The 143639-nt window shown below is 38.3% G+C and overlaps 4 protein-coding genes across 4 annotated transcripts; 2 read left to right on the top strand and 2 right to left on the bottom strand.

The window, feature by feature from the left end:
* The first annotated feature begins 10457 nt into the window (after positions 1–10457).
* On the top strand, positions 10458–28679 carry nudt13 (nudix (nucleoside diphosphate linked moiety X)-type motif 13). The gene is made up of 10 exons (XM_039768995.1): positions 10458–10701; positions 11125–11173; positions 11681–11804; positions 17434–17576; positions 19584–19691; positions 20034–20140; positions 20514–20639; positions 24081–24192; positions 26232–26386; positions 27549–28679. Exons 3-10 carry the CDS (start codon positions 11686–11688, stop codon positions 27732–27734), a joined length of 1056 nt encoding a protein of 351 aa, XP_039624929.1. The 5' UTR covers positions 10458–10701; positions 11125–11173; positions 11681–11685; the 3' UTR covers positions 27735–28679.
* Positions 28680–47189: 18510 nt separating this feature from the next.
* LOC120518956 (dual specificity protein phosphatase 1-like) lies at positions 47190–79427 on the bottom strand. The gene is made up of 3 exons (XM_039741997.1): positions 79363–79427; positions 50861–50997; positions 47190–47954 (listed from the first exon to the last, which is right to left on the bottom strand). Exons 1-3 carry the CDS (start codon positions 79392–79394, stop codon positions 47305–47307), a joined length of 819 nt encoding a protein of 272 aa, XP_039597931.1. The 5' UTR covers positions 79395–79427; the 3' UTR covers positions 47190–47304.
* Positions 79428–96633: 17206 nt separating this feature from the next.
* si:ch211-248a14.8 lies at positions 96634–109171 on the top strand. The gene is made up of 4 exons (XM_039769019.1): positions 96634–97203; positions 106911–107097; positions 107205–107499; positions 108552–109171. Exons 1-4 carry the CDS (start codon positions 97160–97162, stop codon positions 109034–109036), a joined length of 1011 nt encoding a protein of 336 aa, XP_039624953.1. The 5' UTR covers positions 96634–97159; the 3' UTR covers positions 109037–109171.
* Positions 109172–109537: 366 nt separating this feature from the next.
* On the bottom strand, positions 109538–138401 carry ecd (ecdysoneless homolog (Drosophila)). Its single transcript, XM_039769007.1, has 14 exons — positions 138273–138401; positions 137206–137412; positions 133849–133966; positions 131515–131602; positions 130450–130628; positions 125952–126144; positions 125192–125320; positions 122834–122959; positions 122645–122730; positions 121774–121874; positions 120684–120885; positions 116006–116073; positions 114298–114512; positions 109538–110296 (listed from the first exon to the last, which is right to left on the bottom strand). The coding sequence occupies exons 2-14, from the start codon at positions 137408–137410 to the stop codon at positions 110078–110080; spliced, it is 1929 nt and encodes a 642-aa protein (XP_039624941.1). The 5' UTR covers positions 137411–137412; positions 138273–138401; the 3' UTR covers positions 109538–110077.
* Positions 138402–143639: the final 5238 nt, after the last annotated feature.

Here is a 143639-nt window from a genome sequence, read left to right on the forward strand (position 1 = left end):
GGCAACCATGCAAGTATTGCCTTTGTGAAGCATCAATCAAGCTTGAAAATACAGTAGGCTACCTTTCCACGGTGCACTTATTGCAATGTAATAACTGAGTAACTACAGAAAAAAAATAAACTAAATATTTTATTTTACATATCAAACTTAACTCAATTCCATTTCTCTAATTTACTTGTTCACTTCAGGAATACTGAAGCATCAGTAAAGCTTATGGCGCACTCACTGGTTTAGAGTCATCATTTATCTATCTTCTAAACCTTCTTTATCCTGAGGGTCAAGGGGAAGCTGGAGCCTATCCCAGTAAGCACAGGCCACAAAGCAGGAACAACTCCTGGACAGGGTGCCAGGCCACCGCAGGGTGAACACAGAGACACGCACACATGCTAGGGCCAATTTGGCACCAGCAATGCACCTAACCTGCATGTCTTTTGACTGTGGGAGGAAACCCAAGCAGGCACAGGGAGAACATACAAACCTCATCCAGGGGGGACCTGAGATGTGAACCCTGGCCTCCTTGTTATGAGACAGCAGCACTACTACTCTCCACCAATGCTGTGTTTGGAATTGCAGTCCCTATAAAAGAGACATATTTGAGAAGTGGAAGGAAAGCCAGACTTCTTGGAGAGAAATCCACTCCAAGCAGAGAATGTTCGATCACAATGACAGTGTCCAGACTGGAATTTGAAACCAGGACTCTGTTAAGTGACTAGTTGAAAATAATTACTTTTAAATCAAATTCAAGTGGTGTAGTTGGTTAGCGTTGTGGAGTGGATAATTCTGAATTGCTCACTGTAGAAGTGTCAGGACAATAAAGTTTGAAGAGAGAATGCTTGCATACAGAATAGACAATCTCAGTTGTCATTGCTGTGATGGGAAGGCTAGTCAACCCATTCAGTGCAAAATCTGAAAGGCAACAAGCAGAAGTTGTCTAACCCCAGAGGTATCTCCTATTATACCGCTAAAATTTTCAGAATTTCATCAAGAGGCCATCCAGAAACTCAAGCAATGTTCTGGACTGGTTGTGTTTTAAAAATAAGAAAGTGAATACCCTTGAGAGTCACAGGTTTTAAATTTATCTTGAAACTTTAAGGTTACTGCAGATTGTTGAAGCCATTCTCAGCATCCACTTGAAATGCAATGGAACACTGGGCAAAAATTACATCTTGCCACTAGGCAAAGGTATGAATCTGCCCCAAAACAGTCCTAGCAGGAGCTTTTGCCCAAGGTGTTCCACCAAGTACTCATTCTGGAATTTAAAGCAGGACATTTTTTTAGGCAACAGAATTTCTTTGCCTGTTTTGCTGGCATTTCCTTTTACTGCATAACATTATGAATTGATTATTATAGTTTTGGGCAGTATCTCATAAAAAGATTTTTTTAAAGATGCTTTCAGAATTGATTCTAATACATATTTTCTCTACAAACGTAACTCTTTATGATTAAAAGCCCATACACATTTAGATTTTTTTTTTTCAATCTAAAACACATATGTACTTTGGATTTACAATGTAACAGTGAATGCCATTCCCTACAGCATTAGCTTCAGGGAGGCAACTTGTCTACTCATGTGTTTTCCAGGCTGTTAGAAGGATAAAACAATAAAGTACCTGAGTCTCTTGTTAACTCTCCTGCCTGCTCTCAAGAGCTCCTTTAGCCTCCAGGCTACACATAAATCTTTTAGGATACACAGTCTGACTCCACACCCTGGCTAGAGGCCCCCTCACTTAGCTGCTTGACCATCCCATATTTTCCTTGCCCCACAGCTGCTAATGCCCTGCTAAGGCATACTTTTTAAAAGGCAGCCTACCCGCCTGAGTACACTACATGCATGAGCCAAGTGGGCCACTTAACATCACACTAAGCTTTACGCAGTCTCCATGATAGATGGTATCTGGAAAAAAATGCATAACCACAATGAAAGTCATCGTTCTCAGTCTGCCATCTCCAGATTTTAATGTATGTGTGGGTGCCATTTGTGGCTTAAAGTTACAAAATTGTGATTGTTACGAGAGAAGCCAGAAATCTAAAGGTGCAGGAAATGTTCCATAAATAGTGCTTGAAATGTTAAAAGGCTACAGGAACAGTTTTGTGATTATGTTTATAATTTATACGTTGAATGGTTGCATGCCTACAAGAGGTAGTGGGCACTTTTCAAGTGACTATCTTTTACTGAATCCTTTTGAACTTTTATGAAGCTTCTCATTTTTTTGAGTTTAAGCAGCCATTTAAAGTGTACAGAAATTATTGCTTATCACATTATGTGGTTACTGTAGAATAAAATGTAAATGGTTGCAGAGAGAAACACAGGAAACTAATCAGTCTTTGGTTTATATAGCATCTTTCAAATAACGTTTATAAAGCAAATAATAACATATACTGTTGTTCATGTCTGAATAAAAAATATATCAATGTGATGACTACAGGTCAGAATGAGAAACTAACATTTAATTACCAGAGATTTAAATTGGCACATTCTGAAAGTTTGGATGTTTTGAACAAGCTAAAAATATTTTGTATGCTGAACTGAGCAACAAACAGCACATTTTAAAAGCTCACATTACATATTTTGTTAATTTTTAGGTGATGTTCAACATCCATTCTCTCTTTATGTTCACAGAGCCTGCATAATATCACTGTACTCATATTAGAGAAATATCCAAAACACATTAGGAAAGCAAATTTAGAATTTTCATTGAACTGCATTAGATTTAAAAATAGACAGTACTCTTCGAATCCAGTGTGCACCACTCATTCAGATTAGCTTTTCTTCTGATTCTTTCATCAACTGTTTATTAAGAAAATGCAAGTATTTCTAACATTTATAATAAAGCCAGAGTACAAATGATGTGCCCCCTGCATGCTAAACTGAAAAAGCGAATGAATGGATGGAATGGAATTCACCACTGTTGGGGGAAAAAAAAACAAAACGGCTGTCAAATCATTTGAAATGATGACAGACTGGCTGTATAGCATTTCAATAGATGAAAAATAATAAAGAATACATCATTTATTTTCTAAAAATGTGTTTTAAAGCTGTGCAGACTGATAAAAAAAACTATGTTGGAGAATAGAAATGAAAGTCTCATTGAGGACCTTGTTAAAATCACATGAAAATAGCCCATGGGAAACAGGAGAAAAACATGAAAAATAAGAATGCAATTACAAGTACCACATTTGTGACACTTAACTGGAAAAAGAAACACTGAGTATTGCAGACAGAATGTCTATACATAGTAACTGCTTTAATATCGGCACCGCCCAGCCTAATTACAGTGCTTCCATTGCTGTGCACGTGTAGTTTTTCATGCAAGCCTTCATGTTTTAGGATAAAAGAGTGCCATGGTGGCCCCTGTTTTACATTTAAAACACCAGAGGGCACTTTTCTTTGCTTTAGGAAAATTAAAACTGTGGTGGTAGGGCATATGCCAGCATAATTTGGCCATCTGCAAAAGTATAGAATAAGTCAAAGTTAATTCCCTACTGAAAAATAATGAGAACGTGAGAAACACAATGCATGGTCTGTTAGCCTCCGTCAGGATGTGGGCTGGAGTGAAGAATATGCTGTGGACAAAATACAGAGATGCAGAAGTAGGAGGAAGCAAAGCCAGAAGGTAAAAAAGGTTCAAGGCCAGATTAGGGGCAAAAGGTGGCTTCCACAGAAAAAATAGTAACTGCACTTTCTGTCGCTGCAAATTTAAGTGATGAAGCATTCTAGAGTATGAAGGTGCAGCAACTCCAGAAAAGTGGATCCAACTGTTTAGGTGTTACAAAGTAGAAGACAGTAGATTGGTATGAAAGAAAAGCATCCTTTGAAAACATCAGTTGATAAAATAAGAAAATTACTTTTACTAAACTGAATGACTAAAATGTTGCTGCCAGAGTTCTGACACAGATTAACTGTGATGAGCACATTCCTCCTCATTTGACTCAGCTACACTGCTTGCCTGGGCAGTATCAGAGTATGTTGTCTTTTGATTTACAAAGCTGTGAATTTCAGCACTCCCTATTTCTTTTTGCATTTCCTATTCTGTTGCAAATCTTTAAGATATTTGAGATCCGGTGGCATTTTTCACAATTGTTAGTGAGCCCAAATTCAGCTATGTGTGGCTGTTGGTCTACAGTACTCTCTCTCTCTACAACTGTTTGTGAAGTTCCACCCTTAAATTCATTTATCTCTTTGCAAGATTAAACTTTTATCTCCAAACATTGATCTTAAATCAACTTTACTGTAACTGTATTCTTACTCCTTTTTTTTTAAACAACTGTGCTAATTCACATTATATTGATGTGCCTTGCTATACCGTGTGATCGGGCAAGTGGAAAAGTAAACAAGAGTTGGGGTGCCAACCCATTCAATCCCATTTAATATAATCAACAACAAAAGAGTCACACAATAGCTAACAAGATGAACTCCTGGCTGCTCAAAAAAAAGTTTTTGTTCTCAACTGTTTTAGTTTTTCTGGAGCTCCATCCAGCAGTTCGCCCAGATCACTAAGTGATGCCTCTTTCCTTTGAGGTAGGGCTTTATGGTATTCTGTCTGGAAAGGGCAGAATCATTTTCCCCAAGGTGGGAAATCTTCTCAATACTGTGGGGAAATATGAAGATGACAAGGTTAGCAATAGCACCCCCTCTCGCCCCGGGGTGGTATTACGTACCTCGGATAAGCCTGGAAGGTGATCCTCTGACACGAATGGGTGACAACAGTTTATCTAGTTCACTCTACTATTCTATTGTTCTTTACTTAGGTATACTTTAGCTTATTGCCATAGTATTTATATGAAAGGTCTTTTATGTACTGTTTATTTTGAAGTTGATCTTTGTTGGATGTGCAAGGCATTTTTTGATGGTATACAGTATTTCATTATCACTCACTCGCCTACCAGAGACCAGAGCAGTCTGGTTTTACACCTAAGAAGTCTACCATTGACTGCATCCTGGCACTGAGGGTCCTCATGGAGTGCAAACACAAAACAAATATCAGCAGAGTTTCTTTGGAAACTTTCTCAATTTTCGTAAGGTGTTCGACTTGGTTGATCAAGCTGTCCTGTGGGACATCCTGATACTTCGCAGGATGCCCTCAAAGTTGCTGGATATCATGGCCAGCCTGTATACTGGTACTGTGATTGCAGTGCAGAGTTGAGGCAGATCCTCTGTGTTTTTCCCAGTTGATTATGGGGTTCGTCAGGGGTGTGTTGCTGCTCTTCTCTGTTCAGTGCTTGCATGGACTGGGTGTTGGGCAAAGTCGTGGGGTCCAGCGGTTGTCAGGCATCTGTTGGTGAAGAAAGATTCACTGATCTTGACTTTGCTGACGATGCTGTGATCTTCGCAGAGTCAATGGAGGCCCTGATCGGATCTTTCGAGAGATTGAAAGAGGAGCCTGAGTGTCTGGGATTGCGAGTGTCCTGGATAAAAACCAAGATCCTGGCCTTTAATGACGTCTTAGGCACAGCCATCAGCAGCGTGTCTGTCTGTGCAGAGAGTGTCAGCCTTGTTGAGAGGTTTATTTGTTTCAGCAGCGACATTCAAATCTCTTGTGACTCTTCCTACGAAGTCAGTAGATGGATTGGGGGAGCATGGGGGGGTCATGAGGTTGCTGGAAAGGGATGTGTGGTGTTCCCGATATCTAAGCTAAAGGACGAAGGTCCAAGGGCCTCATGCATAACGCCGTGCGTAGAATTCGCACTATAACATGACGTAAGCACAAAAGCCAAAATGTGCTTATACACAGAATGCAGGAATCTGTGCGTACTCCAACTTGCACATTCTTCTGCTCCATAAATCCCAGTCAGCGTGAAACGTAATGAACGCGCCTGCTGTCCCGTCTCAACTCCTCCCAGAATTACGCCTCTTTGAATATGCAAATCAATATAAATAGCCCGTATGCTCAGCGTTCTGTGAAAAGACAATGGGAAAAGCACTGGGGAAAATATAAGAATTTCAGCGAATACCAAGTGGAGGCAAAGGAAAAACATACTACAGTATTTGTTGATTTAAACAGTGGTATAATCAACAAAAGGAAGTTGATCGAGTGACATAGCGTGTGGGGGAAATTTGAAAGCTCAAGTTCACAAAGTCGCACAGTGCCAAAATAAAAAAGAAGTCACATATCAAAGTTGCCATGAAAAGGCGAATTGTAGCCCACCGTCTGAGCTTATTAGGGTACAGACAAAAAAAAAATAGGCACACAGTGGGAAAAAAGCACCAAATGTCAACTTTAATCTTGAAATTTCCACTTTAATCACATAGTTTATTTTGTCATTAAAGTAGAACATCATAAACTTCATCTTAAATTCATTTAATTTACTAGTTTCTCAAATCCCACCGTAACTAAAGTTGCACGTTAAATACTTTGTTTTGTATTTGATCTTCAATGTGCTCTATGTGTGTGAATCACTACGTGTTTCCATTCTTTCTCTTTCTCAGACAGGACACAGAATCCATTACATTCGTGATATTACAGCTCTCTGAATAATTAAAATACTGAGATGTATACGTGATATCATTTTCATGATGATTGGAATGAAAGCATGTTATTAAACATGGGAACACGATGGCACAGTGATTGTTCATGTCTCACACAAGATGCTGCTGCGCCATGCGCGACCTTCGATTAAATAATTTATTGTAGCAGTACTGTCTTTTTCAAACGTACTAACCTGCAATTCCTGTCCTTACTTTTCTTTCCCCAAATACCCAATCGCCACAAAATCAGCTCTGTAATAGACGTTAACCCATATGTAAGCTTACAACGACAATTCTTCAAAACATTTGAGGAACATTGAAATATCTTCATAGTATGTGTTTAATTATTCTATCCGTCTATCCTTCCAGTGTCGCACCAGCCTCAGCAAATATACAGCGAGCAAGGCAGGGACAATACGTGAACTTGCTAGCGCTGCGGCACAGTGTCCTCACATGTTTAATTATTAACAATACAGATTATTTAAATGAAGTTAAAGTTTTATCTGTATAATATAATCAACATATTTTGCTGCATTTCATCTTAAAAATGATATCGTCATCATATGTAAATACGCGCTTTATAAAGTGGCACAGGTTGTGCAATATTATAACTGTAGTGCAAGTTTACAGTGGGGTGATTGTACTTATAAGTACAAACAGTTCTACAAGGAGTACTTGATGGACTGATTGATTGTTTATAGTTCTTGGGATGAAACTGTTTCTGAACCGCGAAGTCCATACAGGAAAGTCTCTGAAGCGTTTTGCCGTGGCTGAGGCAGCATGTGCTTAATGCTGTATAACGATAATTCTCTTTCTGATTCTCTCTCCGAGTGATGCAGTGAGAGTAATATAGAAAAAGATGATCCGCTGTGGCAACACCTAACAGGAGCAGCTGAAAGAAGAAAAAAAAGGTGCAGTGAGAGTAACAACGCTAAATCAGGTATGGTATTTGGAATAGTTTGACCATTCCGTGGACCATTATATTGTTACAGGTTAATTACAATCAGATGCATTACACTAATAAACAATATGCGGTTAGTTTCTGTGCCGCATCAGGAAAATAAACAGGAAAATAAAGAGTAACCACACAGGAACAGTACTGCTACAATCATTTTATCGAAGGTCGCACACAATCACGCACCGTGTTCCCCTGTTTAATGACAAGCTTTAACTCTTATCATCATGAAAAAGATATCACATATACATCTCAGTATTTTAATTATTCAGAGAGCTGTAATATCACAAATGTAATGGATTCTGTGTCCAGTTGGAGAAAGAGAAAGCGGAAGCACGTAGTGATTCACACACATAGAGCAAAAGATCAAATACAAAATAAAGTATTTAACGTGCTACTTTAGTTAAGATGGAATTTGAGAAACTAAATTAAATGATTTTAAGATGAAGTTTATGATGTTCTACTTTAATGGCAAAATAAACTATGTGATCAAAGTGGAAATTTTGAGACTGAAGTTAACATTTTGTGCATTTTTCCTACTGTGTACCTTTTTTTCTCTGTACTCTAATAAGCTTTCATATGACACTCAGATGATGGGCTACGTCTCGTCTTTTCACTGCGACTTTGATATGTGACAACTTCTTTTTTATGTCAGGCACTGTGCGACTTTGTGAACTTGAGCTTTCAAGTTTCTCCAACACGCTATGTCACTCGATCAACTTCCTTTTGTTGATTATACCACTGTTTAAACCAACAAATAGTATGTTTTTCTTTGCATCCACTTGGTATTCGCTGAAATTCTTATATTTTCCCTCTTGCTTTTTCCATTGCCTTTTCACAGAATGCTGAGCTTAAGGGCTATTTATATTGATTTGCATATTCAAAGAGGTGTAATTCTGGGAGGAGACGGGGTGGGACAGAAGGTGCGTGCACGAGCGTTACTTTTCTTGCTGATCGGGATTTATGGAGCGGAAAAACGTGGAAGTGGGCGAATGCACAGATTTATGCATCTAGATTTTTCTGTGCGTAAGCACATTTCGGCTTTTGTGCTTACGTCATGTTATAGTGCAAATTCTATGCACGGCGTTATGCATGAGGCCCCTGGTCTAAGACATGTTGTTTCTTGTACTAAAAACATATCTAAAAAGTTCAAGACCTTCATCATGAGTGTAAAGAGATGTCTAAAGTGAAAATCAATCATATAGGACCCTGAACAAAAGTTGACTTACTTGTAGCAGTTTTATGTCTCTAGCAATCCTGTCATATCTTCATCCTCTTAAGATCACTTAGTGGGTCACTTGTTGGTTCAGTTTTCTTATTTATTGAACTTATTATATAAAATGTCCAGCAGCTTATACGTATGCTAACTGATGCTGTACATGGATTTCAAATTATTACAGAATGCATCAGGACCTTCATTTAACAGAATCACAAAGAAAGTTCCTCCAAAGATCCTGCCAGCTTTGGAATCAAAGATGGATACCTGCAACTGTGGATCTTAAATTCTGCTTTACATTTTGAGTTTTTTTTTTTTTTAAATCGCCCATTCTCCAGCTTTATTTTGATTTGGCGAAATCAATCGAGAACAAATAGTGGAATATCAGAAATATTTTTTGATGCACACATTTTGTTGTGCATTGATCATTATTATTGAGATGTGGGCCTTTGAACACACCTTTTTCAACTCTGATTTAAAGTATAGGGGTGCTTCTTTTAGGAATGTGCCGATATCTCTCCATTGTCACAATTCTGCTCAATTCACTGCCTTCGCAGACTCAGCTTCTTGAGATTTTAAATCTTACATCCATGGGTTTTTCAGTCCATTGGGAGACAACAAGGGAGCAGGAACAGCACACATGAAGCTGCTTTATACACTTTTGAGTGGAGAAACTTCAGCATGAAGAGCACATCCTTAAGTCTATCGCGACCTTAATTCTCACTGGATAAAAAGTGAAAATAGCAATGGCTGAAAATAACAATCCTATCAGCTATTATGTTCTCAAAAGGGATCAGTACTTTTTTAAAGATTGCAAGAAATCCTTGCCACTACAGTATTAATGTTAATTGCATGCATTCTAATGTTATATTGCATTTTTGCAGACAAATAAGCATGTACCACTCAGAAAACTACATTTACAAACAATTCTAAGCAGTCTAAAAGTTTTGCACAGTACTATGAACATATGCCAAAAATGCCAAATTATACAGAAAATACGGGTTTGTAAGAAATTAAACACAAAGGTGAGGATAACTGCGGTGGGCTGGCACCCTGCCCGTGGTTTGTTTCGTGCCTTGCGCCCTGTGTTGGCTGGGATTGGCTCCAGCATACCCCCGCGACCCTGTAGTTAGGATATTACTGGTTGGATAATGGATGGATGGTGACGATAAACAAACGAAGTCAATGAGTAGGGTAGATCCCACTGCCTCTCTGGTCCTTCCTACATTGTTTGGGAACAGTGGGGTGGTTTGCCTGCTTTCTCGCCACACTGTAATGCTTCTTGTTTACCATTATCCACCTTTCAGCTCCACCTGCACCAGCCCTTCGCAGGGTGACACACATCCATCTATTTTGTTAACCTGTTTATCCAGGGAAAAGGCAGTTGTACACACACCTGCACATCAGAGGCCAATTTCGCATTGCCAATTAATTTAACCTGCATGTCACTAAAGCGTGTGCAGAAATTAGAGAACTTGTAACATGAGGAGGATATACAAACTCCACGAAAGGAACTAAATGGACTTCAACGTCGGACTCCTTATTGCGAGGCAACATCGGTACCCGGAAGTGCGGCGAATGAATGAAATTCTTTCATACGTTCCCAGCGTGCACGCGCATAGGTCTTTGGTTGTCACGTGAATTAACGCATACGTCCGCGCGAGACTGTGATACCAGACAGGGAGCGACTGTTAAATATTTTGCTGCACTATGTGTGTTAAAACAACAAGTTCAACAGTTGGGCAGCTTAAATCATTTAAATTATTTGGTATTAACTAAACACAAAATTGCACGCAAGGAAAGGAAACCCTACTTGAAAAATAAGCAGTCATTTTCACGATGCAACCCGTTCATCACAAAAAATGGACTTGCCCAAAATAGTTGTTTTGGAAGTAGATTTCTAAGAAAAGTAATCGAGCGCTTTAGCCTACTTCACTGTGAAGAATTGACTCGAGTTAAAGAAAACATTTCACTTCGCTTGCTTGTTTTTGTTGAACATTTACGACACGTTAGTTGCACTTAGTTGAAAACTCGGACACAGTTCTTATTCTGGTGATTTCATATGTACGTATCGGTTTTTAGACTTTGGGATGGTGTCTGCACTTACATGCCTTTATATTCGGGTGCAGCTTCTGTTTCTCGGAAGGGTCTTACACGAAGGCTGTGCAGAGTTTGTCACTTTTTGCAGCACAAATTTCCCACCATGTCAGCCTGTTCACCAATTCAAACAAACCTCTGCACGCCTGCTGTATTTGAAAGTTCTGGCTTTGTGAAAGAAAATCAAAGTTTGGTCTAGTGATTTAAATGCATATTTCACCGACAGAACCAGCGGTTACGTGCAGACATAAATATACATTTCTATTTTTCGCATATTAAAATATCCCTTGAATGCAGTGGTTTCATTTCTTGTTTATTTTATATTTGAATTAAGTGAATTTCTTTATTAAATGGCCGAACCAATACTTAGAAACCTATTATCTGTTTTAGGCACAGCACCACGTGAGTTGAACAAATCCTAAATCAAGTCACTTGACAGGTATGTTTATTTGCAGCCTTAAAAAGCTTTTACCCATAAAGTACTTCGTTCAGTTCTTGTTATAATTTTTTTTAAATTACAGTACATTAAACTCTACTCTTTTGTGACCTTAGAAATGTCTTTAGTGATTCTAGTAAATGCGTGGAACGCTACATCTGCTAGTTTCATTATTTACTTGTTTGTCATGTAAATAGACTTGTTAAATCTGTTAAAATATTTCACTTCAGTGTCATTACTAAAGTAAACATATCGTTTGTCTGGATGTTCTTGTGATAAAATTGTCAGATTGCCATAAACTGGATGTATTTAAAATATCTGGTTGTAAGTGGGTTCAGTACAGCTGTAGGGATAATTACTAATGAGAGGCTAAATACTACTTAACAAGCAAATAGTCCCAGTCCAGTTATGTAAATAACACAAAATGTGTTTACTTACTTCTGAGGTTAGTACAAAATCATAAGTTTATTTTTATGTGGTTCTCAGGTTGTTTTCTCATTTTTTATTTAGAGCTCATGGCCCTTGTATGGCGGAAATTGTTGTCCACTGTAAACACACAGCCACTTAACTCTTCACTGTTTCTTTATGGACACCCATTAGTTCGGTGCTGCTCCAGCTATGTCTCTCAGATGCGGTAAAGTGCCTTTCTTTTTCTTTTATTTTCCACAACTTTTGTTATCACCTTTGGCAGTTTTTCAGCAAACCAAAAGCAGTATAATACAGTAGAGTGTTTACAAACACTACTGTATTTTGTGTTTTTGCCAACAGTTACATTTAATGACACTGCTATTATACAGTTCCATTAACAATGTTAGTACTGTGTAACTAAGTCTTTGTAATGGGGGAAGTTTAGGAAAATGAGCAAAGATGTTAATAGAGAACTTTGTGGCTGGCATATAATAGAATAATACCTTTAGTGAAAAGGTATATTTGAAGCAGGGGTGTTCAGAGGATACGACTATATTGAAATTCTGGATGCTTGGATATTCCATACATAAATGTTGTGTAACCAAAATTGAAGGAAATGGCAGACATTGAGAAGACAATTCAAGAAAACATGGACAAGTTTTAGAACTGGGCAAAAACTTGGAAGAGTCAGTTTAACTCTTTGAGGGCTAAATATTTTTTCCAAAAAAAGATGGTTTCACACAGAAACCAACATAAAACATTTGTTAATGCATGCTGTGGTTGCTAGTTTGCCAAGAATGAGTGGCAGGGTTGCTGCCAGGCTGTCTTCACATAACTGGGACAGCAGCGACGGTGGTCATGGTCACAGTGCATTACAATCTGTTTCTACCTCTTATCATTGTTAGGTGGCAGTCCACCCTGGCGAACATTGTCAGTACCACAACTAGCTGGGGACCTATCAGCTGAAGCTGGAATCTCACATTCGTTTTCGATCGCTTGTATCAAAATCTGAGTCAGACAAGTTATAGTCCAGTTCAGCGATAATAGACAAGACGTCTTCCACGGAGTATTTTGCTTTTCATTCGTTTTGATCTCTTGCCATATGTCAGTGCCATTATTGCCGTTGTGTGTGCCTTGCTATTCACGTGAGCGCAGGGAATCTTGGTCAAATCTAGCTTTGCTTCTAGCATTTGAAATGAGAGTCCAATGTAACAGTTGGTTTTGTCACAGTTTACAGTTGATTACCATCGTCAGCTACTCCTTTTGACAAAAGTCGACCTCAGCCCTGAAAGAGTTAATGTGGAATAGTGCAAAGTGCTGCATGTGGGCCAAAAGAACCTCTGTTATAAATTCAAGATAGGAAATACTGTCCTAAAAGAAGCAACCTTTGAAAAAGATTTAGTGGTTTATGTTGACACAACATTTTTATCATCTAAGCAATGCGCAATATCGAATACATCTAGTGCCCAAACGTTCAGTCACCTTTTGTGACTGACGCCTTCATCCAGGAAAAGATATCGTCAGGTGGCATCCAACTTTAATTGGATGTTTAGACCCTATAGCACAACATCCTCCAGTTGGTGGGTTGGCAGTGTTGGCCAATCACTGCCTATCTTCTCTTGGCTTCCAGCTCATCTACTCCTACCTACTCCAGATCCAACAGGAGGCTCTTTCTGCTGCCTCTCCCAACCTTCAAGCAGATACTTTCCTTTCCCTTCCTTCTGTTCCCAGGGATGTAACATTGATTGTGCCAAGATTCTGCAATCTACCGTGACTGAAAATAGCCACACATGACCCACTTTGTCCCTGCATTGTTGGACCAAATCCTGATACTGGGTGACCTTCTTCTCCAAGGCCTCTTCACATCCATCGTCCCACAGAACAGTCAGTTCTATCAGGATGATCCTCTTCACCCCCTTTGACCATATGACTATAATAATATTTTTTTACATTTATATAGCTAGCCTTTTTCTTCTTAATGTTCTCTCCATGCAGGGAGGACCCGGGAAGCGAACCCACAGTCTCCTTACTGCAAAGCAGCAGTGCTACCACTCTGCCGCCTGCATGGATTGAATATCTGGCTTTAGATTTGTTTGAACAGCCTGTGGTAAATATAGCTTCCTACCCAGGTCCACCCTCATCTCCAATGATCGTGCCAGCTGCAAAAGGCTCTTCTAGGGGAAGGGTGGCTTCTCTCCCAACGATGAACTGGATGGATGGGCCTTTACTCACGTGGGCTAGATGATTTTTCCATCTCTCCAGCTCCAAAATATCTTCCAGTACCCTGAGAATCTTGACATGGTGCCATCTATATTTTCCCTGGCTAAGCACAATCTTGTACTCCTCCAGTATGTGTGTCAGCGTGCGTCTATTCCTGCATAGCTTGCACAGTGGGTCCTCAATCATTCCCCACCTGTACATGTTAGTTGATGTTTGCAGAGTATTGTACACTGATCGGAGCTTGAAAGAAATATGGATGGGCGCCATCCTCCAAAGTTCTGGCCATGCAATCTTCCCTTTTGGTAGGTCCCACTTCTTCCAGGCTCCTTTTGATCCAAGTTATGTGTCCCTTGCCCTTTGCCCTTCCTCCTCCAGGTATCAGAACTCAGCTTGGATCATAATTCTCTTTTGCTTTTCCCCATTGCAGGAAATGGGTGGTTCCAAGCCCTTGTCACTCCAAGTAGAGGTTCCCAATGACATCCTTTAGCTTCAGCATACATTCCACCTGTGCAAAAGTTGTGTCTGCTGCCCATTTATGTCCAGATCTTGTGGTGATGCCTGCACCTCTGACTTTTCTGTTGCTAGATTGTCTATACATCAATAAAGCCATGCATTTTGCCACCTTAAACTCCTCGATCACTGATGATGAGGGTAGCTACAGTTGGCCAGACCTGATATATAGCCATGCTCACATGAAGCTTGGTGGAATTCCAAGCCATCTGAGAAGACGTGTGTTCACTTGGGTCACGATTCCTTCGACTGCTGTTATTGACCATGCAGGAAGAGTCAAGTCTTGTGTTTTCCTGGTACAACTTCCCTCTGGACCTGGAGTTGGAACTTGCTGGTCTGTTTCCCATTTCTGATCACCATGATTCTTGACTTCTTTGGTTTAAACTTCAGTCCCACGTTACCAAGTTGTTGAGGGCATTCAGGACCCATCTTGCTTGTACATAGGGTGAATTTGTTATGGTATAACATAAACAGAATGTATATGTAAGAAATTTAAAGGGCAAATAAAATTTTGGGCTAGATATTGTTAAAACTGTTCAATGTGCATTACTGTTCAAATGTTTTAGAACACCTTCATTTTTTGTTCAAATTTAATCAGTTGAAATCCAATAAATGACCTAAAATGGTGAAAAGGTAAACATTAAACTGCCAGAGATTAAAATTTAACATTTAGGTTAGCAAAAATTGAAAAAAGGAAATATCAGAATATTATAAATGGGCATTCTTTAGGGAACAACTAATAGATTACAACCTACACATGTTCTGCAGCAATTAAAGTAAAGTAAGTCTTGCAAGTTGAAACAAACAATTTGCACAGCTGTCCCAAATTCTGTTGATTAATTAAAAACCCTCTGCAGAGCTGTAACAAACTGTGTTAGTACAAACTCTGAAGTACTACTTGGGCAATATTCCAGAGATAATGGCAACTAACAAATGAAAAGAGACAAGAGTACTATTACCCTAAGAAGTGTAGGTTTTTCATTTTGAGAAACTGCAAAAAAATCTAAGGGTCCTACACAACCCAGAGGCAATTGGAAACTGGAAGAAACTCTGCTAGGAAGAGATCTGGCAGTCCCAAAGTTAGAACCCAATCAAAATACAAGTTTCTGAGTGTCACTAGCTGGCATGATAGGCACCTCACAGCACAATAGCTTTGAGCACAGCTTAAGAGTGGTCAAAAAAACAAGTTTCAGCTTCTACTGTGAAGAGGAGACTTTGTGCTGCAGGTTTCACAGGGTGAGTGGCAGTAATAATGCCATTCCTGAAAGGACAAAGAGGGGCCTTGAAATACCAGACGTGAACTACTGTAGACTGGATAAATTAAAAAATGAGACTCACTTTTTTCAATCACTGTTAAGCAGTGCAGTGCATCCCTGGATTTAAGGGATGTGTCATACTCTATCAGATTTTACAGAGTTAAACCTGTTTATTGTTAAGCAGAGAAGACTTCAAAATTCTCAAAGGCATTAACAATGTAGATCCAATCAAAAAAGATGCTAAAAATACAAAGTTGATATTCTTAAGGCAAGAGCACACTTTGGCATGATAAATACTGTAGTACTGTTTTGTTGTGCAGGTTGTAAAATTAATGTGTTGAAGTCAGTATCAGTGGTTCAGCACATTTATATTTGGTTTTGTTGGTTTTGCATGTTTTTAAGTACCATTTCAAGTTTATTGTTTTATGTACATAGTGCAATGAAATTATTTCTTGCTTGTTTCATTAAAACAGTGACAATAAAAAAATACCAAAAAAATGCATATACTGTATATATACACACACACACATTGAACTCAACATATAGGGTATGTGCAATATGAACAAAACTGTATTTATTTATTACTTTTTATATAGCATGTATATATGTTACCATATGTGATATGATTGTCTGCTCATTAACATTATGATCTGTGTATAAAGCTGTCAGAGAATTTACTGGTGCAAGTGCTAATGGTTCTGCACCTTTTTTCAAGAGGGAGGAGTGAGGAATGTGACTGTACAAGGAAATTAAATAATATACAGTACATGATAGAGTAACATTATAATATTTAGCATATCGTAATATGTAAAAAATTATACTATTATCAAAAGCATTGTGATAATGTTATATCACTAGGGTGCTTTGCCCCCTGCTCGGTTTGCTTGCCCACCTCCTCCCCAATAACCCCCGCCCCGGGGCGTTGTGAATCTGAATGCACGATGGAGTTGTGGTCGGATCAGCTGCTGGATTGCTGCTGCTGAGCTGCTTGTTCTGCTTGTCGCACTGCACGTTGATCTTTTAAAAGCCTGTACAGCAGCTGTCTTTTTGTCTCACTGCCATGTCTCGCAGGACGTTGAAGTGTCTCTGAGAAAATCACGTATCATCTCCTTCCAAGCCTTCCAAGATTTTTTTTTTATAATAGAGAGATGGGTTTTCAGGAATTTCTCAGTTATTGCCCATGTTAGGCCCAGTTTGTAATTTGTGCAATAATCTTCATTACAGCACATTCACAAGGAAAATCTTTGGGGATCCTTCAGCAACAAATCACCCCTCACCAAACTACATGTCCTGGAAATAATTTTACAAGCTTTATAGATTAAGGATCTCCAGGCTTTACTTGTAATTTATCTTCTTTGATCCAGGACTGAGTTTCCCAATTCAGACTCTTTAAATAGTGTCACTTTGCGGTCTACTGTTGGTGACTAAAGTGCACAATACTCTGTGAGGTTAGACCGGTGCAATGTTCATTATCATCTTGATTATCATTACTATTTCTGAATCATACTACCTATCCTACATACTATGCTACGTGGATATCTGATGCAGCAATCTGGTAATTTTCTTAATTGCCTCCACACTATGTCTAGATTTTAGAACATGAAAGTGCTGATGAAAACAGATCATGCAACAAAACATAGCCCATCAGTTCCACCTGAAATTTCCAAAATATTGAGCCAAGAGCTGAAAATATTATGTCTGCCAATCCACATGAAACTTGTTACAGTTTACCTATTTCCTGTCATTATCCAATTCTTTATCTGATTTTGTTAACTTTATGTTTATAATTTCTAATTATATGTTAAAATCTGCAAAATTCGCATATGAGTATATCATAAATGTGTTGGTCTTCTTCTCACTGATCTGTAGCTTCCTGACTGTTCTGAAAGAGGATGATGATGCCTGCAGTAAAGCACAGGCTTCAGGGAAATTCTTACTGTTCCATAATCTTTCACCACTCCTTCAGAAGGAGGGACATGAAGGATATTCTGCACCTTTGTTTGCGGCTGCAGGTAAGTATAACGGGAAGTAGGTACAAGGGGCTTTCTTTGGCCAGGTTAGCACACGCACAGCAGATATTTCTGACCTAATATTAGTTGTTAGTAAAATTATTATAGTTAATATGTCTTAAGGCAAAGAAATTGAAATAAGAAATACAGTACAGGCCAAAAGTTTGGACACACCTCCTCATTCAATGTGTTTTCTTTATTTTCATTACCATTTACATTGGTAGATTCTCACTGAAGGCATCAAAACTATGAATGAACACATGTGGAGTTATGTACTTAAAAAAAAAGGTGAAATAACTGAAAACATGTTTTATATTCTAGTTTCTTCAAAATAGCCACCCTTTACTCTGATTACTGCTTTGCACACTCTTGGCATTCTCTCGATGAGCTTCAACAGGTAGTCACCTGAAATGGTTTTCACTTCACAGGTGTGCCTTATCAGGGTTATTTAGTGGAATTTCTTGCTTTATCAATGGGGTTGGGACCAGCAGTTGTGTTGTGCAGAAGTCAGGTTAGTTGGACGATCATTTATTTTTCAACAGGACAATGACCCCAAACACACCTCCAGGCTGTGTAAGGGCTATTTGACCAAGAAGGAGAATGATGGAGTGCTGTACTTTTGGCCTGTACTGTACATTATATAAGTAAGCTTGATCTTGGGCAAGTTACATGACCAGAACCAGAACTTCCTAGTCTTGGTCTTGGTAGCTGGTATTAAGTTTGTTGGTTTGTACTATGACCAAGTTTACAACTAATAAAAAATACCTTAAATAAAGTACAAAATGTGTGCTTGAGGGTGAATTTTTAATTTATGGTGAGATTAATTCATTTATTATTGAAATAAAAGCTAACTTGCATTAGTGTAGCATTGTAGAAGAGCATTTTAATAGCATGCAGTTACTGAATTTCTGACATGCCAAGCATTTCTTTTGCTTATTTTTTTCTGTTGACTATTGAAAGTGCATGTACTTACTGAGTAGACTCTTATCTAAAAAAAGATCATGTGAAGCCCAATAGAGCCCACATCTTAAAGGCACCTAATTTCAAAAAAATTTTTAGTATCTTTTTTATTTGTTCAGTGTACTTTTGCAATATTAGTAATCATACAATACATATTAGGCTGCAATGAATGTAGGCTTAATTGTGTATCTACAAAAAGCTGGAAACAGCATTGTTAAAAAGACAATAGAGTAACTGCCAGTAGAATGTAGTAATTCTTTAAAGTGTACACTGCAGCATTTATTTGGTGGCAACATAAAAGAAGTATATAGCAATAAAATTATTAAGTAATGTTGTGGTTAAATGATAAAACTGACAAATTTTTGTATAGAGTATTAATGTCATTTTCTTATCATTTTATTAGTCAGTATAATTCTTAAGAAAAGAGTTTTAGTAAAGTAAGATTTGCAGTCTAGAAGGTTTTTAGTTGCAGGTCTGTTATAATTGTATGATTAACATTAATTTTTGTTAGTAACCAGTAAAGTCACCTAGCACTTCAGTCTATCATTTAAAGCATCATAATCTGAAATGAAAAAATGAAGAATATTTAATGATGAATTATTTTTTTCCTATATATTGTACAGCACAAGACATAATGTGTTTAAATAATTGCAGATGTGTAGCAAACAAAACATCTAGGCCAGTTTAAGTCTGAATTGTATTATGTTTATAAAATTATGTTCACAAAATAAATTAGGATAAAGGCCAACACATTATATTTGTATTATTTATATCTCCCAAGGACCTCAAGTTCATAAATCGAGAGCTGTTATGTAACAAATACAAAATGTGGTTTTTTTTGGAGAACAGATTGGAAAGTGTTGTTTTGTTTGAAATTATACCAAAGCCTGTTCTAACGAAGTACTTCATGTATTTCTTAGCACATAATGTAAAATGCAGTTTATTAAAGTAAATAATTGACTTGGATTTTATATTGGCATTAGGTTTATCACATCTGTTATAGCTTTCACCTACCTGATGCTCTTCATATTTCTAAATTGTTTATTGCAGATGTTAAAGGCATTCTGGGAAAGCTGGGCCAGAGTGACAATATTTTGGAGACATCGGTGTTGATTGGGTGTTCACAGGACAGTGAGACGCAGTTTGCTCTGGACCTTGGTAAAAGCTTGTTTGTTACCCATGGCCTTTGTAATTAGGCTTGATGAGGCAATTTGCTGTAAAATATGCTTAAATATTCTTCTAACTTATCCATATTATCAACACAATAATCATCATTATAAACCAAAGTGATGTTTTTAATTTAGAGAAGGAAATCATCAACAGGAAGTAAAGGTGTATCTGAGACATTGATGATATTTAATCCTCAGATTAGAGTGATGTACCATTAGTTTGAAGCTGCCATATTAAAGGTGTGTAAGTGGGCATGTAAAGTGTGTTAAAACAGGGTTAAGAGTGTTCCATTAATTTGGAGAATGCATTTTAATCTATTAAAAATTTCAGGGATATTAGAGATGAATGACTTGGACCACCATTTCCATGGAACCTTTGTTGAACTAAGGAAAGCATTCTTTCTTTTGAGGAGACAGGATATCCCTCTAGTGTTTCGGGTATGCAATATCTTATTGTGCGCTAGATTTTTTTTAGATGTAGGTTTTGTTCTTTGATATTTTGTTTTGTTTAATATCTAATTAAGTGAAATCTGTAAACTGTGGTACCTGATATCTGACTGTAAAAGATACAGTATCATTTATCATAAGTATAAATCATTTAAAGGAAAGTTGAAGTAGGAGAAAGTGTGACTATGTTTAAAAGAATAAAATAATATTGAGGTACTGTAAGATTTATCTTTCTGGTAGATGCTCATTGAAACCTTGCTTCAATGACTGTGGCTTCCTAAAATTCAAGAAAAAAAGAGCAGAGATGAAAACCCCAATAAAGAGACAAGGTTGTTGCTGGTATTTATTAATTGCTTTCTTTCAGAGCCAAGCCCTGCTTCGATGGCACCAAACACATCAATACTGTAGCCAAAGTGGCAAGCCAACAGAGCGCAACCGGGCAGGTAGCCAGAGAATCTGCAAGTCCAATGGAAATATCTATTATCCACAGGTAAATTATCTAGTATTTCAACTTTTTCAGATGACCCCAAGAATTGATTATTATTATTTGGATACGGAAATATAAGTGAATATACAGTATTACCATTCAACCCAATGAAGTCCATCAATTTCTTATTTGTCTAACACTTCCAAACTCATGCCAGATCAAGTCTTGACAGTCCCCAATGCTGCACTTTCAACTATATTATTAGGTAACTTCTCCATATGTTTACATTCTTCTGTATTAAGAAATAGACTCATTGGCCACTTTATTAGGTCTTGGGTTGAGTCCCTTTTGCATCCAGAACAGCCTGAATTCATGCAGGTACTAAAGGGTTTTTCAGCCACATATTCATAGCTACAAACCTTTCATTCCACATCACCCCAAGAGGATGTGTTGGTATGAGATCTGGGAATTGTGCAGGCAACTGGACTAAAATATAGTCACTGTGAAGATTGTGGAAACAGCTTGAAATGATGTGTGCCTTATGACACAGTTCATTATCCTGCTGGAAGTATCAATTTGAAAAAAAATAAAGGGATGTACCTGATCACCAATAATGCTTAAGTATGCTGTGACGTTCAACACATGGCCATTTGGTAGTAAGATCCCTTGTGTGTTCCAAAAAATATTCCCCACTCTAACCCAAAATACCCCTAACTAGCTTGATACAAAATAGATCCGCATGTTTGTGCTGTTTATGCCAAATTGTGACACTCCCATCTACATGTCACATCAGAAATTCTTTGAACCAGGGTGCTTTTTGTAACCTTTAGCCATCTAGTTTCATTGATCACATACTGACTGTAGCCCTATCTTCCTGTTCTTAGCTGAGAGAAGAGGAACCTAACATGGTGTAATGCTTGTGTAGCTTATTTGATTCTATGTTCAACACATTTTACCTTCAGAGATGCCCTCTTTCTGCAAACCACTGTTGTAAAGAGCTATTATTTGAACATTTATGATCTTTATGTTAGTTTGAACAAATCTTGACATGTTCCTGACTGAACTGTCATTTCCCAAATGTTATTGTTTATTGCAACATTCTTGGTAAACTCTAGAGTGTGAAAATCGTCTTTCCAAGATGCAGGAACTATATTGTGTGGCACCAACAGTCCTATCACAATTAAAGTCACATAGATCACACTGGTCAAAAAACAACTAAAACATTTGGCCTCTTTATAATAACTAGTAGGTATGCTTTATAAAGTTGTATTTGAATGTACTTTAAATAGTTGTGTCAAATATACTCTTAATTACAGTAAATGTAACTAATTTCCCTTACCCATGTAAAGAGGTTTTAAAATAATAGGCTGCCAACTTTTTTAATCACCTTATTGTTTTAAATTCTTCTTTCATGTCTCCTATTAGTCTTTAATTACCTAAAATGAAAAGATTAATTTCCTTTAGCTTTCTACCTAGCTTAAACCTTATAGTTCTGCAATTAGTAGAGAAGCTTGTTTTAGTACATTGTATAGTGCTGTATATTATGCCTGTCTTGTAATATGGAGACAAAAACTGTATACAGAATTATATCTGAGTCTTTCAAAGATCATTAGTTAGTCTAAGCTTGAGTGACGTTGCTGGTCCCGCTCCATGCTCCTACTTCCAGCTTTGGGAACCCTTGAACCCAACACCATCGGTAATGTAACTGGATGAGCTGGTCTGATGGGAACAAATCAAACTGAGCAAGGGGATGGTGCAAAAAGTGAGGAAGTGCTTTTATTAAACAAAAATCAAAATAAACTAAAAACAGTGTCCAAAGTGCAGGGCTTCCAATAAATAAATAATAAAAGTGGAGGTTAAAACAATCCAAATAAATAAATCCAATTAAAATGAGGTTAAAAACAATGGCTGAAAGCAGTCCCCTTTTTAAAAACCCCTTGCCTTCTTATAGCTGGTAGCTCCACTGCTTCTCCTGTACAGGCCCTGCAATAGGGGAGTTGCCCTACCTGCAGGTGCAGCTACCTTCTACACTGGTACGGTAGCCTTCCAAACCCTGGCTCCATACAGCTCATCCACCAGACTAAGACTCGGGTTCCCCCAATGGCCAGGGCGCTCAGGTTGGGGTTCACTTTCCCAAGACTCCCTGACTGCTGCTGCCTTCCACAGCGAGTTGTCCACTATGCTGGTCACTCCATCTCCTGAGATTGTCCTGCTGGAGCGATCGCTTCCTGCTGCCCCTACTGAGTGTCTGCCTAATACTCCTCCTCAGGCTCTCTCCTCCCACCTGCCTGCATTCACCAGTGAGCCTGCTTTCACTCACCCACTCCCACATCGGCTCTCTGCACCTCTTGTCTCCTTCTTTCCATTAACCGCCGATCTCCGATCTTTTTCTTGTTTTCCCCTCTGCACTCGCGCTTCTCCTATTTATAATGAGGACGTGGCACAGGTGTGGTGATTAGCAGCTTCCGGTACCAGTTACGGACATGGGCGATTCCGTACCTGTGCACTTCAGTGCAGAAACACCCAAGTCCAAATCATGCCCAGGAACCGCTCCGGCCACAATACCACGCCCCGTCCTTAAGCTGTGAGTATGGCAATTATTTATTTTAAAAAAACTGGCCTTTCACTCAGAGCCATGGACCCGCTATACCACATTCCTCCCCCCTTAATCCACCAGTTGCATAGGAAGGCACCATACCACTACCAACCCAGTGCAACTGGCGGCCCAGGTCCGCAGCCTGGCTCTGACACTACACTAAAAAAATAAAAGCACTAAAACCAACCCAAGCCCCCCTTTGTTAAAAGCAAGACATTAAAAGATTAAGAGCTTTAAAATACCAATAAAATCAATCAATAAATAAATGTCCATTTAAAAGTTCAGTCTCTAAATGTCTTCCTCTGGCTTGGGTCGGTGGGTTCTATCAAAATGTCTGGCACCAATCTAGCTAGCTGCGCCTTTTTTTTTTCTGTGCTTCCCATCTGCCAGTTAATCCAGTTACATAACGGACGGTGTTGGGTTCGAGGGCTCCCAAATCTGGAAGAGGGAGCATGGAACAGGAGCAGCACCATCACAGCATGCCACTCTTTGGCTTGCTCTGTTAAACCATAATTTAATTATCCTTTTAGCCAATTATGTATTCTGCCTGGTTGTGGAATAGGATGTGTTCACTTGTATTCCCATTTCTCATGCCAGACCCCTTATTATGCAGTAGTACCTAATACTTTTTACCCATTTTTCATATTCCCCAAATTAGAATTCTATCCCAGTCAGTCTGGTAGGGACTTTGTAGACTTGAAGAGTACTTATTATTTATTGTGAAGTTTGCTTAATTTCTTTATAAATCAAAAAGAATATCTGCCCTATTACTGCTACAACTTCATTGGAAAAAGCACAACAAAATAATAATTTAAGATACCAAGCTTTTTGATAATGCACTTTGAACATCACTAGCTTTTTTCTGAGCCAAGTCACTTCATTATAAGATTATCTTTTACTCCCAATAGATGGCTCCAGTTGTAATCAGCCTTGTTTCAGATGGAACTCGTTGCCTTCTAGCACGACAGAAGTCGTTTCCCAAAGGGATGTATAGCGCTCTTGCCGGATTCTGTGATATTGGTAAGGTAATCCATTGTTTAAGTTCTGCACAAATGAAGAAAATACATGTTGAGTCCGTGAATGAATCACACAGGACTACTGAAGTAACACCATTTATTTTTAACATTTGAAAGTTTTTTTCCCTTCTTTCTTTTTGACTAAACAGAAAGGCGTATAGTAAGCCCATCTTGGTAGACTAAAAAATCACTTAGATTATACTATCAGTTTTTCCAATTTGCAAGAAATTGCTGTTGTCATTAAATAAGGATGTCTCTTTTTCCTGTTACTAAACTCCTGTGACTAAAATTAGATTTCATAGTCCTACTGAGCATCATGTATCTTACAGTAGAAACCTGCTATGTCTTGGCTATTAAAAATACAGTTGTGCTTGAAAGTTTGCGAACCCTTTAGAATTTTCTATATTTCTGCATAAATATGACCTAAAACATCATCAGATTTTCACTCAAGTCTTAAAAGTAGATAAAGAGAAACCAGTTAAGCAAATGAGACAAAGATATTATACTTGGTCATTTATTTATTGAGGAAAATGATTGAATATTACATATTTGTGAGTGGCAAAAGTATGTGAACCTCTAGGATTAGCAGTTAGTTTGAAGGTGAATCTAGAGTCAGGTGTTTTTAATCAATGGGATGACAATCAGGTGTGAGTGGGCACCCTGTGTTATTTAAAGAACAGGGATCTATCAAAGTCTGCTCTTCACAACACATGTTTGTGGAAGTGTATCATGGCACGAACAAAGGATATTTCTGAGGACCTCAGAAAAAGAGTTTGTGATGCTCATCAGGCTGAAAAAGGTTACAAAGCCATCTCTAAAGAGTTTGGACTCCACCAATCCATAGTCAGACAGATTGTGTACAAATGGAGGAAATTCAAGACCATTGTTACCCTCCCCAGGAGTGGTCGACGAACAAAGATCACTCCAAGAGCAAGTTGTGTAATAGTTGGCGAGGTCACAAAGGACCCCAGGGTAACTTCTAAGCAACTGAAGACCTCTCTCACATTGGCTAATGTTCATGTTCACCATCAAGAGGACACTGAACAACAATGGTGTGCATGGCAGAGCTGCAAGGAGAAAGCCACTACTCTCCAAAAAAAACATTGCTGCTCGTCTGCAGTTTGCTAAAGATCACGTGGACAAACCAGAAGACTATTGGAAGAATGCTTTGTGGACAGATGAAACCAAAATAGAACTTTTTGGTTTAAATGAAAAGCATTATGTTTGGAGAAAGGAAAACACTGCATTCCAGCATAAGAACCTTATCCCATCTGTGAAACATGATGGTAGTAGTATCATGGTTTGGGCCTGTTTTGCTGCATCTGGGCCAGGACGGCTTGCCTTCATTGATGAAACAATGAATTCTGAATTATATCAGAGAATTCTAAAGGAAAATGTCAGGACATCTGTCCATGAACTGAATCTCAAGAGAAGTTGGGTCATGCAACAAGACAACGACCCTAAGCACACAAGTCGTTCTACCAAAGAATGGTTAAAGAAGAATAAAGTTAATGTTTTGGAATGGCCAAGTCAAAGTCCTGACCTTAATCCAATAGAATTGTTTTGGAAGGACCTGAAGCAAGCAGTTAATGTGAGGAAACCCACCAACATCCCAGAGTTGAAGCTGTTCTGTACGGAGGATTGGGCTAAAATTCCTCCAAGCCGGTGTGCAGGAATGATCAAAGTTACCGGAAACGTTTAGTTGCAGTTACTGCTGTAAAGGGGGGGTCACACCAGATACTGAAAGCAAAGGTTCACATACTTTTGCCACTCACAAATATGTAATATTCAGTTATTTTCATTAATAAATAAATGACCAAATATAATATTTTTGTCTCATTTGTTTAACTGGTTTCTCTTTATCTACTTTTAGGACTTGAGTGAAAATCTGATGATGTTTTAGATCATATTTATGCAGAAATATAGAAAATTCTAAAGGGTTCACAAACTTTCAAGCACCACTGTAGAAGCCATTTAAAAAGAGGGTATTAGAGTACATCTTTTCTTATGTATGATCTCTTCTGACTCTGATCAATCCTGCAGGCGAGACTGTAGAGGAGACTGTACGAAGAGAAGTGGCAGAAGAAGTTGGGTTGGAGATTGAATCTCTTTGGTACACTGGATCCCAGCACTGGCCCTTTCCAAACAGCTCTCTGATGATAGCGTGCCATGCAACCGTTAGTGCAGAAAAGTCACAGGTGAAATCAAACAAAACATATCTCTTCCATGATTAATAATTTAACAGTATCTGACTATTATAGTTTCATGAAATACAGCAAAAATGATCTTTTCTTTATATGGATTAATCTGAATAAATTAATTGAATTTCATTTTAGTATTTAGTCTCTCAGAAATTGCCTTTGCTTTATGTACAAAATATAAATATAAATGATTTTCTTAGATTTTATTTTCATTTTGCCAAGTCTGAAAGTAAAGCAGTTTAGAACCAGGAGTGCACCAGCATCTTTTACATGAGAGCTACTAGCATGAAATATAGGTAAATAAGGATTATAAACATCCTGCTTATTTACATGCATAGGTTTATATACAGTTGAAATGCTGCAGGCAGCTTCACTTTGCTCATTGTATGTGAAATTGACAATGTTCCTTTAGTCATTTCTGCATTTCAATGCAGAAAATACAAACATGCCTTCCTATGGTACTTTCACAAGAAAGTGAGTCTGGCTAAAAGTTTCTTGGTGAGCCACATTTGATTTTAGAACTGTGCTGTGTGCTTCCCACATTTAGATGCTTGTGGCACTGCATGACATAGTATCTATTTATTAAAGTTATGCTCACCGTGATATCAAGATATAAGATTTCACAACAGAAAATTTTAGTGTTGCAATAAATAGGCATCTTCTCAAAAAGAAACTTTATTTGTTTGATATTATGATTGCTAAAATACTCAGTTATTTTAAAAAAAGTTTACTTTTGAAAAATTTCAAAATATTCTTATAAGGACCAATGTTAAAACTAAATGAGCATGTTTGTAATAGGCCTAGGATTTGTCACAATGGAAGAAGATCTGAGGTATTTACCTTTGTGCAAGATTCCAAAGTATCTAAATAAGCAGATCTCTTTCAGGTCAATGGATTTTAAAGATCTTATTTTTCATTAAACATTTATCAATTGGTTATTGACCTTCCAGTTATTCGGTCACAAAAACTTGATATGCAAATTATATTGACAGATCCAGTTACATGTGTTGGGAGAGACAAGAACATTGATTGAATTTACCTTCACAGGCTAAAGTGGAAATACTGATTTAAAATTAATGTGATGTATTCCCATCATGTGTTTATTACATAAGTAATTTAATCTAGCATTTTAATTTCACTTTATGTGCTCATTCGTCAGATCACAGTTAATGATCAAGAGCTGGAAGATGCACGTTGGTTTACTGCTGATGAGATCAAGAGAGCCCTTGAACGAAAAAAACTTCCTCGTGAACAAGAAGCTGGAATCATACCATTTTGGGTGCCACCACGTACAGCCATTGCCAATCAGCTTATCCAAGAATGGATCAATAAACAGTCCAAATAGTCCTGTTCTAATGATGATGCTTGTCAGCTCATGTAGTTCATCAGAAATGCATGTTAGAGGTGCTCAAAATATTTGGGAAGCCACAAATAAGAAAAAGGTTTCCCTGTAGAACAAAGTAAGCTTTTTAAATCATTTTGTCTTCCAGGTGTTTTGAAATAATCAAGATGTTGTACTATAAAATAGTATTGATTATTTAAAATTTAGAGGATTGAATTATTTTTGAAATGGAGAATATGGATAGTCCATAAATGACATACCAATACGTGATAGATGATTATATTAAATGGTAATACATATTAAAATAAATAACATTTAGGTCTTTATGTATGAAATAGGCCCTCATTTTAACAGCAATGTCTGTGTCAATACACCAAATTATTTTGTATTCACCTCTTTGTATAAAAAGACATATTTTCCTTTACTTTGCCCCTGACAGAAAACATTCAGCATCCAAAGTTATTTTGTGTACCTTATTATTGCACCTGTGACCTTTTCTTGTTGTTGTAATATTCGGGCATACATTTATTCATTCTGAAACTTGTTTTATATAGTTTATGACCACAGTTGACAGCAGTAACCACAAACCAGAAAGTGGGCTCGCACTCGCACTAACTTAATTTGAAATCTCCAGTTAATCTAACTTGCATGCTTTTGGAGACATGTACCCAGAAGAAACCCTCCCAGAAATGGGGAGAACTTGAATACACGACACAGACAGCAACTAGATATGGGAGTTGAAGCCAAGACACTGAACCATGAGACAGCAGCACCAACCACTGTGCCATGGTGCTGCTATAACCTTTGTAGGTTAAATGTTGGCAGAAGTTTTTTTTTTTTTACTGTTAATTCAGATTTTCTGCTGCTTATATTTTGAAATTCAGTCAGTCAGTCATTTTCCAACCTGCTATATCCTAACACAGGGTCACGGGGGTCTGCTGGAGCCAATCCCAGCCAACAATTGGCGCAAGGCAAAAACAAACCCCGGGCAGGGCGCTAGCTCACCGCACACACCAAGTACACACAACGGACAATTTTGGATCGCCAATGCAACTAACCTTGCATGTCTTTGGACTGTGGGAGGAAACTGGAGCACCAGGAGGAAACTCACGCAGACATGGGGAGAGCATGCAAACTCCACAAAGGGAGGACCCAGGATTTCAACAACTAACAATTGTATTGTGCTAATTATCATATGGTTGTGTTGCCTGGGAGGGAAAGAAGTATTCTGCTTTATCCTACCTCATGTAAAAAGACATTACAGTAGTCTTGCATATTGAAAATAGTTTTATTAGTACATTGATTCAACATGATTTTTAGAGCTTTTTTGTGAAAAATTAAATTATTAGGAAAGTATAAGAACAAGGTTTAAGTGAAAGCCATGGTAATATGATGAACCCAGTAAAGGTAAACCTCTCCTTAGCACAGCTATTGATCTGTAAATACAGGATAATTTGAAGAATAAAAAAGTTTTGTCTGCCATGGAGGGCTAAGCTCAGATTCGGTTTTCACAATGAATATGAAACAATTAATTGTTTTGATGAACATGTTATTTTTATATAGTGAGCAGGTAAATATATGTATCATATACAGTATGTATTTTCCTTGTTGCTGGTCTATGCAGATGTCTGTAATTAAATAAAATGTAATAATACATTATAACTTTAAGAATGCTACAGTGATCTCTGGAGTTAAAAGCAATGCTCCTAAAAAAAGTAAATGGAAATGGAAAAATGTCAGTTTTTTTGTTTATTATCAATCAGAAAATGTTATAAGATAGTAGTAGGCAACATACTTTTTTACATAAAAGTATTCTTTACAGTATAAGGAAATAAAAGAATGCTATATGACACTAGGGTCTTTTTCTTTCATGTTTAGAGCCTAGTTTTTTTACAACTGCATGCTGGCTAAAAGTAATAAAAAAATACAGTGACAAATATTACAAATCATACTGTACATATTTGCTCATAAAATAACAACTTTTTTCTTACCCATCAAATATTCTACATTAAACACTAATTTAGCTTTTAATATGGAACTAAGGAAGGCTTCTAGAAAAAAAAGCAAAAAATTGCGGTGTGGTTTTAGTTAATGAAGGTATCAGAATCACTGTCTCTCTTGTAAAAATCATTCTTGCTTGCTTTTATGAAATGTACAAGGGATAAAAGTCCAAATTCAGCAAGGCTATTGTGCAGAACCTCAGTATTTACTTTAAAGTGCCTCATTGACTATATGTTTCGTCATGGAATCACAACACGATCCTCTCAGTTCAGACCTTTAACACTGTGGGAACTGCTGGTGGCCAGCCATGAATCCTGCCCTCAGAAGCAGTTTCTTTACAGTGAGAGCAAGCGGAACATTTCTGGTGACATCAGCTGAGCTCTCTGTTGCTCAGCCCTCTACACTATACAATTAAAAAGAGTAACCTGAAAGAGACATTGTTAGCTTATGCAAAATTAGTAAGGAAACAAAAAGATACTGTTAATTTATAGTACACATCACATGTGAAATTAAATGATATGAAGCAATCTGTTTAACATTTTGTGCTGCAGTTTTGAATACACAAATTACATATATTTGAAGGGGACATACTTCCTTGGGGGCTGCTGTGCCTTCTGTTTTTTGTTTTTTGTTTTTTTCTTGCTTTTGCAGACAGTTGACATCTGTTCCGATGCTGGGTTGGATTATGTTTCTTAACTCTAATTTTTGTTCATCTATTCCATATTTAAAACAGCCTAACAGGGTGGATTTATATTTCTTTTATGACTGCAGTACTTTATTAGGCAGCTAAGGCAGTGGACTGGTTCAGATTCCTGTCATTGATGTTTTGTTGCTTAACCAACTTGTGCTCCAACTGCAAAAAATTTACCTATATTGTCATAATGCATCTTGATCCTGTAGGTAGCCATCAGAATGACAGTAGTGAGTAGAGATCAACTCAAAGAAAACACAATGTGGGATGACAATGGAACCCTTTCCTTATGAGTGGTAAGGTAATATGAACAGAAGATGAGATTAGACACAGAGACAAAGACTGAACCAAAGTAAGTGAAAATTTAGACTTCTGCACCATTAAAAACAATGTAAATATATGTTAAATGTCATTCATTTATTTCTAGAAAATATAAGACCACCCTTTGTACCAGTGCAGTAAGAGAATGCAGCATTTCCCCATTATAGCCTCATTGCTCACTGTGTGAAATGCTTTTTACATATTGCATGTTCTGTTGTGTGATTTTTTTGATGCTAGCTGATTTTTGCAGTGTAACAAAATGTTTTTCTTCTTTCAGTAGTGCTCCTGAGTTGCGATGTGACAAAATTATCAGCTATCCTATTGTGGCTATCTGTGAATTCAAATTCAGTACACAAGTTTAATAAGGAAACTTTCATACAGGATACATTAATATTTATAAGCAGTATTGTTCCCTATGTATTTTCATTTTAGAACTTATTATTTACTGCCATGCTACCAGTATTTTTGGAGACTCCTAATTTTGCTCTTTTCTTCATTAAGAACAAAATAGTACAGTATGTGTCCAGTACGTGAAGTAATTTTCCTTTTTCTTTTCCCTAGTTTTCAGGTATTGGAAATGCCAAATTATTGTAGTTTTCAACAAAATGCCATTAAAGAATCAGTAAGACTTCTCCGAAATTGTAAAAAAAAATAACACTTTTGGGTAACGCTTTAGTTTACATAATGCAAAAATGCATCTATTTCCCGTTCACTTTTATGTAACAAGACCTCGACAAACACTTATTTGGGTCTACATAACACTTACAAAGCATCCATAAAATGTTTATTCATCTCTGCAAAGTGGCCTACTAACAAAACTTCACTTTATAATGGACTGAGTTGGCTTAAATGACATACATTTGTTACATATTTAGTATAAGATCTGTGAATCCTTCATATTAATAAGTCATTTTACCATAATGTCAATATGCCACGCTGCACAGAGATGAATAACCAATCTGCTGATGCTTTGTAAGTGTTATGAAGACCCAAAGAAGTGTTTAAGATCTTGTTACATAAAAGTGAACGAGAAATAGATGCATCTTTGCAGTACCTAAAATAAAGTATTACCAATGCTTTTGGTTAAAAGTTTAACAATCTGCAGTTCTGTGTACTAAAAAGCACACTGATTAATCATTGAGTTCATTTACTCTGAAAAGTGAAAACTTGGGTCTGGAGTATCCCTGTGCCTTTTTTGTGTCTTTCTTCTGAATAACTCCTGGCTTCAGCTGAACCCCACCTTTCAGTTAGTCCGCTGACATTCTAAAACATAAAACCTCAGAAGCCTTATGGGAAATTTAGAAAGATGAGTGGTTTTGTCTACAGCAAACTTTACCATTTTCATTGAGAAAAATGTTAAACTTGCTCTCCATTTAAATGGAGGGGAAAGGTGCATATAATAATATCACCTAAAGGGAAGCAGCTTATTTCATTGTACTTGTATGTTCAGAATCAAGTAGCTGCCTTAGTAATTTTTGTTTTGAAAGCAGTAATTGAGTTATACAGTATGTAGATATGTTATATGCACAAAACCTTTGGAAATGTAATTGACACACTGACTTTAGAAACGGGGATAAAAAAATACATGTTGAATTGAACCATGATAGGAGCTGACTTCTTATATATGAATATTGTCACACACGTGCGAGTAGGAGACAACTAAAGGGCCTGAATAATGGCAATTCCACATTCGACCAGGGGGCGGCAGGGTGCACTGACTGTCTTTCTCAATCCCTTGCAGACCTTTCGTGGGACATCCCACCAAGTTCCGGTGCCTCTCATGACATCACTTCTGGTTTCGGTGCCTCAGATGACGTCACTTCTGGTTCTGGCACCTCTGATGACGTCTCTTCTGGTGCTGGCAAATAAGTACTCCATCTTTACTGCCAAGAATAAGTTCAGTTGCGGACTCCAATCTGTAAAGATCTGTGCAATATACAGTGTATATCCTCTTTAATAAAACCCCTGTGTGCGTCCAGGTGTCCGTGTGTGTGTCTTCTGGTGAAGTGTGCATGCACGGGGCATGGTGCAGTGTGCACAGCACCGTGAACGCACACACACTGGAAGCTGGGCACACAGTGAATGGCGTAGCCACGGCCGCGCATGATAAGCAAATAAAGGACATCATTGCTGGGGAGAGTGCTGATTAGGTAGTCGTGGCCGTGCACATAAAATCCATTGCTGGGGAGACGCCACACGTACTGCCCTGCGCATGTTTACTAACTAACTATCTACTAACAACATGCCACCTAAAAAAAAAGGACATGTCAAGTAAGACAAAAGACACAGACACTCAAATCATATATAAGCAACATCTCCTGGAAGAACGGTCAGCTCAGCAAGTAAACATCAACAAAAGAAAGGCTGAAAGACAAAGAAAAATACGAGCAAATAGATTGATAAAAGAAAATGAGCATCAGAATATTCCCCGTATTGATTTGGCTCCATCCCCTACTAATTTACCCTTTACCTTAAGAAGGCAACAATTTCCAGTTACATTAGCCTTTGCCATAACAATTAATAAAGCTCAAGGGCAAACCTTAGAAAAAGTTGCTATTTACTTGCCAGAACCAGTATTCAGCTACGGTCAGTTATATGTTGCAATATCAAGAGTTAGAAGTTTTACAGATGTTGCTGTCAACATTGTAGATGGTCCTGAACAAGGCAAGCTGTTGCCAAACTCAGACAGAGTATTTACAAAAAATGTTGTCTATAATGAAATTTTATAGAAAAATTTCATGAGGTAAAAAAATAAAAACTTTTTCCTAAATATCTTCTTCAGATGTTGTGTAATACAAATTGTTACAAAGTTTTACACTAAGGCAATATTAATTATACTTACTGTATTGTCATATACGTTTCTATTTTATTTTCAGCTAGCAGAATACCCGCGCTTCGCAGCGGAGAAGTAGTGTGTTAAAGAAGTTATGAAAAAGAAAAGGAAAAATTTAAAAAATAATGTAACTTGATTGTTAATGTGATTGTTTTGTCATTGATATGAGTGTTGTTATTATATCTATCTATATATATATATATATATATAGCAAAATACCCGCACTTGCCAGCGGAGAAGTAAAAAGAAAAGGAAACATTTTAATAATAACGTAACATGATTGACAATGTAATATATATACACACAGACACACACATATATAAACATATATATACACATCATATATATATACATATACATACATATATACATATACACATAAATATATATATATATATATATATACAAAATACCAGCATGGAGATAGTGTGTTAAAGAAGCAATGAAAAGAAAAGGAAACATTTTGAAAATAACGTAACATGATTGTCAATGTAATTGTTTTGTCACTGTTGTGAGTGATGAGTGTAGCTGTCATATATATATGTATATATACATATATATACATATATACATATACACACATATATATATATATATATATATATATATATATATATATATATGCACTCACCTAAATGATTATTAGGAACACCTGTTCAATTTCTCATTAATGCAATTATCTAATCAACCAATCACATAGCAGTTGCTCCAATGCATTTAGGGGTGTGGTCCTGGTCAAGACAGTCTCCTGAACTCCAAACTGAATGTCAGAATGGGAAAGAAAGGTGATTTAAGCAATTTTGAGTGTGGCATGGTTGTTGGTGCCAGACGGGTCGGTCTGAGTATTTCAGAATCTGCTCAGTTACTGGGATTTTCACGCACAACCATTTCTAGGGTTTACAAAGAATGGTGTGAAAAGGGAAAAACATCCAGTATGCGGCAGTCCTGTGGGCGAAAATGCCTTGTTGATGCTAGAGGTCAGAGGAGAATGGGCCGAATGATTCAAGCTGATAGAAGAGCAACTTTGACTGAAATAACCACTTGTTACAACCGAGGTATGCAGCAAAGCATTTGTGAAGCCACAACACGCACAACCTTGAGGCGGATGGGCTACAACAGCAGAAGACCCACGGGTACCACTCATCTCCACTACAAATAGGAAAAAGAGGCTACAATTTGCACAAGCTCACCAAAATTGGACAGTTGAAGACTGGAAAAATGTCGCCTGGTCTGATGAGTCTCGATTTCTGTTGAGACATTCAAATGGTAGAGTCAGAATTTGGCATAAACAGAATGAGAACATGGATCCATCATGCCTTGTTGCCAATGTGCAGGCTGGTGGTGGTGGTGGTGGTGGTGGTGTAATGGTGTGGGGGATGTTTTCTTGGCACACTTTAGGCCCCTTAGTACCAATTGGGCATCGTTTAAATGCCACAGGCTACCTGAGCATTGTTTCTGACCATGTCTATCCCTTCATGACCACCATTTACCCATCCTCTGATGGCTACTTCCAGCAGGATAATGCACCATGTCACAAAGCTCGAATCACTTCAAATTGGTTTCTTGAACTTGACAATGAGTTCACTGTACTAAAATGGCCCCCACAGTCACCAGGGGCCTCATGTATAAACGGTGCGTACGCACAGAAATGTTGCGTAAGAACTTTTCCACGTTCAAATCGCGATGTATAAAACCTACACTTGGCGTAAAGCCAAGCACTTTTCCACGGTACCTCATGTCTTGTCGTACGCAAGTTCTCCGCTCGGTTTTACAAACTGGCGGCACCCAGCGTCAAAGCAGTACTACTGTTCTTGTGTGATTACTCATTATTTTCATGACGCGGCTTTATAAATACACAGAAACTAACCGCATATTGTTTATTAGTGTAATGCATCTGATTGTAATTAACTTCGTAACAATATAATGGTCAGGAACAGCCATAGTATTCCAAATGCCATAACTGCTTTAGCGTTGTTACTCTCACTTCTTCTTCTTCTTCTTCTTCTTCTTCTTCTTCTTTCAGCTCCTCCCGTTAGGAGTTGCCACAGCGGATCATCTTTTTCCATATTTCTCTCACTGCACCACTCGGAGTATTTATATCACTGTATCTGAGTGTGAATCACAGCAGCAGCTGATCGGAAAGAGAATTATCGGTATACAGCATCAAGCAAAACGTTTCAAAGCCTTTCCTGTACGGACCTCGCGGTTCAAAACAGTTTAATCCCAAGAACTTTAAATGCAGCCAATCAAGTGCTCCTTGTAGAACTGTTTGTACTTATAAGTACAATCACCCCACTGTAAACTTGCACTATAGTTATAATATCGCACAACCTGAGCCACTTTATAAAGCGCGTATTTACATATGATGCGATATCATTTTAAGGTGAAATGCAGCAAAATATGTTTGTTAAATTATACAGATAAAACTTTAACTTCATTTAAATAATCTATATTCTTCACTGGGAGTGTCTTTAAGGATAGAATAATTAAACATGTACTACGAAGATATTTCAATGTTCTTTAAACGTTTTGAAGAATCGGCGCTAAGCTTACAGATGGCTTAACGTCTATTACAGAGCTGATTGTATGGCGATCGGTTACTTGGGGAAAGAAAAGCACTGACTGCAGTGGCGGCTACGCCAATATATATTGAATATAAAACAGAAAGATAAAATAACACAGCTAAAAGCAGCGACAAATTTGGCAAAAGTTAAATGCTTGTGTCATGAGCACGAGGCGGCTAGTGTCTGCAACATCGTGGCCATCCACCGTGCATAAAATACTTACTGACATTGGCGGCGAAGGAGCCAGCCACCGATTCTTCCTCTGCCCAGTGCCACCACAAGCTTAGAGCCGCCCTGAGTACTGCTGCAATAAATTATTTCATCGAAGTGAAACATGTTTAATAACGTGCTTTAACTCCTATCATCATGAAAATGACATCACGTATACATCTCAGTATTTTAGTTATTCAGAGAGCTGTAATATCACGAATGTAATGGATTCTGTGTCCAGTTGGAGGAAGAGAGCGGTTTAAGAAACAAGTAGTGATTCACACACATAGAGCACATAGAAAATCAAATACAAAACAAAGCATTTAACGTGCTACTTTAATTACGATGTGATTTTAGAAACTGGTTAATTAAACAATTTTAAGATGAATTTTATGATGTTCTACTTTAATGACAAAATAAACTACGTGATTAAAGTGGAAATGTCGAGATTGAAGTGGACATTTCGTGCTTTTTCCCCACCGTGTGGCTTTTTCTCTGTACCTAATAAGCTTTCATATGACACTCAGACAGTGGGCTTACAACTCGGCTTTTCACGGCGACTTTGATATGTGACTTCTTTTTTATTTCCGGCACTGTGCGATTTTGTGGATGTGGACTTTCATGTTTCTCCAACACGCTATATCACTCGATCAACTTCCTTTTGTTGATTATACCACGGTTTATTTGAACAAATAGTATGTTTTTCCTTTGCCTCCACTTGGTATTCGCTGAAATTCTTATGTTTCCCCCCGTGCTTTTCCCATTGTCTTTTCACAGAAGGCTGCGCTTAAGGGCGATTTATATTGATTTGCATATTCAAATAGGCGTAATTCTGGGAGGATTTGGGGCGTTACATAATCGCGTGCCGGCGTTAGTTTTCACGCTGATCGGGATTTATGTAGCGGAAGAACGTGGAAGTTGGAGTACGCACAGATTCCTGCATCTGGATTTTTCTGTGTGTAAGCACATTTCGGCTGTTGTGCTTACGCCATGTTATAGTGCGAGTTCTATGCACGGCGTTATACATGAGGCCCCAGATCTCAACTCAATAGAGCATCTTTGGGATGTGGTGGAACAGGAGAATCATGCCCTGGATGTGCATCCCACAAATCTCCATCAACTGCAAGATGCTATCCTATCAATATGGGCCAACATTTCTAAAGAATGCTTTCAGCACCTTGTTGAATCAATGCCACATAGAATTAAGGCAGTTCTGAAGGCGAAAGGGGGTCAAACACCGTATTAGTATGGTGTTCCTAATAATCCTTTAGGTGAGTGTATATATATATATATATATATATACACACACACACACACACACACACATACAGGTGGTGTGAAAAACTATTTACCCCCTTCCTGATTTCTTATTCATTTGCATGTTTGTCACACAAAATGTTTCTGATTATCAAACACATTTAACCATTAGTCAAATATAACACAAGTAAACACAAAATGCAGTTTTTAAATGATGTTTTTTATTATTTAGAGAGAAAAAAAAATCCAAACCTACATGGCCCTGTGTGAAAAAGTAATTGCCCCTGAACCTAATAACTGGTTGGGCCACCCTTAGCAGCAATAACTGCAATCAAGCGTTTGCGATAACTTGCAATGAGTCTTTTACAGCACTCTGGATGAATTTTGGCCCACTCATCTTTGCAGAATTGTTGTAATTGAGCTTTATTTGAGGGTTTTCTAGCATGTACCGCCTTTTTAAGGTCATGCCATAGCATCTCAATTGGATTGAGGTCAGGACTTTGACTAGGCCACTCCAAAGTCTTCATATTGTTTTTCTTCAGCCATTCAGAGGTGGATTTGCTGGTGTGTTTTGGGTCATTGTCCTGTTGCAGCACCCAAGATCGCTTCAGCTTGAGTTGACGAACAGATGGCGGACATTCTCCTTCAGGATTTTTGGTAGACAGTAGAATTCATGGTTCCATCTATCACAGCAAGCCTTCCAGGTCCTGAAGCAGCAAAACAACCCCAGACCATCACACTACCACCACCATATTTTACTGTTGGTATGATGTTCTTTTTCTGAAATGCTGTGTTCCTTTTACGCCAGATGTAACGGGACATTTGCCTTCCAAAAAGTTCAACTTTTGTCTCATCAGTCCACAAGGTATTTTCCCAAAAGTCTTGGCAATCTTAGCAAAATTGAGACGAGCCCTAATGTTCTTTTTGCTTAACAGTGGTTTGCGTCTTGGAAATCTGCCATGCAGGCCATTTTTGCCCAGTCTCTTTCTTATGGTGGAGTCGTGAACACTGACCTTAATTGAGGCAAGTGAGGCCTGCAGTTCATTAGACGTTGTCCTGGAGTCTTTTGTGACCTCTCGGATGAGTCGTCTCTGCGCTCTTGGGGTAATTTTGGTCGGCCGGCCACTCCTGGGAAGGTTCACCACTGTTCCATGTTTTTGCCATTTGTGGATAATGGCTCTCACTGTGGTTAAGCTGGAGTCCCAAAGCTTTAGAAATGGCTTTATAACCTTTACCAGACTGATAGATCTCAATTACTTCTGTTCTCATTTGTTCCTGAATTTCTTTGGATCTTGGCATGATGTCTAGCTTTTGAGGTGCTTTTGGTCTACTTCTCTGTGTCAGGCAGCTCCTATTTAAGTGATTTCTTGATTGAAACAGGTGTGGCAGTTATCAGGCCTGGGGGTGGCTACGGAAATTGAACTCAGGGGTGATACACCACAGTTAGGTTATTTTTAACAAGGGGCAAATACTTTTTCACACAGGGTTTGGATTTTTTTTCTCCCTAAATAATAAAAACCATCATTTAAAAACTGCATTTTGTGTTTACTTGTGTTATATTTGACTAATGGTTAAATGTGTTTGATGATCAAAAACATTTTGTCTGACAAACATGCAAAAGAATAAGAAATCAGGAAGGGGGCAAATAGTTTTTCACACCACTGTATGTGTGTGTGTGTATATATATATATATATATATATACACACACACACATATAAACATATATATATGCATATCCATACATATATACATAGACACATATACATATATATATATATATACACACAAATACATATATATATATATATATACATACACACACATATATATAAACATATATAACATATCTACATATATACATATACACACACACAACTATCGTATATGTTCAAGTTCTATTTAAATTTTAAATAGAAGGAATTTTTATTTAGTTGACAGAATATTATTCCGAATAAATCAACTCAAACCTTAAATAACTTATAATATTTTGCTCTCCATAAAAATATATCCTGTCTAAATTATACAAGTTAGAAATAAAGTAAACGTTAAAAGAACAAACATTCAAATTTCTTTACTCTTATGTAATTTTATATAAAAAATAAACTTAAATTTTAAATATCCCAAAAGATTTTGCTCTCCATAAAAATATATCATGTCAAAATTATACAAATTCAAATATGAACATGGTGCATAACAAAACCTGGAAATATAAATAAAATTTGTTCTTTTCAGCAATAACAAATCAAATCATTCAGTTGTCTTTGCTCTTATGTCATTTTATCAGATTTGGACGCCTGGCATCTTTTTTTGGCAACAAGTTCGTTTATGTTTGGTGTGAGGTTCTGTGTTGTGGAGATTCTCAGGATGGACTGCAGGTGCTCATCAGTGAGGCGACTCCTGTGTGCTGTTTTGTTAGTCTTCATCACTGAGAAGAGCTTCTCACACAGATATGTGCTACCAAACATGCACAAGGTTCGAGCCGCATGTAGGCGGAGCTGGAGCATTTTGCGGGAATGGAGTGAATAAACTGTGCGGGCCGTGCAGTATCGTACTTTGCCTTCAGTGTGCCATTACACTGCAGCTCAATCACCTCCATCTGAATCTGCACAGGTGCAGTTTCCACATCGACGGCAAATGGGTTGCAAACAACTCAAAATTCTTTTTTTGTTCTTCAAAGTCACCAAAGCGCCGTGCGAACTCAGTGCACAGTGCGCTCAGTTTATCAGCAAAGTGCGTATTTGGGAACACCGTTGTGCCGACTTGGTTCAACATTACTTGGCAACAGGGAAAGTGGGGCAAGTTGCACTGGTGCATTTGTGTCTCCCATAAAAGTAGCTTCACTTGAAATCACTTTGTGATTTTGCACGGTAAAACGTCTGCTGAAGTGTCAGATTCTTCTTTAACTCTTCTGCTTTCTGTATCTTGTGCATTGCATTCAGGTCTTTCAGGTTATCTTGATGTTTTGTCTCATAGTGCCGTCTTAGATTAAATTCTGTAATTACAGCCACATTAGCTCCACAAATGAGACACAGGGTTTACCGGCAATGTCAGTAAACATATACTCGGCCTCCCATCGGTTTTTAAAGGCTCTATGTTCAGAATCACCTTTTCTCTTCGGCATCGTGTGGGCTAGCTTGCAATAACTTGCAGCATCATAAGCTAGACTTGATTAACGCGTAAGTGTTCGGCAAGGCAGCTGAAGCGCTGCATTATGGGATCTGTAGTTTATTGTGTTACCAGCGCTTCATATCCCGGGCCATTAATAACAATAATATATAAAATGATCTCGGGCGGATATAATTACGCCGGGCGGATGTGGCCTGCGGGCCTTGAGTTTGACACATATGGACTAAATAGAACTTGAAAAGATATATTTTTTCAAATGTGATCGCGCAATTCAGATCGAGTTGGCGCACTACAGTACATCGAGCCTGCGTGCTATTGTGGTTTTGCCTGCGTGCCTCAATAAGTCATCCTCCCCTCGCTCTTACTTTTTTACCGTTCATCTAATGAATACACTGAGTATGGCTTTACCAAAACAATCATTGATCGCGAATAAAGTATCCATTATTCATAAAGCTTCAATTGGTGATCTGTCTTTCTGCGTTAACCGCATATTTTTCATCGTCTCAAACCAAGGGGATGCGAGGCTAAAATGTATCGGGAAGCGCGCGTACATACTCAGTGCATCCCCTCTCGGGAATCAAACCTCGGATGTCGGCGCTAGAGGCGAAGGCTCTACTATTGCGCCATGGCGTGTGGTTTGTCTATCTGAGCGTAGCAGTGTAATTCGCTTTTTGTTCAGCACTCTTTGGAACTGTTGCTTTTTGTCTGCGCACTGTGTCAGTTCACGTGAGCCTGAATATGGTTTTATATGTCACTCGCTTCGCTTCTAATTGTTTAGCTGCCTTCTTAATTATATAATGTATGTTTTCTTCAGCGGTTTTTGGAGCTCTTCCTGGTTTTCTACGTACTGCGTGATTACATGGGAGGCGTGATGATGTCACGAAACTCCGCCCCACGACTTTCGAGCTCAACTCCATTACAGTAAATGGAGAAAAATAGATTCTAATTATGACCATTACGCGTAGAATTTCGAAATGAAACCTGCCCAACTTTTGTAAGTAAGCTGTAAGGAATGAGCCTGCCAAATTTCAGCCTTCTACCTACACTGGAACTTGGAGATTTAGTGATGAGTGAGTCAGTGAGGGCTTTGCCTTTTATTAGTATAGATATTATTTTACTTTAGGCAAAAATATTTTTAACAAATTACAATTAAGACAACGAACAGAATGAGGTCAAGGTCCCTTGCCATTTAATATAGACTGTTTCTACTAATGTTTATGCAATACTGTTCTAGTGCCCATTATTGTAACGGGCTTAATGTCTAGTATATATATATATATATATATATATATATATATATATATATATATATATATATATATATATATATATATATATATATATATATATATACAGTAATCCCTCCACGATTGCTGGGGTTGCGTTCCAGAACCCCCCGCGGAAGTTGAAAATCCATGAAGTAAAAACCATATGTTCATATGGTTGTTTTTATATATTTTAAGCCCTTATAAACTCTCCCACACTCTTATAAACATTTCCCGCACAGTTATACAGCATAAACCTTTTGTATTCTCTTAGATATTAGGTAAGATTCGTTGAAATTATGTATGTAAACACACTGTTTATATACAGTAAAGCCTACATATTATTTTATAGATATCGAGTGTCTCCGATATCACATATGTTACAGCCATTACGACAGACAGGCCACCAGCAATAAATACGTACAATGCAAGAAAAATTGTACAGTAGAGTCTCGCTTATCCGACATAAATGGGCCGGCACAACTTCGGATAAGCGAAAATGTTGGATAATGGCAGGTGTTAAGAAAAAGCCTATTAAACATCAAACTATGTTATAATTTTACACATTATGAACGTAATAATCATGTTTTACAACAAAACAACAGAATAAATTACCTGAAAAAATGAACTTACAATTACAGAATTGTCTGGAATTAAATACAGTATGTACTGTACTTAAAAAGTGCAGTCCTGTGATGATTTAAAGACATTTTTGATCGTAGTCTGCTTTCCTGACGAGTGCCGTTTCTTCGCTGTCAAGTCTCGCCATCTTTGCAGCATCATTATGTCGATTCCTGTAGCTTCTTCTTGTTGCTCAATGTAATTAATTGCAGTTTCTAGAGCCTTAACTCCGTCACTCATATAGTCATCATCCGTACGAGTGTATACTGTTTACTACAGCATTGTGACTGCATGTGTGTGTTTGTGCTGTGACGTGTGAGTCCCCGTCTTGCACCCGAAAACTCAAGCTGAGTCTCAGTACTTTTAGCAACAACAGCTTTATTAAGCTTGAAACAGCAACAGCGCGGTTATTTATTTTAGCGGGATCTGCCATTCTCCTATACACAGACACAGCAGTCAGGCAGTGTCGGGGGGAAAGTAACACTGAGCCCAGCGCATTTAAATGTCCCTTGTTCCTTGTATCACCCATCAATGGCAGGCGCTTCTAGCATGTCCGCGATCTTTTCGGATTGGCTTTTAAATCGAACTGCTACAACGCTGGGAGACTGCGATTGCTTTGGGACGCTCTTCCGAGTGTCGTCCAGTTGAGTGGAATCCCACAAAAGTTTAGAAACTCACACCAGCCATGATATTTTTCAAAGGTAAAGTGCAGGTTAATTTGCTTTATGTATTTTTACTTTATATTATGCATTAATCATTTTTATATGAATAGTTTTTGGTTGTGGAACGAATCATCTGAGTTTCCATTATTTCTTATGGGGAAATTCGCATTGATATACTGTACAAGTGCTTTGGACTGCGTGCACATTTCCAGAACGAATTATGTTCGCAAACCGAGGTTCCACTGTAATTAGCTGAGGTAGAGTTGGGAGCAACAAAAAATAGACTACGCTCACGCTCGCAACTTGTACTTCTTGTTGCCGATTGATGCATTTTTTTTTTTTTGCGGTGGGATGTCGGATAATACGGAATGTTGGATAAGCGAAGGTAGGATAAGCAAGACTCTACTGTATACAGTAAAATGTGTGTACAGTGACACTAAACTATGTACATGTAATAAGTAGTGTACATAGAAAATTAATTATGGTTACTCACCAACAATGACACGACGACTTGTCTGATAACGATGAGTTTAATTTTACTGCACAACAAAGGAGAGCGTTACAGCTCTTCTAAAGAAGACTCTTCAGGCGATTCTGTAGCACTGCTGTTGTTCTTCTTCTGGCAGTCTTCAATCCAAATCCCTAAAGCAGATTCCATCCGTACTGCCGTCTTATTACATCCACTTACAACTCATTTTGTGCCCTGGTTAAAGGACACTGTGGCTGTAGATCTTATATTATTTTCCTTCCTTTTTAAATAAAAAGAATCATGGACTCATTGATGCCGTAATGGCGTCCTGCAGGGGTGTAGCTGTTCCCTTCCTTCAACATATCCAAAACATTTACCTTTCGGCAATCGTTAGCATCTTCCGTTGGCGCTTGGGCACGGCCCCTGAAGCAGTAGCAGTAGCAGATCATTTTGGAGCCATAACAAAGGGCTTGACTATGCACAAAGATAAACACAAAAGTTAACTCTTTACAAAGTGAAACACATTGATTGATGCTGAATGAGCGAGATGAGACTTCCTGGTTAACGCAGTGGAATCGAATTTGGCGCTCTGTTGCTGAGCCAATCAGCACACAGGAACTTAACTGCGTGCTCTGATTGGGTAGCTTCTCAGCCATTCGCCAATAGCATCCCTTGTATGAAATCAACTGGGCAAACCAACTGAGGATGCATGTACCAGAAGTAAAAAGACCCATTGTCCGCAGAAACCCGCGAAGCAGTGAAAAATCTGCGTTATATATTTAGATATGCTTACATATAAAATCTGCGATAGAGTGAAGCTGCAAAAGTTGAAGCGTGATATAGCAAGGGATTACTGTATATAAAATGCAAAGAGTTGTTTGTATGTCATGCAAAAACTTGTGAACCACTGGGTCTATAACCTTAATCTGCATAACACAGCCCATGAATTGGATATGTGGGTTACCTCGGCCATGTGATAGGGTTTCCGGTCCTTCTCGCAGCGCACCATGACTGAAAGGATAAGAAAGTCAGTGACATCTTCTGACAGTAAGGCACATTGCACAGGCCTTTCAGATGTACATCAACTATACACAGTAAGGCCTTGAAAACAGCATAACCCACGACCTCTGCATCATGCCAAAAGTGGGAATGGCTTTAAGTGAAAGGTCAGTTTGAATACAGAGCCATTGTGCCACAGTGCAGACTGTACAAGAAGAAGAACAGCAGCACCAGCACCATCTGGTCAGTGTCAAGTGTGACAAACACAGTGCAAGTGCTGACGAAGAATGACAACCCATTATAACTTGCTCAAAATTATTTACAACACGTATGTGCTATCAATAGCTGTGAGTGTCATTTGCATAACAAAAGCGTTTAATAGAGGATACAGAATGCAAGAACGAGAACAACAGAGAGACGCATGCCAAAAAACGATCAGTACTTTGGACATTCTGAGCACTACTTAGCAGTTCAAAAGAATCAAAAGACAGACATACACAACTAAAGAATACCTCCACCATGTATTTGAGCTTTGGGTTCCTTGCAAGTCCTACACTAAGAGCACAAAGAACAGTCATCTAGAAAGTTAGGTCATGACATAGGTGCCACAACCCTCAGTTGAAGTGACCTGGAGGGAGTTATGTAATAAAATGCATTGCATTTGTCATTCTACTAGGTGGCACATCACAAACATTAACATTGCTTTTACGATTCTCATACCAAATGGCATATAACATAGTCATATGCATTACATTTGTCATTCCAACAGATAATGCATCACAAACATTAATATTGCTTTTATGAATCAAATACTGAATGGAATATACCAGGAACAGATGCTCGCCTTTGTCATTCCAACAGGTGTCACATCACAAACATTAACAGTGATTTTATGAATCACATACAAGATAGTATATGTTGATTACTTAGATTTCAACCCATCTTAGATGGGTAGCATATTTATTGCCAAATATATTCTTAAGGCAACATTGCACGTAGACCTTATAAATCTATTAGTTGGTATTTCCTCTGCTCTTTATATTGCAAGGGTTCAGTCAGCTTGAGTTCATGTGAGTGAACTATTTTTGTTATTGTGACCTACTGAGTCCAGTTTTCAATTAAAGAAGATAGTGTAAGTAAATAATCAGAGGTATGATGGGGCAAAAAGCAAGCAGTGAGCCCATGTTCTGTACAGTCACACTTACCAAAAGTAGCACAAGAGAAGGAATATTTAGGAAATGCTCCCTGCCGTTAGGCCGTGTTCATCGACTCTTGACACACACTCTCTCAGATGGAATGTAGTGCTTCTGTATAGCATTTGGAAAAGGGGAGACGGCCTCATGATGAATTCCTTTGCATTTACAGTGGCTGAATTCTTCAGCTATTGTTTATAATTGGAAATGGGCGGTGTACTAGACACTATGTACTTCAGTGTCCAAAGATACTTCGATTCATTTGAGAAAAATTTTAAAACCGTTCCATGTTCAAGTATTTAAACAAATTAAAATAATTCTCAAAAAAACAATCAAAACGGTTAGTTAACAAATGAAAAAAGAATTGTTAAATAGAAAATTCTTCAATTAGACTTTTTCAGCTGATCAGTTGGGGGATCCATCTGTGCACATTTTTTATATAACTTTTTCAATACTTTAATAAGAGGAGATTACATATGCAAGCATGCACAGTTTTATTGGATTTGCTACCTACTCCTGTCAATAATTGAAAATCCATTGCATCCACTGAACAGTATCATCTCCAGATAGTGGAGCAGCTTCAGAGACAGACTGCTGTCACTGTCCTGCTCCACTGACAGACTGAGGAGATCGTTCCTCCCCCACACTAAGTGACTCTTCAATTCCACCCCGAGTTAGGTAAACATTAATGTTATACAAAATTATTGTCTATCTGTTATACTTTCATAGTTATCACTCTTTAATTTAATATTGTTCTTTATCAGTATGATGCTGCTGGAGTATGTGAATTTCCCCTTGGGATTAATAAAGTATCTATCTATCTATCTATCTACTAAAATATCTTTTTTCATGATTGTCCCCCTCACTTCTTGGATGTAGAGCTGAAAGGCAGAACATTAATAATTTAAGGAAACAAATTACAGTAGTTTTATTTCTATATGATTATTGTCACGCTTCTAGTGCTCCGTGTGAGGACACATTTCCTGCAGTGACATGGAATTATAGGAGCTTTAGATAAGAATTATATGGACAGTATTTATTTATAAATGTTTTCTTTAATAAAGTGTTCATTTTTAACTACGTTTTTACATCTGTCTGCTAATGCTGTATGCAAGTGCAGAATACATCAGAAGGTAAACTGCTGAAAATATACTTTACCGAAGAAATGAACACCAAAGAATAGCATGCATTTTGATGGACATTACTTTTGTTTGATCCAGTCTTTAGCGTTTTAGTGATTTGCTGTAGTAATGCTTAAGGGGTTTGTCCATATTTATTACACCAGAGTGTTCACCAGCTCCATACATCAAAGTGTTTATAGCTGATTTTGCATGATCATGCAAAATGAAAGCCATCTTGTCTAGACACACAGGTCATCAAGTGCTGTCAGCTTCTTTCCAAATAATCGCTCCTCATAGCTTGAAAGCTGCCTTAGAAAACCAGCATTTGGAGCAGCACATGCTCGCCTTTCCTTCAGCCATTCATAGGCATGGCGCAGAGTCCAACGTTGGTGCTCCATAAGGAAGGCTAGTGTAAGGGCTGAACTGCGACTCCGTCCCAAGCTGCAGTGCACTAAGACTCTGCCTCCATCCACTTGCAGAGCCTGACTGATAAATTTGTTAGCTACTGGGAAACTCTCAAACACATCCTGATGAGTGTCATCATTGAGACGCAATTTCAGGTAGCAAAGAGTTGCCGGAAAGGCATCTGGACACTCACCGGTAGCATTTAACACGTGTGTGATGTGAAGGTTTTTGATGATCCTGTAGTCAGAGGCTTGATGTGCTGAACCCTGGTATAAAGAACCCTCCAGGATCTCTGATGGGTAAATAGTGAGGGCTTGCCGCTCAGACTCTAAAAGGATCATTTTATGAGTACACAAGAAAGGGTATAGATGGGCAAAGGTAGAGTATCCACCTAACAAGATGATAGGGTCCATACCCAGAGAGCTTAACTGGCAGAAGCATCGCTGGAGAGTGGCAGAATCCACGGATGAATCCCTGCTACTGTCTGCAATGAGATACAAAAGAGAAATTTGATACTTTTTTTGCCACATTTCTTACATCATAAAGAACAAGCCCCACCTAGATTTGTTGTTACCATCCATGTAGTTTATGCATTTTGTAAGAAATGCCAAAAGGAGCATGATAAGCAACATGAGACAGCAGGAACGCAAGATGAACTCAGGCTGCTGGATTACATAGCAGAATTTTTGACCACTGCACTAACAGAGTACTCCTTTAGCACAGTGCCAGAAGTCTGATTCTCCACAGCTGCGTTCTCTAGAGGTATAACAGCTGTGAGGGCAAGTGCCGTCCAAGCCAGTGTTTTGACACACAAGGTGTGGAGGATTATTGTGTGCAAAATGACCAAAAGCAGATATGAGACACAATGATGAGTAGTTAAAAGTGTTAGGTGAGGGTCACAAATACCATGAAGCGAAATGAAACCAAGCAACCAAAACCAATGATTCAAGGCAACGATTACAAGAGGCTGCAGCATGATAAGCAACATGAGACAGCACGAACGCAAGATGAACTCAGGCTGCAGGATTACATAGAAGCATTCTTGGCCACCACACTGACAGAGTTCTCCTTTAGCACAGTGCCAGAAGATTGATCTAGTGTCGCAGGAGGGATATTAGCTGTGAAGGCGAGCATCACCCTGAGCCAGTGTTTTGACACACAAGATGTTGAGGATCATCATGAGCAAAAGGATTGGGAGATGACAGAAGAGATGGAAATCATAGACAAAAATACCATGAAGCAAAACAAAATCGAACAACCAATACCATAGGGGCAAGACAAAGATTGAGAATGTATTAATTCAAAATGTAAAACAAACATAATGTACTTCAGTGACCCAAGTTCAGGCCCCACCACTGCTATTTCAAGAAGCTGTGAGGTGACGGACATCACCCTGAGTGAATTCCTGTGCACAGGCAATGAGTACCATTATGCACATTGTCATTGATAGTACGCTGACACTGCAGTCTAATGACTTGTAAACCATGAAAAATTGGCCAGAGTCAGATAGCTGTTCCTGAAAAATTGTTTTACTTAGCAGGATCACATTCAGAAGAGGAACTACTGCATGTCTAACTCCTGATTCCTGCCCTGGCAGCACTGCCTGAGATGTTGTGCATTTGCAAAGTGATAGAAGAAAAGATTGTCATAGGATGCTCCTGTACCAGTTGCACCCTCAAAATGTAATGACAGTGCACTAAGCATGTTCTGAAATGGGATGACTTAGTAAATGGGGTTCTTATACTGTATATAGTTAAAGGGCAACTGACATTTATTTTTGGCTTTATGGCTTTATGGCTCTGCCTTGTTAAGCATTTTACTATCAAACAAATAAGTTCTGAGATTTTTCAGGAAAGGAAAACAGAAGTTTCAAGGTAAGGAGGTTATATTCACTAATCATGGGCACTATTAGCTTCATACGTGGAATGCTGGAGTTATGACTTATGAGGACCTGCGGTGGGCTGGTGCCCTGCCTAGGGTTTGTTTCCTGCCTTGCGCCCTATGTTGGCTGGGACTGGCTCCAGCAGACCCCTGTGACCCTGTAGTTTGGATATAGCGGGTTGGATAATGGATGGATGGATGGACTTATGAGAACACATATCAAGTTGTTACTTTTTTGCATCTTCTTGCAACACCATGTTGTTTATTATGGGTGCCACCATTTTGTTCTGGTAAGCATAGCATTGTTGGGAGCCACACAGTTTTTGAAGTCCTAGGTGCGACAGTGTTTTAAAGGTCGGCCGTTATACTTTCACAGTATCCGAGTTTGACTTATAAACATGAAAGACTAATGAGCATTTCTGGGTGATTTTAATATTTTTGGGTTTCATTTTGGGGTTTGGTAAAGTACAGTTGATTATTGGGTTGCAATCTTTGCACGTTTGTTTTAACAAAGTCTCTCCTCCAGATCTACTCACTAAAATCCACTCGTCATTTTTTTTGATTCAATATAACAACTGCCTTTCAACAAAGACAATAAAGAACACAAAATAGGAGCACCCATAACAAAAAAACAAAATGGCAAAAGTAATTTGTTTTCTTCAGGATGAAAAGCACTTTAAATCCAAAAATAAACAACTGTATTCTTTGACCTCTAAAACTAAAGGAAGCATTCCGAAAAATTTGTAGAACACTGAAAAAAAGATAATTCTAATGACATCATGGAAGTCAATGCATAAATATAGTGACATTCACACTGTACATTATCTCTAAATCCATAAAATAACCTCGAAGATAGTTTGCTTATTCCCTAAGTAGGCTCTAGTGGCAATATTTTGTTTTTGGTTTCGACTTTGCTTTGCTTTGACTCTTGAGTGACTCCTTGTTCTTTTATTCTTGGCAGCCCTGGTTTATTTTGATCTCACAGATCTGACGCTTGCTCTACCTGACTACTTCTTGTACTTTTTATCATCTTCTGTCATTTGTCAGAGATCGCAATAATCTCAGAGCATTTCATAATGGTGCCAGAGACCACAGAAATGTTGCATGCTGATTAGTACATGTAAATAAGAATTTCACTGTCTTCTGTAATCGTGACAATAAAGTTGCTGGTTCCATATTCACCTACAGTTCACTGTCTGACCCTGAGTAAATCACCTCACTATCCCCAAATTATAACCTACCAAAAAATACTTTAACATTTATGTATATTTTATAAGTTGTCTTCGATACTGACATCTGCCAAATAACCAATAATAAAGTCATTACCTGTAGTAGAACATAACAACACAGAGAGTTAATGACCAGGATAACCAAACTGTCCAGCTTAACCTGAACAGCTGTCTTGATCTTTTCTCATGCATGGGGACTGACTTGATGAACTTTGCTCTAATTTCTCCAGCCCTGTTAGTTACTGTTTTACTCTACATTTTCTGTTATAGTCATCCTTACCTGTGCCATCAAAGTTCTCCCCATACAGCAGGATGATGGAGTACTCCTGAAGTTGACCTCTGGTAATCAGACACCCCAACTCAGGGTGCAAAACTGTCAGACTAACTCGGGCTGTTACCATGTGTGACTGCTTATACCTGTCAGGGATAAAATAAATTGTAGAACAGTGAGTGGCACCAAACATATTATTAGTATGGTAAATATTTATAAGTGTATCTATTCCAAACATTGCTCACCTTGATCTTTTGGGCTAAAAATACTATAATTTTAACTAAATCCCCCCATTTTCCTATTGCCTGTTAGTTTGAATTCTATAAATACCATTAGTGACATTTTACATTGCATTGGATTATTTTAATTCACAGTGTTTATACATGTGTGTTTGAAACCTGAATGTAGCAATTCCATGAATGAAACCCATAATATGCTAGATTAAGGTTTATTATATTTTTATATAGCTCTTAACTGCACTTGGTAATAAAAGAAATGTGCATTGGAGGTCATAAATGGTGGAATTGGGTTTCTTCTCAGGCCAGTTGTAAGTCTTTAAGGACAAGTACAGTCTGGGTAATACAAAAGATGGGGTGCCACATTTCCGCATGACCTGTCTCGGAGACTGAAATCTGTTTAAACTTGAGCAGAAGGGACTGCATGGGGATGCAACACAGGTCTTCAAAATTCACAAAGGCATCAATAATGTAGATTCAACCAAACAGTGAATCATATACTCAAGGTTAACAGGAGAAATTAAGGGGAAGGTTTTCAGTCGCATAAATTCCAGAAGTGATTCCACTCCGTTGGGCTCTTAAGCAAGGCCCTTAACCTGCAATTGCTTCATCCTGTGTATAACATTTATCTACATCCAGTCCTGCAAGCAGGTACTCCAACTTACAGAGAAAATTTGGGAGCTGGTGACAGGATTTGCATTCCAGCCACCATAAAAAACCCTCACACTGTTCCAGTGTGGTACTGAGGTGTCACCTGCTGCACTCGGGTCCTAAAACAGGTGGTTCGTTGTGAGGTGGGTGTTTGCTCAAAACCTCTGACTGTTCTGTCAGAAGCCGTAGCATTTCCAGGTCGCTCAGGTTGTTGTGGCTTTCGGTATTTTGAGTTTTGAAATACAATTTAAATTCAAAGTCATCCATATCTTCCCCACCACTATACCATGGCACCTTGACTTTTTTTTTAATGTGGATGTTATAAAACTTGGCTAGTCAGTGTTTACAGATGCATAGTGAATGATTAACTTATGGAAGTCCAAACCCTGCAGTCAAGTACTAACACAGTGAATTTGACAAGTATTCTATAAAGTATACACTTTATTGTATTATTGATTTAATTTTAAATGGATAAATTTGACATTTTTGCCCATCAATTTACACTCAATAACCATTACAAAATGAGAACATGTTTTTCAGAAAGGTTTGTAAATTTATTAAAAATCAAAAACTGAAATGTATTCATATGAGTATTCAGACTCTTAATTCAGTAAAGCAATTGCAGCTTCAGTTGTTCTTGGGTAAATCTCTACAACCTTTACACAGTTGGGTTTAGTCAGTTTATCCCTATCTAAGCTTTGTTAGTTTGGATAGTAAGCGTCTTTAAATCACCATCTTCAGGTCTTTCCACAGATGTTCTGTATGGTTTATATCTGGGTTTTGTCTGGGCCATGGGTGGGCAAACTCGATCCAGAGGGCCACAGTTCCTGCATGTTTTTGTTCCAACCCAATTGCTTAATATGAAGCACTTATTGCTCAAGGAACAGTTCTGCTTCATTTTAGTTGTCACTCATTAAGATTTTGAATCCTTTTTGCCTAAACATCTGTATTCTCAATTTTAATGGCTTCTTATTAGCAATAAGGTGCAAATGACAAGCAGTTCTCCATCTAACTTGTTTCCATTTACACCTGTGTGTAATGCACATTTATCATGCACTATCATACTTGGAAGGAAAATGAAGAGACAAAAGTGAAGGACTGAGAATTTAGACTTTAGAAAAGAAAAACAAAATCTAGGATGTGTAAATGACTTGACATGGCAGAGTTAAAGCACTAACAAGCCATTAAATTAAATTATTGGCAAGGATTGCTTTCTAATTAAGCAAATGGGTTAGAACTAAAACCTGCAGCCACTGCGGCCATCCAGGACCAAATTAGCCCAACCCTGGTATGGGAAATTCAAGGATAGTAAGAGACTTGTCCCAAAGCCACTTCAGAGTTTTCTTGGCTACAGTATATGCTTTGGTCCCAGTTTTCTTCAATCACATCTCTGTATTTCAATGCATTCATCCTTTCCTGAACTCTGATCAATTTCCTTCTCCCTTCTTATGAGAAATATCCCCATGGCATGATGTTTCCATCACAATGTTTTACTGTAGATAAGGTATTAGGCAGGTGATGAACAGTGCCTGCTCTTTGCCAAATGTAGTACTTGTAGTTTTGCCCAAAGTGTTCAGTTTTTGACTCATCAGACCAGAGAATCTTCTTCCTTATGCTCAGTAAGTCCTTTAAATGCTGTCTGGCACACTCCAAGTGGGAGTTTATCACTGTACAATAAACGTGATCGATGGAGTGCTACTGAACTGGTTGTCCTTTGGTCAGATTCTCACGTCTCAGGAGAGGACTTTAGAAACTCTGTTTGAGTGACCATTAGGTTCTTGGTCACCTTTCTGATCAATGCCCTTTCTTTACTGGTAATTCAGTTTGGTCAGATGACCAACTCTAGGAAGAGTACAGTGGAACCTTGGTTTGCAAGCATAATTTGTTACAGAAATGTGCTTGTAATCCAAAGCACTCATATATCAAAGTGAATTTCCCCATAAGAAATAATGGAAACTCAGATAATTCATTTCACAACCCACAAATATTTAAATAAAAATGATTAATACAAAATCTTCATTCTAACTAATGGAATCACTGCTATCTGTTGGCTCACTGGAATCTTCGACTTTAACAAGGAAACCTATCCAATGAAAGTTGCTTTTGCCTTAAGAGTCACTTTATTTGGACACAAAATAAAAAAAAAACGCTTTACACACTGTAAGGTTTATAAACTCATTTGGGATTTCCCCCCAACGGGACAACACGTGGAACAGCGTCCCAAAGCAAGCAACCGCAGGCTTCCAGCACTGTAGCCGTAAAAGAGAATCAGAAAAGATTGCGGTCAAGCTATAAGCGCCTGCTGTCGATGGGTGATGCAAGGAACATTATAAATGCAAGAGCACAGTATTACTTAGCCACTAACCTATTCACGACCCTGCCTGATTGCTGTGTCTAAGTATAGGAGAGCGGTAGATCGCACTACAATAAATAACCGTGCTGTTCCAGTTTCACGCTAAATAAAGCTGGTTTTGCTAAAGTGCTGAGACTCGTGTTTTGGGATGCATGACAGGGACTTGCACGTTACAGCACACACACGTGGTCGCCATGCTATGGTAAACAGTATACACTCATACGGATGTTGACTATATGAGTGAGGCACACCAATTGAGAACGAACATGGGAGACGATTACCCACAATCCCCACGGTGACGCTCGGCAGACAAAGCGTATACATACTACTCGTATTGCAAGACCTTACTCGTTTATCAAGTTAAAATTTATTAAAGAATTAAGTTCGTCTTGCAAAACACTCGCAGACCAAGTTACTCGCAATCTAAGGTTTCACTGTACTGGTGTTTCCAAGCTTGTTCTAATGCATAAATCAGTAAAACTTTTGAAGCTCACCATAAACTGAATACAGCTCTAAGAAAGAAAACTGAATTATGGCATAATCTTCTTCTTACACCAGGCTGGAGTTTATCCCAGCCACAATGGGTGCAAGGCAGGAATCAGCTCTGGATTGTCAGTCCATCACAGGGTCCATTCTCAAACACACTCACACTGTCACAGTGACAGATTCAGAATTACCAATTAGCATGCCAGGCACAACTTTCAGGATGTGGAAGGAAAATTAAGGTTTGGAAATCCCAGAGTGGGAAAATATACACACTCTACAGAGACAACTAGGGTTTGGGTTTTGAAATATAGACACATACATACACAAAGAAACACTTTATAATAGGAAAAGTTCAGGAAGGCGCAACAAAACTAATTTCTGAAGTTTGTCATGTAAACACCTGTCTTGCTCAGATGGCCACATCCACACATGCACATCAATATGACCATCTAAAATAAGTTTTGAAATATTATTGGGCATGTTGTAATTAAAGAAAAGTAAGCATATGCAATCTTTGGGTGTGGGTTTGCTTATTTCTTGAAATATACCTCTGGTAACAGTCATTCCACAGAATTCAGTCTGTTTCCAAAGAATATAAATCTATCGAATATTAGATGACCATCCACCATTCTATAGAACTCCTTAGAGGACATGTTTGACAGATAACATGAGAACATTCAGTCTATCAAGCTTATTCGATTAGCTAGGTTGTTCCAATAGCTCATCCAGGTACTTTATAAAGGTTGTCAAGGCCTCTGCTTCTACATAACTTGGTAGTTTGCTACAGATTCCTACAATCCTTTGTGTGAAGAGGAGGAGGAGGAGGAGGTGGTTGGGAGCATGCACTGATACAGCACGTTGCCGCACCCACCACACGACAAACCACATCAGGATCCCAAATCAAGAACGAATGACACCTCAGCACTACACTACTTTGAATGGAATGGAACAGTGTGAGGTTTTTTTACAGTGGCTGGAGTGCCAGTCCTGTCACCAACCCCTGATTTTTCCCTGCAGGTTGGAGGACCTGCTTGCAGGGCTGGCTGCAGGTTAATATCATACTCAGGATGGAAACATTCCCCTTAATCTCCCCTGTTATCCTTAAGTATATGATTCACTGTTTAGTTGGATCTACATTATTGATGCCTTTGAGAATTTTGAAGACCTGTGTTGCATCCCCATGCAGTCTCCTCTGCTCAAGTTTAAACAGATTTCAGTCTCCGAGACAGGTCATGCGGAAATGTGGCACCCCGTCTTTTGTATGCCTAGACTGTACCTGTCCTTAAAGACTTAACAATGGGCTGAGAAGAAACCAAATGCCACCTTTTATGACCTCCAAAGCACATTTCTTTTATTACCAAGTGCAGTTAAGAGCTATATAAAAATATAATAAACCTCAATGTAGCATATTATGGGTTTATTCATGGAATTGCTACATTCATGTATCAAACACACATAAACACACATGTATAGATACTGTGAATTAAAATAATCCAATGCAATATAAAATGTCCATACAAATGCACAGTGATCAAAGCAACCAGATTCACCATCCAAAACAGTAAAAAAGAGAGCAATGCTATTTCTTACTTAATCTTTCTACCCCAATGACTGTAAGTGCCAACATAACAATAGGCTCCATACAGGGCCGGATTAAGACCCTTAAGGCGCTTTTCCACTGCATAGTACGGCACAGCACGGTTCAGTACAGCTCACCTTGGTTCGGCTCAGTTCGGCTCGGTTTGCGTTTCGACTGCAGTTTAGTACCGCTTTAGAGTGGGCGGGATTATTCACGTGTTGTTATAGTTGCGCCGCCTCTACTGCCGTGACACCGTGGAACTTTTACAACACGCAGACAACGACAACACTTTAGCTCGAAGACGCGTAAGGGTAAGCATCTAAAAAAAGCACATCACTAGCTAACTTTTATCACTGTTGCAAAGCATAAAATGAACTTAACTGCCAGTGTAACATTAAAATGCTGATTCTGTATATTACAGATCTTCCACATTTTGCAAAAAAGTCGCCGCAACAGACCATCTGTTTGGACATTTAACTGTGCCTCAGAGTGGTGGGATGTGATTGTTCCCGGTTTTACAAACACTCAGTGGCTGGAGAACTTTCGAATGTCTGAAGAAACATTCATCCACTTATGCAACAAACTGCGTCCAGCGATTGAGAGACGGGACACAAACTTCCGCGTGTGGGTACCTTTAAAGAAAAGAATAGCCAGTGACGCAGTAATGACGATTTTCTCCGGCCAATCAGTGACCAGCAGAGTTTACACGTCACGTTTTGGTAACAGTTGCGCGCTTGGAACCTCGGCTGAGGTGGTACTAAAAAAAGGACCAGGTACCAGGTACTGTTCCCAGTGGAAAACCCCCCAAAAGTGAGCTGAACTGAACCTTGTCGTGCTGTACTATGCAGTGGAAAAGCACCATTAGATGCCCTAAGCACTAAGTAATTTTGGTGCCCCCTTACTACTACAACAACAACAACATTTATTTATATAGCACATTTTCATACAAAAAATGTAGCTCAAAGTGCAATTACACTAGTAATTCAAAATAGTAAAACAATAACAAACTAGAAAATACAATTTTATATTATTATCGAAAATTCGAAATTAAACAAAACATTTTGAAATGAAAACCGTAGATTTACCATTTTGATTATTTAACTTATTTATGGCTTTTGTGTCAATTTAGCAAATCTATTTACACATACAGTGGTGTGAAAAACTATTTGCCCCCTTCCTGATTTCTTATTCTTTTGCATGTTTGTCACACAAAATGTTTCTGATCATCAAACACATTTAACCATTAGTCAAATATAACACAAGTAAACATAAAATGCAGTTTTTAAATGATGGTTTTTATTATTTAGGGAGAAAAAAAATCCAAACCTACATGGCCCTGTGTGAAAAAGTAATTGCCCCTTGTTAAAAAATAACCTAACTGTGGTGTATCACACCTGAGTTCAATTTCCATAGCCACCCCCAGGCCTGACTACTGCCACACCTGTTTCAATCAAGAAATCACTTAAATAGGAGCTTCCTGACACAGAGAAGTAGACCAAAAGCACCTCAAAAGCTAGACATCATGCCAAGATCCAAAGAAATTCAGGAACAAATGAGAACAGAAGTAATTGAGGTCTATCAGTCTGGTAAAGGTTATAAAGCCATTTCTAAAGCTTTGGGACTCCAGCGAACCACAGTGAGAGCCATTATCCACAAATGGGAAAAACATGGAACAGTGGTGAACCTTCCCAGGAGTGGCCGGCCGACCAAAATTACCCCAAGAGCGCAGAGACGACTCATCCGAGAGGTCACAAAAGACCCCAGGACAATGTCTAAAGAACTGCAGGCCTCACTTGCCTCAATTAAGGTCAGTGTTCACGACTCCACCATAAGAAAGAGACTGGGCAAAATGGCCTGCATGGCAGATTTCCAAGACACAAACCACTGTTAAGCAAAAGAACATTAGGGCTCGTCTCAATTTAGCTAAGAAACATCTCAATGATTGCCAAGACTTTTGGGAAAATACCTTGTGGACTGATGAGACAAAAGTTGAACTTTTTGGAAGGCAAATGTCCGGTTACATCTGGCGTAAAAGGAACACAGCATTTCAGAAAAGAACATCATACCAACAGTAAAATATGGTGGTGGTAGTGTGATGGTCTGGGGTTGTTTTGCTGCTTCAGGACCTGAAAGGCTTGCTGTGATAGATGGAACCATGAATTCTACTGTCTACCAAAAATCCTGAAGGAGAATGTCCGGCCATCTGTTCGTCAACTCAAGCTGAAGCGATCTTGGGTGCTGCAACAGGACAATGACCCAAAACACACCAGCAAATCCACCTCTGAATGGCTGAAGAAAAACAAAATAAAGACTTTGGAGTGGCCTAGTCAAAGTCCTGACCTGAATCCAATTGAGATGCTATGGCATGACCTTAAAAAGGCGGTTCATGCTAGAAGACCCTCAAATAAAGCTGAATTACAACAATTCTGCAAAGATGAGTGGGCCAAAATTCCTCCAGAGCGCTGTAAAAGACTCATTGCAAGTTATCGCATAAGCGCTTGATTGCAGTTATTGCTGCTAAGGGTGGCCCAACCAGTTATTAGGTTCAGGGGGCAATTACTTTTCACACAGGGCCATGTAGGTTTGCATTTTTTTTCTCCCTAAATAATAAAAAACATAATTTAAAAACTGCATTTTGTGTTTACTTGTGTTATATTTGACTAATGGTTAAATGTGTTTGATGATCAGAAACATTTTGTGTGACAAACATGCAAAAGAATAAGAAATCAGGAAGGGGGCAAATAGTTTTTCACACCACTGTATTCTTAGTAAGATTTGAAGAATATTTTGTGAAACTTTTGTTAATAAATCTTTATTAGTTAAATAGTTACAAATAATTTTATCCAAAAGTAATCAGCTGTACGGTTTTCACTTTTATATAATGTAAATGAATTTAAAAATATCCAAGAATAGAATTAAATAGACTTACCAGAATATTTTTTCCTCAAACTGGGATGATTTTTTGTTTTTGCTTAAAACAGAAAATAACTCTTTCTACGCACTAGAAATTTATTTTAAGTTAAATAACAGATAATTCACGAAACACAACAATTACGTGATAATAATTTTTAAATCAACTATTATTTAAAAATATAAAAACATATTGTTTTGAATCAAATTATTTTCACAATATTTTGACATAACATGGCGTTTAAGGGAAGAACGCATTGTGTAAGTCACCATCTACGAACAGTGACGGTACAAGGAGGCATTATTCATTTTTCATAAAATTTTGAAAATCGCTATAAATTAATTTAATAATTTATGTGATAAATTCGGCCATGAAAAATTTTTGTGGTGCCCCCTTTTCCCTTGATGCCCTAAGCATGTGCTTACTTTGCTTATATGGTTAATCCAGCACTGGCTCCATAGCCATAACACCTGCCAGTAATATGAAATCTAGGTAAAAGCTATCGTATTTAACAATGTACTAGCTTAACTTAAGACTACAAAATGTCAACAAAAGTTCAGAAGCAATGTCTCTGTGACCAAATAGTGAACTTTGTGAGCTGGAATGTCAAAGGTCTCAATCATGAATCAAAGAGAGAAAAGTATTCTCTCATCTAAATGCCAAGATAGAATTTTTATCGAATCTTAATACATAGAACAATTCCATTTGTAGAATTAGACATTATTTTATATTATTAATTAGACAGTATTTGATATGTCGTGATACTGTATATCATGGTGATGGGCAATTTATTTAATACTAAAGTGATTTTGATAAATATCTATTCACCTAATGTGGATAAGAGAGATTTCAAGCAAAATGTGTTTGCATTTTTTCCTAATGAAAACACTCATAAAATTATAATAGCTGGAGAATTTACACCTAATACTGCAAAAATAATTACACAGTTTGTAATGGATCATAACTAATCAGGCCCGTGGGGATTTTTAAATCCAAACCTAACAGCATATTCCTTCTTCTCACCAGCACATCACATATTTCTTCAAAGACAATAATTTTTTGCCCACTTTCAAATCTTGTAAGTACGATGCTATTGTTATCTTCAGCCACGCCCCTCTGATTATGGGTCTTAAATTACTATGCCCTGCACACTCATCTCGTAGCAGGCATCTTAACCACCTGTCATGTTCATGAGAACGGTACAGAATTGATTCTTTTCTAGAGACAAGTGCATCTTCAGACATCTCTACAGGAATACTCTGGGGAACTCTGAAATCATTTTTAAGAGGACAGATTATTTCATATCTTTGTCGCAAAAATAAATTGGAAACCAAGGAGGCGTCTGAGCTAATCAGCAAAAATACTTGAATAGACGTAGAATTTTCTAGGTCTCCAAATGAGGCACTTTATAGGAAAAGACAGGTTTTGCAATCCGAATCAGAACCTATTGACAGCTAAAGAAATGGAACAGTTCATCTTTATATTGTGACATCATTATTATGAACATGGAGAAAAGGCTAATAAGATCTTAGCTCAAAAAAATCCACAAGTAGGAAGTCCACAATGCAATAACTGTAATTACCAACACAGACTGAGATAAAATCATTGACCATAACAATATAACCCACACATTTATAGAGTACAAAGTCCTTATATTCTACTCAATTTAAAGAAGATAAGACACAATCTAATAAGTTTTTTTGATGCATTACAGATATCATAGATAGATACTCTTAGTGCAGAGGAACTGGGTAAACCTCTGACACTCCCAGAATTACTAGCCGCTATAAACTCACTTCAAAGTGGGAAAGCAGCAGGCCCTGATGGCTATCCATTGGAATTTTATAAAACATTTTCAAATAAATTAGGTCCACTCTTATTAGCAACGTAAATTCTACCTCAAACTTTTTGCCAAGCATTAAATACCATCTTTCCTAAAAAAAATAACCAATTATTATGTGTGATGATCATTATGTGCGAAATGTAAGCTATAATAAGATTCTTAAATTGTAACTGCCACATAGCTGTTGAAGTGTTGTAACCTTGATGGCGCAGAAGAATAGGGAAGTACATGTTTTGCAAAGTGCTGTCTCTGTAACTGTCTTGCAAAAGTAGCCATAAAGACTACCGTGTACTTCTGCACGTAATGATTTAATGTGTCATCTTAAGCTACTTGCAAACTCTGCGTGACCTCAAATTGAACTGCCATACTTCCTCTTTTTGTTTAGTAAACAAACAGGTATAAAACTGAGCTAACTCCCTTCTTTGGACAGGCTGTCTGATCTGACCAATCAGTGCCACTGAGCTGGGGGGTTGGGGCGAGTTGGGGCAGTCTCTTTGACTCACCAAGAATAAAGAAATTGCTTTTTACTTTTTATTGGTGTCCGCCTTCTGTCGTTCCCAACTTTCAGCGACCACAATACCCTCCAAAGTTTTAGCCAGAAGGATTGACAAAGTCCTTACTTCTGTAATATCACAAGACAAAATTGGATTTATTAAAGGCAGACACTTAGCTTCTAATCTTTGTTGCTTGTTTAACGTAATATATTCAACCATTGTCTTATCTTTGGTGGCAGAAAAAGCATTTGAAATGGCTGAATGGAACTACCTATTCAAAATATTGCACATATTTAGGTTCAGCCCAAATATGTGGGCATGGATCAAACTATTCTATACTAGTCCAGAACCCTGTTTGTATTAACAGCATTAATTCAGACTATTTCAAACTAGAATGTGGTACTAGACAAGGATGCCCCCTATCACCATTGATCTTTGCAATCGCCATTAAGCCAATGGCTTTTTACTTACAAATTGCATTAGAGATAAAGGGGATTATCAGAGAAGGACTTGAACATTAAATATCAGTATATGCAGATGATATGATGCAGTATATATCTGACCCACAAAATTTCATGCCAGCACTAGCAGATTTTTAAATGATATTTGGATTGAAAATCAATTTGAGTAAAAGTGTTCTTTTTACAGTGAACTCTCTAGCACACAATATTAAACTGGACACCTTCCCATTTATCCTAGCAGATCAGTTTAAATACATTGGTATAAATATCACAAATAAATATAAAGTTCTTTTTCAACAAAATGTTGCTGTCTGCATGGGAAAAATTAAACAAGACATGAATAGATGGTCTACCCTCGATCTCACATTAGCAGGGAGTCTCACCACTGTCAAGATGAACATCCTTCCCAACCTTCTTTTTCTATTTCAAAGCATCCCCATATACATTAAAAAATAATTTTATAAGAAATTAGACTCAATCATAACCTCATTTATTTGGAATTCAAAACAGCCACGCATCCAAAGGGTGACTCTACAACAGCCTAAAACAGAAGGGTGTATGACACTACTTAACTTTCAGTTTTATTAATGGGTACCAAATATACAAGCCATAAAGACCTAGTGATTGATGAATCAATGAATATATACAAGCCCGGTCTGCAATAGAATTTAAATCTTGCAGTACTACTTTATATTCCCTGCTTTGTGCTCCAGTGAATACAAATTATCATTAACACACTAATTATCCAATTACCCTTCATTCACTCAGCATTTGGTAACAATGTAGGAAGCACTTTAAGACCGAGAAGTTCTGATCTGTGGCACCTTTACATAACTCCCACCTTCTTCTACCCTCTCAAACATACACAGTATTTAATTTTTGGAAAATATCTGGGATTAAAGCAAAGATTTGTACATAAATGATGTCTTTGCATCCTACAAACAATTACACTTCAAATTCAACTCCTCATCAACACAATTTGTCTACAACTTTCAAATTAGAAACTTTGCTAAATGGAACCTGCCCGATTTTCCTCACCTCCCACCCACTTCTATTCCAGAAGAAAAATTGATCAGTCTTGAAGACTCGGATAGTATCTCTACAATATATAAAAACATTTTAAAGTCCCTTCCTTTCAAAGATCCAAGGGTACGGTGGGGAAGAGACCTTTCACTTATTATTTCAGAAAAGAAGTGGAAGGCAACCATGCACAAAATACACTCTACATCGGTATGCACAAAGTATTCAGTCATTCAACTTAAAATCTTTTATCGAGCACATTTATCTCTTAGAATTGTCTAAAATGTATTCAGGGCAAGATTCAGCTTGTGAACGTTACAATCGAGCTCCAGCCTCACTGGGCCACATGTTATGGGCATGCACCAAATTAACATGACTCTGGGCGAAAATCTGTGAATGCCTCTCAGACAGCCTTGATGTCACAATACTTCCTAACCCATTACCAGCTGCATTTACCAAACTGTAATTGCCATTACTTCACTGCTAGCACATACAGTAGACTTATCTTCCTCAACTGGAAGAATCCCACCCCACAACTTTTAAGTCAGTGGGTAAATGATGTTCTATGCTATTTGAAATTGGAAAAAAATAAAATTTTCACTTAGAGGATTTGTTCAAACCCTTTTAAAAATGTATATATATAATTCACTAAAGCAAGACAACCATGGAAAGCACGGCGGAAGGGGCTTGGATTCACTAAGCCGCTGACAAGTGAGACACCTATGGCACACGAAGGAAGGAGCCACGCCCACCAACTCCAAGACCATTGGATACGACGACAACTTGCAGGGCCACGGCCACCAACTCGGACGCGAGGACACAGAAAAAATGGCGTCATTTATATTCGTCTGTCGTAGAGGCCATATGCAGTGCAGGTCAGGTTAATGTCATGTGCATGTCATGCAGCTCCGAGCTACGTTGACTGTTCATATAGGCATGTTTCTCACGGAGGTGAATCGCCATATGCAGCGTGTGAAATGGTTTGCAAGGGTTATCCCATGGGATCCTTAAAACAATCCTTTACAACAGAGGTTAAAGCACAATGAAGTAAGCAGTCTTTAAAAAACAAGATTCTGGTTACGACGCATGACCGGGTGCACCATAGCAAACTGTTTTACACGTTACATACAGCTATTCGCATCCGCAACAAACATGCGTCTTCTTTAATGCTCCTGCAGGAACACGGAAAACGTTTCCCTGCCCACCAACAATCCTTTTTCACCGACTGGCGTCTACCCTCGTTCTCTAGGAATTCACACTGCCTGCCCATTTGCCCGGACGCAAAAACTCACCGACCACCCAGTTAGTCACTTTCATCTGTGGTAAGAGTCCACATGAATGTCTGAGCCACGCGGCGTTTGTTATGCCGCGGGTTCACTATTGTGTTGCATTTTGCTCTCTCCAGAGTTCCATCTTTTCATTCACTTTTTTTTTATTCTCACACCAACCCGTTTTACACATCTGTGTCTTTCCAGAAGTGTTTAGCATTCAATAAATAATTATGCATGAGATTGACCATATGTCTACCCAGCGCAGAGTGGCGTGGGTAAGCTGTTGAACCCCATTTGGGCTGCAAGCCGTGGAATTCCCACTAAGTGTGACTCATAAGCTCCCACTCATTACGTCCCTACCCTTTGTACACACCCCCTCCCATCTCGCTACTACCGTGGTTGGGTGTCTTGGTGGATTATATAGAGAAAAGCACCCAAAACCAAGGGGTATCCCATGGGATCCTTAAAACAATCCTTTACAACTGAGGTTAAAACACAATGAAGTAAGCAGTCTTTAAAAATGAGTTTTTGGTTATGGCCTTGCGACCGCGTGCACCATAGCAAACTGTTTTACACGCTACATACAGCAATTCGCATCCGTGACAAACATGCGTCTTCTTAGATGCTCCTGCACTTTGTACCCCCCTCCCACCTCGCTACTACTGTGGTCGGGTGTCTTGGTGGATTATATACAGAAAGGCAGCCAAAACCACACAGAGCAATGAAAAGTCTAGAGTTCCATCTTTTCATTCACTTTCTGTTGTATCCTCAAACCCTCCTTTTTAGACAACTGTGTCTTTCCAGAAGTGTTCAACCATCAATAAATAATTATGCAGCGTTTGTTATGCCGCGGGTTCACTGTTGTGTTGTATTTTGCTCTCTCCGGAGTTTCATCTTTTCATTCACTTACTGTTGTATTCTCACACCAACCTGTTTTAGACAACCGTGTCTTTCCAGAAGTGTTTAGCATTCAATAAATAATTATGCATGACATTCAGCATTTGTCTACCCGGCGCAGAGAGGCGTAGGTAAGCCGTTGAACCCCATTCGGGCTGCAAACCGTGGAATTCCCACTAAGTGCGACTCATACGCTCCCACTGCTTGCGTCCCAGCCCTTTGTACACACCCCCCTCCCACCGCGCTACTACCGTGGTCGGGTGTCTTGGTGGATTATATTTAGAAAAGCAGCCAACGACTCAAGTGACGAGTTGGAGGTGGGCACATGAGCGGGCAGTACATACTGAACGAGAATTCAGCAGACTAGCATGACGGAGGGAGCTGAATGGACGTCTTTCTCCTCTCCTCCCGTTTCACACTCCGCGTCGTGCACCCCCATCCCTTCGTCTGGCAAGAGAAGGCGCGATTTCGGTCCGCCAGTTTTCAGTCACGGACGATTGTGTGTTGGTTCGTTCCGTGCATTGTTACAGTGTTGCTTTTCTTGCAGATTCATTACATTGCCGATTTTTCAAATGTTAATTTTCTCCCAGTGCTTAACATTTATTAAAAAACCGGCCTGATTATGCGGCATATGGTATGCTGCGGGTTGGCTAGTATACTATATGTATATGTAGTCCCAACTATAAGTAATGGATAATGCACATGGCCAAAAATATATTATGCATCCCTTTGGAATTAGCTGCTTTTCAGCATTAAATGGCATTAAAATGTGATTTGATCTTCATCTAAATCACAAGTATGGACATACGCAATATGTTTAAGTCAACAACACACAAGGAATTATATTCTTTCCTGTTCTTATTAAATACACCCCTCAAACATTCGCAGTGTGTTGTGGAAAAAGAAAGCAAACCTCATTTAGCAGTGTTAACCTCTAACAAAACTTCCAGTAGCTGTGGATTGGACCTGCACAGTGTTCAGGAGGAATTCTGGACCATTCTTCCTTACATAACTACTTCAGCTCAGCTATATTCTTAGGATGTTTGGTGTGAATGGGTCTCTTGAGGTCAGTCCACAGGATCTCTATTGGGTTAAGGTCTGGGTTCTGACTGGATCACTCCAAAAAGGCAATTTTTTTTTTTAAATACAACATTTAGGGTTATTATCCTGCAGCATCGGCCAATGTCTAATGATCTTCAAAAAGTGTTGCCCTTTTTCACACCACAAGCTCTGCTTCATATTCCTTAAGAAAATCGGAACCTTAGTTTCATCAGTCCGCAAAACATTTTTCTGCTAGCATTGTGAAAGGTCAAGGTGGACTTTGGGAAAACTTCCATGATGTTTTGTTTGGAGAGCAGCAGCTTCTTCCGTGGTGTGCTACCTTGGACACCAGGTATTCTGCCCAATGAGTGGAAATTAAATGTAATCAAAACTAGAAACAACTCAAAGCAAGAAGACAAAATCTATTGTGTCAAAGTCTAATGACTAATTAGAAAGCAAAGTCAGAGGGAAAACTGAAAGTTTAGAAACCAGCAATTCAAAAGAGAGAAATTTGCTACAGATAGAAATTAATTGTCATGCTGATATGGCACAACCTGAAATCATATTCCTTGGCAACCAGGAGCAGTTTGCCAGTAACAAGAATTATTACATGGCAGCAGCCACATGCTTAACAAAGTTGCGGCACATTATAATGAACTTTATAATGCAAAGTAACTGTTCAGAAATGTTCCAGAATTAAAGAAACCTGGGTATACTTTTTGCTTGGAAAAATCTATTCTAAAAGAAAAGAATTCTTAAAGTGAGTATCTCATAACACCATGCCTGTTCAATGATTTGTGTATGAAAGACTCATGACCATAGAGGTTACCATAAGCTGTTCCAATGGTCCTTTGAAAGATAGGCTTTGGCTGTTATTCTAGGCTTTTTTTTACCTCATTGAGCATTCTGTGTTGTGCCTTTCAAATCATCTTGGCTGGGCATCCAGTTCTAGAGAGAGAACAGCTACAGTACTAAATTGTCTCCATTTATACACAGTTTGTCTAACTGTGATTTATTTAATACCGTAATCCTTACTTTGTACTTTCCAGCTTTATGTAAATAATTACTTCTTGAACATAGATCTTCTGAGATCTCCTTTTTTGCGAGCTATGTTTTGCATCAGAAGATGCTTCTTGTGAATAGCAAACTCAGAATGTTTGAGTCTTTTATATAGGTAAAAGTATCACTAAGCCACACCTCCAGTCTTGCTTCATTGGTTGGACTCCAGGTTTGCTAACTCTTGAATCCAGTTAGCTTTTGTTGAAGTCATCAACCAGGACTTCACATACTTTTTTCAGGCTAAACTGGGAATGTTTGAATGCTGTATTCAGTATGTCCAAAAATGTAATAATTTGTGTGTCATTAATTAAAACAGATTGTGTTTGTTTATTATTATAACTTAAATAAAGATCAGACTATATTTTAAGACAAATTATATATAAACTAGCAACTGGGAGCCCAATCGAATTGGGCTACAAATTCTACGTTTGTGAAGTCCATACTTTCTCTGCAAAGAATTATTTGTTTTTTTAAGTCCTTGAAATGATTTTGTTATCATGGCACTGATTTGTGCTTAAAATAGACCTTTTCGGCCGATGTAATGAAGAGATTCCTGCTTAAATGGGGCTGCGAGACATGAACTCAGCTCTTCGGTGCACCTCATTTGACTTTTTCTGGCAAACAAATTTTCAGAATAAACCGTATTTTATGACTCTAATCAGAGTTGGAGTAATAATTATGTTGGCGTGGTCATTTTAGATCTGAGATTGGGTAAAATTTTAACAATGACTGTTGTTAATACCCAGTCGTCATTACTCAGGTTGCCAATAGATGTCAAAAGGACAGATGCCAAAACCGAAGTGCCCAAAGATAGATTTCGACGTACCAAGCAAATGGCTATACATTCTAAGTTACTTACGGATCCGGAGCTGTCGAATGGTTTAAGTCAGTCGACGATGTTAGTTCTGGAAAGTACTCCCCACCAAGCCAACGTTCCAAAAACCAACCAAACTTACTGTTATCTGCTCGAACCAACACTGACTTACTATACTTGGCCGTCCAGAGTTGTCACTGAAGCATTCGAACATTCTTAGCCAATCACACAATACTGTGTCTGCGTTTGCCACGTTATGTTCTAACTACAGAGGCAGAGTCCCATTACATGGTTCTAACTTGTATTGAGTCGAGATATTGACACGAACACCATACATATGAATGAATTGGTCTGAGCAGGGATTCCTCAAGATGCACCACGTGTTCTTCATGAATGTTGTGCCACACAGAAATGATTGCATTATGAAATTCCACAGCTGCAAGCTTCCCTTTACTCCTCATCCTGTACACATCCCCACCTTAAGGCTGATTTATACTTCTACCAACACCTACTCAGGAATTTTGAGAGACTACCAGACTGTAGTGACCTAAAGAGTCAGTAAGGAGTTTTAGTAAGAAGACCAGGGACCTCATGTATAAACGGTGCGTACACACAGAAATGTTGCGTATGAATGTTTCTACGTTCAAATCACAATGTATAAAACCTAAACTTGGTGTAAAGCCACACACTTTTTCACGGTACCTCATACCTTGTCGTACGCAAGTTCTGCGCTCGGTTTTGCAGACTGGCGGCACCCAGCGTCAAAGCAGTGCTACTGTTCCTGTGAGGTTACCCTTTCTTTCTTAGATCCACATTCCTGACGCAGCTTTATAAATATGCTGAAACTAACCGCATATTGTTTATTAGTGTAATGCACCTGATTGTAATTAATCTGTAACAATATAATGGTCCAGGGAATAGCTATAGTATTCCAAATACCATAACTGCTTTAGCGTTGTTGCTGTCACTGCACCATCTTCTTCTTTTTTTTCTTCTTTCAGCTGCTCCTGTTAGGGGTTGCCACAGCGGATCATCTTTTTCCATATTACTCTCACTGCACCACTCGGAGTATTTATATGACTGTATCTGAGTGGGGAATCACAGCAGCAGCTGGTCGGAAAGAGAATTATCGTTATACAGCATAAAGAACACGCTGCTTCAGCCACGGCAAAACGCTTCAGAGACTTTCCCGTACAGACCTCGCGGTTCAGAAACAGTTTCATCCCAAGAACTTTAAACACAGTCAGTCGGTCCATCAAGTGCTCCTTGTAGAACTATTTGTACATATAAGTACAATCACCTCACTGTAAACTTGCACTACAGTTATAATATTGCACAACCTGCACATCTTTATAAAGCGCATATTTACATATGATGACGGTATAATTTTTAAGATGAAATGCAGCAAAATATGTTGATTATATTATACAGATAAAACTTTAACTTCATTTAAATAATCTGTATTGTTAATAATTAAACATGTCAGGACACTGTACCGCAGTGCTAGCTAGTGCATGGATTGATCCTACCTCGTGCTGTATTCTTACTGGGCTGGCAGGACACTGGAAGGATAGATGGATAGAATAATTAAACACATACTACGAAGATATTTCAATGTTCCTTAAAAGTTTTGAAGAATTGTCATTCTAAGCTTACAGATGGCTTAACGTCTATTACAGAGCTGATTGTGTGGCGATTGGGTATTCGGAGAAAGAAAAGTAAGGACAGGAATTGGAGGTTAGTACGCTTGAAAGAGACAGTACTGCTGCAGTAATTTCATCAATGGTCGCACACATTCACTGTACCCCCGTGTTCCCATGTTTAATAACATGCTTTTATTCCTATCATCATGAAAAAGATATCACGTATACATCTCAGTATTTTAATTATTCAGAGAGCTGTAATATTACGAATGTAATGGAGTCTGTGTCCTGACGGAGGAAGACAAAGCACGGAAGCACGTAGTGATTCACACACATAGAAGACATAGAAGATCAAATACAAAACAAAGCATTTAACGTGCTACTTTAGTTACGATGGGATTTGAAAACCTAGTAAATTAAACAATTTTATCATGAAGTTTATGATGTTCTACTTTAATGACAAAATAAACTATGTGATTAAATTGGAAATTTCAAGATTAAAGTTGACATTTTGTGCTTTTTTCCCACTGTGTGCCTTTTTTTTTCTCTGTATCCTAATGAGCTTTCATATGACACTCAGACAACTTCTTTTTTATTTCGGGCACTGTGCGACTTTGTAAACTTGAGCTTTTGAGTTTCTCCGACACTCTTTCACTTGATTGACTTCCTTTTGTTGATTATACCACTGTTTAAACCAACAAATAGTACTTTTTTTCTTGCCTCCACTTGGTATTCGCTGAAATTCTTCTGTTTCCCTCGTGCTTTTCCCATTGTCTTTTCACAGAAGGCTGAGCTTAAGAGCTATTTATATTGATTTGCATATTCAAAGAGGCGTTAGTTTCAGAGGAGATGGGGTGGGACAGCAGGCGCGTGCACGAGCGTTACTTTTCACGCTAATCTGGATTTATGTAGCGGAAGAACGTGGAAGTGCGTACGCACAGATTCCTGCATCTGTATTTTTCTGTGCGTATGCACATTCCCGCTTTTGTGCTTGCGCCATGTTATAGTGTGAGTTCTACGCACGGCATTATACATGAGGCCCCAGAGATACATAAGGCATGCTTTGTTTGTTAATCGGGTATCAAGCATACCTTTCATCAAGCCCAAATACTAATCAAAAAAAATTAAGTGAAAATATCCAAAAAGAAAACCTTTTATAATAAGGAACTGCTTCCACTGACCATTATAAAGTCATATTGATGACGATACTGCGCAGCCTCCAGGGAATTCAGGGAAACACTGTCATTGAAACAATCAACATGAATGCAAAACAATGCCCAGTCCCCTTTTAATTTAACAAATGGTTTTGGGGGCAGGTGTAAAAGGTATTGTGTACAACTATTGGTCTGAAGTATGGCCATTTGGGATTGGTTTGAATCAGAGGCCATTCTTTAGCACGACACCCATTTGCTGTAAGAATTTGGATAAAGAATATCTCTCTCACACTATCATGATGAAGGAGGATCTCGCACACCATGCACTGAAAAGAAAACCACACTGAGAAGGACAACTCTGCAGCCATATTGAGACAGGCATGCGGTCTATTCTAATGAAAGCTCACTAAAAATGACTTAACTAGAGACATTTTGAGTAACTAGCAAGTTTGTCTGTCACCTGAAACTACTCATCAGCATTTATCAGGTTGTATGGTTGCCAATATTCAAATATACTTTGCTTATTATTATTATTTTATGAATATTATCAGTAATAGATTATTTAAGTTATAACATAACACCTACTTGTCTTTTACTGTATGTAATTGCCTGAGGTTATAGATATAGAAGGGAAGATGGGGAAGTTATAAAGGACAATACCTTATAAACAGTGGTAAGTCTATGGGATTTGAGACATTCTGATAAAGGCTACACAATAAAGAATACAAAAGGGGAAAGTAGTGTAATACAGAACTCTACCAAGACAAAACACCAATATTCTTCAAAACCAAATACAACGGTACAATTCAGAATGCAATGCAATATTCTGAATCCATTGAATCACATGGTGGTGCCTGGCAGATAAGAAAAGACCCCCCATCATGTCCAAGTTAAGACAGGTCATTAGTTAAGAAGGGTCATAACTGTGATGAGACAGAGATAGGGATTTATTGTGATTGACAAAATGACCAGGAGATTATAATGCAAACCAGAATGATAGGCTGTTCCAGGTAAGGTCAAAACTGGGAGATCAAGATATATCAAGCAACTAAACTAAAAATTGAAGTCAAAGTCAAATAATAGATAGAAAACAAAACAAACTGAGTACTTGGTCTGCTTAGAACTACCTGGCTCCGGAGATTTATGTTAATTATTTATTCAACTGAAGGATGATCTCGATGCACACCAGGGCCATATTTCTACCCAATGATCTAGAGATGTTATAAACACAACAGCTGTAGTTATGTGACCCTTGCTTTATATCACATAAATAATAAATGAAAAAAGTCTGAATTAGCAGAAGCTGTTCTAATTCGGGGTGTTATTTTTATAAATTATTAATGATTTACTTCCTGAGGTAGAAGTACATATTAAACAGAAAAAGCTGCATCATAAAGTTGAAATATTAAAGTGTGTCCTTCAGTGTAATTGTTTAAAGTCTAAATATTCTCAATTATAATAGAAATTTCTCACCCACTGATAGATCCCTAGCAAAGGATCAGAAATGAAAAATAACACCATATTCGTAATTTTTGACCTTGAAATAGTCTAAAATGATACCCCACATGCTTATGTTTGAAATTTTTTAACCTTCTGGTAGTGGCTCTTAGAGGTCAAGGACCACCGGTAAAGAATCAAATATCAAATACATTATCAAATTCGTGATTACTAACTTTAGAAGAGCATAAAATGATGCTCCACATATCTCTATTACATGTCTCTTTTGTGAAATGGAGTAACTGTGACTCCTTTTTTCTCATTATGAGATGAACCCCTGGGGTTCTTCATTTTTGCTGAAAACACATATTGATTAACTTTTTATCATAAGGGTGTCTAAAAATGGCCTAAAAATTAGGGTTATTTTGGGTGTAGTGTAGTGTAGTGTAGAGGAACCCCAAAAAGCATGAGGCCTTGCATAACTAGACTTCAAGACAAGTTGACTGGTATATCATTTGTGCAGATATTCTCATACTGGTAAGTCAGAAGACGCCGTAAGAGAAACACTGAAGTGATTTCAAAGCATTTTAAGTAATTCTGATGAACACAATAAGCCTGTAAAATGTACTATTGTGTAATTGGCTGGGTCAGGAGACTTTGGTAGCACTTGATCGGAATTGTTATTTAGATGTTTACTGATAGAATAACAGCTTCTACAGTGTTTGTATAAACTGGAGGCTTAATTTTTTGAGCAGAAAAAAATAAATATATAACTGCTAGTTAACATTTGCATCCAAGGTGTTACATGCTGTACTTCTGTATCTGTTATGTATTTCTTAATAGTTAACGCTGGACGTGCATGTCAATGAAAATTAATTACAGTTTTTAAACTATTCACAAAATCCTCTCCAGCATTTGATTGTTTCACTTTGGGGTGTGGGCAGCACGGTGGCGCAGTGGTTGCACTGCTGCCTCGCAGTTAGGAGACCTGGGTTTGCTTCCCGGGTCCTCCCTGCGTGGAGTTTGCATGTTCTCCCTGTGTCTGCGTGGGTATCCTCCAGGTGCTCCAGTTTCCTCTTACGGTCCAAAGACATGCAGGTCAAGTGCATTGGCAATCCTAAATTGTCCCTAGTGTGTGTGTGTGTGTGAATGTGTGTGTGCCCTGCGGTGGGGTGGTACCCTGCCCGGAGTTTGTTCCTGCCTTGCACCCTTGTGCTGGCTGGGATTGGTTCCAGCAGACCTCCGTGACCCTGTAGTTAGGATATAGCGGGTTGGACAATGACTGACTGACTAACTTTGTGGTGATGCATATTGAGGTCCGTGTCTGTGTGCAGATTTTTAGAATAAAAACAGTGCGTCTCGGGCTCTGTGGGTGCCTGTGGTTGCAGAGCTGCACAGCCATGGGGTGTTCAGTGTGGAGGTGAGCTGTTAACATGCAGAGCAACCCAGCTTGGCTGTTCCACATCTGCACTCTGTGGGTCATAATTAGGATGCAGCACCCACGGAGGTATAAAGGGAGCCTGAAAGAGTGATTGAGAGAGAACAAGAAAGAGATTCTGGAGGTTTAATTGGGAGGTCAGAGGAAGCCGACAAGAGGCAGTTTGTCTGGGATAATGCCCAGGGCTGAGTAGGGGGTTCTCCAGGGGTAGAGTTGCACCTAGCTCAGTATCCAGAGTAGCAAAAGCAATCATTCCTTCTCTGAGAGATTTCCACAGATGCCAAGGGACAGTGGTGGGTGAAGGGAGCAGGGTGCCAAGGAATGGCAGTGAAGATACGGGTTGGTTAAGTTCTGACTGCACTTGTTAGAAGGCATCTCCTGCTGTTGAGCAGATTGTGTGGGTGAGCAGCAGGGGCATGATTTAAAAGAAGGCAATGAGGTTTGTGATGATTTTAAAAGGGAAAGATCTTGAAAATGTTTTAACCTTCTAATTATAACTGTTTGGATTATTTATTTAATACATATTAACTTTTTCACAGCACTTGTTTTTATTAAGGATTATTTCTTTATTTATGGATTGAACTACACACTAATTTATTTATGAATTAACACTGACTTCAAATCACAGTTCACTGTTTCGATCAACCTGTTGTTGCTATGGGTTCTCAATGCCCATTTCATCCTCGGCGTATGACTTTTGATGACTCGGGTTCAAGGGGATAATGTCAGCTGCAGGCATCACAGCATCTCACACACACATTAGTGTTACTTATATTAATACAGCTCTAGGGCAAAGCCTTACTAAATAAAGTAATATGCAACAAGTAATGCCTCACATGCATTTATATAATATCTCTAAGATGTAATAATTCTAACATGAGAGCCCAGAGTGGGCTAAGAGATGCCCATTGAATGCTGGTGTTATTTTGAAGCACACAGCCAATGTTTTCCATTTTAATGTTTTAGGTGTTGAAATTGTAGAAAACTGGTACTGTATATGCTTTAATCAACGGCCTGATCACTACAGGATATACATTTAAGTTATATACAATTCAAAATTTTAAATTAAGATAGGCATTGATGTTAAGTTAAGACAGATCATAATGTTAAGATAGACCACAATCATAATTTTAGGCTAAGGCAGCCCATAATGTTAAGTTAGGATAGATCATAATGCCCAACATAAGACATGTCATAATATCCAAGTTAAGCTTGGTCATAATATTAAGACAGGTCATAATGTTCAAGCTAAGACAGGCCATGATGTTAAGTTAAGACAGCTCATAAATTTAAGATCAGACAGATCATTATATCCAAGTTAAGATTGGTCAGAAAGTTAAGTTAAGGCAGATCATTAACATTAAGTTAAAACAGATCATAATCTCCAAATTAACAAAGATCATATTTTTAAGTTAAGACAGGCCATAATGTCCAGTCATAATGTTAGGACGGATTCTAATATTAAGATAAGTCATAATGTTAAAACCACCATACTTTCACCAAGGCCAAACACAGAGTCTTCACAAATAATTTTAAGAGTTGAATTCAGTGAAAAAAATGTAAACTTAGCTTTCATATTTGAAGAATAATTACTGTTACCTTTACATCTCTTTTCAATTTAATATTCAAACACATTTTATGTGCACATTACTCTGAAAGCAAGAATAGTTTGGTCCAGAAAGGGGGATAATGTATAGGGACACACTGTAAATAAAAACATGCCGGAAAGCAATGTATATCAGATTATTTGTGTGTTACATTTAATGTACAGTACACTCAAAATGATTCATTGTCACTGATGGCCAAAGCCTTCTCTAGGAACAGGCAGAAAAAAAAGTCCCAGACTGGGCATCAGTCCAATAGTGAGTCCACTCATGCCAGTGTGGAATTGCAAATAACTTGACTTGCATGTCTTTATGGATGTGGAGGACAGCTGGAATGCCTTAAGAAAAAAAATCATGAGGAGAGACAGAAGGAGACCATGCAAACGCCTCCCAGACAACATGCAGGCTTGGGTTTGAACCCAGTATATCAAATGTGTGTGGTAGCAGCATTACCCACTGAACTAGCGTGCCACACTCAAACAGAATAGAATGAAGAAAAAGGTTAAAAAATCTGTAGATTGGAGAAGAAGTAGGACACAAGTGAATAAGGGGACATTAGCGAACAGAAAAAAGCAAGTAGCTGTTGACCAGCATAAGTTGAAACTGAGAAAAAGGTGAAAGATGGATGATTGAATAGTGAATAGATTGAAATACAGTGATACCTTGGAATCCGAACTTAAACCATTCTAGAACCCCGTTCGAGTTCCAAATCATTCAAGCTCCAAGACAAATTTTTCCCCTTTAAAATGATAGAAATTGGATTAATCCGTTCCTGGTCCCACAAACTCGAATTTTCAAAATTATTTTAACAGTAAATACACTGGATTTTAAGGTAAAATATTAACAAATAATAGTAATATTTGAATAAAAGTGTAAATTAATAAAATTAAAAATTGTCGCTCTAACAGCTTTCCTCTTACTCTTATTTTCCTCACTACACTTTTTAGGACCCATGGGGAACACAGTAAGTTGTTATTATATAACAAAATAACACAAAACAGGCAGAAAAGCATAAAATCAGCACTGATAATAGCAAACAACATGCTGGGCGTTCAGTTTCCGAGGCAAAATTTGCTCAAATTTTGTTGTTGTTCGAGTTCTGGGGTGTTCGGATTCCAGGGGCAATACTGTAAAAGGAAAATATGAAGAAGAAATAAAAGAGATGATAATGAAATGAAGGAACATGTTTAAATACAAAACACTAAAGTGAAGATGGAATCATGCAAAAGAAATATAGTGAATGTGCAAGATGATTACAGGGGATGAGAAAAAATGTAGCAAAATTTCCTAATTTATTGTGAACAAAGAAAACAATACAGGATTGATCTGTATAATAAAATATGGAGAGTCTTTTCTACTTGGTGTTTTCATGCCTGTTAAAGACATGCAAAGTACCCAAGGAATACCAGAGAAAAAAAATGAAATTGAACAACCAGGTACAAAGACTAAAAGGACAAAACAAAGTTGTTAGTCGAAGTCAGATGTGGTCTAAACTAACTAAACAAACCTAGTGCTGAATTAGAAATTAACTACCATTAAAGAGGGCAATTTTTTATCCACTGAGGGATAGCTAAGAATGTGAGTACTGCCATAATTGAAGAGAACGTCCTGTGATGTCACAAAAGCAACAGTCATAGTCATGTGATCACTGCAAGCGGAGTTGCGTAAAAATGGAAAGTCAAGATGGTAATAAAAATTAAATATTTTTATTTCACCAAACAAACAAAAAACAAATGACAGAATTAGATTCTAGATTAATCAAAACCCCAAATAATCTTGAAATGATCCATCCATCCATTATCCAACCTGCTATATCCTAACTAAAGGGTCACGGGGGTCTGCTGGAGCCAGTCACAGCCAACACAGGGCACAAGGCAGGAAACAAACCCTGGGCATGGCGCCAGCCCACCACAGGGTGCACACACCAAGGACAATTTAGGCTCGCCAATGCACCTAACCTGCATTTCTTTGGACTGTGGGAGGAAACCCACGCATACATGGGGAGAACATGCAAACTCCACGCCGGGTGGACCCAGGAAGCGAACCCGGGACTGTTTACTGCAAGACAGTAGTGCTACCCACTATGCCACCGTGCTGCCCTTTCCTAAAATGATCTGCATGTATATTGCATTTCCTTATTTTTTATGCATCGGTTCATTTTCACAGTGCTAATATTTTATTAGCATTTTGTTTATTACATTTCTGCATTATAATTTTGGATTGTAGTTTTCATCACTGGTGCCACCATTATGTGCCTTTTTTGCATGGGTGTGGTCACATTGTTTATGGTGGTTGCCAGTTACATGGCCCACCCATTTAAGACGAGACTCAGTGTCCAATTTTTAGCTTAATGTGATCAAACTTTGTGGTAGGCTTAGCTATTGAAAAGCAATTTAAAGAGTTAGGACTTTACACGTGTTTCTCAAGTTGGTGCTGCTATTCACCTTTCATATCCTTATCATTTATTATCTGTCTGGTTTGAAGCTTTTTCACTTTGAAACAAGGGTGTAATTTTTTATTACTATACTACTATTTCATTTATATTTTTCTGCTATACTCTATTTAAAAAAAAATAATTTGCATTGACTGAGGTAATAAAGTAAAATAAGGCACCCGGGTGTAGGGAGATTGTTATTTCTCTTCTACAGGGTTACTGACTGAGGATGCCTCCAACAGTAAGCAGCAAATGATGCAGTACCACACAATAGATAAATGATAATAAATAAGGTGCATCATCATCCTCCAGCGTCTGATCTGCTCAGTCCTCCGTAACATCCAGTAAAAAGTGTATAAAAAGCTCTCCCCCTGTTTGCAGAGAAACGTCTGTTAGAAGGTTGACCTCTTGCTATGTGTTGTTTTGGTTCTCTGCCTTGACATTTTCTGTTAAGCAGAACATTTGGTAAAGATTAATCAAAAGACAGGTGGTATGTCTCTATCTACTAATGGGATGTCTGGATCAGTTAGCTCTATGAATTTCTTATTATTATTTTAAAAACTTCTTCTCTGCCAAGCAATAAATTAAATGTGCTTGATATAACCTTCCACAAAACTGAACTTCCATTTATGTGTAGATTTTTCTTAATGGCCATTAGTTTTGTCATCATTCTCTCCTTTTCTACTACCTCCATGGGGCTGAGAGTGTGCCCATAACTGAGGCTGCTCTTTTAATTAGCTTGTTGATTTGTTGGGTATCTCTTGAAGTGATGTTGCCAGCCCAGCTACACTACTAGCGTAGAACATTGTACTGTCCATCACAGAGTTGTAGAAGATGTGAAAGATGTCACTATCCACATTAAAGGAACACAGTCTCCCATGGAAACAAGACCAGTTCAAACTGTTATTGATGCAGACCCCCCCCCCCCAAAGTATCCCACCTCCACATCCACTCCCTGAATTGAAAATGGACATAGAGGCTCTTTGGTGCAGCAAAGGTCAACAACCAGTTCCTTGGTTTTGCCAATGATGAGTTGCAGAGAATTCTCTTTGTAGAGTTGGGCTCATGACTTTGTCGGACACAAACCTACCTCCAAAGTGACCTGGGATTGTCTCAGAAGTCAAATATTGGGGAATAGATTGGTGTTTCAATAAATGAGGAATATAATTCAGAGTTTGGTGGTAAAATAAGCCAATGGATGTCCGGCATGCAGGTGGTGTGACCTACATTTTAGAAAGGAAAGGGAGAAAAGATTGGGAATGTAGCTTGATGGAATTGAATGTGTTCTACTGGAGCTGACCAATCCTGGAGTCCTGGATAATTTGGGTTCCCTTTTCACTCCCTTTGTTTGAGCATCTTTTATGTCTTTTGAGCAGCACATTATTTTTGTTTTGTTTACAGCATATACTGTAGATCAGTGCTTCACACAGAGGTGCTCCATTTGTTATTTTTTTTCCCTCAAATGTCTCTCCAGAGAAAAATATGCCATATTTTTAACCACAAAATGACAGTTTCTGTTGATCATTCTAGTGTTTATTTTAATAATCTGAATGACCGGTGACAGCATTTTGTTTTGAAAATAAGAAAACTCTTCCACACGTTCCTACTTACTTCCATTGCTGCTCTTACTGTTTCAGAGTGAACACAATGCTTTGCCTCGGGACTAGTTATCAATAAGGTCTTACCGCTCAGCACTGCGGCAGTCCAGGATCAGCATGTAGTCAGGATTGTGAAGAGCAGGCTCCCCAGCTTCTGCATTCAGGAAATTATAAACCTGTTGTGCTGTGATGTGACCCTGACGTATCACTGGGCGCTGTGGGGCACATGGCACCAGAAATGTGCTGTTGTTCTCTGAAGTTCCACCTTAGAAAGACAGAAAGATAGAAAAACTAGGCTATAATGGATTTTTATTTTTGTCAAATGAAAAACATATTCTGTTGATACTTAAATGGTGACTTACAGAGATGATAGTACTTAAAATACATAAACAATTCTGAATACTATTTGCTGTTACAGGCATAGGTTCCAGCACCTCATTATCTCTCTATTATAAAAACAATCTTACGACGATACAAGACTTTTTTCCTGCAATGAGACGTGATCTTATGAAGAGAGACAGAGACACTTTCACGTCCCGCGATACGGTCAAGTCACGTCATACTTACAACCTTTGGAAGCAAGTCCCATGATACATATGCAGAGCAGGTTAGAGATAATGGAAGTAGGAAAATTTGAAAGTCTCACAAAAATGAGAGTAAACATCGCATTAGCGCAAAAAAAACTGAAAATATTACTCAGTGAAATAATGGAACAGCGAAAAGAGATGGAATAGTGTTTGAGGATGTCTGGGGTAGAGGAGAGACAAAGCAGTGATACTAAAGGACAGCTGCTGTACAGGCTTTTAAATACTTGAAGTGCCTCATGAAATACAGATCACGCGTCACGGCAGCAGCAGCAGCAAGCCAGCAGCTGATCGAGCAAAGACGAGGTAAAAAAAAAATTATTTGTTTCCCATTGTATCAATGTTTAAGAGGGGGTTTTGGAGGAGCGGATGTCTCTTCTTGAGGTGTGTTCAGCCCCACTCTTCACAATGGCGTGTAGCACTGGTGGAGAGGGCGAAGCTCCCTAGTATTAGTAATGACAAAGCAAGGCAGCCAGCCTATTCATGTTAGCTAAGAACAGATGTCAATATTTTCCAGAAATGCAAATTCATCTGTAAATGAAAAACGTTGAATTTAAGCAAAGGGGCTGTTTACAAATCAATATTGCCGCTGTTGATCAGATCACTGTTCCTTCCCTCCCCAAAGTACTCCCCCTGCCCACTCCTCTTTTCACCTCTGCAAAAGCCATATTGTCAATAAGCATAGAGCTTCAAAGGGCTGTTTTATATTAGATAGCTGGCAAAAATAACAAGCGCATACACTTGACATACCATGTGAGACTGAGATGGAGGCATTCTTGAGGCCATGCTGGTTCTTCACTAGGCCATTGGACTGTCTGTAAGGGTCAGCGTGTTGGTCTTCCTGCTGAGGCTCATTCAGGGGAACAGTTCGACACCTTCCAGCTCTGAATAATGGCAAGAATGTAAATGATTATGCAGACCAATTTGACATGTGCTCTGCAAAATATACACTTATATTATAGATAATATTAGTTATCATTTTGTAATGCCTTTTTCAGTAATACTCAGAGTCCTTGACTGTTAACTAGAACTTGATATCCATCAGGACCTGGAGATGAGTAATGACACTTAATGATTTTTTATTTGGTTTACATTTATCATCTGATTAAAATATTCTGAGGAAAATTGCATTTTACTGTGGACACATGTGCACCTTGGGACCATCTTCCTGGCTGTGGAGCGGTAAGCACGTCCACCTTGGGACAAGAGGGGGGCACCGATGCTCACAATTTCTTCTAAGTTTCTTGCAGTAGATGGCAACACCTTGACAAAACCCCGCCCTTTCTGGCCCAGATGATGTAGAAGGCACCCTAATCCAGAGGGGTCTTATTTAGACCCTTGCCTGGAGGAGGACATATCTCCAACTCATTCTGGGTAACATTCTTTCTTTAATTGTTGGCTCTTTAAGAAGCCCCTGTGACTGTCTGCTAGCTTGAGTGCCTAATTTTTCTTTGTTTATTCGGACTAAATGGAGTGGCCTGGTTAGCACCCAAACCTTTTCCTGCCTACCCTGGTCTGATTATTGGGCCACTTTTACAGCACATATGACCGATCACTGGACCACAACCTTTACAAATGTGTTGTAGTAGGTAAAGTATTTGAATACGTATAGAAACAGCTATTTGTACATTAAATATTAAAAATTCAAAGCTGCGTAATGTAATATTTCATCTGGACATTGCATATTTCTTGTGTTTCTCAAAGGCAGACATTTCTGGTTCAATTTCAGGCTTCTTGCCATGAGTACACAGTACAATGGCACTCTTACTTGCATATTCCTCACAGACTGACTGTGGTATAACAACAAGAACAGGCAATGAGTGAACTGCTATACATAAAATATAACATCAAGTGAAAAACATAAGAATACACAACAATTCATATGAGCGGCTGTTGAGTATTCTAACATAAGGATTGTCCCTGAACCAAGTAGGGTTATTGCTATTAGCCCTGAGCCCTTTTGAAAACTATGGAGAGAGAAAAGTGACTTTGGAGAACAGCTGAGGTTTATAAGTAGTGTGCATGTTGTAAAACAATCAAATATGAAAAATATTTGATGTTTTGTATAATTTGAAAAAAAAATGCCTGTCAGTATGGAGTGTTCTTCCTAACAAAAACCCTACAATTTTTTAACATCATTTTGGCATATCTTAGAGGCCAGAGCAGAGGAGCAGGTGTCTTGTCTCCAGTGTTTGTTCTGGAAGAAAATTAATTGAAGCACTAATTATTACTTACCAGTAATGGCACATTGTACGATAATGTGCAGTGACATATACTGTAAATGTGTGTTTATGTATCTTATTGTTATGTTTGAAGTTTAGAGAAGGCCAGAAGGAGTTCCATTGCATCTTTGTGGACCTGGAGAAAGCATTTGACAGGGTGCCTTGAGAGGAGCTGTGATATTGTATGAGGAAGTCGGGAGTGGCAGAGAAGTACATAAGAGTTGTACAGGATATGTAAGAGGGAAGTGTGGCAGTGGTGAGGTCTGCAGTAGGACTGACGGATGCATTCAAGTTGGAGGTGGGATTACATCAGGGATCAGCTCTGAGCCCTTACTTATTTGCAATGGTGATGGACAGGTTGACAGACGAGATTAGACAGGAAACCCCGTGGTTTGCTGATGACAGTGTGATCTGTAGCGATAGTAGGGAGCAGGTTGAGGAGACCCTGGAGAGGTGGAGATATGATCTAGAGAGGAGAGGAATGAAGGTCAGTAGGAACAAGACAGAATACATGTGTGTAAATGAGAGGGAGGTCAGTGGAATGGTGAGGATACAGGGAGTAGAGCTGGTGAAGGTGGATGAGTTTAAATACTTGGGATCAACAGTACAGAGTAATGGGGATTGTAAAAGAGAGGTGAAAAAGAGAGGTGGAGAGGAGTGTCAGGAGTGATTTGTGACAGACGGGTATCAGCAAGAGTGAAAGGCAAGATCTACAGGACGGTAGTGAGACCAGCTACTGTATGTTATATGGGTTGGAGATGATGGCACTGACCAGAAAGCAGGAGACAGAGCTGGAGGTAGCAGAGTTAAAGATGCTGAGATTTGCATTGTATGTGACAAGGATGGACAGGATTAGAAATGAATACATTAGAGAGTTGGCTCAGGTTGGACTGTTGGGAGACAAAGTCAGAGAGGCAAGATTGCGTTGGTTTGGACATGTGCAGAGGAGAGATGCTGAGTATATTTGGAAAAGGATGCTAAGGATAGAGCTGCCAGGGAAGAGGAAAAGAGGAAGGCCCAAGAGAAGGTTTATGGATATGGTGAGAGAGGACATGCAGGTGGTGGGTGTAAAAGAACAAGATGCAGAGGACAGAAAGATATGGAAGAAGATGATCTGCTGTGGCGACCCCTAACGGGAGCAGCTAAAAGAACACAAATTACTATCTGCCATATGTCTATTATGATTATTACTGTGTACTTCTGCTCTTTGTATGTTGTGCATGGAGCCCCGGGGGACGGGGCCATCTTGGCATCACTAATCCTGAGCCCTACCTCTGGCTACTTAAGTCAACTGAAAAAGCACAGAAGTAGGGGATCATTTCAATCATTGTGGTGTTCTGTGAGCATTGCTATTTCCATTTGGATTTACTGGCTTTTGTGACTTTTTTTTGGTTAAGGATTCTGATTTCTGGATAGTGTTTTTGGAATTGCTTTTTAGTCAACTCCTTTCTTATTTGTGCTGCCCTGTTGAGCATTTTTTTTCCTTCATTTTTAATTTTTGCACACCTTTTGTTGTCCTATTTCTTCACAAACTGGGGGTTAATGGTTATCCTCTCTCTTGTGTGGGTTTTTGATAGATTTGGAGCTTGACTGAGCTAAGATGAGCATTTTTTTTGAGGCAGGTTAGTGATGATTCTAACCTGATTTTTGGCTTGTTTTTGGAGGCCTTACACCCATTATGCCTTGTGGAGACTCCATTTTGTGACAATATCAGACTGACTTACTGTTAACGAATTTGATGCAGATCTTTAATTACTGCTTGTTACGTCTGTGGGGAAAAAGAGACAAAGAAAGGTAGCATGACCAGAAGATGGAAGCTGCATATGTGAGACAAGTCAAGATTTAGTAACCTAAATTCCATCCTTTCTTTCAATCAAAACCAGAAATCATGACTAAAAATCAAAGCAGGAAACCTACTAAACCAGAAAAGCACACATCAATGAAAAAGTTTATTTTATTTAAACTTGCATATCAGGAAGTGCACAAATTTCTAACATCATATCTGTGAAGTCACGCACTGCACATTTCTGGTAGAAGCTGTAGCAATCACTCCTTAAAATAGCGGCACTAGGGAACTCAACATACTCTTGGGATAAAACGAGAACCAAAATCGACATAGGTAAACATTGCTTAAATGTGAAATTAAAGTGCAGAAATGAATCTTACTGCATTCAAACCCTTACTGGGGAAGGAAACTTGAAAAAAGGTAAAAATAAAGAAAAATGAAATCTGAAATCATAACACCGATCAATCTGCTTGTCCTACTTCGTTAAAATCCTGTCTTCATGTCCAAGTCAGTATAGAGACATTTATACACTCTCTACAATCTAAGGATGACCTTACGTCTGATGGCATAAAGCAGTGTCTGTAAGTTAGAAGGCACACAACATGGCGTGTCTTGATAAACAATGTGCTTACTTTAGGAATTTGCATCGTGACACTTTCTTCATAGCTCTGAGCATACTGCAGACACTTTCATCAGTGATGAGTAAAGACCTTTTTTTCATTTGACCAGATTTTTCAAGCCTTTTCATGAAGTCCTTGCTTAATGCAGAGATTACCTTTTCTTTCCTGAGATAAGACATATGATGGGTGACCTAAAAATTCCCAGAATTGTTATAGCAAAAAACTTTGTTACACAACTTACAATAATTCCATTTTAGACACTTTCAAAATAATCCCCTTGAGATACAATACACTCGTCCCTGCAATTCTCCCATTCTTTAAACATTTAATGGACATATCTTCTGGAGCTTCCTCTGATTTTTCTTTGGATATCTTCCATGGTAGCAAATCATCTTCTCTTCAGTCTTAATTTTAATTTTGGGAGCAAAAAGAAGCCACAGGAAGCAGTATCTGGTGAAATCAGAGGTGGGTGCAAAGAAGCAACCACCTTTGACTGACAGAGTGGTGTGTATGTAGCTGAGCTGTCATGGTGCAAAGTGTAGTTTTGCATGTGCCACTACTCTGGATTTTATTTTTATTTTATTCCTGATATGTTCTCAGCAGTTCAGTGTAATGTTGCTGATTAATAGTCTGAGGAAGAAACTCCTTATTAACAAGTCCGCCACTGTCAAAAACACAACCATCATCACCTTGATGTTCGATATGACATGACATGCTCACAGACATGACTTCCACTGTTATGCAGACGATATGCAGTTATATCTTAGTACAGGCTGCCCCACAGATTCACCTCCCAGCACACTCACTGACTGCATCACTGATCTTAAGCTATGGATGGAAAATAACTTTCTCAAACTTAATGCCAATAAAACTGAAGTGTTACTGGTAGGTCCAAAATCCCAACTTTCTAAGGCATCCATCTTCTCGGTTTCTGTTGATAACACACTTGTCAAACTTGCTCCTGTTATCAGAAATCTTGGTGTTTTGTTTGATTCATCACTTAACTTTGAGCTACACATTAGGTCTCTTTCCAAAATTTCCTTCTATGATCTCCGTAACATTGCCCACCTCCGTCCATTTCTGTCCTTCAATGATGCTCAAACTTTGATTCATCATTTCATAATGTCTTGTATTGATTACTGTAATTCTCTGTTCATTGGCCTCCCTGCAAAATCTATACAGAAGCTACAGTATATTCAAAACTCCGCAGCCAGAGTCCTCACCCACACAAAGCGTTCTGCTCACATCTCCCCAGTTCTCTCCCAGCTTCAGTGGTTACCGGTTCCATCAACGATTAAATTCAAGATTCTGCTTGTCACCTTCAAAGCCCTACATAACCTTACCCCCCTCTACCTCACTCAGCTACTAGCTCCTTACACTCCTTGATACTCTCTCAGGTTGTCCAGCAGTAATCTCCTTACAGTCTCTCCACCCTGGGTGGCAGGTCCTTCAGTGCTATAGCCCCTCAACTCTGGAACTCTCTTCCTCTGTCTCTCTGAGATTGATCCTCTTTCTGCACTTTTAAAACTGAAAACTTTTGTCATCTGTGTAATTTTTTCTTTTTTTTTTACTCTGCATGTAAAGCAACCTTGGGTTTGTGAAAGGTGGTCAATAAATATAACTTATTATTATTATTATGCTTTTTTTCAGCTTGGAGAAAAAAAAAAGGTTGCCAAAGTCACTCGTATGATTGTAGAATAAATGTCAGAAATATGCATTTGATCAAATAATCATGATGCTACTTGGCAGACTGAATAACAAGACGGTAGGCATGCGATATCTAGGGGCATACTCCATAATTACACCCTATCCCATTGTTATTGACCGATTCCGGTAATTTTTGTGCACCTTCTTGTTTGTCTTTGGCACCCTCCTCAGTAGGTCTTAATAAAGGATGTGAGACCAAATAATATTGAGCAGGTTAGGATATTCAGATAGGCTGGCACTGTAATGTATCAGAATCTGAGGGAAGCCTATGGCAGGCAGCAGTGGTCCTGGTTCTATGGCTTTCAGAGTCATCCTGTGCCAACTCAGATACGCAAAGGCACAATATCACAGGGGGCATGCATGTTTCACCTTATCACGGGAACCCTAGTGATTAAATCTCTTACAGCTCCTTTCGAGAAGATGTTACAAAGACTTGTGAGTTGTTTTCCTTCAAGTCTTCCTGATTTTAAAAGTACTTTTTCTGCATAGAACAACACAAAGTTCATGTTTTGTTAGATCTGTTAGTATCCTGCCTACTATACTTTAGAAAGATTTCAAATTAGGAAACGTTTTCAAAGCCCAAAGACCCAACTTCAAATACAGGGAATCCTTATCAGGCCATGGATCTACACAACCCAGTAAAGGGCCATTTTAGGACCAATATTCTTAAGAGCGTGGCTAGCGCCATTCAGGTTAGTCTCTTATCTAGATTGCAGCCGTAACCTGCGCAGGGGTCCATACTGAGATGCAGATGCAATTTGAACTGCCTTCTGTTTTAGCATTAAGGTAGTGAGGTAAAATTCCTAAGGCTGCTGATTCAAGTCCTGCCACACCGTGTGACCTGAGCAACTCCCATTCTGACCTGTGATTGAGTCATAAAACATTTCCACTATTGTACCAGGTGTTTGATAAAGCTGTCAGCCAATTAAAGATAATGATATTCACAGTACAGGCAGCCTCCATCTCAATTAAAAAAAAATAACAACCTTTGATTTTTAAACCTAGCCTGCATAATTAATTTTTTTTACTAACCTACCTTACAAATTATGGAGGTGCAGCCATAATAAAAATCCTTATTATGGGATTCTGATTTCCTCCAAAAATAAAAACAGATCTAGGTAATAGAAGTTCAGACAATACCAAAAATCAATTATCTGAATGGCGTTATGCAGATTTTGTCTAGGCAAGGATTGCCCACTTTCTTGTTATGCGACAGACAATTCTCCTTTTACTCCTCCCTATTGCCTCCATCAAAATCAAACCCACCTGGATACGACTATCCCCATTTCTTGCAGTAGCCTGCATTCAGGTCTGGCAGCTGCCAAAAAGACGTGCTTGCTCCCATTTATTTCTGACAAACATGCAGGGGATCAACATCCAGCTGGGTGACCCTCTCCACTTCTTCTAATTCCTCTTCTTCATTTCTGAGGCTCAAAAACAGCAAATGGGACAACTGCTCATGCTCACGGTGTTCTTTCTCTGCTCCCGTATTCCCCTTGTGCAGGCAAATGGGATTTTTGACCCAGTGTTAGAGTACAACTTGCCTGCGCTTGTTTCCATGGAGATGAGCAGGAGTGAAGTGCTCTAGAACTTAATAAAGACGGGCGTCCTAACAGGTGGATCTAACAAGCCAATGGATAAGAGGCCTGTCACAATTAGAGCTCTCTTCGGCTTTTGGCTGCTGGTTTCCAATCCTTGGGACTACAGGATGTTATATTGAGACTGGTGTTTGTGTCTAGGCGATTCACATATGAATTTGTCTGCCACATCAGGACTCATTCTGGCAGATTTTAGCTGCATGGAGCCTTTTCATGATGCAAAACCTGCACTGTTTTTCTGTTTACTTTTCTCCTGGCTTCCTTTTTACAGCTGGTCTATTTGAACTGCTTCTTAACATTCCATGAGCAGTTTATTTTGACAGCAGTAAAACTAACATGAAAGCGGAGGCCCAGCAAACAGCCAATTCTATCTAACAGCTCACAGCACTCATTTGTGAAACAGTTGCCGCTTGCAGAGGCTTTACACTTCCTTCAGCTTTTTTCTTTTTATTAGCAGAAAGGCAGGAGGGGTGTTGGGCTGTGGAAACCGCTTGCTCTCACAATAGTGGCAAGATTCTGTCAAAGACATCTGCCACCAAGGCCTTCGTAACCTAGGTCAGTGACACTCACACGCTGAAAAAAAATTAAACGGAGACAGGAAGGAGGAGGCACGTTAACTGTTTCCTAGCTGCCAGTCTTAATTAACCACCACATTTGGGAATAGATAGAGGCAAATAGTGTAACATTCTTAAGAGGTAGAATGAAAAATCTTTACAGGCCCAGCTAATTTTGCACTCAAGGTTGCTGCCCATCACCTCTTTGGTTAAGGCTATACACAAATGGCTGCAGGAGTTCACACAAGGAGAGAAGATGACTCTGGCACCGAGTGTCTTTACATGTGCTTTAATAACCTGGGCTGTGTAAGACTTTATTTTGGTAAGAGAAACCAGGTGAACACACATAGATTTCTCTGTGAATAACCCAGTTATGTGGCCATGTAAACACTTAACTGGGTTACACTTAAGTCTTTTGTAATCTGCGCATGTCCACTGGACTCTTTCAGATCGCATGTGTTTGCTTCACGCACGAATCCAGCAGCCACAAGTAGGAAATGGTGGAAGTATCCAAAAGATAAATGCTTGGGTATTCACAGTATTCCTTCTCCTGGTTGAAATAATGTGTCTCAGTATTTAAAAAATTGCTAAATTTATGTTGATGAGCTAAACGTACATCGCCAAGCTGATCGGCACAATCTCTGGAGCAGTGTTACTGGTAATATGTTAAAGGAAATCTGCCTTGCTTTTTACAGTAACGAGTAACCTAACACAAAACGTTTTTTATACCTGCAGCATTATTATCCAAGCAACACTGAGTGTAAGTTAAGAAGCACACATACTGGTATGCCAGTCCTTTGCAGAGCACAATTGTACAGCCAAGCAGAAAACAGAGAGTTGCACTCAATCTGATAATACAAAGTTATTAATAAAGTGTCAGTTTAGTTTGAATTCAGCTTTTTGCTATAGATACGTTGAAACAGTGCGACTGGGTGATGAAGTGGTTGGTGTTCATACTGTTCCTTGGTGGCTCAGGTTGAGGGTCTAAAAAGTGGATGGATGTTCTTTATTTCACAGTACATGAAGGACTAAACTTCTCTCTATTATATAAAAAAATCTTGGGTTGAGACGCGATTTTCTCAAAGACACTATAACGTCCGGCGAGACTAGGAAGACAGCTGCTGTACAAGCTTTTAAATGATCGAAGTGCAGTGCGACATGCAGATCACGCAGCATCGATATAGAGATATATATCTCTCTATTATAAAAAAATACTTGCAACGAGATGAGACGTGATCTTATGAAGAGAGACAGAGACACTTTCACTTGCCACAAGACACACAAGTCACGTCATACTTATAACCTTCAGACGCATGTTCCATGATACACATGCAGAGCAGGTTAGAGATAATGGAAGTAGGAAATCAGAGTAAAGATCGCATTAGCACAAACAATCTGAAAATATTACTTGGGGAAATAACGGAACAACAAAAAGAGATCGAATATTCAGGTATTGTACACGCTATTGTTCGAAGCTCCAAACGAAATTGCAGATCACGCGGCACGCAGCAGCATCAAGCCAACTGCTTCTTGAGCAAAGAGGAGGTGAAAAAAACAAAATTTACTTGTTTCCCAATGGATCACCATTTAAGAGGGGTTTCAGAGGATCGGCCGCATCTCCTTGGGGTGCACTTAACCCCCTACCTTCACAACAGCGCCTACCACTGGCAGGGGGGAAGGGTAGGCAAGCGAAATGAATATCACACGTGATGGCAGCAGCACGCCAGCAGCTGCGCGAGCAAAGAGGAGTTAAAAAAAATGTATTTAATTCCCATTGTATCACCGTTTAAGAGGGGTTTTGGAGAGGCGGCCGCTGGCAGGGGAAAGGGGTTGGCGAGCGAAGCGCTCTAGTATTTATAAAACACAAGAAAATTATCACAGGCTGCATACTTGTTTTCAGATTCACGGCAATGATGATGCCTAATTCTCTTTTGCACAGTGCCACACATGCGCGAGTAGGAGGAACCTGAAAGAAACCACGTCAAGGTAATTACCCGGCAGGCCAGGGGGTGGCAGGGTGCACTGATCCCACTTCTGTTAGCTCTGCAGGCCAGATACGTGAAAACCTACCAGACGCACCATCAATGATGGCACTTCTGGTTCCGACCATGGAGGATATCACTTCCAGTTTTGGCCTTTAAAGCCGCCATCATTTCATCATCACATCAGTTCAGTTCAGGACTCAAAGCAATGCACATGAGTGCGCTGTCAAAACCCTTTTTCAGCCAGGGACAATATATGCGTGGCTGCCCCAAACCTTTTTGTGTGTGCTGACGCTGTTCATTTCACAACAGTTCAATGACGTTGGAGCGCATTGCCAAGGGAGAACTCCATTAAGTGGACTTGCACATATCAATGAGAAGTTTTTAAGAAACTAGATTTCTGCCTTAACTGAAGTTACTCACGTTATCCTGGTTGCGTGTGTGTGAATGGAAACACAGTCATTGTGAGTCTTTTACAGGATAAGGAGGACGGCCATGGACCTGTTGTTGATGAGTTTGTTCAATAGTTTAAGTGTTCCTTTTTACAGCTGCACGTTTCTAAGACAAAGGGTATGGTTACTGATCTCAGGTTCTCTCCTCCTCCTACTGTCTCATTTTAAAATAAAAGGGAATAATGTGGAGATGGTAGAGCACAGCAGACATCTAGAGGCAATCATGGATAATCTTCACACTGAACACATTTGTAAGAAGGGGAAGATGCGTCCTTTCTTTCCTAGGAAACTGACTTACGATACTGTAAAGTGATCACAACACTAATGACGCTTTTTTTTTTTATTGAGTCTGTTGTCACATTTGTATTTATATGTTGGTTTGAGAGGAATGAAGGTGAGTAGGAACAAGACGGAATACATGTGTGTAAATGAGAGGGAGGTCAGTGGAATGGTGAGGATGCAGGGAGTAGAGCTGGTGAAGGTGGATAAGTTTAAATACTTGGGATCAACAGTACAGAGTAATGGGGATTGTGGAAGAGGTGAAAAAGAGAGTTCAGGCAGTGTGTTATGGGTGGAGAAGAGTGCCAGGTGACAGAATGGTATCAGCAAGAGTGAAGATAGATAGATAGATAGATACTTACTTTATTAATCCCGAGGAAATTCACATAATCCAGCAGCAGTATACTGATATATATTTCCCAAGGGTAAAGAGCAACAGATTTAAGAACTCATTTTGAATTCTAATACTTGTAGGGATGCTTCTAAACTCTGAATTATTATTTTGTGTACTGTTATTAATCTTTGCACTAATCTTGAGTGTGTGTACTCATGATAACACTGGTTGTGAGTTGTGTCTTTCGCTTACCACATGCACTTTACAACAGGTCATCCACCTGAAGCTCAGCATGTTCAAGCCTGGCCAGTACTTTGGTGGGAGACCACCAAGGAAAAAAAATTGGGTTGCTGCTAGAAGAGGTGCTGGTGAGGCCAGCAGGGGACACTTTTCCTGTGGCCTGAATGTGGATGTCAATGCCCCAAGTGCAGGGTTGGAGACATTGTGCTGTAACATGGCGCCGTCCTTCGGATGAGATGTAAAACTGAGGTCCTGACTCTCTGTGGTCATAAAAGATCCCTGGGCATCCTTTGTGAAGAGCAGTGTGTATCTCAATGTCCAGGCTAAATTGCCCATCACGGCCCAGTCATTCATGGTCCCCTAATTATCCCCTGTCTCTCATTGGCTGTCTCTCTCTCACCACTTCAAATCCTAATAGCTAATGTGTGGTGAGCACACTGGCACAAAAATGGCTGCCATTGCATCATCCAGGTGGATGCTACACATTAGTGGTGGTTGAAGTGGTTCCCCACTCACTACGTAAAGTAGTTTGAGCAGTGAGAAAATCATTATATAAATGTAATTAATTACTATTATTTATTATTAGCCATGTAACACTGTCTTATGTCTTTTACTTAACTGCTATTAACAATTTTCCCCTAGATAATCTAAACTACGCAGAAAAGCATCCAGATGCAAGTGCATCTTTCTTCATAAAAACTTCTCATATGTGAGTGTGGGGTCAAACAAATTAGCCCTGCTAATGGCGTTCCAGCGCTACTGAAGGTCAGGACTACAGCTGGATGTCCATCACATGCGTAGAAGAAGCACAGAGCTCTGGGTTTATCAGTATCTGCTGAGCTGTGGTGTCCTCTTGTGAACCTTCACACCAAACTGACTGTTTGCTCCTGATTAAGTGGCTGGGTGTCTTCAACGTTGTCATGCAATATTTAGATGCCCATCTGGTTGTGCCCCATGTCTGCCCCTACACTTAACCACATGCTACTTAGTAAACTGCATTTTCTCTTTCTAGGCAGCAACATTGAGAGATTGATGGAAAATGCGTTCCTGCATCAGGTTAGAAACAGAAAAATCTTAGCATCTTTCCAGCTTTTGCTAAAAAAATAAAAGGAAATTTTCATTTGCTCTGAGAAATAGGGCATATTTTTGACATGCAACTGAAAATGGAAAGCTACGTAATGCTAATTTTGATACCGTACCAACGTGCAGGCGAGGTCAATATAAAGTTTTGATTCTCTAGCTTTCCAGACTTAATTTGCTCATTTCCATCCTCAGCCTACATGGAGTTAGCTTTGAAAATGAAAAATGGATAACTTCTGTGCAGGACAGGTACGAAGCATAAAGTTGCAGTTGTGAAAAAATATATAAAAAGCAGAAAAAGGTTTGGGGTTCTGGGGGATGCTTTGTTTAATGCCCAGAGATTTGAAAAGGACAGAAACTACGGTGTAGGACTGCGAACTTTTCATGAATAGAAAGGAATGCTTCTTTTTCTGCCGCTCTGTCTCCTTCATTAACTGTTCCCAAAACGAACACTGACTTTAAGGTGTGTGTCGCAAGGCAAAGAAGCGGGGCGTGCAGAACCAGAGTGGAAGTGACGCCACTTCATTCTACGAAAGCAAATGGAAATCGGGTTAGGGATTGAGCACCTTTGGAATTCTGCGCCATGTTTCTCTTTTTCGATAATTATGAAGTACTCCCCACGCTCACATTTTACATAACATTCTAAAACAATCAATCAGTCATTCATACACCACCACAAAAAAGGTTTACAAAGAGGCATTACAAAATAAACAGTAAATATAAAATACTTCAAATACAGTGGGGTTCAGAAAGCATTCAGACCGCTTTCTGCACACTCTACTGTGTAAGTAAATACATTTGCCATTTTTATTCAGCTATCTATACACTAAATAACCAGTAATGACAAAATGAAAACATGTTTTCAGAAAGGTTAGCAAATTAAAACTTGAAATCTCTCATTCATATAAGTATTCAGACACTTAATTCAGGACTTTGTCAAGCCCACTTTGGCAGTAATTACAGTTTCGAGTCTTCTTGGTTAGTCTCTATAAGCTTGGTACACCTGGATTTGAACAGTTTATCACATTCTTCATGGCCAATCTCCTTCACTTAAACTGGATGGGAAACATCCATAAACTGCTAATTTTAAAGCTCCACATATGTTCTATGGACTTTGACATAAAACAGGAATTAACCCTAAAGATCCTTCACACCCTGGTCACTGCGTGTTTGAACTGCCGCCCTGTAGTCGGCATTATAGATCTTTAAAAGCATGGACCAGTAGATTCAGAAACACTTTCTATCTAATGGCCATAAATACAATAAACAAAAATTAGCAAATTAAGGCGGTTTAAATCATTTTTGGGCAGTGCAGGGAAATAGATTTATACATACTGCTGCTGCTCTTGTGTAGCTACTCTCCAGTGAAATGGCATTATTTATTGTATTACTACTAGTTTTATTGTTATTTTATCTAATTTCTTTGTAAGTATACTTTAACGTATATTACTGTTTTACATATAGAGAAAAGCCAAGCAAAATGGCACCTTTTATTGGCTAACTGAAAAGATTACAATATGCAAGCTTTCAAGGCCCCTTCTTCAGGCAACATGTAATACAGAAACTGGAGTTCCCTGTGTTTATATAGACACTAGGAAAAGAAACAACATTGGTAAATCTTGTAAATGAAAAATCGTAAATGTAAAAAATTAATAGATTCATTCAGGCTAGGGTTAATTTAGCAAGAGAGAGAAGAACAATGTATGGTCAAGATCTTTGGATAAGATAACTGTCCAACAAAGTCGTTTGAAGTTTCTAATAAGTTTTTCAATACAGTGTGGATCTGTAGTCAGGTTATCTGTGTCAGTCTGAGAGATTTAAACAATCCTCATATCTGGCCATAAAACTCTTGTCTCTATTCAATCCATGTTGCAATGTGTTAAATTTTATCATGAGTTTAACTTCCCATTTTTTTCTCTCTTGCTGTGTTCTAAAGTTGCCCATAAGCACTGTTACTCAAAGTGTCCATTGCTGTTGAAGTGGGCCGCTACAGGAACATCTGTGTTGCCATGTTTAATGTGGAATCTGTGTAAATTCATTCTCTCGTGGAGTGTTTGTCCAGTTTCTCCCACATAGAGTGCAGTGTCAGGACATTTCATGCAGAGAATTAGGTAGACCAAATTAGATGATCTGCAGGAAAATGATCCCTTTATGAGATGTTCTAGTTGGCACTGTAGTATAACAATATGGTCTGTAGTATAAATGCACACGTTTTACATCTTTTCTGTAGACAGGTTCACTTAGGGAGCTTCGGACAATTAGTTGCTGAAGGTTTGGTGGTTGTCTGTATGCCAGGAGGGGAGGTTCAGGAAATAAATTTTTCAGTATTTGGTCGTTGTTTAGCATTGGCTGAAGTTCTTTTATAATTTTTCGAAGTGTTTCAAGATGTGGGTTGTAGGTGACAACAAGGGGGATGCAGCTCTTGTTGTCTTTGTTTTTATATTCCAGAAGGTTGTCTCTGGGTATGGCAGTAACTCTTCTTATTTGAGTGTCTGTTGTTTTGGGGGGTATAACCTTGTCTGATGAAATCTTGTCTGAGCTTCTGCAGTTGTTGATCCTGGTCTGTCGGGTTTGAGCAAATACGATTGTACCGTATTGCTTGGCTGAAAATAATGGAGTGCCTTATATGTTTGGGGTGGAAGCTGTCACTTCTTAGGTAGGTCCGTCTGTCTGTTGGTTTGTGAAAAACAGAAGTTACAAGGGTGTTGTTTTTCAGTGGTGTCAAGGAAGCTGACTTCTCTTTTTGAGTAATTCAGCTTCAGCTTTATGTTGGGGTGAAAAGAATTATATTCATTATGAAAATGGAGGAGGTCCTTCTCACTGGCAGTCCAGATTATGAAGATGTCATCTATGTAACGGAGATATAACATTGGTTTTAAGATGCACATTGACATGAAATCTTCCTCCAATTTTGCCATAAATAGGTTTGCATAGTGAAGTGCAAACTGACAGCCCATTGCAGTCCCCATTTATTGCAAGTAGCAATCTTGTCCAAAAGAGAATAGATTATGTGTCAGAGTGAATTTTATCATTTCTGTTACTGACTTTGTGGGTAAATCATGTTGTCTGAGGTACGCTTCACATGCCGATATGCCATCATCATGGGGGATGTTTGTGTACAGGGCCTCAACATCCATTGTGGCCAGTAAGGTTCCCTCAGGTAAGGGGCCTAAAGCAGACAGTTTTCTTAAGAAGTCAGTGGTGTCCTGGATGTAGCTGGTTGTGTTACGGGCGAGGGGTTTAAGGATGTGTTCCACCCAACCTGAAATCTTTTCTGTAAGAGAGCCAGTTCCCGAAATGATAGGCCTTCCTGGGTTCCCTTCTTTGTGAGTTTTACATATATAAACTGTTCTTTTTGTTTGTATTATGTGTTGTAGCATTGGTTTGTTTTTCACAAAAGTATGTTGTTTTGCTTTTGTACCCAGTTGGATTGGTGCATGCAATTTCATTGTAAGTTATTTTACAATGACAATTAAAGGCTTTCTATTCTATTTTATATGAGACAAAAGGTAACTACAAGGCACACACACTCAGTCAATGTCTAGTTTCCAATTACTCTAAACTTTTTGGGATGTTGGAAGTAACCAAAGTAGCTCAATAAAAACCACCCTACATGAATAAGAATGTTGAAAATGTTCCAACAAGCACCACATGAGGAAGAAGCACTAACCACTGAGCCACCATGCTACCTAGAGAAGTTTCACATTTTATTAATTTCATTCCTTGTCTGAGCCCACTCATCGTGTGTAAATTAAATGTCTGAGGTGATTGGAAAAAAAAAAAAAAAAAAAACAGAACACGATGTGAATATTTGACCTGCATTCATATTACACTAACAACGACTGTCACCCTGTGGCTCACATGCTGTGCCGACCTTTGTACTTCATGGGAATTTATTATTTCTTCAGGCTAAATTTTAAGCCAGTTATGTGCTTTGTTGAAGTCTGTGGGATTACTAATAAACCAACTAACGTCAAGGACAAGTTTAAAGAGTGAGATCAGCACAGAAAACGTGGAGCAACAGGAAAGAAAACTCTAAAATGGCTCAGAAAGCAGGCGAGCGAGACCAGCGTCAACAAAGGGAAAGTCTGGCGCGGTAACGGGAAACAGGACAAGAAGATCTGACTGACAGCTTTTATTGCAATCACTTATCATACAAGCAACAAGCAACAAACTGGCATTGTATACATTTTGTTAGGGAAGAATAAAGTGACAGGAAAAACACCAGCAAATGGGGGGAAAAAAAAAAACTGGAGCTTGTAATTATAGTGTTAGTTGCGTTTATGTAGCATTTCTTTTTACTTCATTGTAAGTTCAAGATATAAAACAGAGAGAGCATGTGCAAAAGAGAGCTCTCTAAAGGTGTGGCGGAGTGGCAGATAAAACAAAAGGAGCCGTTAACAAGTCAAAGTGAATGCAATCTTCGCTTGTTCTGCAGTCTACAAAATGAAATATGGATTCAGACCTTCGTGTGGGCAACAGATTTTAAGGTAAGACAACAATTTGTTTTTTAAACTATTTGTTATATACCAATATTAAAAAATGTCTGAAATACTTGCTGTAGTAAATACTGCGGTTACCATGTGTTTCTACTATAAAAGTTTGCTAACAGAGTGGACACTTTTTTTTTATTGGACCCTATTCTGTGCAATTCATTCCAAACCTACAAGACAGAAAATTTTAATGTACAAAGTCATTGTGCCGCTGCACAGCAGAATCACTAGCTGACTTCCTCCTCATTCAGACAAAGATGTGTATTGTTTAGAATCTTCCTTCACTGATGAATCCCCCCGTCTCATAGCTCAAAGTGCCTTGGAACACAGAGGGTCTGACAATGTTCATCAGGCTGGAGCGACATATCGGATGCTTCACACACCTCTGCTTTTTTGCAGATGTGTCAATGCCTTTGTGACCAACTAGATGGATCCATTCCCTCAATGTTTCATTGGTTAGTTTTAATTTGAATGGTCCTTTTTTTTGACATAACATTGAAAGTTTTTCTTCAAGCAAAGAACCAAAGACAAATGGAATAAATTTCCAAGTAGTGAGGTAGAGTGCAGAACTTCAGGGACAAAATTCTCAGCTGATGTTATTTTGGATATCTAGATGAACAGAATGGATGAACTTTGTTGGGCTGAGTGGCATGTTCTCGTCACAACTTTTCTAATGTTCTAATAAAAAGTATAAGATATAAATACATATAAATATAAATACATACATATCTCTATTATAAAAAAAAATCTTGGGGAGGCAGACTTGGGAGACGAGACGTGATCTTCTCAGAAGACAATTTGAAGTCCCGCGAGAGACACTTTACCTTACTCCCAGCTCTTAAAACAAAGACAAGCAAAACACGCAGCTCACCAGCAGTAGAAAGCCAGCAGATGATCCAACCGCTTCTCCTTGCATGCGTTCAGCCATCCTAATCCCCCTTTTCACAACGCGAGCGGCAGAGACACAAAGTGGCAAAAAGGATAGCAGCTGTACAGGCTTTCAAATGATCGACGGGCAGTGCAACAGCAGCAGCGGTAACAGAAAGACAGCAGATGATCCGACGGCATCTCCTTAGCATATGTTCAGCTGCCCCCCTTTCACGACGCGAGCAGTGTTATAAGTCCTGCGAGAAAGAGATTTAACCACGCCCGGGGGCCAGAAATAAAGGACAAGTATTGTTTTTACAATGACACACAAGAGAAAGCAGTGAGCCATCATTTAAAACAAGTCCACGGACATCTAACCTAGCAGTTGTTGGATTGCTTTTGGCAGCTTGCCAGCAGCAGAAAGCCAGCAGATGATCCGACCGCTTCTCCTTAGCATGCGTTCATATATATATACTAGCCAACCCGCGGCGTACCATACGCCGCATAATCAGGCCGGTTTTTTATTGAATTTTAAGCACAGGGAGAAAATTAACATTTGAAACACCGGTAATGTAATAAATCAGCAAAAAGCAACATTGTAACAATGCGGAACGAACCAACACACAATCGTCCGTGACTGAAAACCGGCGGATCGTCCTCGCGCCTTCTGCTGCCAGACGGAGGGATGGGGGTTCACGCACGGAGAGTGGAGCGGAGGAGAGAAGGACGTCCATTCAGCTCCGTCCGTCATGCTAGTCTGCTGATTTCTCGTTCAGTATGTACTGCCCGGTCACGTGCCCACCTCCAACTTGTCACTTGTGTCGTCGTCTTTACACAGTCCAGATGCACATGTGACTGACGTGGACTTTTCATTGCTCTGTGCGGTTTTGGCCGCTTTTCTATATATAATCCACCAAGACACCTGACCACGGTAGTAGCGAGGTGGGAGGGGGGTGCGTAGAAAGTGCAGGAGCATCTAAGAAGACGCACGTTTGTCGCGACGCAACCAGTGGGAGCGTCAGGACCGATCCGGGGTAGACGGCCGCCTTTGTGCGAATGTGGTTTCGCCGCCCCACGTACCTATTTTCTATTATGATATGACGGATATTACTATTACATGTACTACTTCAAACAGGATTATGACGGTGTTAGGGTTAGAGTCGGGATGTATAAATAAAATTTAATTTCAAACGATTAATTTCAAATCAAACCAGCCTAGATTAGAAAGCCGGTTTATTTAATCGTTCTAAGCGACAGGCAGCTCTGCACACAGTGACAGTCAATTCAGAGATCACCGCAGCTCCGCTGTCTTTTGCCGCTTCTCTTGACTCGCAATCCCATTGAGGAACGTACGCGTCTCACATGAAATCTATCGTGCTCAGACTTTAAAATTCAAAGGCGGACAGCCGCCGGTCGCAGCGTCGCCGGCTGCTGCACCTCTCCTCAACGCCTTTGAGTTTGGCGCCCCGTCGCGGGCACGTTTTGCCCGTCGCCAGGATCGGCCCTGGGGAGCGTATGAGTTGCACTTAGTGGGAATTCCACGGTTTGCAGCCGAATGGGGCTCAATGGCTTACCACGCGGGTAGACACACGGTCAATGTCATGCATAATTATTTATTGAATGCTAAACACTTCTGGAAAGACACCGTTGTCTAAAAAGGGAGGGTTTGAGGATACAACAGAAAGTGAATGAAAAGATGGAACTGTAGACTTTTCATTGCTCTGTGCGGTTTCGGCTGCCTTTCTATATATAATCCACCAAGACACCTGACCACGGTACTAGCGAGGTGGGAGGGGGGTGTGAACAAAGTGCAGGAGCATCTAAGAAGACGCATGTTTGTCGCGGATGCGAATTGCTGTATGTAGCGTGTAAAACAGTTTGCCATGGAGCACGTGGTGGAGCGTCGTAACCGAAAACTCAGTTTTCAAAAACTGCTCACTTCATTGTGTTTTAGCCTCAGTTGTAAAGGATTGTTTTAAGGATCCCATGCGATACCCCTCGCAAACCGTTTGACACACTGCACCATAGAGTCCGGACATATTCATGTAATCAGCGTATTGTTGAGCAGACTGTATAATAATGCCTCTGTGACTAAGAACAACGGACACCACATCACCGAAGTTATCCCAATGTTGGCAAACAAAGCTAAGAGCCATGTCACGAAGTTTGAGAGCAACAGTTTCGTCAATGACATTTCTTCAAAAAAAACCCGACTGACAGAAACAAACAATTACCTGAAGCAGGAATTTCCATAACATTGAAAGAATTGTTGTTTCCATTAAATACATTTGAAGCGGCAGCCATGGAGGGCAAAAGAATAGTCAACGTGGCTCACAGCTGAGTTTGGACCGGAGCACAGACCAAAGCGAGTGAGTATGTGTTTGATGAGCTGTTTGATTTGGCGGGCAGTGGTCTGAGGTGCGTTCCTGAGCACGTGGGAGGAGGGTAGAGTTTCTGGGCGGGGCTTCGTTGTTCCTTTCCATGGTTTTCATGGTGTCGAAACCAAAAAGAATAATGAAAAGTCAACGTGGCTTAGACGTGCATGTGGACTCCTAGCAAAGACGAAAGAGGCTAACTGGGTGGTCGGTGAGTTTTTGCGTCCGGGCACATGGGCAGGCAGTGTGAATGCCTAGAGAGCGAGGGGCGCGGGCGGTGAAAAGGAGTGTTGGTGGGTAGGAAAACGTCTTCCGTGTTCCTGCAGGAGCATCTAAGAAGACGCATGTTTGTCGCGGATGCGAATCTGTATGTAGTGTGTAAAACAGTTTGCTATGGTGCAAGCGGTCATGCGTTGTAACCGAAAAATCGTTTTTAAAGACTGCTTACTTCATTGTGTTTTAACCTCAGTTGTAAAGGATTGTTTTAAAGATCCCATGAGATACCCCTCACCTGCTGCATATGGCGATTCACCTCCGCGAGAAACTCGCCTCTATGAACAGTCAACGTAGCTCGGAGGTGCATGACATTAACCTGCCCTGCACCGCATGTGGCCTCCTCGACAGACGAATATAAATGACGCCACTTTTTCTGTGTCGTCGCGTCCGACTTGGTGGGCGTGGCCCTGCGAGTTGTCGCCGTATCCAATGGAGTTGGTGGGCGTGGCTCCCTTCTTCGTGCGCCATAGGTGTCTCACTTGTCGGCTTAGTGAATCCACGCCCCTTCCGGTGTGCTTTTCATGGTTGTCTTGCCTTAGTGAATTATATATATAGATATATATATTTTTTTTTGAGAAAATTAACTATCGCTCAAAATAACCAAGCTCTTCTCATTGTTTTCTGCCACATGAAGAATGACGCATGTAGAGAGGGACAATGATGACATGTTGTGTTTATTCATTGTTTTCCCTTTTCAGTCAATTAAACTTAATTCATTTTCCGACAGGTTCTTGTTTCAATGAGTTGCCACTGCATCATGTTATTGAGGTTGGCCATACTGTATCATGCACTTCATTTTTTAAAATAAAAGCAGACTCGCTAGGTTTGAGTGGAGTTGCCATGCAGTCTTTCCATTTTGCTCTTCCTGAGCAGTGACACAGTCTTGTGCACACAACAGACATAACCTAAAATATTGACAGATACCAACAATTAAATACAGTAGTAGGAATTGATAAAGTTAAAATGGCTGCCTTTTCACAAGTATTAACTTATAGTTTAAATATGACTTACCCCTAACTTGCTAATGCTAATTTAAACATAAACAGAACTTACCATTCTTTGTGTAGCCAAAAATACAAAATGAAGGTCAAAGTTGTTGTATACCCATCTTAGATTTTTATCCGATATGTTTGGTGTGTTGCAATTCTTTCCCTGTTAACAATTTTATAGTCTTCATACTTAAATCTTATAATCTGTGGCAGCGTGTTTCCTGCACTTTTTCTGCCGTAATTCAAATGTTGACATGCAAAAGAGTTTGGGAAGGATCTCAAGTCTTTTCGAGTCATGAAGTGGAAGTCGTTGCTGTTTAAGTCCATTTCATGTTGCAAAACTTTTTGGATTTGGTCAGGTTGAATCTGAAGTTTATCAAATTCATGACTTGAATCAAACCTGAATCCCAGTTATGCGACTCAAGTTCACATTTCTATCTCTGTCATCTCTCTTATCTTGATTTCTTGGATCTTCTCAAAGTTTCCCGTTTTAAAATAAAAATTTTTAATGTTAGTTGCCTCAGATTGCTCCTGCACTTATTATTATTGTGACCCCTGGATCCTAGTGGTTCAGTAGCCCTTGTATTCTAAATCATGTCTTGATTACTACAGCATATCAATAGAGACCATGAGGCATCATCCCCTTTTGTTTGTACTTTTGCATAAAAAAATCAAAACAAAATCAATAATTACTTAAATTAACTGTGCAGTTCTTACTTTAATGTGTTTTTTCAGCATTTACATTTAAATTTAGCATGATCTCATCTAAATCAGCCTTTTGATATTATTATAGAACCACTAACGGCGCACTGCAAGATAACATGCAGTGAATACACTTGAGCATTCCTAGTTTTCATACTCTTTCTCTGTCTCTGTTTATCATTCGTTTGTTCAGAGGTTGATGCGCTTGCTGCTTCCTGAGCAGCTCTTTTTTTCTCTGCCCTAGCGGCCCACTTCTTTTCTTCTTTCGTCGGCATCTTTTCGCGTTGATTAAGTCAATCTTTGCGTTGCAATTACTTAGTACGTTTTCCTTAATTTTTCACTTAAGCTGGCACTGAAATCTTCAATCTGCCTGAAGAATGATTTCAGATATGAAGAAGTGACGGCAAAGTTGGTAAGGATGAGAACGGCGCCCATACACATGCGCCACACAGACCATTCAACACAACAAGTTCTTCCATCCCATAGACTGTACAAAATAACATCAAGTTGAAATCTGAAGGTCCATAAATTTATACTCTCCGCTATGCTACTTAGCAATTTATTCTACAGTGGAACCTCGGGTCATGAACGTCTCTGAACATGTACAAATCGGGTTATGACCAAATAGTTCGCCAAACTTTTGCATCTGTTCATGACCACACACTCGGGTGATGAACAAGCCAGTTTCCCTTCTGGTTTGTACGCGCCGATGATTTCCTCATGTGTTCAATCTCTCCCTGTACTGTATATTGTTCTCTGTGCATCACGCAGAGGGACTCTCCCTTAAAACTGTAACCTCCTCTCAACCCAGCTTCCTCCTGTGGTATAGCGGGTCCACAGCTCCCGTTAAAAAGGCCACTTTTAACAAATAATTACCACACTTGCAGCTTAGCGAGGGGGCGTAGTGGCATGTGGCCGAAGCATGTGGGCATTTTTCACCTAAGTGCACAGGTAAGAAGCGGTCCGCATCCATAATTGTTCCCAGGAGCTGCTGATTGCCATGACTACCACGTCCTCTTCATAAATAGAAGCGCAAGTTGGGTAAACGGAAAAAGAAGAGAACAGGAAAGAACGGGAGGTTGGCTGGAGAAGGCTGGAAACAGGAGAAGAAAGCCGGTGCAGGAGAGAGAGAGCGCGAGAGAGAGAAAGAGAGAGTACGAGAGTGAGCGCAGGCAGACTCGCGTGCAGCTGAGCAGGGAGCCTGGGTGTTTGTCTCAGTGTTATTCAATGTTTTTACATTTAGTTTACTATTACACTGTGCATTCTATGGTATAATTAACTATTTTTGTGCTTAAAAATCTTTAAAGAAAATATATTTACATACAGTTCGTACAGTCTGGAACGGATTAATTGTATTTACATACAATCCTATGGGGGAAATTACTTCGGGTTACGACCAGAATTTTGGAATGAATTACGGTCGTGACCCAAGGTTCCACTGTATGAGTCTTTTTCATGAAGGAAAAACCAACATTTGTGTGAAATCGGACATTAACAAGTTTCCAACCAAATCTCTGTGTTCTTGTTGTAAAATTTATTTGAAAGTAATAGCTGGGATCCGCTGTACTAGTTCTCTTTATAACTTTAAACTCTTAAATTATGCCATCTCGTAATCCTCATTTGCTTAAACTGAAAAGGTTCAACTTCTTCATTCTTTCTTTATATCTCACATCTCTTAGTACCTCAATCGGCCTAGTCGCTCCTCTCTGGACTTTCTCTAGTGCTCCTATGTCTTTTTTATAATACGGAGACCACATCTGAACACAGTGCTCCAGGTGAGGCTTCACTAGTGCGCTATCAAGCTTTAGCAAAACCTTCCTTGACACGTACTTCACACATTGTGATGCATAGCCAAACATCCCATTAGCTTTCTTGATAACTTCTGTAAACTGTGCGGATATAGTTAGCAATGAGCCCACAATGACTCCTAGGTCCTTCTCATCAGCAGTATTTTCAAATTTCAAACGTCTGTTTGTGTATTCCAAAATTAAAAATGTATTATTCCTACATGTAATACCCTACGTTTACTTACATAAAATTTCATCTGCCACAAATCTATCCAAGTTTCCCTGTAAAAATGTAGCTGATTGTACACTACCTGCTAATTTTACCTGCTTATTAATTAATTGTAGCCACACCAGAGGGATCCCGTCACCCAGCGTATGAAACAAATACTTGATTTTGACACTTCAATGGCCTTCTGACCTGGAAAGACACCATTAACCAACCTGACCAGAATGCCCATCTGTCCAGATATTCCTTTACAGGCTTCATGCTTAACCAACCCAAAACATAACATGGCACTAAACATACAAACATTAGTTATATGAAAATGTATAATACAGTACATATAAGTATGTGTACACACATTCAACTGTACACGCACAAGAAAATCCATATTTTCTGGTAAACAAATTCAATTTGCATTCTAATGTTGCCTTATGTTCACGTAATGCTTTGTTTTAAGTTGTCACCACAATATGTACAGGTGCTGGTCATAAAATTAGAATATCATGACAAAGTTGATTTATTTCAGTAATTCCACTCAAAAAGTGAAACTTGTATAATAGATTCATTCATTACACACAGACTGATGTATTTCAAATGTTTATTTCTTTTAATTTTGATGATTATAACTGACAACTAATGAAAGTCCCAAATTCAGTATCTCGGAAAATTAGAATATTGTGAAAAGGTTCAATATTGAAGACACCTGGTGCCACACTCTAATCAGCTAATTAACTCAAAACACCTGCAAAAGCCTTTAAATGGTCTCTCAGTCTAGTTCTGTAGGCTACACAGTCATGGGGAAGACTGCTGACTTGACAGTTGTCCAAAAGATGACCACTGACACCTTGCACAAGGAGGGCAAGACACAAAAGGTCATTGCTAAAGAGGCTGGCTGTTCACAGAGCTCTGTGTCCAAGCACATTAATAGAGAGACGAAGGGAAGGACAAGATGTGGTAGAAAAAAGTGTACAAGCAATAGGGATAATCGCACCCTGGAGAGGATTGTGAAACAAAACCCATTCAAAACTGTGGGGGAGATTCACAAAGAGTGGACTGCAGCTGGAGTCAGTGCTTCAAGAACCACCACGCACAGATGTATGCAAGACATGGGTTTCAGCTGTCGCATTCCTTGTGTCAAGCCACTCTTGAACAAGAGACAGCGTCAGAAGCGTCTCGCTTGGGCTAAAGACAAAAAGGACTTGACTGCTGCTGAGTTATGTTCTCTGATGAAAGTAAATTTTGCATTTCCTTTGGAAATCAAGGTCCCAGAGTCTGGAGGAAGAGAGGAGAGGCACAGAATCCACATTGCTTGAGGTCCAGTGTAAAGTTTCCACAGTCAGTGATGGTTTGGGGTGCCATGTCATCTGCTGGTGTTGGTCCATTGTGTTTTCTGAGGTCCAAGGTCAACGCAGCCATCTACCAGGAAGTTTTAGAGCACTTCATGCTTCCTGCTGCTGACGAACTTTATGGAGATGCAGATTTCATTTTCCAACAGGACCTGGCACCTGCACACAGTGCCAAAGCTACCAGTACCTGGTTTAAGGACCATGGTATCCCTGTTCTTGATTGGCCAGCAAACTCGCCTGACCTTAACCCCATAGAAAATCTATGGGGTATTGTGAAGAGGAAGATGCAATACGCCAGACCCAACAATTCAGAAGAGCTGAAGGCCACTATCAGAGCAACATGGGCTCTCATAACACCTGAGCAGTGCCACAGACTGATCGACTCCATGCCACGCCACATTGCTGCAGTAATCCAGGCCAAAGGAGCCCCAACTAAATATTGAGTGCTGTACATGCTCATACTTTTCATGTTCATACCTTTCAGTTGGCCAACATTTCTAAAAATCCTTTTTTTGCATTGGTCTTAATTGATATTCTAATTTTCCGAGATACTGAATTTGGGACTTTCATTAGTTGTCAGTTATAATCATCAAAATTAAAAGAAATAAAACATTTGAAATACATCAGTCTGTGTGTAATGAATGAATCTAATATACAAGTTTCACTTTTTGAATGGAATTACTGAAATAAATCAACTTTGTCATGATATTCTAATTTTATGACCAGCACCTATACAATACATAAATATTAAATAAGCAACATCAACAAAAATTACATAATAAAAAAAAAAATCACATGAAAAGAAGTAACAATTAAAAGGTAAAGAAACAAAAGCCAGAGATCAAACCCTGGTTAAAACATAACAAAAGGACAGCTCCGGCAACACTTTAAATCAACTAAACAGCTTAAAAAAATGAATGTGTGGATCATAAATTTTACTGCAACTTTCTCTTAAAGTACTTCAGAAGAAAGAGGACACTCACGTGGAGTTATAGCAGACACAGACTATCCATTTACCAAACTTACTTTTTCCATTATAAACATACAATAGCCTGTCCCATCATCAAAGAGCTCTACATGGCAGTGAGAAACTGACACAATGCACTCACCAAGTGTTTCTTTCTAATTTTGATGAACAGGTTGTTTCAGGCATTTCGAAGAAGCTTCAACTGTTTGGACCCAGCAGAAAATGTCCTCCTTCGGCGGTTTGCCCTCCTGTCAGTCATCACTTTCTACATTCTTGGTTCCACACTGTCTGATTTCCTCTGCCGTGTTTTCATCATGCAGTATAAATATACATTTCCTGTATTTCTTGCCTTTGGAGAGGTAACTTGACAACTAAATAATTTTAAAATATAAAGTGAATGCAATGGTCAAAAAAGAAAAATTGAAATAATTTATTCCAAAGTAATGTCATTTTCTCGTTACTGCAGGTTCTGCTAACTTTGCTTGTTCTGAAGCTATTAAGAAGAATGGGATGGGCCTCGATGAAGCCGTATTCCATGCACGTTGGGGAGCAATTTCTTGTGCCTTCAATTTGCTTCAGTTTTCAGGCTGTGTTGGACTTCTGGGCTGTCTGCTATGTCCACTCCCGCCTCTTCTGTATGATCCAGCACCTCATTCCAATAGCTTGCCTGGCATGGGAGTATAGCCTTGGTATGCCATATGCCTGTTCCTTCAGGGTTCGCCTGCTGGTCATGATCATCAGTGTCTTTTCATTTCTTCAAGGTACATGGGAAATACATCGGTCTTACTTCTTGGAAAACAACAGTTTTGATTATGCCATGCAAAGCTTAGCCTTCTGATATTGTAAGGTTTGTTTGTCTCAAGCCTACACGGTCCCTTCTGAGGAATGGAGCGAAGTAAAAGTGTAGGCTAAAATGGCACAAGACAGTATTTAGGAAAGCAGTCAACTCAAATACGATGATGAAGCTGCTTTAAAAATAAAAAAAATACTTTCCAAGAATAAAGCTATACAGAAAGCACAGCCTAACCTGGGACTGAATTAGCTTTTAGTTACTTCCTTAAAGTAGAATCAATTTGCAAACAAAACACACTTGCAGAAAAGTCACATATTGTTTATGTATTTTGGTGTTAAGCTAACTTCTTTTCGTAACAGAAGGACATACACAAGCCAGCTGAACTTATTTTAATTTGGACATATTGCTAATTTATGTCACTAAGGTGTCAAACCCAAGGCCGCAGTGGCTGCAGGTTTTTATTCTAACCATCTTCTTAATTAGTAACCAGTTTTTTCTGCTAATTAACTTCTTTTGCCATAGTTTTAATTAACTTGACTCAGGTCCCATAGTTGTTTCTTTTTCCTTAGCCAAACAATAATGATACACAAACAAGCCACCTGCTGTGGCAGAAGGAGAGCAGCAACAAGCAATGGAATTAAACAACAGGTTTAATTACCAGCAAGAATAATTTTCTCATTAAGAAACTGGTTGGAGTGAAATTGGTTGAAGTTAGTAGCCCTAATTTAGCTGGTGAACTGTCACCTTGTTCCACATCTCATTTCTGTTTGGCTGTCATTTAGTGAAGAAAAGAATCAATTCAGAAGACTGAATCCTTAAAAACAGGGCTATTAAAATGAAGGAAAAAGAAGTTAATTAGCATTGAAACCTGGTCACTGATAGAAAAAGGGTTAGAATAAAAACCTGCAGTGCTCCAAGGCCTGGATTCTGACACCTCTGCTATGACATCAGTTTGGACTTTTGAACTAGAAACCAGTCGTATCAGTTTTGTTCATATGAATGCATTTGTATTGTTTTCAGATATTCAGAGCCTACAGGATGACTACCTCGCAATTGTGTACAGCCTACTAAGCCTTCTCCTTGACAGTCTGTATCTGCGTTGGCTACAGATGACCATACAGATGCAGTCGCATTGCAGCACTTCAGTGATGGATGTATACTACACAATCATTGTTAACAGCAGTCTAGTGCTTGGTCTCCTCTGGATTCTGCAAATGGACTACTCACAGGCTATTGCCCAGGGCAGCTGGAACAGTCTAATCTTCATGGGGTACCTACTTGCAGCGTTAGGCCTGGGATCCCTGTTTAGATTCCTGATCTGCTGGACAGTTCTCAGAGGATCAGCAATAACTGCTAGTATCATGAAATTAGCAAAAGAAAACTTTAATCTAATAAAAGGCTTGTGGTCCAGCTCCATGCCTGCTTCTTTAATCAGCCCCAGTGGGATGGTTTTGTATGCATATTGGATCATAACTGGGAAAACAAAGCTGGTAATGGACAGCTAACATCAAAAACAAGAAGAGGTAAAGGTGCCCTTACAGACTCGAAGATCTGCTCATCGACAACTGTAAATGTAAACACATTTTTGAACTGTAGGCTGTGTTGAAGATCCTTAATATTAAAAAAACACTATGTGTGTATCTGGTGCACAAGTTGGATTTTTTTTTTGTCCATTTGCAACTTTACTTACAGCTACATCAGGCTGAGTATTTAAGCAAATTTGAAAATTACTCACCATTTTCACTCATGAAGAAAATTTCAAAATCCCTCATTTTTACCTAACATTTCACACACCAAAACAGTAGGTCATTTAATGCAACAAACTGCATTTCCATGTTTGTGATATCTACTTTTTAAGTCATTACCATCATTTTGGCTCACAGACAAGATCTGCAGGGGTTTAGGAGATCACGTAAATAACTTCTGAAATAAGGAGAAATTGACCCTTGAATAACAAAATTAATTTCGAAGGCAACAAAAATATCATACAGCGGTATCAACATCCACATATTTATAGATTTTTTACTAGGCATTTCATATTGAAAATACAAAGTTGTAATATAATCTTTTTGTATTCAATTTCAGATTCCATAATTCATATTACTAAAAACAGAGGAAAAATACAGAAATAAAAGCAATATTGAATTGAAATGAACCATTAGTTACTGTGAGAGGACAATGATGTTGACATAGTAAGATCCCCCTCAGATGGTATTTGAGATACACAAACAGGATGAGGATCTCAGTGTTAAGGAAAACAAATTAAGAAGTGATACTGATGAGAATGCTCTGTATGATGTGTATATCATAAATACATATAGCAGAAAAAAGATAAAAATAACACAGCAAAAGGCAGCACTGCTCTTTTCTTAACATTTTAGGAGTCTGGGTACAGTAGGCATGCTGACCTATGTACACCAGGAGTCACAGTAGTCCTCTTCAGATTTCAAATGTATCATAGACCTCCTAGATTCTGTGGCCCAAGTAAATGTATAACATTGACAGATTTATCCACAGCTTGTTCATGAAAATAGGAATAAATGGTGCTACTGGTTGTCTACATTTTTTGGCAGAGTTACCCCCATACTTTGCAGAATATTTGACACAGGTCCTGCGAGTCCAGACTGAGAACTTAACGATTCCAGCAAATTTGATACCAAATTTAAGTCCAGGTCTAGCGGAACAGCTTCATCATTTGTTTGCTGATCTTTGTCATCAATGTTTCTGCTGTCTTCATCAATGTCCACTGATGCCCCGGCAGCAGTCTGTGCAAAAGAAGACACAATACTAAAATACTGATCTTAAAAATTAATAACAGTACAATCCCAATTCCAATGAAGTTGGGACGTTACATAAAACGTAAATAAAATTAGAATACAATGATTTGCGAATCCTTTTCAACCTACAGTATATTCAATTGAATACACTACGAAGACAAGATATCTAATGTTCAAACTGATAAACTTTATTGTTGTTTTGCAAATCTTCACTCATTTTGAATTTGATGCTTTGCATGGTAGAGTTTTAACTTGCACTTGTAGATGTAGCGACGAACTGTGTCAACTGATAATGGTTTTCTGAAGTATTCCTGAGCCCACGTGGTAATATCCTTTACAGAATGATGTCGGTTTTTAATGCAGTGCCGCCTAAGGGATTGAAGGTCACGGGCATCCAGTGTTGGTATTTGGCCTTGCCGCTTACGTGCAGAGATTTCTCCAGATTCTCTGAATCTTTTGATGATATTATGGACAGTAGATGATGAAATCCCTAGATTCCTTGCAATTGTACGTCGAGAAATGTTGTTCTTAAACTGCTGGACTATTTGCCCAGTTAGTTGTTCACAAAGTGGTGAACCTCGCCTCATCCTTGCTTGTGAACGACTGAGGCTTTTGGGGATGCTCCTTTTATACCCAATCATGAGAAACATCTGTTTCCAATTAACGTGTTCACCTGTGGAATGTTCAAAACAGGTGTTTTTTGAACATTCCTCAACTTTCCCAGTCTTTTGCTGCCCCTGTCCCAGCTTTTTTGGAACGTGTTGCAGGCATCAAATTCAAAATGAGTGAAGATTTGCAAAACAACAATACATTTAATCAGTTTGAACATTAGATATCTTGTCTTTGTGGTGTATTTAATCGATTATAGGTTGAAAAGGATTTGCAAATCATTGTATTCTGTTTTTATTTACGTTTTACACAACATCCCAACTTCATTGGAATTGGGGTTGTACAAAAATTATCTGAAAAATGGTTAAAAATACAAAACAAACTCCCCTAAAATACCCTTTAAGCTGTGTGAATTCTATGTACTCCACAAAAGTTGTGCTAAACTGTTTAATCCAATTCAGGAGAACTGAGGCCAAGGTCTGCCCTGACAACATCGCTTATAGGGCAAGAACCAACCTTGGCCATGGCACACCCATCCACGCTTACTTGTATGAGGCCAGTTAAGGTTCACCAGTTAATGTGCATGTCTTTGGGTTGTGGGAGGAAGATGAGGACTATGAGGCACCACTGACAGCTACTGTCAGACCTCCTAAAGTGCTCCTAGAACCCAGAGCATGATCCTATTACCACTAAATATTTGTGAACAACAACTTGATCATCAAAACTCATTTTCTTTTTAAACAGGTAATGTTCCTTATGACAATGTACAAACCAGTATTATTTAGCATTTTAACACTACTGTATGAAATGAGGCACAGTCACTGGAAATGTTATTAACTATCCGTTGTCTTTCCTCACGAGTCTGCATTTTTATGTCTGTACCTGGACAACTATTCTCACAAGGACAATGTGTTTTTATTCTGGAATTATTAAAATCACCAGTACTTTTTACTGAAAGCGGCAAATCAACTTTTTGGCTTGTTAAGAGATTTTGTGGTAATAAATTAATTTAAAGATGTCTGCATAGTAGGGCCAATCTCCTATGTATGCAATAGATTTTGACTTCTCTTCTTATTTTGTACATAAGACCTATCTGCTTTGTTTTTGTTTGCTGCTGTTTTGCCTAGATTTAGGAGAGACATTTGTTCTGGAATGAAAGTGCCTCAAATGAAAGCTTGGATGTATAAGGGCATGAATATCATTGTAAGACATATTGCACTATATAAAACAAAAAAGACCCATCTATACTGTCTGTAAAATTTGACACAACGTAAGCTAAGACAAATTCTAGCATTATTTACACCATCCACTTTCTAAGCCCGCTTATCTTGAGCAGGGTTACGAGGAAGTTTGAGCTTAACCCAGAAAGCATCGGGCATAAGGCAGGAACAATCTCCGGAGAGGATGATAGTTCATCGCATGGTGAACACACACACACACACATACCGGGGACCACATGTCCTTGTGTGAGGAAATCGGAGCACAAACCGAGAGGAAACCCATGGAGATATGAGAATATGTAATTGAACCCTGGTCTTCTTGTTAAAAGGCAGCATCACTACCACTGCACCACCCATATTATGTTCATACAAGTGAAATACTGCAAAATTTATAGAATATCTATTATCGGTACTAGTTAAAAAAAAAAACACATGGAACACAATTTCTACCTCAGTTTTGAGCAGTTATGTATCTTGAACACCAAGATGGTACCTTGGAAAATCATTAAGTTCATCAAGGAAGTTATACTTCAATTAACATAGCAGTATTCATTCTCATTAAACATTTCTATGATTAAATAAATGTTTCTTTAGTGCAAGTTTTTTTTTTCTTTTTCATAAGCATTGCTTATGTAAAATTTAAACTGTGTAGCTAACCTTCTTCACCACATTTCTATATTTCTTAGAACATGAAAAGTTTTGTATTTCAATAAGGGCAAAGTTGACTTCTTTTAGTGGCTAGTTAGTTATGAATGAACCGATGAACTCTGGTAATCACAAGTAAAACTCAGAATTGGCTGGGGCCTTTCACTGTGTATATGGCTGTAAACATTCTGAAGTTTTGATGTTACTTTTGGTAAACATGCTTTGAAGTCAGTATTGCTATATTCACTGCTGTAGACAAAGACATAGTACCATATTAAATGCAGAGAAAAAAAAATTATAACTAACAAACTGAACTTCTTCTGGCTCAAAGACCCAGCTTCCTGGTTTTAAACTCCATACCTGGTCACTGTCGGTGTGAACTTTACACATTTTCTCCTTGTCTGCTGGTGTTTACCTTCAGGTACTCCAGCTTTCCTCATGCTGTCTGGTTATTTAGTGACTTTAAGCTGGCCCAAAGTGAGTGTGTGTGTGTGTGTGTGTGTGTGTGCGCCCACACAAGTATTTGTGGGACCTGTCCAGGGGGGTTGCTGCCTTGCACCTCTTCCTTTCTGGATTGGCTCCAAACCTGACACTTGTGATCCTGAATTGAATTAAGCAATGCTGACAACAGTATGTTATATTTTCTGGTATTTTATGATGTAAATTCCTGTCATCCAAAAAATCAAATGTGTACCGAATCCAGTATGGTAGAAAACCATTCCAAAAAGATGGCTTACCTGGTAAAAAGATGACAACACTTTACAGATTATTGTTGTTGTTGAATGAATATAGCAGGTTTTGGAAATTTTCATGAAATGATGTGATTAGAATGCATAGACAATGGAAAAAACAAGATGCTCTCAAATTCCTAATGCACAAGAATATTATGCAGTTTCCATCTATGATATTTCTTAATTTATAACTGATGTCACATTTTCTTTACAGTGACAGAACATAATTTGAGAAAAGTAAATGGAGGCCTAAAACTGAAAGGAATACCTTATATTCCAATTACAATTTACACTGTGAACTTATTTTATTGCTGTAGCAGTGGGTATGGAGAGGTCTTCACCCAAATATAATATTCTTCATTCAGATGCTCAGTGCACTCTCTCTTGTGTATATTTCAAAATGCGTAACTGGATATTCATAGCATGTCCCTTGAATGTTTGAACTAGGGAAAGGACAATATACAACTACAAAAAATATTACAGTGTGAAAAGGAGATTGAGCTAACCCCAAAAACTGGTTAGAATGATGTTTTCATCCATTTTCTACTCTGATCACACCAGGAAATAAGTAGCAAAAGCACACTTGTCAAGTGTATAGAGTGATCATGAAACACTGTTACTAAGAAGAAAAAAAAAACTGTATGCAGACAGAATGCTTAAAAGACAACCCAAATTAATGGAAAGACTGTGTTCTGGGTAAAAGATTTGGTTTTAAAGCAATTCATGTGATAGCAAATATACAGTTCTAGTGAACGGAATGCTTCACACAATTTTGCCCACGTACCGTGTGAGTTGTGAAACTCTTTGCAATATTAGTTCCAGCCAGCTCTCGATCCATCTCATCCATGTACACCTTGAGATTACCCACTGCATTTCCATCCATATTAACAGGGCCAAGATCAGCACCTCCATCACTATCACTGTCCAGGAGATCATCTTCATCATCTTCATCCTCAAAATCATCTGAATCCAGTTCATCTTCCCCTCTGCTAGAAAATCCTGTTTGCAAAAACAAAGGCAGAATTAACAGTCTAATATTTTGAACACCTACAACCTAAATTCAAACAGTCAAGTTAAAAATCTCCTACTAACCAGTAAACACAAGGCCTCCCTATTAATATCCTCCACGTTGCAGAAAGAATACTTATTGTCGAAAGTTTACCTTTTTAAATATCTGACCAGCTTTAAAATGTATAATATATTTAGCCAAAATAATGAATGACAGTGGATACAGCTGCTGTTTGACTGCCTTTTGCCTTTTTAACAATACAAATTTCAGACTTTAACTGCCAGAATTTGAAACTCCTGTTTCTTTAAAACTTGATGTAAAACTGTTTTACTTCTATCTGTGTTATTACAAATTAACAACTTAACTTATTCATCTGCTAGCAAGTTTTAATGAAATGGCTTAATGCGTAAAAGTAATCTTCATAGTATTTGGGAATTGATTCATTTGGAGTAAAAGTAAAAACATGCATCTTATAGAAACATACATACATTGGTCCATGAATTTTGTGCCAAGGAACATTGATTCCAAGATATTTACCAAAACCTAATGTAACAACTGTAAAATATGTGTGCTCTCAAATAACCATACTTTCCTTTTTCATATTTTTTCTAAATATCAGGGTTAAATGAATTTCTGGTAAAGTCACTCATTAAAGAAACTATTATTTGATCCTGTGGAGGATATATTTTCCTTAAAAGCACATGAAACGAAACTGATGGAAAAAGCAAAATAATATATTGTGTTATATTTTATTTCAAAACATAAACTGTGGGTGGCAGGAAGCCCTTTTGGCAAATAATATGTAAAAGTACAAGCACTACATACTAAAAACTATTATAGTTAACTAATGAAAACAGACTGCAAAGATCAAAACCATTCCTATGCCTACATGCTGGCAATATGAAACGGATTTCTGACAAATGTTTACTGTTGGTAAAGTTAGTACACAATTAATTGAGGTAATACATCTAAATTTCTAATTTATGAAAACAGACTAAAATGCATAACATAGCAGAAGGGTACCAAACTCGGCTGCAGAAATGCTGAAATGTGTACAGCTTGCCACGCCAACAATTCAACTACTGCTATAGGTACAACATATAAATAGAAGGTTATTTTTATTTGTTCCCAGAGGAATATGTGGCTTTTTGCAGAAGCATGACAGACAGACAGATAGATAGATTCCAGAGTGCAATCTATATATTTTTTATTGTAGGCACAATTGATAACACTACTACTGCTATAGCTTGCATGTGCTCTTATCCTACAATATTAGACATTTCATAGCTTTTTATTTCCTAAGATCATCCTGGAAATTTTCCAGAGAACACTGTAAATAATATTAATGTAATACATAATACAGAAAATTTTAAATTAATAGAATAAGAAATATAAAAAATGTAACAATCCTCTTATGTTCAGTGTAGCATGCTGCCACCGTAACCCTCATCAGGATACTGATTTGTAATGTACAAAGAATTACCTAGAATCTGTTTAATTGCATTAGCCATTGAGTTTCCATCCAGTTTGATCTGTTCATTGGTAGATGACCTAAAGAGCAATAAGAAAAAGAAAAAAAAAAAAGATTTTTAATAAAGTAAATAAAATCATATTCAGCATACAGGAAAAAATAAACATTAAAGCACCACAACACAATTATTCTCATATTTAAGACTATATTATAATAAGAGAAAGCATTATAATTATCAACAAGAAAAAGGAACTCCAGGATTCTAGGGACGGTGGTGGTCCTAGGGGAAAAAAAAACTCCATGGGGCCATCCAACTCACCCTCCCCGTATCCCAACATGGTTATTTTTATACCAATTTATAATTTATATATTAGTGCAAAATCTAAATTAAAAAGATCAACAGGGAGAATTTAACAAATACAAATCCCTTATTTAAATTTTTTGAAAAACATTTTATAAATTAACCAACACAATATAAATATATATATATATATAACATTAGTGCATAAAATAGTAAAACAACAATTATACAATAAAGTCAATTTTAAAAATCTAAATCAGTTTAAAAAAAAAAAAAAGTAAATAAGTGCTCAGTATCTACTCTGAGTCCGAGTTAGTGACCTTGGGTGCCTAAGGACTAGATTTTGACTTCTTAGACCCGACCTGTCTGTTACTCACATTCCCCGATGCTGCAACAGTGATGCTGATTTTGGCTGCACACAGACTCAGCACATTGGGCCTGAGGAGTCTGAAGACAAATCATAAGTGGCTAAATTATCTAAGCCAGGGGTTCCTAAACTTTTTAATCTGAGGATCCAAATTAGAATATCAGTACCATACCATACTGGGACCCAAGAAGAGAATTATTAGCATACTGACAGCAGAGTCATACAGAGATACATAACAATGATCATATATTTAAAAAGTACTGTAAATGTTTACGTTTCCCTTCAAATATATTTTCCACATTAATACTACTAAAAGAGAAATTTGGGAAACATATACATTGTTACAACAATTTCCCATCCATCAATTTTTCTGAATTCCCTTAGTCAGAGCAGGATTTCAGGTTAGCTGGAGCCTATCCCAAGAAGTAATGGGCACAAGACAGGGATAACACCTGGACGAGGGTTCAGAGGGTGAACACTCACACACACTCTCACAAACTCTCACACACACAGACTAGATTAGATAAACGTTATTAATCACATTATTATTAATCACCAGTCCACCTAACCTGCCAGTCTCTGGACAATGAGAGGAAATCTACACACACATGGGGAGAATATAATGCCTCGGGCTTGAACCAAAAACAATTAGTATCACTTAAAATAGGAATAGGCTCCTTGGGTATATCAATGCTTAGTGTAAGATTTATTAAATCTGAGAGAAACAAATTCTTGGGCTGCAGTGTGGGAATATTAGGATTTTTAAAAAGATAGAATGAAAGGTCACATAACTTAATCATTTGATTCATTGTGCCAATTAAAGAATAAAATATTTACTGTCTCTTAAATAACATTTTTAATAATGTCTAAAAAATGTATTTTGTGCACTATAAATAATCTACTAGTTTTATTTTATATGGGTAATGGGAAATATTAAACTCTACTAACAGACACTGAACTAAATGTCTAAAGTTTGTCTCATATTTTCTGTTGTTTTTACAGTTGGTCTAATAAAATGTTTTTCACAACACCAGTAAATGGACATTAATCAGACTATGTATTACGAGAAATAATTCTTCCTTGCCATGGCACATTAGACTTTGCACCTCTGTTACAGATTTAGATTCAATGTATAACAACAAACGTGTGATAAAGCACCCACTAGTTGTTCATGGTCACTAAACGGCATTTACAATATGATACTGCCACAGTACACTTAATTCACTCTCCATTCATAACACCCTGAAAATTACCACACTTGTTATTTTCATTTCGACATTTGAATTTAATACTATGATTCCTTCCTGCTACAGACTCGTCTGTGTCATTTCCTCCTTTCTCTTTCTTTCTTCTACATTATGCGCCAACGGCATTGTTTTGTAAGATACAATGTGCCATAATTAAGTGAGCTGAAAACAGTAATTTAGGCCACATGAGCAAAGAATACAAAATAGGAAGCCTTGCCTAATTTCATAATTAATACTCTATAGCAAACGATTATTCTGTCCGTAAAATAGTCTCAAATAAGTGTGGAAACATGATAAAAAGATGGTACATACTGTATCCCTGTTAAATAAATTTCATGTTACTGTGACACCACAACAACTCCATTAATTAATTGGTATACTAATGTTTGCTCCAAAACTGAGGCAGTGCAGATTATACAGTGGTGTTAAAGCAGCAGATACTATTCTTAAACATCTGTTCTGATTTCCTGATTGACAGACAAGCAAAAATATAAAAGAAATCAAGGAGCTAGCAGTGAGAATTTGTGGTTAAAACATAAAGGTGTTGGACTTCAATGGACACAATTAAATTGTTCCATACTGTTTATGCACAGCACCAACGATCTCTCAAAGACATTTATTTAACAGTAAAAAATTGATTAAGGAATGCAATATTGGACTTGCACAAAGATACTGTATATTTTGAGAAGAAAAAAAAAAAACACAAAATGGATTTAAAAATAAACAAAATTGACTAAATGGCTGAACAAAGCTTGCAATGTCTTAAAATGGTAGGATTTAATAATCAACATTTATTGAAGCCCATTCTCAAAGCAAACCCGAGATATATCCATTCAATAACAACTATATTAATTGTCATTCTAATGTTTTGTCCTACACTCTGGCCTTGTTTGAGGTTGCTCAGAGAACCCAGTGCCATTGACAGACTTTGTTTGCACAGATTCCAGACAGAATAAAAAAAAAGCACACATTATGTCAGAGAGCCAGAAATCAACATTTACAGAGGCAACAATATTTATATGGGCATGTAAACATTTCTACTGTTCATTCATTAAGTTGCGCTCATAAAACTGACATTATGTTGTTTGCAGGAAAAAAAAAAAACCTCAAAATCTTCTGAAGGCAGATTGCTTGGTTAAAAGAAGTAGCTAAGAAGTAGGTGCCAGTTCCCTTGTAGAATATAGTGAGACTGTTTCTTTGTACAGGAAAATGTCGTCTACTAACATACATGAAACTTGCAGGGGGTATCAGATTGAATGTATTAATTAAAGGGGGTAGGAATTACTGACGTGAATAAGAATCAGAAGATGGACCAGGAAATTTATAATTAACTGAGATTAAGCACATCTGGAAAGCCCCAACACTTATACAGTGAAATCAAATCATGCACGTGTCAAGTACAATGATGTTTAAGAGTGTTATCCTAATGTAAGAAGCAGCAATGAAGCTAACTAGGGCTTAACAGAAAACTGCTTGGCTTGTCTCCACTCTATAAAATTAGATTATGTAAGTTAAAATATATAATAAAACTTACTCTTAACTCTGTATAAGTTCTCTCTCAATAGGTCTCATTATCTTGATTACTAGATACATGTTTAATTTTACTTTGACACTGGAAACTGTGCGCTATTCTGTAAAGGAATCACAACACACTACAGTGTAGAACATGTACAGTAAACAGTATGATAGGATCCTGGTTGCATCAAGAGACATTAGATTCAGACACCACAATGAATTACTGAAATTGCATATGGAATATTCTATGTAGGACAGAGGTTACCATACTACAAAGAGAACAGTGAAAGTGGTACCAAAAAAAAAAAAAAGGGCAATCAGGAGTGTGTCTGTGCTACAAGTAAAAACAATCACCTAATCCGTAAGACTAAAGGAATTAATCCTTAATAAGTGGCAACAGAGAAGCCTCTTTAGGGACATAACATAGTTCTTTACGAATTCTCAACAGCATTAATAACACTTAACATAACTAAATTCTTTCCGTTAAACAATAAATCACAGACGGGTTGTGGAAATCTAGAACTTAAATCCAAATCAAATATTTGAAATGTAGACCCCCAGAGCTCAAAAAATGAATAATGGGAAAACATACCTATATGTTACTATAGTAGCTATACAGAATAAGTGGTGTAGTCTTGTTTAAACATTTTGTTACGTTCTTATGTTTCATTCTAGTAAATGTATCTTGTCACAAAAGTAAAAAAAAAAAAATAAGCTTACAATTTATCTCCACTAGCCATTATAAATGCAAACATGAACACATAATATTTTATTTCACATTCGTTTTAAGTATATACTGCTAGTACAGTTAATAGAAAACAATCAAACAGAGTAACTATGAGCAGGACTCACCAGTATGACAAGTTTACTTAAGGTGATCAATAAGGTGGGCTACAGAAAGAGAATGGTTATAATCTGGCAGGTTTTCTCCTTGTTAATTAATTAGAAGTTTAATTTCAGTTTGAGGAAGTGAAAATGCTGCAGAATATAAATTGTATAAACTAGCTTCTGTTTACTTGTGTGGTTTAAATAAGTGATGGTTTTAATTTCTTTACAGCTTAGTTATTTCTTATTAAAGGATTGTCAAGCACTGGTATCCAAGTTAATTCAGGTCTTTCAAGCTCTTGGTGGTGAAAATTTTACTTTTTTTACACTCCCTGACATATTTGGCAGAAATTCTGTAATGCTTCAAAACTAGTAGATTAAAACACTTTCTGATACAACTATATTGTTTAAACTTTTTTTCTCAGTTCTACATACCAGGGCACTTCAGCTCCCTCATGAGTAGACATCTTGTTAATGAAGGCCTTCATGCTCTGTGGGATGGCAGATAGGCTGTAGGCTTCAGCCAGCTCATCATCCTCTAGTCCTGCTTGTACCACTGGTCTTTGAGCAGATGAACGTGAGGCCTGTTCTAGAAGTCTATCCAGCTCTTCAGGCGATATTTCCAACCAGCTGTCACCTGTTGATGAGCAATTCAGGTGAAAGAATGTCAAACAGGTAAACTGTCCTTTTTGGACATTAAATATTGGAAAAAAGCTTTACCTTACTGATATTAATGCCTAGTTAACTCCTTAATCTTGCAATGGCCAGCATGCATGGGCTGGCATCCCTGCCAAGAATGTTTAAGGTTCCTTACCTTGCCAGTAGTAAAAGGCAAGAAGAAAGGCAGGGTGTTCCCTGCCGTAGCCAGGACATGGACAACAGAGGATATGCTGGGGTCCCAGTGGGGCTTGACTGAAGATCTTTACCCAGGAAGACAGTATAGTGGAAAAAAAAGGAAGGAAACCTGCCTGGACTATTTGATCCCCTGACTCATTAGATGGCAGTATTCCTGGGCTATGGTACCCATACGGACACCGGCAGGGTATGCTAGGAACTGTAGGGGACAGCCCTGTTGAGTTCTGTAGGTGGCACTAGGGGATGCTACAGGGATTACTGAATCCGACTTTGTGAGGTTTCCACCTAAATCAGAAGTGATTCCTGTGGGCAATGTTCTGGCACCGGAAACACACCCAGGTCTTAAATAAAAGGAGCCACTCTACCTCACCCTAATGAGCTGGAGTCAGGTAGAAGAGAACAAAGCTTACCTGGGAGGAGTGGAAGAAGGAGAGAGAGAAAGAAGGAAAAAAATACAAGATAATCAAGTCTGTATTGGTGTTGAGAATGATATAAGAAACTTGTTTAAGGGCATTTACAGTATATGAATAAATCATTTATTTGAACTCAGGCGTTTGTGAGGTGGTGTAAGGGGTTTGGGGTGCTGTTATGCCTGCTACTGGTCACAATCTATATTGTTCTCCTGATACTGGGTGGTTAGTGTTACACAGGAAACTGTTTTGTTACTCACTGTCTTCAGCTGGAAGATGTGATTGATTAGTTCTCATTTCCTCTATGTTGTAGGGGTTTCTCTCCAGTAACTGCAGTATTTCTTCTCCGGGAGACAGAACACTGAAAATAAGGGCATATGAAACTATGGGTAGACTTTTTGCACAAATTTAAATTAATGCGGTCAACCTACAGAGATTTAGAGACACTGGAAGGGCGAAATAACAAGATGTCATGTAACCATGCTAAATTCTAATTTTTTTAAAATAAATTCTAATTCCAACAAGATTTATACATAAATAGAAGGGAAAATTAAGGATACTTTTAAAATTTTTTAAAATAAACCAAAAAGCAAATACCAGTCTAAATTATTTAACAGACAGCACTGCAACAAAACTCACAAAGCAATTTAGACAATAAACAAGAATGCAATGAAAAATAGGTACTGTATAAACAAATATTTGCATTTTCAGCTCAAAATAAACAAATATTGACATTTTTACCACAGAATAGAACACTGAATTTGACACTTATTGGAAAGAAAAATCAGAAACTCAAATTTTACCTTTTAAAGCAGGACTCAATTAAAAAAAATTATAAATGACAGTGTTCAAAAACATTCACACATGGTACACTCAAGTTGATAAATGTCAAAATATTTTAAAATAGTGAAGGACCTTCACAGATTATTATAAAAAATAGGAAGAAAAAGACCGATTGTTGTAGAGGTCCTGCTTTTAGAAGATAAATTATAATAGAAAGAAGGGAAGGAGCATCTACCTAAAATTTCTGTTTTATAAAATATTAATGAACACTCTTTGCAGGTTTTATAAAGTCAGTTAAGTAATAAAAAATTAAATTGGGTCTAAGTGGAGGAAGTTATTTTTTCTTACTTGTGTGGTTTAGATATAAACTGCTGGAAGAAAACTTCAGCTTTTCTAATCAGTTCTTGAAACTTTGCAGATCCTTCAAGTTCTCCCTATGGAAAAGAATTTCATGAAGATAAGTAACTAATTTCCACTGACATATGTAGCTGATTTTAATGATTTCATAGTTGTCAAAAATGATAAAAACACACTTACCTTAAAATAGTCATTTTTCTTCAGGCTATCAAAAAATCCTTTCCAAAGGGGATTATTACCAATAGGTATGCTACTCTCAGACGTGCCCTTTACACATTTGGAACAAAGTATCTCAAACCCATGTGCCTGAGTGAGAAAATACAATTACAGGAAGGATGGAATGATAGATATACAAACAAAGATACATACACACACTATATGTGCGTACAATCAACAGACAACATAAAAACCTAAACGTCATGTCTGCATACATTGAGCACACATGTATCTGGAGATGTCTGTCCACTTTCTTCCCCCGATTTGTGTATTTTCTATGAGCATTCATAAACTTCTAAATGTGTACTGGTTTTTAATCAGACTAAATGCTGGGTTTTGGCTTGGCCACTCTATGATATCTGCCATCTTATTGTGAAGACACTCCATTTTTGATTTTGCTAAATTCTTATGTCACTGCCTTGTGAAATCTTTATTGCAGTCTTTTATAAAGTGAAATAAGTTTTCCTCAAAAAATTGACTAGATTCTATCAGTAAAAGTGTCCCACTCCTGAAAAGCATTACCTTAACAGGAGGCTGTCATCATCGCATTACATAATAGGCATTATGTTACATGGGTGATGCAATTTAGTAAGAACAACATTCTTCCCAAAACAATTACAGTTTTGCTTTATCAAACAACAAAATACTAAGGAATCATCCACATGCTTTCTTATACATTTCCAGGCATGGTATCAATCATGTATTTTCAGGAATTACATTTTTGTGTATTTTCCATATACAGTCATGGCCGAAATTATTGGCACCCCTGGAATTGTCCCAGAAAATGAACCATTTCTCCCAGAAAAGTGTTGCAATTACAAATGTTTTGGTATACACATGTTTACTTCCTTTATGTGAATTGAAACAACACAAACAAAATAGAGGAAAAAAGCCAAATCTGACATCATTTCACACAAAACTCAAAAAATGGGCTGGACAAAATTATTGGCACCCTCAACTTAATATTTGGTTGCATGCCCTTTGGAAAAAATAACTGAAATCAAGCGCTGCCTATCACTCTTCATTTGCAAACTGCTCAATGTCTTTCAGATTTGAAGGGCGCCTTCTCCCAACAGCAATTTTGAGATCTCTCCATAAGTGTTCAATCGAATTTAGATCCGGACTCATTGCTGGCCACTTCAGAATTCTCCAGCGCTTTGTCTTCAACCATTTCTGGGTGCTTTTAGAGGTATGTTTGGGTTCATTATCCTGCTGGAACACCCATGACCTCTGAAGCAGACCCAGCTTTAAGACACTGGACTCTACATTGCGCCCCAATATCTTTTGGTAGTCTTCAGATTTCATGATGCCTTACACACAGTCAAGGCATCCAGTGCCAGAGGCAGCAAAACATCCCCAAAACATCATAGAACCTCCACCATGTTTGACTGTAGGTACTGTGTTCTTTTCTTCGTAGGCCTCATTCCATTTTCTGTAAACAGTAGAATGATGAGCTTTTACCAAAAAGCTCAACCTTGGTCTCATCTGTTCACAAGATGTTTTCCCAGGATTTTGGCTTCTTCAAGTACATTTTGGCAAACTCCAGTCTGGCATTTTTATGTTTCTGTGTCAGCCGTGGGGTCCTCCTGGCTCTCCTGCCATAGCGTTTCATTTCATTCAGATGTTGATGGATAGCTTGAGCTGACACTGTTGCACCCTGAGTCTGCAGAACTGCTTGAATATGTTTTGAAGTTGATTGGGGCTGTTTATCCACCATTTGGACTATCCTTCGTTGCAGTCTTTCATCAATTGTTCTCTTCTGTCCACGTCCAGGGAGATTAGCTACAGTGCCATGTGTTGTGAACTTCTTGATTATGTTGCGCACAGTGGACAAAGGAACATGAAGATCTCTGGAGATGGACTTGTAGCCTTGAGATTGCTGATATTTTTCCACAATTTTTCTTCTCAAGTCCTCAGGCAATTCTCTGCTCTCCATGCTTAGTGTGGCACACTCAGACACACAACAGAAAGGCTGAGTCAACTTTTCTCCATTTTAACCGGCTTCAGGTGTGATTGCTATATTGCCAGCACCTGTTTCTTGCCACAGGCGAGTACAAACGAAAATAAAATGAAATAAAACGATTTACCTACAATTTTGAAAAGGTGCCAACAATTTTGTCTGGCCCATTTTTGGAGTTCTGTGTGACATGATGTCAGATTTGAGTTTTTTCTCTGTTTTTTTGTGTTGTTCCAAAGCATGGAAAATGCTTTAGAATTAAAAGGGCTCTCTTTTTTGCCCAAAACTGTGGATTAATACCCGTACTTGCATATAGTTCTTTAGAGTAAATAAAACATTAAGCATCATTAATGTTTTAATCTTACCAATTTCATTCCAAGTTCATGGGCTTTAAACTTGGGGTGTGAACGTGGAGGCAACATGTAGCCACTTCGTTTATCTGGGATGAATCTCTGCTGCTGCAATTGTGCATAAAGACACTTAGTAAATGTCACCTGCAATAAACAAAAAATGGAATTAAACATTAATAAAGGTGCAAAGATGGCAGTGTGCTTCAAAGATGATTCAATCCTCTGTGCAGGTTTAATTTACATACAAATACCTATTTTTCACTTTTGGCTTTCATTTATACATACATAAGCAAAGAACTGGAATGTTTCAGTACAGAGAATGAGTTAAAACTAAAATAATATAGAGTTGTACATTCAATGTTTAACATGGATGGGAATTTTTGATTCAATAGGTAATATTTACTTTACAGAACTTTAATTAAACAAACAAGTTTCAACAAACATTTTCAAGCCTGCGTAATTCAATTATGACAAAACTGATAACAACCACATAATTTATTTAACTCAAGGACAATTCAAAAATCACTGGTAGTAATGACTAAATTAGTATATACGCTGTAAACCATATATGTATATAGAAATGCAATTCATCAACAATATAATACAATTCACTTTATACTGGTCCAGCTCTTACGCTAGCTGTTTAACTATAATAGTTCTTGCTCTGCTGAGAAAGAATACAAAAAACAATGCTACTCATTGGCCTTCCCATAACAGAATGACTATAGAAAAAAACAAAAGTTTTCTTTGCTTTTAGTCTATGTTAATCACTTACCACAGCCATCACACGTGTTTCAGGAGTAAAGAATCTGAAAGTACGACAGGCTTGAAGATCTATAGGATCTCTCAGGTAGAAGGCAGTTACAGCTGAAGCAACAAGGTCAGGGCGGATCTTGAGAACAGAAACAATACCTGCTGGCAAGTAGCAGTGAGCATGATGAAAGTTGGACTGAATCTTCTGTGGGTATCTAAAATTTTAAATCAGGGAAATGCATCAGTCTTAAAAATAACAAATCCCCTTAAAATTGTATTAATGTAATTTGTTTCAGTATTATTTGAAATTATTTTAAATTCTAATTAATGATATTGTATGCTCTGCTAATTAGAGTGGTAGTAGGGGCAGTTTAAGCAATTATTCAATTCAAAATAACCCAATAGTATATATCAAAACACAAACAATTTTGGTGAATAAAGGCCATTCTGCCCAACAAAGCTTGACAATCCTATTCACTCTTTTCTCCAAAAAAGTCCTACTTTCTACAACACTACATGGTAAGTTATTATATGCACCTGTAGTTCTCTGTGTGAAAAAAACTTTCAAAATTTTCTGCGAAAATTACTTTCAAATTACTTTTATTTTCTTGTTGAAGAATTAATTTTAAAATAATAGATTGGATCCACTGTATTAATTCCCTTGAAAGCTTTGAACACGTCAATCATGCCACCTCTTAGTCTCTGTTTGCTTAAGCTAAACAGATTCAGCTCTTTCAAACGTTTCTCATAGTTCATACCTCGCAGTCCTGGAATCAGTTTAGTTGCTCTTCACTGTGGTATTTCCAGTACTGCTATGTATTTTATGTAATATGGAGACCAAAACTGCACACAGTACTCAAGATGAGGCCTTGTTAGTAAATTACAGTGCATCCAGAAAGTATTCACAGTCCATCACTTTTTCCACATTTTGTTATGTTACAGCCTTATTCCAAAATGGATTTAATTCATTTTTTTCCTCAGAATTCTACACACAACACCCCATAATGACAAGTTTACTTGAGATTTATTAGAAAGCACATGTACATAAGTATTCACAGCCTTTGCCATGAAGCTCAAAATTGAGCTCAGGTGCATCCTGTTTCCCCTGATGATCCTTGAGATGTTTCTGCAGCTTAATTGGAGTCCACAAGTGGTAAATTCAGTTGATTGGACATGATTTGGAAAGGCACACACCTGTCTATATAAGGTCCCACAGTTCACAGTTCATGTCAGAGCACAAACCAAGCATGAAGTCAAAGGAATTGTCTGTAGACCTCCGAGACAGGATTGTCTCGAGGCACAAATCTGGGGAAGGTTACAGAAAAATTTCTGCTGCTTTGAAGGTCCCAATGAGCACAGTGGCCTCCATCACCCGTAAGTGGAAGAAGTTTGAAACCACCAGGACTCTTCCTAGAGCTGGCCGGCCATCTAAACTGAGCGTTTGGGGGAGAAGGGCCTTAGTCAGGGAGGTGACCAAGAACCCGATGGTCACTCTGTCAGAGTTCCAGAGGTCCTCTGTGGAGAGAGGAGAACCTTTCGGAAGGACAACCGTCTCTGCAGCAATCCACCAATCAGGTCTGTATGGTAGAGTGGCCAGGTGGAAGCCACTCCTTAGTAAATGGCACATGGCAGCCTGCCTGGAGTTTGCCAAAAGCCACCTGAAGGACTATCGGACCATGAGAAACAAAATTCTCTGGTCTGATGAGAGAAAGATTGAACTCTTTGGTGTGAATGCCAGGCGTCACATTTGGAGGAAACCAGGCACCACTCATCACCAGGCCAATACCATCCCTACAGTGAAGCATGGTGGTGGCAGCATCATGCTGTGGGGATGTTTATCAGCGGCAGGAACTGGGAGACTAGTCAGGATAAAGGGAAAGATGACTGCAGCAATGTACAGAGACATCCTGGATGAAAACCTGCTCCAGAGTGCTCTTGACCTCAGACTGGGGCGATGGTTCATCTTTCAGCAGGACAACGACCCTAAGCACACAGCCAAGATATCAAAGGAGTGGCTTCAGGACAACTCTGTGAATGTTCTTGAGTGGCCCAGACTTGAATCCAATTGAACAGCTCTGGAGAGATCTTAAAATGGCTGTGCACCAACGCTTCCCATCCAAACTGATGGAGCTTGAGAGGTACTGCAAAGAGGAATGGGCAAAACTGACCAAGGATAGGTGTGTCAAGCTTGTGGCATCATACTCAAAAAGACTTGAGGCTGTAATTGCTGCCAATGATGCACAGACAAAGTATTGAGCAAAGGCTGTGAATACTTATGTACATGTGATTTCTCAGTTTTTTTATTTTTAATAAATTTCCAAAAACCTCAAGTAAACTTTTTTCATGTTGTTATTATGGGATGTTGTGTGTAGAATTCTGAGGAAAAAAATGAATTTAATCCATTTTGCAATAAGACTGTAACATAACAAAATGTGGAAAAAGTGATGCGCTGTAAATAGCTTAAACATGAACTCCTCTGAAATTTAATTAGTCTTCTTAGTCACTTTTTCAAAATGTCTGAATGTAAAAAGTGAAGAGTCAACCATGATTCCTAGGACCTTGTCATAAGATGTATGCTCAAGTTTAAAACATCTTGTTGTGTATTCAGATCTAAACATTTAACTTCCTAAATGTAATATTTTACAATAACTTTTCCTAAATTTCACTGGCTACAAATTTATTCAAGTTTGAATTCTGTGTAGGTTCTTCTGTAATGAGTCATCCAATTTAATTCTGAGTATTCTGTTTTACCAAAACAAATAAAGAGTTGTCAGACCATAATAGTATATTTAACTATTAAATTTACACTTAACAATTACTTAAAATAAGACAATTTTAAAACAGGAAAAAGGGGAAAGCTCACTAAAGGAGATTGTTGACGTTAATAATGTCATTCCAATTTAGGGACACAGGGGGTGATAAATACCCAGGCAACACAAGCAACATGGCAGTTCCCCTCCTTGGTCAGGAAAGGGCCCAAATCACAAATTAAAAATCACAAGTTGCAGAGTGAGCACACCAATGCATTTAATTCTGTCCCTTAAGTAACTGACCCTTGAATAATGATCTTAAGATGAAGACATGTTTTTGCTTTGTGTCTATGCCCACAGTAATCTATTGTTCAGAGGGGAGGAGCGAAAACTTTAGATTCGTCAAAAGTTTTGATCTCCGGTTTTCAATGGATCTCCCCTGATACCAAAAACATCAATATCTTGATGATGGGTTTGTGTCCGTCTGTGTGTGTTAGTTTCTCAAAGTCAGTCTAGAGCTAAAACAGCTGGATGGGAAAAATACCAAACTCAAAACTTAAGCCTGTTATGAGATGCTATTAATTATGAACTCTTCTCATCAATCGTTATCGTAATGACCTATTTTATGATCAGAAAGATAAGCATCAGAGCTGTAAATACTGAAATGTTATAGAATAGTTTGGGTAACTTGGTTCCTTGGGTGCAAAGCCTACTGACACTCACATCGGAATTTTTAATCTTCCACTGCTTAATAATTTAAAGTTTGTTGTTACTAAACAAAATAATGATTCTGTATCTTTCAAAGTGCGATAGCTTAGACATTTCTAGAACTTTTGATATGGCAACCAGAATTTATGGTTTCCATCTAATACACTTATTTATTAGTTAAACTGCACCAGCATCACACTTGGTTTGTGAAACTACCAGGGATAACAATCAGTTCTACTAGGACAGTTCCTGTGGGCATCACTTTCTCTGTCATGCTATAAACTTTGAAACTGAGCAAGCAACAGATGTAGCATAACTGGCATACACTGCATCCTCAGGCACCCGTCCAATCATATGATCCCACTAAGTAATGGGCAGGTTCGCCCTGCTGTCCTAACCTTAATCCCCAAACTTGAGACACTGGTGAAAAGAGAGATGGGGAAAATTTATTTAAAAAACAAAGGTTGGAGGGTGAAAACTAGGTGGAAAAGAGTTTAAACCACTCCAACGAGAGATAGTAATATGTAAGAAAATTAAAGAATTTATGAGAGGGTGACTGCACCAGGATCAAAAGGATAGAGGTACTCAGCTCTGAAGCACATTTACTGTCACTGATGTTAAACAAGAACCTCACAGTTAAGACATCACTTTCATTTTATTTAGTCTGGTTTAATGTGGCTAGTGATCTAAACTGTTCCAACTATTCATAAAGACTCCAACATTCAAACACTGTGGTGTTGGTGGAGTTTAACAAATACTGTACATGGAATAGCTGGAGTGTCTGGAGGTGTGTAGAGGTTTGGGAACCAAACTAGTGTGGTTATAGCAATCTCACACTTTTGTAATTATTCTAATATTATACAGTATTTTTGTGGGCACATAAACACTTACTGAGCAAATGCTTTAATAAGAATATCCTTATGTATCCTAACATTTTTCACAGTACTGTATTTATAATTAAAGTAATAAGGATAATAGTTTGACATGACATTGAGGAGATCTGGGGGCTAGAATAAAAGTTAAAAGAAAAAAAAAAAAAAAAAGATTTTACTTTCTTATTACCCTGCAATCCGTCTGGCCACTGAACTGCGGATAGTTTCTGCTGCAAGACATTCTTCTGAATTACTGCCAATAATTTTCAGTGCCTGAAGGATTGAAGGATTTCCTTCAGATAGCCACAATCTTTCATCTTCAGTTTTAGGAACTGGAATTATATGCAGTTCACCCTGAAAAATAAACACCTGAAACAAAAAAAGAATGACTGTAACAAATCATATTATACATTGTCTTAATCTGGAATTCTAAATGTACCTTAGTACATGCAGAAAAAAATGAAATTAACACTATTGAGATAACAGTTAATTAATGCCATGAGTCCAAAGAAAATTACAATTTGAACAGTGGTGTTGAAGCCTTATGGCATTCATTGGTCAAAAGTCCAGTACAAAAACTATAGAGGACGCTACACTGGAACTGTGGTCTAAATTAAGATTACTGATTAACTGGCAAAACAAACAGTTGCTTCATCAGCGGCTTTCTCCATATTCTGATTGATAACTTAAATCAGAAATTCTATTGTACCAAAAGAATGTCAAGCCAGTCTTATTAGAACCACATCTCACTCATTCTTTACTCTTATTCAGACTTAAACAATGTCTGGCATTGATATTAGTTACTTACAGCATGCTGTTGAAAAGCTAGCTGGAGCAACAAAACAGCAAAACAATAATAAAGAAATAAGTAAAGGTATGAAATGTCACAACAGTTATACACACTGCTTTTGATGAGTTATAGATCATTGCTCTCAATAACTAGTAAGCTGACAGAGTGAATATAAATTTTCTTCTTTAAAATATAACTGATAGTGCAAAAAACTCAGGTAACTGAAGCTGTTAAGGAACAAGACAAACACACAGAGATTACAAAAATACAGAAGAACCATATGCCAATTTTCCCAAGAACATAAATGTCAATTATTTAAATTTTTGTACACATAAAAGAATAATGAGACTGTTTATTATTGAGAAAACAACTTTAACAAGCAGTAGAAAGTCAAATTATTTAACTTAATATTTAATGAAAGTTGACAAATCTAGTTCATAAAAACATTGGCAAATGCAGGCTTACCCGGTTGTTACTACTCTCTGGATTCAGCCATTTAGGTAGATATTCAGCTGCTTCGATCAAAAGGAACTCCCCATCATTGTCTTCTATCCTGCAACAAATTTTTAAAAATAAGTGAAACATCAGTCTGGTACATTGAGGGGAACATTTAATGTTAGTCTTATTTTTGAACAAAAATCAGAAATATTTCAGTGCATATTAAAAACTGTAGAAGTCTGAAATCTTGATCTCTAAATGAAGGATGAACAAACTAATGTAAAAACACTTCTTAAAAAAGAATGGAGTCATTTATTATAATGGATTTACAAGTAAGCATACAGTAAAACTTTCAAAATCATGTTAATGAAATTACTGTAGGTCACCTTACACAACCATGTATAATAAACCATAATTTCATGCAGATAATATGTATGATTAACAAATATAGTTTTTCTAAAGACGCTATAAATGGACAAAACGCTGAAAGTTAAAGTTGGAAGACAAAGGGAATGAAGAAAAAAATATGTCAGAAAGGCAAATATATTTTTTCTGAGCAGGGAACAAAGAATACTTTATTGATTCTTTATGAAATTTCAATGACTCAGTAAAGAGGGGCAAGAGTTTCTACACTGTAATCCATCTCAATTTTTTATATTTTATATTTTGCCACTTAAACAAGCAAAGCTAAGAGCACACATATTAGATACAGCAAGCAATGATTTTGTTTTTTATGTAGTGACATAAGAGAGCAATATGTTTCCTACTGCCACTGAACCTGTCAAACCTGCATTTTGAAGCCTTCTCTTCACAGTTGAAAGTGACACTTGCTTACTTCCACCATTGACCTGTGAGGCACCTATCATGCAAGATAATAACTCTCCAAAACTTGTCATCTGATTCTGTTATGGGTTTGGTCTAGCAAAGCTGTTTCTGTCAAGAGTTTATTCCAGTTTGCAAGTTTCTTTCAATGGTGTATGAAACTGTACTTGCTGACACCTCAGCTTTCTTTAAAGACATTGTAAAGGAAAGACCTACACTTTCAAGGGTTATAACGCTCTGTCTGTCTTCATTTGTTAATTTTCCTTTTCTCTCCATTATAATAGCACTTTACAATAATGTTGTCCAAATAATTTTTCAGGGAGTGTAGCAAAACAGTTTGTTCTAACACTGCTTTTATGTAGACTGAGAGTTTGTGAGTATTCAAGAAAAAACACTCACACACAGTATACACTCAAACACTTCACATGTTTTAAAAGAAACATTTTATTCACCTTGTAGGTTCTCCACATTGCTTGGGGAATGAAGGATAAATTTGACATCTTTCAAGTCAAACATTTTTTTATCACCATAAAAATTTTATCTAAAAAAAAAAAATACCATGCCTCTTATAATAGTTTAAAACTCTTATGGATCAGTGAGGGCTGCAAAACAAATTGCAAAAAAAAAAAAAAAAAGCTATATGTACAGGAACATCTGTATATTTTTTCCTACCTTTCCTCATTGACAATATATTAAGTTCTAGTATATTTAGGAATGATATAACTATATTTTCAATTTGCAAAATATGGACAAATTTCTCAAGAAAAGTTGAACATGATTTCTATGTTGAAATATTCAAATAAATTGTAAATCATCCAAACATATATCAATATATCGCTAAGCCATACTACAAACCAAATCAATATTTTCTTAAAGCCAAATATTTTTGCCATGATAAAGTATAGCAGTTGATGTGATTTAAACGAAATGAGAAAAAAAACAGAATTATTTATACTTTCAAGTAAATGTTGCCATACTTGATTCAGCAATGCAACTTACAGAACCCAACAATGTATTTTAAAATTAATAAAAATGTACACTGTCATATATTCATATTTATTTAAATTTATTTAATGCTCACAATAAAGAAATTTTGGGAGTTCTACAAAGAGCTAAATTCAGTTCTAGTCATCTTATATTAACACACTAATTTGAAAGTAACCTCACTTCATAAATGATGCCTATTGCCTCTATACAGAAGTATTAATTAATTCATTAATCAGTTACAATGGTTCTGGGATGGGGTATCCTTATTTTCCTTTCCATCATTTGTATACTGTGCCACAGTCCAGATGTGCTGTTTTAAAAATTGCATTAGTGTAGAGATTGGTATCTCTATGTTAGCATGTACCATAAAGTGAACTAGTATTCCAATTACTCCAGATCTGTTCATGCCTCAGCACATTTAGCAGAAATAATGACACTTATAAAGATATGTACCCTATAAAACGAGCATTGAAAATACATTATAGGTGAAATACAGTAAATTAGGTGACTGAGATAACTCTGTGAAAAAAAAAAACATTAAAAAAATCCTACTTTGCCACAAGCTTGGGAAATTCTTTTGTGATCTCTTGCACCAGGTATACAATGAACCATTCATCTTCTACATTATCACCAAAGTTTGTAGAGCCTCCAATATGTGCTGGTACATCCTCTGAAAATAAATTATTTACCATCAGATGTGCAAAATATTGTTTAAAATGCAAATATATAATCATTAACTTTTGTAAATGTAAATTTTTCAAATGTCTACTGGATGTCAATGTTACTGATACCTAGTGGACATTCAAAGATTTGCAATATTTGATGGAGAGACGAATGCAAGAAAGATTTTGACGTGAACAGGCTATCAAATGGACAGTAGCTTTCAATTCCTATTCCACTAACACTGAAAGAATTCAAGTTACAAGGAGACATCTGGTTTCTCCTCAAAGTTCATATTGAGCAGTCTTTGAATAAATCTAACAGATTTCTTCTAAAGATTCTTGAAATACAAAAAACTAATTTGTTTACAGTATTCTGACTCATAATTACATTATACAGCTTCTGTGAACTTGTATTCTGTGTAGCAGTCCAGACTCCCATTCTTAATATTGCTCAACAGTGTTTTTATGTAATGTGCCCATTCTAGCAAACTGGTCATCACACACCATGGACTATTCTGTTACAAAATAACCACAGATTATGTCTGCTTTTTTTTCCACTGAAACAACAAGATCAATTCAACTCAGTATAAAGATCAGACTTCATCATAAAAAAAAAAACTTGGAAAGTTTTTCCAACACTGTTCACCATGCTCTCATCTCTAGAATGTGAAATGAAGCAGCAACACAGAATATTAAAAAACATTCTTAACCAATAGCACCGGACGGGAATTAGAAACTAGCCATGGATATGGCATCAGTCCACTGAAGGATCCACTCTGAACATACCCACAGTCATACTGGGCCATTTTAGAACTGCAGGTTAACCTATCAAGTACTGGACATTTTAAGGATATGGAAAGAAAACTCATGTAGAAACATTTGAGAATATGAGACTAGCTGTAGGTTTCAAGCACAGAATTCTGGATCCAAGAGACAGCAAAGTTAATCATGCCTCCCATTGTGGAAAAGGGAAATTTACAATGCAAGGGAATTAGCTTTAAGGCCATACTGCCTATTTGCTGTGCATTTGCTGGGTTAAACAAAATATTTAGAGTGATCAATTGAGATTTAAAACCTTAAACTAAAAAGATTCCAACTGTCAGAATTTACCCCTATCTAGGATTGAAAATTTCTGATGATCACTATTAAAATATACTGCTCAAAAGAATTAAAGGAACACTTTTTAATCAGAGTATAGCATAAAGTCAATGAAACTTATGGGATATTAATCTGGTCAGTTAAGTAGCAGAGGGGGTTGTTAATCAGTTTCAGCTGCTGTGGTGTTAATGAAATTAACAACAGATGCACTAGAGGGGCAACAATGAGATGACCCCCAAAACAGGAATGGTTTAACAGGTGGAGGCCACTGACATTTTTCCCTCCTCATCTTTTCTGACTGTTTCTTCACTAGTTTTGCATTTGGCTACAGTCAGTGTCACTATTGGTAGCATGAGGCGATACCTGGACCCTACAGAGGTTGCACAGGTATTCCAACTTCTTCAGGATGGCACATCAATATGTGTCATTGCCAGAAGGTTTGCTGTGTCTCCCTGCACAGTCTCAAGGGCATGGAGGAGATTCTAGGAGACAAGCAGTTACTCTAGGATAGCTGGAGAGGGCCATAAAAGGTCCATAACCCATAAGCAGGACCAGTATCTGCTCCTTTGGGCAAGGAGGAACAGGGTGAGCACTGCCAGAGCCCTATAAAATGACCTCCAGCAGGCCACTGGTGTGAATGTCTCTGACCAAACAACCAGAAAGACTTCATGAGGGTGACCCAAGGGCCCCATGTCCTCTAATGGGCCCTGAGCTCACTGCCCAGCAGCATGCAGCTCGATTGGCATTCGCCATAGAATACCAGAATTGGCAGATGCACCACTGGTGCCCTGTGCTTTTTACAGATGAAAGCAGGTTCACCCTGAGCACGTGACAGAAGTGAAAGGGTCTGGAGAAGCCATGGAGAACATTATGCTGCCTGTAACATCATTCAGCATGAGCAGTTTGGTGGTGGGTTAATGATTGTCTGGGGAGGCATATTCATGGAGGGTCACACAGACTGCTACAGGCTTGACAAAGGCACCTGGGCTGCCATTAGGTATCAGGATGAAATCCTTGGACCCATTGTCAGACCCTATGCTAGTACAGTGGCTCCTGGTGCACGACAATTCCTGGCCTCACGTGGTGAGAGTATGCAGGCAGTTCCTGGAGGATGAAGGAATTGATACCATTGACTGGCCACCACACTTTCCTGACCTAAATCCAATAGAACACCTCTGGGACATTATGTTTTGGTCGATCCAATGCCACCAGGTTGCACCTCAGACTGTCCAGGAGCTCAGTGATGCCTTGGTCCAGATCTGGGAGGAGATCCCCCACAACACCATCTGTCATCTCATTAGAAGCATGCACCGATGTTGTCAGGCACATATACAAGAACATAGGGGCCATACAAAGTGCTGCGTACAATTTTGAGTTGCTGCAATTACATTTTGGCAAAATGGACTAGCCTGCCACAATTTTTTCACTCTGATTTTTGGGGCGTCTTTGAATTCAGGGCTCTGTAGGTTGATTATTTTCATTTCCATCAAACGATGTGGCATCCTTTCGTTCCTAACACATTACCCAGTCTATATCAGTATAGATATCCAGGAGGATTTCTTTTTCCCATTGAGATCTGATGTGTTTTCAAAGTGTTCCTTTAATTTTTTTGAGCAGTTTATATAACATCTAGCCTCACCAGTAGGATATCACACAACTGTTCCAATTAAAGGGAATCTAATAGGATGCCTGTTACAATACGCAAGTTATTTTACAAACTGATTAATTCAAAATCATTCATTAATTTCCTGAGCACACTTCTAGCTCTCTTGTAGGAAAATGAGTCATTCCAAAAGCACAGAGTGCAGGGCAGAAATCAACAATGTCCAGACCAGAGTGTCTGTCTTTTGCAGGGCACACTTATGCATACACCTATATTACGACCACAACCTAACCTGCATGTTTCCAAGTTGCTAGGGATATGGGAAGAATCTGCAAAATATATATACATAAACAGTGACTGGACTATAAACCAAGCCCAGTCTTGTGAAGCTTGAAGAAAGCTTTGCTGACCACTGCCCTATCATTATGGATTATTATGCTATGTACACAATATAAAAAACATAAAAAGCAACAAAATGATAGTACAGACTTCACCAAAATACTGAACACTTAATTTCTTGAAAATACAATACAAAAAAAAAATCACCTTTATCTGGAACGTAGTTAATGTTAAAAGGCTGATATTGCCAAATATACTGAACTAAAAGCGGTGCAAATCGAGCCAGAATCCGTTCAACATATTGCTGCAGAATATTCCTCCTTTCCTCAGGCTCTGTAGGTTCAGCTGCTGTTAAAAATAGCTGATACTGTACAGAGTCTTCCGCAATTGTGGGTCTTCCAAACAGTTCCATCACTGGAGTAAAAATGAAAGATTATTCAATATAATATTGACAACCAAGTCACAAAATGTAAACATACAGTTAAGTTTAACCACACTAGAAAATACAATGACAGTTTAAACTTCACTTTCGAGGGTCAAAGTGTAATGTATGCATTGCAGCAGCGGCAGATTTTACAAAAGGTATTTGAAATACTCCCGTTAAAGACAAAGCTGTAAGGCTCTTGTTTGCAATTTACAAAACTGTTCGCTAAAGCCACCATAATGCTACACACATCCCTGCATAGGAAAGATAAGTGGTCAACAGGATGTAAAATGGCACTTGTCCTCAAATATAAGTACTCACTTCAGTGCTGCCAGCTTTTAATAAAAAAATTATATTTAAGGCAAAATATCAAGGTAAAGGGACACACGTAAAGTTATGCGTGTACATAAAATATTTTTTATAACTAAATATTTGATAAATATACAAAGACAGCATCTAACAGCCCCCTTACGGTTTGGTGTAAAATGCACAAGTTGCTGTGCAATTTAGCCACTTTAAGGGGTAGCAGAACCCTTTGTACAAAGCAGCAGAATGTCATAGAACTAGTGTGTGGATGGGATAAAAAATGTTGCTGGTTCATAATTCATGTTACTCATTAAGTGAGTTTGGGCAGTTCAACATGGCATGTCAGACAAGCAACACATGAGGTAACCGATTGGCTGTCTTTTCATAAAAACTACACTGGAATGATTTTTTTCTGGCAATGTTTCTCAGTCCGGTTTTGCGCACATGTTCTGATGCAATAATGCATCAATAATGTGTGGCTGATAACACTCTTTCGTCACTAATAAAATAATATTTAATAAAATAAAATTAAAATTAAACTAACCGGCATGGTTTTCCACTGATCACAGCTTCATAGCGGACAGAAAGAAATTATACGTAGCTTAACTGTGCGGTCAGTAAACTGATCCACCATGTTGTTTTCATGACGAACAGGTCCTCTAGTAATCGCCTTCCCACAGGAAACATCAAACGACGATCAATCAGTTCCTGATCACTGTAAGGACTGCTTAATGTCAGCGCAGTAGTTATTATTTTATTAATATATATATATATATATGCATGTATTTTTTCCTCATATAAATGATAAATGTACATCAGCATGTTTTCCTGGTAAATTTATAGAATGGCGCTCGGCTCAACAGTTTTTACAACATACATCCTTCTGATCCCTATACAAGCAAAGTTTGACAATTCTCAACTTCTTTGAATTTTCTTCAGTTTAAGCTGACTTCCGCCTCTAAATTGTTCTGTTCTTGAAACGAATGGCACAGCTTGGATTGGTCCTGCTAACGTTTAGAAGAAGAAGGCTCTAACTGCTATTGGCTTTTACATTTGATGTTGGTCGAATGGGCTGAGACCTTGAACTAGTAAGCAACATTTATTTCTAAGGTACACAGGAGGTAGCACTACGTGCTTTACAAGATGCCAAAGAAAAAGATACAAGAAATGAAAATAAAATTTAAATTAGACAAAAATAAATAAATAAATAGCATCCATCTTAAAAAAGGCGTACTTGTCTGTATGTCTGTCTGGGTGCCTATCTGGTTACTATGTCTCTGTCATTCCAGAAGATGGCGCATCACGAACATTTAGTAATAAAATGCAATGCATTTGTTATTCCAATAGAAGGCGCATCACGAACATTAACACTTATTTTCCAAACTATATAGCAAAAGGCATATAAGTGGTTGGGGGGTTTAAATAACTGAGACATATGCCTGACATGGTTCACTGCAAAACGTTTAAACTGAAGTCTACGTAGAATAATTAGATTTTAACTCCTCTCACTGCTAGTACAAAAAACAAGTCAATACACACATAAACCAGATGCATAATCAGAGTCCCTATATATAGAATCGATTTTTAAACGCCTAAAGATGAGTCCAATGATAATGTCAGATGGCCAGAGAGGATAGAGGAAAAAAACTCCTGTAAAGCTGGAGAAAAAATACAAAATTGGCAAGACTTCCTTAAGGCCATAAAGACCAACGGTTAGCTAATAAATGGATAGATAGATAATACATAGAGAGCAAGAAAACTGCCAGCTTGTTGGGTCAGAAGTAAAAATGGGAGTCAAAAGGTTTTAGCATCCGATAGATTTTCACTTCCCTCGTGTTCAGAAAAATATATTAAATAAATGAGCTATTGCTACCACCTACTGGACAAATATGGAAAATGTCGATTCATCCACGATCTATCCGTTCCGTTCCACGTTTACCTATCATCCACGTGAGAAGCACCCAGCTGCAGAACCGCAGAGCATCTGCTGTTGGATATTATTGTCCACTGTGCACATTATCTAACACTGCTTACTCTCGCATCTTGTGCCCTATATCACCGTCTGCGTCGAGTCTGCGAGTACCCAAATCCAAAAGATGTACGTGTTAGGTTAATTGGCCGATCTAAATTCTTGCAATGTACCAGCGATAAGGCTGCGCTGTGTCCAATTCTGCCGAGATAGTCGCATAAACAAATTAGAGAATAGTTTGTTATTCAGTCATCCAACTAAAGGTCGTGTGGACTAGCATGCGGGTTAACAAAATGGATAGACGGATACAACGAGAAGAGATCTACCAATGTGAAAAAGTCGGGGTGTACATAAGAAATATGATGCTTCATGGTGTGTAAAATCCCAATACTCTCGATTGTAATAGAAACTTGGTATTTTTCACCCTCTAAAAGTGGTCCATAGAAGGATAGAGCCCTAGTAAATGATCAAAACTCTAAAATAACACCAAGTTCATATTCACTGACCTTAAAGTAATCTAAAACAGTAACACCTATACTTATATTTTAAAATCTGTAATTTTAACCTTCAGGGAGTGGCTTGTAAAGGGTTAGGACCACCAGCAATTGATCAAGTAACAAAAATATCATATTCATGATCAGCAACCTCGAAATAGCACAAAAACGACATACCACATGCCTATATTCCACATATTTTTGAGATTTTGTGAAAAGGAGTAATTTTGACAGCTTGTATCCCATTAGAGGTTAAGCCTGGGATCGGCTGATGTGACATGCACAACTTCAAGACACCTATTGGTTTACTCTTTATCATAAGGATGTGATTTCCTGCACATAATGTGGCTCAAAAATGGTCTAAAAGTAGGGTTTTTCTGGGGTCTAGAGGACCAAAAACAGAGGTTCCCTAAAAGACTTGCCATCTTGCGTAAACATCAAGATGAGTCGAACAGTATATCATATGTGGGGGTTTTCTTGTACCAGTGAGTCAGAAGACAAGAAAGCGATTTCAAAGCATTCATAAATAATTCTTAAGAATATAGCATGTTAGAAAATGTACAAATGGAGTAACATCTTGTAGTTATTTCAAATAGTTTGTTATATTTTTGCTTCTCCAGTTTTGATGTCATTACACTGGTTACCTGTGTCATTCAGAATTGAGTTTAAAATACCGCTTATGGTTTACAAAGCCATAAATATTCTCACTCCATCTTGTATATCGGAATGTCTGACATCCTACATTCCAAATCATAACCTTAGATCCTCAAATGAGTGTCTGCTTAGAATTCCAAGAGCAAAACCTAAAAGAAGTGGTGAGGCGGCCTTCTGCTGTTATGCACCTAAAATCTGGAATAACCTGCCAATAGGAATTCGCCAGGCTAATACAGTGGAGCACTTTAAAACACTGCTGAGAACACATTACTTTAACATGGCCTTCTCATAACTTCACTTTAATTTAATCCTGATACTCTGTATATCCAATTCATTATAATAACTATTCATGGTGGCTCTAAAATCCGTACTAACCCCTACTCTCTCTTCTGTTTCTTTATCCGTTTTTCTGTGGTGGTGATCTGCACCATCACCACCTAATCAAAGCACCGTGATGTTCCTACATTGATGGATTAAAAGCCAGCAGTCTGCATGACCATCATCATCAAGTCCTTCCAAGAGAACCCTAAATACAAAGAGGACTGTTTCATTTATGTTAGGTAAGAACGCCCAGAGGGGGCTGGGTGGTCTCATGGCCTGGAACCCCTGCAGATTTTATTTTTTCTCTCCAGCCGTCTGGAGTTTGTTTTTTTTCTGTCCTTCCTGGCCATCGGACCTTACTCTTGTTCTATGTTAATTAGTGTTGTCTTATTCTAATTCTTACTTTGTCTTTTTATTTCTCTTTTCTTCATCATGTAAGCACTTTGAGCTACATTATTTGTATGAGAACATGCTATATAAATAAATGTTGTTGTTGTTTATTAAATAATTTTTAACAGTCAGTCATATTTAGAAGGGACGGCGATAATAAAATGGAATTATATGCATTAGTAATTAAAAGATGCCTTTTAACATCACTTTTATCATATATACCCCATTTCTGGTGTCTCAATAGTTTTCATAGACAACAGAGTCCAACTCAAGTGATGTAAAATGGCTTGATTGTTAGATGGTTGAACTCTAGTTCAGATTTCTTAAACTTAACATCTCTGAAAGATATACCCAAAGAATAAATCTGTTTTAGTCTCAAAGTAAAATTGTTGGCTGCTTAAAAGAATGAGGAAGAGATGGTCTACAGCTTTGCCTTTAAATTACATGTTGTCACAGATATATTAAAACATTATAATGCTTGAATATTCTGTAAATATTGAGTATATATTTGTTTGTCTTCCTTTTCTCTTCTATTTATTTTTAGTTAAGTGACAGCTGTTTTTTTGAGAGTTGCTTATCTATGCAGCAGGAAAAGTCAGATTTGCATTCATGCCTCAATAGCTGTTGTTTTGAGGTCAGGTGCAACTGTCGGATCAGTAAAAGAAACAAATATACAAATCATGAAAATTGAAGTGAATTCTTTCAGGGTAAATTTGAAAGCAGTAAACTAACCTCTGCGTGAGTGAGAACAGAATGGTTCTCTGTTTTAAATCAGACAAGTCTGAAAATTCAGCCGTGCTTTCCAGTGGGAGATACTAAAATTTCACACATTTATTCACCATGCTGTATACAAGGTATATCAATGAAAATCAAATCTTCATGAGAAATTTTCCTGAAGAAGTAGTGTGCCTAATTTCAAAACAAAATCAGTCTTCTGAGTGCCAGGTTGTTTGAAGCACAGTGACAACTGCAGTATGACATGTCTGAGAGAACATGCAAAATACAATACTATGCTGTGCAGACTTGTGCAAGCATGTCAGTTCTAACCATCATAATCACAAGCAAGTCTGAGAGAAACATTCATGAAAGGTCAAATCAAGTCACTTTTATTGTAAAGTGTACTTAGGACAATAAGATTTCTTGGATCTATTAGAAAGGAAATAACACATTGATGCTGTTTAATAGTATATGCAGGACCCTTCATTTTTTTTTAAACTGTATATTATCAGTAAAATGCATTATATATCTCTGCAGCCTGGAGTCTCCACCCTGAAACTCAGAGCTCCAAGTAGGTGGTGTTGAATCCAGTAAGCAGTCCAAGTAAGTGGAGTTGATTCGAATGGTTGCCAATAGAGCCAATCTGCAGACCTCCAGAGCACCACCCATTTAAGATCAGGGTCGTGGGATGGTCATCTGACTAAAATACCGCAGAGCTAATTAACTCCAGCTACTTGGAGCTCCAAGGTGGAGGATCTGGGCTAAAGAGATTCTAACTCATCACATGTGACGTTCAATCCATTTGACTTGCTTGCATAGAACAAACTGGTGTAAAAGCCAGAAAAACATACCCAATTTGGCCTTATATGCTATTGGAAAAAAAAAAAAAACAATTAAAACAGATACACTGATGGAAGAAACATTTGTGGAAGAACTTCAAGCACATTTTAATATTGCTCCTCGTAAAGATAAAGGAAATTAAATTCTGAGCTGGTTTTCAGAGTAAAAAATATAATTATGGCTACTGACTTAAATAAACTAATAAAGAAAAAGAAGAAGACACCAAAAAAGACTTTATTGCCCTAGGCTCCAACAACCATCTGGGTTGAGGCTAAAAATAAGTGTGACCTTGATAACATGCAGACATATTACACTGTGAAAAGTATTCCAGAAAGATTTTAGTTCAAAGCAGAGTTCTAGAGAAGACTATCGACAGGGAAGTGACTAGGACAGGCCATGCAGTTTTTTGAGCACATCAAAAATGATGGTGCAATGGGACGCTATTTAGCAGAGGCTAAGCTGTATTACTGTTTACTGAGAACATTAGGAAAGAAATCAAAATGCTGGTGTAGGTACATGGAAACAA

Source organism: Polypterus senegalus, chromosome 1 (genome assembly GCF_016835505.1).
Source record: "Polypterus senegalus isolate Bchr_013 chromosome 1, ASM1683550v1, whole genome shotgun sequence".
NCBI classification, from domain to species: domain Eukaryota; kingdom Metazoa; phylum Chordata; class Cladistia; order Polypteriformes; family Polypteridae; genus Polypterus; species Polypterus senegalus.

What these genes read in the sequence shown, in the direction of transcription:
- nudt13 (XM_039768995.1), top strand. Translation starts at nt 11,686, where the DNA reads ATGGCCCTTGTATGGCGGAAATTGTTGTCCACTGTAAACACACAGCCA. An exon ending in GCAGTTTGCTCTGGACCTTG is followed by an intron (nt 19,692 to 20,033) that starts GTAAAAGCTTGT and finishes TAAAAATTTCAG; the next exon opens with GGATATTAGAGATGAATGAC. An exon ending in GAAATATCTATTATCCACAG is followed by an intron (nt 20,640 to 24,080) that starts GTAAATTATCTA and finishes TACTCCCAATAG; the next exon opens with ATGGCTCCAGTTGTAATCAG.
- LOC120518956 (XM_039741997.1), bottom strand. Translation starts at nt 79,394, where the DNA reads ATGCTGATCCTGGACTGCCGCAGTGCTGAGCG. An exon ending in GACTGCCGCAGTGCTGAGCG is followed by an intron (nt 50,998 to 79,362) that starts GTAAGACCTTAT and finishes TATCCCTGACAG; the next exon opens with GTATAAGCAGTCACACATGG. An exon ending in GGAGAACTTTGATGGCACAG is followed by an intron (nt 47,955 to 50,860) that starts GTAAGGATGACT and finishes ATCTCATTGCAG; the next exon opens with ACAGTAGCAGGGATTCATCC.
- si:ch211-248a14.8 (XM_039769019.1), top strand. Translation starts at nt 97,160, where the DNA reads ATGAAATATGGATTCAGACCTTCGTGTGGGCAACAGATTTTAAG. An exon ending in TGTGGGCAACAGATTTTAAG is followed by an intron (nt 97,204 to 106,910) that starts GTAAGACAACAA and finishes TTTGATGAACAG; the next exon opens with GTTGTTTCAGGCATTTCGAA. An exon ending in TGTCTTTTCATTTCTTCAAG is followed by an intron (nt 107,500 to 108,551) that starts GTACATGGGAAA and finishes TATTGTTTTCAG; the next exon opens with ATATTCAGAGCCTACAGGAT.
- ecd (XM_039769007.1), bottom strand. Translation starts at nt 137,410, where the DNA reads ATGGAACTGTTTGGAAGACCCACAATTGCGGAAGACTCTGTACAGTAT. An exon ending in AGAAAAATGACTATTTTAAG is followed by an intron (nt 122,731 to 122,833) that starts GTAAGTGTGTTT and finishes TCTTTTCCATAG; the next exon opens with GGAGAACTTGAAGGATCTGC. An exon ending in ACATCTTCCAGCTGAAGACA is followed by an intron (nt 120,886 to 121,773) that starts GTGAGTAACAAA and finishes GCTCATCAACAG; the next exon opens with GTGACAGCTGGTTGGAAATA.